Source organism: Mobula birostris, chromosome 3 (genome assembly GCF_030028105.1).
Source record: "Mobula birostris isolate sMobBir1 chromosome 3, sMobBir1.hap1, whole genome shotgun sequence".
Taxonomy (NCBI): Eukaryota; Metazoa; Chordata; class Chondrichthyes; order Myliobatiformes; family Myliobatidae; genus Mobula; species Mobula birostris.
Window position 1 is genome coordinate 231,492,175 of NC_092372.1, and position 139,247 is coordinate 231,631,421.

The 139,247-nt window shown below is 44.7% G+C and overlaps 2 protein-coding genes across 5 annotated transcripts in view; both read right to left on the reverse strand.

Moving 5' to 3' along the window:
- scrib (scribble planar cell polarity protein) overlaps positions 1 to 26,951 on the reverse strand; it is a 353,260-nt gene extending 326,309 nt beyond the window's left edge. The window contains 1 exon segment of the mRNA XM_072254338.1: positions 26,664 to 26,951. Within this exon segment, the coding sequence (XP_072110439.1) occupies positions 26,664 to 26,822 (159 nt within the window). The 5' untranslated portion in view covers positions 26,823 to 26,951.
- Positions 26,952 to 31,696: 4,745 nt separating this feature from the next.
- On the reverse strand, positions 31,697 to 102,831 carry LOC140195649 (poly(U)-binding-splicing factor PUF60-like). 4 transcript variants are annotated; one of them, XM_072254339.1, is made up of 12 exons: positions 102,771 to 102,831; positions 101,611 to 101,652; positions 85,622 to 85,708; positions 81,791 to 81,880; positions 74,991 to 75,056; positions 73,638 to 73,799; positions 59,986 to 60,078; positions 56,276 to 56,489; positions 44,058 to 44,248; positions 38,900 to 39,041; positions 33,623 to 33,861; positions 31,697 to 32,554 (listed from the first exon to the last, which is right to left on the reverse strand). In XM_072254339.1, exons 1-12 carry the CDS (start codon positions 102,795 to 102,797, stop codon positions 32,255 to 32,257), a joined length of 1,653 nt encoding a protein of 550 aa, XP_072110440.1. In that variant the 5' UTR covers positions 102,798 to 102,831; the 3' UTR covers positions 31,697 to 32,254. The 4 variants fall into 4 exon arrangements, with proteins under 4 accessions (XP_072110440.1, XP_072110441.1, XP_072110443.1 ...); XM_072254340.1 differs by lacking the exon at positions 101,611 to 101,652 and having other exon boundaries at positions 102,771 to 102,822; XM_072254342.1 differs by lacking the exons at positions 101,611 to 101,652; positions 102,771 to 102,831 and adding an exon at positions 85,819 to 85,925.
- Positions 102,832 to 139,247: the final 36,416 nt, after the last annotated feature.

The window sequence follows — 139,247 nt, forward strand, 5'->3', positions numbered from 1 at the left end:
TAACAAGGTGTCGGAGAGGGTGGGAGAGGGGAAGAAGTACACACTAGAACATGTGAGGTGGAGCTAGGTTGGGTGTGGGGGTTGTAAAGGGAATGAAATAAGGAAATTGGGAGGTGTTGGGTACAAAAGGCAAAAAGCTAGAGAAGAAAGGAGTGTAGACCATGGGAGAAAGGGATGGAGGGGTGGCACACGGGGGTGGTGGTAGGTAAGGAGAAGGGAAGAGTGAAGCCTGAGTGGCCAATGGAAGAGGAAGAGGGAGGTGAAAATTACCAAAAGTTAGAGAAATCAATATTCACGAGGTGTTGCTTCTCCAACCCAAAAGAGGCCTCATCATTGTAGTAGAGGAGGCCATGGACCAACATATCAGAATGGGAGTGGGGAATGGAATTGAAATGTTTGGCCACTGGGAAGTCCTGCTTGTTAAGGATGCAGCAAAGGTGCTTGGTCCCCAGAAAGGGTCTTTTAAGAGACTTTTGGATAGGTACATGGAGCTTAGAAAGGTAGAGGGCTATGGCTAAACCTAGTAATTTCTAAAGGCTGATTTATACTTATGCATACGGGCTACGCCGTAAGCCTGATTTATACTTTTGCGTAGCCCTACACCATAGCAAGCATGCGTAGTTGTGTCTGTGTCGCTCTGCAATTCACCGCCAAAACGCTAGTTGGTGGTGGGGTTTCTATGCCACTGTGTTCAGTTTCTTCATGAGAGGCATGGACGAGGAAATGCATTTCAAATATTTTCGGATATCAGCAGTTAGATCTGACGATTTGGTTCATCGTCTCCAACCATTTATTTCGCATTAGTGTACAGTCATGGCGGAGAAAAGCAACCGGAAATGCGTATGAGGAAATGCGATGCTACCATGTGAACCAATCACAATTGTTGCAGTCTGCATCGCCGCGACGCCTGTGTTACAATCTTGGGGAGGTGCACGTCACCCTACGGCGTAGGGTACGCGGTATCTACAGCGTACATTTGAAGCTCAAGTAAAAATCAGCCTTAAGGTAGGGACATGTTCGGCACAACTTTGTGGGCCGAAGGGCCTGTATTGTGCTGTCGGTTTTCTGTGTTTCTATGTCGTAATAGGGATGTGGTCAACAAATGGGAGATAGAAAATGTGTACCAAAAGGACAATGTTACAATAGTCATGAGGTACTTCAATATGCAGGTGGATTGGGAAAATCAGCAAAAATTAGTGGGCAGTTAGAGGATTGGGAAGTTTTCAAATACCAACAGAAGGCAACTAGAAAAGACACTAAGAGGGTAAAAATGGAATACAAAAGTAAGCTAGCCAATAACATTAAAGAGGATACCAAAAGTTTCTTCAGATACATAAAGTGTAAGAGAGAAGCAAGAGTGGGTATTGCACTACTAATGAACAATGCCAGAGAGGTTGTAATGGGAATCAACAAAATTGCGGACGAATTGAATAAGTATTATGCAAGTTCTAGGTGTCAGGGGGCATGAAGTGTCTGAAGTTACCATTACTAGAGGGCAGGTTCTTGGGAAACTGAAAGTTCTCAAGGTAGCTAAGTCACCTGGACCAGATGGTGCACATCCCAGGGTTCTGAAAAAGGTGGCTGAAGAGATTGTGGAGGCATTAGAAATGATCTTTCAGTTAGTCAGACCTCAGTGGTTGGGAAGATGTTTGGGTCCATTATCAAGGTTGAAGTCCCAGGGCACTTGGAGGTATATGATAAAATAGGCTGTAGTCAGCATGGTTTCCTCAAGGGAAAATCTTGCCTGACAAACCTGCTGGAAGTCTTTGAAGAAACAACAAAAAAAATAGACAAAGGAGAATCGGTTGATGCTGTAGACTTAAACTTTTTAGAAGGCAGTGACATGGTGCCACACATGAGGTTGCTTAAAAGGCCACGAGCTCATGCTGTTACAGGAAAGATTCTAGCATGGATAAAAGGTGGCTGATTGGCAGGAGGCAAAAAGTGGCAATAAAGGGAACCTTTTCTGGATGGCACATGGTGACTACTGATGCTGTGGTGCACCAAAGGGATCTGTGTTGGGACAGATTATTTATCAATGATTTGGATGATGGAACTGATGGCTTTATTGATATGTTTGCAGACAATATGAAGACAGGTGGAGGGGCAGGTGGTTTTGAGGAAGTAGAGGGGTTACAGAAGGACTAAGACAAATTAGGAGAATGGGCAAAGAAATGGCAGATTGAATAGTGTTTGGAAGTGTATGGTCATGACCTTTGGAAGAAGAAATGAAAGGGTTGACTATTTTCTAAATGGTGAGAGAGTACAAGAAACTGAGGCACAAAGGGACTTGCAAGTCCTTGTGCAGGATTCCCTGAAGGTTAATTTGCAGGTTGAGTCTGTGATGAGGAAGGCAAATGCAATGTTAGCATTCGTTTCAAGAGGACTAGAATATAAAAGCAAGGATGTAATGTTGAAACTTTATAAAGCACTGGTGAGGCCTCACTTAAAGTATTCTGAACAGGTTTGGGCCCCTTATCTTAGAATGGATGTGCTGAAACTCGAGAGGGTTGAAAGGAGATTCATGAAATTGATTCCAAGATTGAATGGCTTGTCAAATGAAGAATGTTTGATAGCCCTGACCTATATTCACTGGAATTCAGAATAATTGAAACCTATCGAATGGTGAAAGGCCTTGATAGAGTGGATGTGGAGGAACTGTGGTGAGAGAGTCTAAGACCAGATGACACAGTCTCAGAATATAGGAGAGTCCTTTTAGAACGGAGATGAGGAGGAATTTCTTTAGCCAGAGAGTGTTGAATTTGTGGAATTCTTTCAGACTCGATGGGCTAAATGGCCTAATTCTGCTCCTGCGTCTTATGGTCATGTTAGCAAAAAGCCAGCATGGATTCAGAAAAAGGAAATCATATTTTACTAATATGCTGGAGTGCTATGAAGAGGCGACTAAAATTTATGATAACAATAGAGCAGTTAATATCATTTACTTAGTCTCTTAGAAGGCTTTTAACAAGATACACCATAAAAGGTTAATAATCAAATTACAGGAGGTAAGAATTCAGAGTAAGGTGTGCAAATCTGGCAGGAGGAGAGAGAGCAGCATGCCGCTCGTGCACAGCCCTCCGGTGAAGAATGAAATCGTATCTGTTAAATAGGGGCCGTGGACAATTCTGATTTGATGGCGACAGACGTGAAAGCACAGAGGAACATCTGGAGAAATTTCTGAAACGGCAGTTTGCTGCTGTTGTTACTGTGCGATCGGGAATCTTTCGGAGGGAAGGCCTCAAAATCCCCAGCTTTGCCTGCTGTTGGCGACCGAGATTGAGGTCGAATCGTTCAGATAGAGATGGCGCTCGGTACTCGGTGTCAGAGAGCTGATCGGAGGCTCGAAGTTTTTGGATGACTCAGAGTCGGACCGTGGTCGGGTATGGCAGAGAGAGCTTTTCTTCCTTCTCCCGTCTGCGTGAGATGTGGGACATTTGAGAGACTTTGAACTTCATCATCAAGTTATGGTATTGTTGCACTGTTGTAACTATATGTTATAATTATGTGGTTTGTTAGTTTTTTCAGTCTTGGTCTGTCCTATGTTTTATGATATCACACCGGAGGAAATACTGTATCATTTCTTAATGCATGCATTACTAAGTGACAATAAAAGAGGACTGCGTGTCTTCATAATCTAAAAAAAATGGTTGCAGAATTGGCTCAAAAGCAGAAAACAATGAGTAATGGTGAGAGGATAATTTTAAAACATAGATGATGTTAAAAGTGAGGTTCCGCAGGGATCAGTTTGGGACCGCTGTTTTTAATTTACATTAATGATTTGGATAAGCATATAAGAAATATGTTGGTAAATTTTTCTGATGACATAAAATTAGAGGAGGGTTTGCTAACATTCATACAGCAGAATGAATACAATTAGATCTAAACAAAATGCAGATGTAGAAAGATGAACATCAGATGCTATTTAAGACCCTAAGACATCAGAACAGAAACAGGCCACATGGCCCAACGATGCTGATCCTTTTTGCCCCTCCTCAGCCCGACTCCCTGGCCGTATGCCCATAACGTTGATACCATGGCCAACAAAGAACCTTATGATTTTGATTCCGAGCAAGAAGGCTGTGAGCGGAACGGCTAAGGATTTCCGGGGCGAAGGCATCTTACAACTCGGGATAAAAGAGAGGCAATACTGCACAGACACGTGACGTCAGCCAGTAAAGCGGGAAAAGTTTAAAAAGAAGACCGCCATATCCAGCAGGCAGCGTTCAGAGTGGGCAGCGGAGTGAGAGGTAGCAGAGTGAGAGGGCTTGGGCGGTAACAAGGCAAGGTAGGGTTACCTGTGTTAATTGCGGAAAGGAGGAAGTATGTGTGTGAGGCCGGTTTTCTGTGCTCGGTGTCAGATGTAGGAGGTCCTGGAATCTCCCAGCCTCCTGGACGGCCATATCTGCACCCGATGTGTCGAGCTGCAGCTCCTAAGGGCCCGCAATAGGGAACTGGAAATGCAGCTCGATGACCTTCGGCTGGTCAGGGACAGCGAGGAGGTGATAGAAAGGAGTTACAGGCAGGTGGTCACACCGGGGACATGGGAGACAGACAAGTGGGTCACAGTCAGGAGAGGGAAGGGGAAAAGTCAGGTACCAGAGAGTACACCTGTGGCTGTACCCCTTGACAATAAGTACTCCTGTTTGAGTAATGTTGGGAGGGACAGCCTACCTGGGGGAAGCAACAGTGGCCGTGCCTCTGGCACAGAGTCTGACCCTGTAGCTCAGAAGGGTAGGGAAAGGAAGAGAAAGGCAGTAGTGATAGGGGACTCTATAGTTAGGGGGTCAGACAGGCGATTCTGTAGACACAGAAAAGAAACTCGGATGGTAGTTTGCCTCCCAGGTGCCAGGGTCCAGGATGTTTCAGATCACATCCTAGATATCCTGCAGTGGGAGGGAGAACAGCCAGAGGTTGTGGTATGTATTAGTACCAATGACATAGGTAGGAAAAGGGAAGAGTCCTGAAAAAAGACTACAGGGAGTTAGGAAGGAAGTTGAGAAGCAGGATGACAGAGGTAGTAATCTTGGGATTACTGCCTGTGCCACATGACAGTGAATATAGGAATAGAAGGAGGTGGTGGATTAATGCGTGCTGAGGGATTGGGGCAGGGATTCAGATTTCTGGATCATTGGGACCTCTTTTGGGGCAGGTGTAACCTGTACAAAAAGGACAGGTTGCACTTGAATCCCGGCGGACCAATATCCTGGCGGGGAGGTTTGCAAAGACTATTGGGGAGAGTTTAAACTCAAATTGCTGGGGGGTGGGAACCGAACTGAAGAGACTGGGGAAGAGGCAGTTGGCTCACAAATAGAGGAAGCTTGGAGACACTATGTGAGGGAGGATAGGCAGGTGATAGAGAAGGGACGAGCTCAGACAGACGGTTTGAGATGTGTCTATTTTAACGCAAGGGGTATTGTGAACAAAGCAGATGAGCTTAGAGCATGGATTAGTACTTGGAGCTATGATGTGGTGGTCATTACAGAGACTTGGATGGCTCAGGGACAGGAATGGCTACTTCAAGTGTCGGGTTTTAGATGTTTCAGAAAGGACAGGGAGGGAGGCAAAAGAGGTGGGGGCATGGCACTGTTGATCAGAGATAGTGTCATGGCTGAAGAAAAGGTGGACATCATGGATGGATTGTCTACGGAGTCTCTGTGAGTGGAGGTTAGGAACAGGAAGAGGTCAATAACTTTACTGGGCCGCCCAATAGTAACAGGGATATCGAGAAGCAGATAGGCAAACAGATAATGGAAAGGCGTAATAATAACAGAGTTGTTGTGATGGGAGATTTTAATTTCCCAAATATCGATTGGCATCCCCCTAGAGCAAGGGGTTTAGATGGGGTGGGGTTTGTTAGGTGTGTTCAGGAAGGTTTCTTGACACAATATGTAGATAAGCCTACAAGAGGAGCGACTGTACTTGATTTGGTATTGGGAAATGAACCTGGTCAGGTGTCATATCTCTCAGTGGGAGAGCACTTTGGAAATAGTGATCATAATTCTATCTCCTTTACAATAGCATTGAAGAGATAGGCACAGACAAGTTAGAAAAGCGTTTAATTGGAGTAATGGGAATTATGAGGCTATCAGGCAGGAAACCAGAAGCTTAAATTGGGAATAGATGTTCGCAGAGAAAAGTAGGGAAGAAATGTGGGAAACGTTTAGGGGATATTTGTGTGGAGTTCTGCATAGGTACGTTCCAATGAGACAGGGTACAGGAACCGTCGTGTACAAAGGCTGTAATAAATCTAGTCAAGAAGAAAAGCTTACAAAAGGTTCAGAGAGCTAGGTAATGTTGGAGATCTAGAACAGGGGTCCCCAACCTTTTTTGCACCACAGACTGGTTTAATATTGACAATATTCTTGCAGACTGGCCACCTGGAGTGGGGGAGGGGGGGGGGAAAGAGTTGTTCAAGTAGGGTTAAACTCACCTCAACATGTCTTTTACAGTTAGGGTTGCCAACTCTCTCACTCCCAAATAAGGGACAAGAGTAGCAGTCAAATCCCGGGACACTTGCGTTTACCCCAAGAAAGACTACCATGACCATGAAGCCTTGCATGGGCACCTGTGTGTGCATGCGCGTTCGTGCCGATTTTTTTCCACAAATCAGTTTTGCCTTAATCTTCCCGACTACACTGTACATACATCATTTCTACTTTATATAGCCCGTGTATTTATCATATCATTCCTGCTTTTACTGTATGTTAGAGTTATTTTAGGTTTGTTATTTGGTTATGATTTGGAGGGTTTTTTTTGGGTCTGGGAACACTCAAAAATTTTTCCTATATAAATTAATGGTAATTGCTTCTTCACTTTACGACATTTCGGCACAAAAGGTTTCATAGGAACACTCTACCTTAGCAGGGGAAGCAGGGGAAATATGGGTCAAGGGCAGTCCCGTATGGGACAAACCAATTTAGCCCAATATACGGGATGTCCCGGCAAATACGGGACAATTGGCAACCGTATGTTCAAGTTCAACAGTGCGTGACAGCGAATGAGGAAAGGTGCAGCTGACTCATATCATTTCCTCGCAGCCTAGTAGCACATGCTTTGCTGCCTGGTACCGGTCCGCGGCCCGGTGGTTAGGGACCAATTATCTAGATTATAAGGCTAACAGGAAGGAGTTTAAAAAGGAAATTAGGAGAGCCAGAAGGGGCCATGAGAAGGCCTTGGTGGGCAGGATTAAGGAAAACCCCAAGGCATTCTACAAGTATATGAAGAGCAAGAGGATAAGACATGAAAGAATAGGACCTATCAAGTGTGACAGTGTGAAAGTGTGTATGGAACCAGAGGAAATAGCAGAACTTAATGAATACTTCAGAATTCACTATGGAAAAGGACCTTGGTGATTGTAATGATGACTTGCAGCAGACTAAAAAGCTTCAGCATGTAGACATCAAGAAAGAGGAGGTGCTGGAGCTTTTGGATCATCCATCAAGTTGGATAAGTCACTGGGACCAGATGAGAAGTGGTGGTGGAGGCGGATACGATAGGGTCTTTTAAGAGTCTTTTGGATAGGTACATGGAGCTTAGAAAAATAGAGGGCTATGAGTAAGCCTAGTAATTTCTAAGCTAAAGATATGTTCGGCACAGCTTTGTGGGCTGAAGGGCCTGTATTGTGCTGTAGGTTTTATATGTTTCTATTAAATACAGCCAACAATTTGGCCTCCACAGGTGCCTGTGGTAATAAGTTCAACAAATTCACCACCCTCTGACTAAAGAAATTTCTCCACATCACTGTTTGAAATGGATACTCCTCTATCCTGAGGCTGTGCCCTTTTGTCCTAGACTCCCCACCATAGGAAACATCCTTTCCACATCTACTCTGTCAAGGCCTTTCAACATTTGAAATGTTTCAAAGAGATCCTCCCCACCCTTCTGAATTCCAGTAAGTAGACCCAAAGCTATCAAATATTCATCGTATGATAACCCTTTCATTCCCAGAACCATCCTTGTGAATCTTCTCTGAACCCTCTCCAATGCCAGCACATCTTTTCTTGGACAAAAAGCCCAGAACTGTTCACAATACTCAAGGTGAGACCTTATCAGTGACATACCAAGCCTCAGCGCCACATCCCTGCTCTTATTTGCTGGACCTCTTGAAATGAATGCTAGCATTGTATTTGCCTTCCTCACCACCGACTCAACCTCCAAGTTAACCTTTAAGGTGTTCTTCACAAGGACTCCCAAGTCCCCTAGCATCTCAGATTTTTGGACTTTCTTCCCTTTTAGAAAATAGTCTGTACACTTATATCTTCTACCGAAGTGCATGACCATGCATTTCCAACATTGTATTTTATTTGCCACTCTCTTGCCAACTCTCCTAACCTAAGTCCTTCTGCAGCCTATCTGTTTCCTCAACACTACCTGCCCTTCCGCCAATACTCGTATCATCTGCACACTTGACAACAAAGCCATCTACTCCATCATCTAAATCATTGATGTACCGCATAAAAAGAAGCGGTCCCAATACCGACTGCTGTGGAACACCACTAGTCACTGCCAGCCAACCAAAAAAAGGATCCTTTTATTCCTACTTGCTGCCTCTTGACAATCAGCCAATGCCCTAACCATGTTAATAACTTTCCTGTAATACCATGGACTCTTAACTTAGTTAGCAGCCTCATCTGTGGCATCTTGTCAAAAGCCTCTGGAAAGTCCAAAAAGACAACAACCACTACATCCCCTTTATCTATCCTTTGTGTAATCTCTTCAAAGAATTCCAATAGGTTTGTCAGGCAAGATCTTCCCTTAAAGAAACCATGCTGACATTGTCATATCTTGTCCTGTGCCACCAAGTACTCCATAACCTCGTCTATAACAATTTAATGTGTAAAAGTATAATATATAGGAGTAGAAATACTAACTATAAACATTCAGTGGGAGGTCTTGAGTTAGAAAGTGCATTGCATGAGAAGAATTTGGGTGTCCTGTTAGATTGATCACTATCAACATCACAGAAGCGATTAGGAAGACTAATAGAATGCTGGGCCATATAATGCACTCAGTGGAGTTCAAGTCTAGTGACTGTCTCCTTAAGCTGTATAATGCGTTTGTGAGGCCACACCTTGAGTAGTGTTTTCAATTTTGGTCTCCATATTTTGAGAGGGATGTGAAGGCACTGGAGAGAGCTCAGAGAAGGGCGACTCATTGCAGGTCTGCAAGATATGATCTATGAAGAAAGATTGAAAGAATTAAATCTTTTTAGCCCAAGTAGTTAACTGTTTTAGCCTGTGGGCTGTTTCGAGATGCTGGTGATGGTTTATTGCACTTGGGAGTGATATAGTAGATACTTATACACATGCAAACTGGATTCCTATGGGGATGCTAAGGATCTCTTAGAGATCCGTGTTAAAATTTGACCAAAATTTTGATTTACCATGTTGAAATGTTTCATTATCCTAGTAATTTTGATTATAATGAGCTTTATTTCATGTTGAGTTATTTGTGTGTGCTTTTCCAAACTATTTTTTAAAAATGAGTTTAAGAGACGTGAGGTAATGTTAGAGCTATATAAGACCTTCGTTTGGTCTCACTTGGAGTACTGTGTTCAGTTCTGGTCACCTCATTACATGAGGGATGTGGATACTACAGAGAGAGTGCAGAGAAAATTTACAAGGATGTTGCCTGGATTGGAGAGCATGCCTTATGAAAATAGGTTGAGTGAACTTGGCCTTTTCTCCTTGGAGTGACAGAGGATGAGAGGTGACCTGATAAAGGTGTATAAGATAATGAGGTATTGATTGTGTGGATAGTCAGAGGCTTTTTCCCAGGTTGAAATGGCTAAAATGAGGGGGCATAGTTTTAAAGGAGCTTGGAAATAGGCACAAGGGGGATGTCAAAGGTAAGTTTTTCCCACACAGAGAGTGGTGGGTGTGTGGAATGCACTGCCAACGAAGGTGGTAGAGGCAGATACAACAGGGTCTTTTAAGAGACTCTTATATAGGTACATGGAGCTCAAAAAAATAGAGGGCCATGTGGTAGGGAAATTCTAGGCAGTATCTGGAGTAGGTTACATGGTCAGTGCAACATTGTGGGTCAAAGGGCCTGCAATGTGCTGTAGATTTTCTATGTTTCTAGCCATAGAATGAGATGAGATATGATAGAAGTGATTAAAATCATTAAGGGTATAAGTAAGGTGGATGCCAGCTGCTACTTCAAAATTGATTCATGAACAAGGACACAGAGTCATTGGTGGAAATTGGTTAGAGAGAGATTTCAGACTAACAACAGTAAGCATTTCTCTGCACAGCAAGTTGTGGACACATGGAACAAACTACCTAGTTGTGCAATTGAGAGTAGTATCTTACAGACTTTCAAATCTAAACCCAATACTTATTTGAATACACTATGTGAATAGGAATTTGGCAAGCTTTGTTGGGCTGGACGGCTTGCTCTTTTCGAAAACTTTCTAATGTTCTAATGTTTTTGTTGCTTAAGCGATTTATTCTTTATTTTGCGCTTTGGGTGTTTGATGGTCTTTGTTGTGAGGTTTTTCCTTAAACAGGTTCTACATTGTTTCTTTGTTTCTGGCAGCCTGCAGAGTGACAAATCTCAGGGCTGTATACGGTATACATATTTTGATAATAAATGTACTTTGAGTCTTTGGAACTTAGAACAGTACGAGTCATTTGATCTCTGGTGTTGTGCCAGCCTCTTAACCTACTCCAAGATCAATCCAATCTTCCCTCCTACATAGCTCTCCATTTTTCTTTCATCCACGTGCCATCTTAAACGTCACCATCTGCTTTACCACCATGCCCAGCAGGGCATTCCACACATTCATCACTCCCTGTGTAAAAAACTACCTTAGATATCCAACCAATAAAACATAGAACAATACAGTATAATACAGGGCCATTGTACCCACACTACGCAATCTAACCCTTTTCTCCTACATAGCCCTCCATTTTTCTTTCATGAAAGTGCTTCTTAAATGTCCGATATATCTACCTTTACTCCCATTCCTGGCAGCGCATTCCAAACACCCACCGCTTTGTGTAAAAAACCTACCTGTGGCATAACCCTCTACTTTCCTCCAATCATCTTAAAATTATGTCCCCTGCTATTTGCCATTTCCGCCCTGGGAAAAAGGTGCTGACCATCCACCCTGCCTATGTCTTTTGTAGCCTTATACACCTCTATCAAATCGTCTCTCATTCTCCTTCACTCCAAAGGAAAAAAAACCCCTAACTCGTTCAACCTATCCTCATAATTTACATTCTCTAATCTTACCGGCATCTTTGTAAATCTCCTCTGCACGCTCTCTATCACGATGCAACCAGAACTGAACACGATATTCCAAGAGTGGTCTGACCAGAGTTTTATAGAGCTGCAACATGATCTCGCAACTCAATCCCCTGACCAATGAAGGCAAACACACCATGTACCTTCTGAACACCCCATCAACTTGTGCGTCCACTCTGCGGGATCTAAGAACATGCACCCCAAGATCTCTCTGTTCCTCCACACTGCTGAGAGTCATGCCATTAACTTTATACTCTGCCTTCAAGTTTAATCCTCTGAAGTGTATCACATCACACTCTTCCTGCCTGAACAGGTTCTACACTTCCTCGTCCAACTCTGCATCCTGTGTAACCTACAGCAAATGGATCATCAAATTTGCAGATGACAGCAGGATAGGTGACGTAGTGGACAGTAAGGAAAGCCAAAGCTCGCAGGGTGACCTGGACCAGTTGGGAAAATGGGCTGAAGCAACGCGGATGCTGTTGGACACGCTCAAAGTTTTCTGCACTTTCCATTTTTATTTCAAATCTCCATCATCTGCAGTGTGAAGAAGGCACTCCAGAAGCTCTACTTCATTAGGACTCTGAGGAGATTCCGTATGTCACAAAAGACTCTTGCAAGTTTCTATAGGTGTCCAGTGGAGAGCACTGAGACGAGTTGCATTAAAGTTTGGTGTGTACAGAGGCTCTAATGGACGGGATCACAAGGGACTACAGAAGACTGTAGACATAGCCAGATACATAACAGACACATCTTCCCCACCAAAGACATCTCCAAGAGGTGGTACACCAGGAAGACAGTATCCATCATTGTGTTGATTGGAAGGAGGAAAACTTCAAAAATGAAATATTAAGAGTACAAAGCTTTTACGTGCCTGTCAGAATAAAAAGGTAAAGTTAACAAGTGTACGGAACCTTGGTTTTCAACAGATGTTGAGGCCCTGGTTTAGAGGGGGAAAAAAAGGAGGTGCATAGCAGGTATAGGCAAGTAGGAACAAATGAAGTACTTATGAGGTACAAGAACTGCGAGAGAACACTTATCAGGAAGGCAAAAATCAGGAAGGCAAAAAGGCAGCATGAATTGCCCTAGGAGCCAAGGTGAAGGAGAATCCCAAGGGATGCTATAGGTATGTTAAAAGCAAGAGGATTGCTAGGGATGAAATTGATTCTCTGGAAGACCAGAACAGAATTCATGTGTGGACCCAAAACAGATGGGGGAGATCTTAAATGCATTCTTTGCATCTGTATTTACTCAAGAGATAGATACAGAAACTATAGAAGTGAGTCAAAGCAGCATGAACTTCATGGACCCTGTACAGATTAGAGGAGGAGTTGTTTGCTACCCCAAGGCAAATCAGGGTGGGCAAAACCCAAGGGCCTCCAACCCTACGGGAGGCAAGTGCAGAAATTGCCAGGACCCTAGCAGCAATATTTAAAACATCCATAGCTACAGGAGAGATACCAGAGGATTGGAAGACAGCCAATGTTGTTCCACTGTTTAAAAAAGGCTCTAAACAGAAACCAGGAAATTATAAGTCAGGGAGTCGGACATCAGTTGTGGGAAAGTTATTGGAAGGTATTTTAAGGGACCGGCTATATAAGTAATCAGTCAATGTCTGTCCAAATAAGAATGGTTAGCATGGCTTCATGCATGGTAGGTCATGTCTAACCAACTTTATGGAGTTTTTTGAGGAAGCTACCAGGAAAGTGGATGAAGGCAAGGTAGTAGATGTTGTCTGCACTGACTTCCGTAAGACAATTACAAGGTCCTGCACGGGAGGCTGGTCGAGAAAGTTCAGTCGCTTGGCATTTAGGATGAGGTAGTAAATTGGATTAGACGTTGGCTTTGTGGGAGAAGCCAGAGAGTGGTAGAGAGGGTTGCCTCTCTGACTGGAGGCCTGTGACTAGTCATGTGCAGCAGGAATCAGTGTTGAGTCCTTTGTTGTTTGTCATCTATATCAACTATTTGGAAAAGAATGTGGTCAACTGGATCAGCAAATTTGCGGATGATACCAGGATTAGGAGCGTAGTGGGAAGCGAGGAAGACTATTATGGCTTGCAGAGAGATCTGCATCAGCTGGAAAAATAGGCAGGGAAATAGCAGATGGAATTTAATGCAGACAAGTGTGAGGTTTTGCACTTCAGTAGGACCAACCAGGGTAGGTCTTACACAGTGAAAGGTAGGGTGCTGAAGAATGCAGTAGAACAAAGCACACAGGTATATAATTTGTTGAAAGTGGTATCACAGATAGATATGGTCATAAAGAAAGCTTTTGGCATGTTGGCCTTCATAAATCAAGGTACTGAGTACAGAAGGATTGGATGTTATGCTGAAGTTGTATATAAGCCATTGGTGAGGCCTAATTTGGGGTATTGTGTGCAGTTTTAATCACCTACCTACAGGAAAGATGTAAATAGGGTGAAAGAGTAGAGAGAAAATTTACAAGGATGTTGCTGGGTCTGGAGGACTTGAGTTATATGGAAGGATTAAACAGATTGGAACTTTATTGCTTGGAATGTAAAAGATTGAGAGGAGATTTGATAGAGGTATACAAAATTATAAGGGCTATGGATAGGGTAAATGCAAGCAGGCTTTTTCCACTGAGGTTGGGTGGGACAACAACCAGAGGTCGTGGCATAAGGATGAAAGGTGAAAAGTTTAAGGGGAACATGACAGGAAACTTCTGCACTCAGAAGATCATAGGAAAGTGGAGTGATCAATGGTCAATGTGAGCTCGACTTCAACATTTAAGAGACGTTTGGATAGGTACACAGATAGCTGCAATATGGAGGGCTATAGTCTCGGTGCAGTTTGTTGGGAGTAGGCCATTTAAATGGTGTTGTCATGGATAGATAAGCCTTAGGGCAGGTTTCTATGCTGTAGTTCTCTATGACTCTGAGGACCCTGACTATCTGGGCCAAGCCCTCTTCTCATTACTACCACTGGGGAGGCCTGAAGATCTACACTCAACACTTCAGGAGCAGCTCCTTCCCCTTCACCATCAGAATTCTGAACGGCCCATGAACACGACCTTGTTATTTGTCTTTTGTTCTATTTGCTTTGTAAGTCATAGTAATTTTATGACATGTCAGTGATAATAAACTTCAAAGTTCAAAGTACATTTTAACTAGTATCTGTACTATATATCCCCACAGGCAGCTACAAAGAAGCCGAATAGAAATCATTCAAAAAGACCAACAAACGCCTAATGTACAGAAAGAAAAAGCATGGTAACAACTGAAGTTTACAAAATGAGCCCACAGCCACAGAAGCTAGTTGTCTGTGCAGCTGATCGGATAGCCCGTTAGCTGCAGGCCACAGCCTCAGTTCAGCATGGAGATGAGTAAGCCTCAGAGAGCAGCAAGCTGAACAATCTGGCCTGGCACTCAATCAGCCAAATCTCAGGTTGCTCTTCGCTCTCAGATGCAGACCCAGGCTCCGCCACCTCAGCTCGATCCGCACCCGACCTTTCCCATTCGTCCCAGCCCTTCAATCAATCAAACCTCTGTCGTTCGTACTTGACCTTGTTGCTTCGATATGCTCACGGGCCTGGGCCCCACTATCTTGATTGGGCCCTGCACTTAAATCCATCAAGTGTTGGGTCCCTCCTCGCTCTCGGCCCTGGGCCCTGCCACCTTCATTCTCCTTCACCCCTGCTTGAATCGCCTCCAAGTCCGCCCCAGGAATGGCCAAACATTGGCTCACTCGCTGCTCTCGGACCCAGGCCCCAGCCATACATGCCATGCCCCAACGATCCCGCACCTTCGAGACTTCAGTTCACACTTCAAAAATGCCCCAGGTCACCCAGGCGAGAGCTCAATTCCAAAGGGAAAGTTGCTCGTAGTGATCATTTAACCAGAAAAAGTGCGATTAATAGTTATAGCTTTGTTTACTACCGACAATCACTGTGCTTTGCAGCACCAACTTAAAAGTGCTTGATTCTCAGTTAATCTATCTTTCACTGTATCTTTAAACAACCTGCAACCTGCTTTGTTTCTAGAACTCCCCCACATTTCTATCATCTGAAAAATAACTAAGCATACCCCCTACATCTCCAAACGTCACACTTCACAGGCACAGGAGCCTATCTGCTCTTACCTGTCACATGATATCAAAGATGTGCTGCCACTCCCCCACCCATCTTTCCTGCCACCTGGACAAACTTGTTTTTCCTCAGCTCTGACGTTAACCATTTCTCCTTCCGCCCTAACCAGCTGACTTGCTGGGTCACGTCACCATTTCCACGTCCTGTTTTCACGCAATCACAGAAGTGAAGAACACAGGAACAGCCCTTTCAGACCACCTCGCCCACGCCATCCCCACACAGATCTCACTGGGCCCACGTCTCTCAACCCGCAGCAACACACAGAGCGCTGGAAGAAGTCAGTGGGTCAGGGAGCATTCATGAAGGGTCAGTCAACATTTTGGGTCTAGACTCCAGATTAAGGGGAAATGAAAGCAGGTTTTTTCCACTGAAGTCGGGCGAGACAAAAACTAGAGGTCACGGGTTAAGGGCGAAAGGTGAAACATTTCAGGAGAACATGAGGGGGAGCTTTTCATTCAGAAGGTACTGAGTGAGGAACCATTTGCCACCAGAAGTGGTGGATGTGGGGTTGATTTTGACATTTAAGAGAAATGAGCAGGGGTACATGGACGGGAGGAGTATGGAGGGCGATGGTCCAGGTGCAGGTCGATGAGAGTAGGCTGATTAACAGTTCAGCATGGTTTTGATTGGTCAAAGGGCCTTGTTTCTGTGCTGCTGTATTCTCTCCAAAGCTTTCCCATCAAAGTACACACCCCGATGGATATTGACCCAAAACTTCAACATTTCCTGCCCCCACAGGAGCTGCACAAACCACTAGGTTCTTCCATCAGATTCTCTGCTACTTCAGGTGCAGCCTCCTGTGTCTACATAACTCCAAACAATCTCATCTCCAAACTCCTCCTAGTGGCATTCAACGACTCTTTCGGCAACTGGACCTTTTGACTTCCTGACCAACAGACCACAATCAGTAACAATTGCTGCGATTATTCTCCACAAATCAGCCCCATGTTCGGTTCATGACTGCCTGGCCAGACTCAGCTCTAACTTCATCTTCAAGTTTGCAAACGGCACGCTGTAGTAGGGCGTATATCTCAAGTAATGACGGAGTACAGGGGGAAGGAGGGGAGTACGGGGGAAAGGAGGGGAGTTGGGGGGAAAGGAGGGGAGTTGGGGGGAAAGGAGGGGAGTTGGGGGGAAAGGAGGGGAGTTGGGGGGAAAGGAGGGGAGTTGGGGGGAAAGGAGGGGAGTACGGGGGAAAGGAGGGGAGTACGGGGGAAAGGAGGGGAGTACGGGGGGGAGGGGAGTACGGGGGGGAGGGGAGTACGGGGGGGAGGGGAGTACGGGGGGGAGGGGAGTACGGGGGGGGCAGGGGGCAGCACTTATATGAACGAAGTTTACATCGAAGGTGTCAAGATTGAAATCGTTGAGACCTTCAAGTAAACATCACCAATAACGTGCCCAAGTCCAACCACATTATCACCATGGCCACGAAAGTGCCTTCACTTCCTCAGCTGGATAAGAAATCTGAAACGGCCCCTTTGACCCTCACCAATTTTTGTAGATGCTCACTGTGGTAACACCTCTCGGGACACAGACACAGCTGAACACATCACAGGAACAGCTTCCCCTCCATGGACACTGTCAACATATTTCACTAAGCTGTCAGCATCTTCAAAATCCCACCCACCCCAGAAATTCTCTCTTCTCCCCTCTCCCATCAAGGGCAGACAAAAGCCTGAAAACACATACCACCAGACTCATGAGAGCTTTTGCCCCACTGTTGCACGGCCTGGAGTACTCCTGACCTCACAATCTACTTCGTTATGACCATTATTTACCAACCTACACTGCAATTGCTCTGTAACTGCACATTTGTTAATGTCTAACCTTGTTCTACAAAGCAAGGATGTGACACAATAATCTGCATGGATGATAACACAAGTTTTTCACCGCACCTCAGTACACTTGACAATAAAGAACATCAGGTTCTATCTCTATTATAAACATAGTCACAGAATTGTACAACAGAGTAACAAACCATTTACCGAACTCTGCACAGAATTGTACAACAGAGTAACGGATCATTTACCAAACTCTGCACAGAATTGTACAACAGAGTAAGAGATCATTTACCAAACTCAGCTGTGCCACCAAAGGTGTTTCCCTGAGCTAAACACATTTGCGCCACATCTGGCACATAACACACTAAACCAGGTTTCCCAACCTCTTTTATGCCATGGACCCCTACCATGGACAGAGGGGGGTATGGACCGCTAGTTGGGAACATCTACTAACCCTGTCCTAACTGTGAACACGTCTATAAGTTTTAAGCATTGTAATTGGACCTGTCTATACATACTTCCTCTGGCAGCTTCTTTAATATGGATTTCTACACCAAGGTCTCCTAACACTGCTAAAGCCCCTCCCGTTTACCCTTCTGTTCTGACGCAAGTTGACGGTCTGTTTTGGCTCAGTTTCCCTTTTCTCCCTGGTGGGGAGATCAGACAACTACCCATTCATTTGCTGTCAACTGCTCCCATGAAGTCTTTTAGACAATAGGTGCAGGAGTAGGCCATTCGGCCCTTCGAGCCAGCACCGCCATTCACTGTGATCATGGCTGATCATCCACAATCAGTATCCAGTTCCTGCCTTCTCCCCATAACCTTTGACTCTTCTGACATAGTCGCATATCGATTAGCACACTACCACAGCTCAGGGCATGGGAGTGCAGAATTCAATTCCAACATCACCTGTAAGGAGATCATACGTTCCTCCATGTGAATGGGTGGGTTCCCTCTGGTTGCCCTGTTTCCTCCTACAGTACAAAGATGTATGAGCTCGTAGATTAATTCCCCATAATTATGTTCCTGTTAAATAGGTGGGTTGTTGGGCAGTGTGGTTCATTGCCCCAGAAGGGCCTGTTACTTAATATCTCTAAATAAATAATGTCATCCATTGGACACGTTTGCTTTGTTCCAAACACCCCCCTGCCAGCTTCCCTCCTACTGAACATTAAACTCAGCTTCTCAGTTTTGACAAAGGGTCTCTCTGCCCACTATTCTCCCTCCAGGCATTTACGCCTACAAGCAGCAAAGTGCCTATTCACCTCCTCTCTCACCTCTAGTCAGGGCCCCAGAGAGACCAAGTGAGGCAACATTTCACCTGTGAATTTGCTGGTATTGTACCTGGTGCTCCCAAAGTGGCCTCCTCCACATCAGTGAAACCCTTCATAAATTTGGGGACCACATTATTAGAATCAGGTTTATCATCACTGGCAGGTGTGGTGAAATTTGTTAAACTTAGCAGCAACAGTTAACGCAACACATAATATAGAAAAAATAGAATAATAAATCAATTACAGTATACATATATTGAATAGATTCTGGCGATAGGCAAATTGCAATGAGGTAAAGGACCTCTGCTCCATCCACTAAAAGCAGAATTTCCCAGCCACTTTAATTCTTATCTCCATTCTCATTCCAACAGGTCGGTCCATCGCCTCCATTTTTGGAGGAGCAACACTTCATATTCCTTCTGGATTGCCTCCAACCTGACAGGATGATCACTGACTTAGAAAAAAAAACCTACAACACAATACAGGCCCTTCAGCCCGCAAAGCTGTGCCGAACATGTCCCTACCTTAGCATAGCCCTCTATTTTACTAAGCTCCATGTACCTATCCAAAAGTCTCTTTAAAGACCCTATCGTATCCGCCTCCACCACCGTTGCCGGCAGCCCATTCCACGCACTCACCACTCTCTGAGTAAAAAACTTACCCCTGACATCTCCTCTGTACCTACTCCCCAGCACCTTAAACCTGTGTCCTCTTGTGGCAACCATTTCAGCCCTGGGAAAAAGCCTCTCATCATCTTATATACCTCTATCAGGTCATCTCTCATCCTCCGTATCCCAAGAAGAAAAGGCCGAGTTCACTCAACCTATTCTCACAAGGCATGCTCCCCAATCCAGGCAACGTCCTTGTAAATTTCCTTCCTGTAGTGAGGCAACCAGAAATGAGCACAGTACTCCAAGTGGGGTCTGACCAGGGTCCTATATAGCTGCAACATTACCTCTAGGCACCTAAATTCAATTCCACAATTGATGAAGGCCAATACACTGCACGCCTTCTTAACTACAAAGTCAACCTGCTTTGAACGTCCTATGGACTCGGATTCCAAGATCCCTCTGATCCTCCATACTGCCAAGAGTCTTACCATTAATACTATATTCTGCCATCATAATTGACCTACCAAAATGAACCACCTCACACTTATCTGGCTTGAACTCCATCTGCCCTTTTTCAGCCCAGTTTTCCATCCTATCAATGTCCCACTGTAACCTCTGACAGCCCTCCACACTATCCACAACACCGCCAACCTTTGTGTCATCAGCAAACTTACTAACTACACTTCCTCATCCAGGTCATTTATAAAAATCACGAACAGTGAGGGTCCCAGAACAGATCCCTGCTCACCGACCTCCATGCAGAATATGACCTGTCTACAACCACTCTTTGCTTTCCGTGGGCAAGCCAGTTCTGGATCCACAAAGCAATGTCCCCTTGGATCCCATGCCTTCTTACTTTCTAAATAAGTCTTGCATGGGGTACCTTATCAAATGCCTTGCTGAAATCCATATTCACTACATCTACTGCCCTTCCTTCATCAATATGTTTAGTCACATCCTCAAAAAATTCAATCAGGCTCATAAAGCACAAGCCATGCTGACTATTCCTGATCATATTATACCTCTCCAAATGTTCATAAATCCTGCCTCTCAGGATCTTCTCCATCAAGTTAACAACCACTGAGATAAGACTCACTGGTCTATAATATTCTGGGCTATCTCTACTCCCTTTCTTCAATAAAGGAACAACATCTGCAACCCTCCAATCGTCCATAACCTCTCTCGTCCCCATTGATGATGCAAAGGTCATTTTGTAAGCTTTTCTTTTCTTCTTGACTAGATTTATTACAGCCTTTGTACGCCACGGTTCCTGTACCCTACCATAACTTCCCTTTCTCATTGGAATGTACTATGCAGAACTCCACACAAATATCCCCGAACATTTGCCACATTTCTTCCGTACTTTTCCCTGAGAACATCTGTTCCCAATCTAAGCATCCAATTTCCTGCCTGATAGCCTCATAATTCCCCTTACTCCAATTAAAAGCTTTTCTAACTTGTCTGTTCCTATCTCTCTCCAATGCAGATAGATTATGATCACTATCTCCAAAATGCTCTCCCACTGAGAGATCTGACACCTGACCAGGTTCAGTTCCCAATACCAGATCAAGTACAGCCTCTCCTCCTGTAGGCTTATCTACATAGTGTCAAGAAACCTTCCTGAACACAACTAACAAACTCCACCCCATCTAAACCCCTCCATCTGGTAAATTATTTTTTCTCTCCTATTTCCTTCCTTTTCTATTCCCCACTCTACCCCCCTTGCCTCTTCGCCTCAATAGCCTATGACCTCCTCCTAATGCCCTCCTCCTTCTGTCTCTCATGGTCCACTCTGCAGTCCAGATTCCTTCCTCTCCAGCCCTTTACCTTTCCCAGACACTTGGTTTCACCTATTACCATATGACCATTCCTCCTTCTCCTACACTCACCATTTTATTCTGGCATCTTCTCCCTTCCTTTGCAATCTTAAAGAAGAGTCTCAGCAGAAAATGTCAACTGTTTCCTCTTTTCCATAAATGCTGCCTGACCTGCTGAGCTCCACTAGCACTTTGTGTGCTGCTCTCAGGCACAAGTCCTGGACCTTTCTGGTTCCGTATGCATTACCAAGATGTACCAAAAGAGGCTGAATGGCAGGAAGCAAAGTCTGAGAATAAAGTGAGCATTTTCCGGTTGGCTGCTGGTGACTAATGGTGTTCCACAGGCGTCTGTGTTGGAACCAATCCTTTTTACATTATATGTCAAAGATTTGATGATCGAATTGACAGTTTTGTTGCAAAGTTTGCAGATGATATGAAGATAGGTGGAGGGGCAGGTCATTTTGAGGAAACAGGGGCTACAGAAGGATTTAAACAGATTAGGAGACTGGGCAAAGGAGTGGCAGATGGAATACAGTGTCGGTAAGTGCTTGGTCATGCACTTTGGTAGAAGATACTAAAGGGTTGACTAATTTCTAAATGGAGAGAAAATACAAAATTCTGAGGTGCAAAGGGACTTGGGTGTCCTTGTGCAGGATTCCCTAAATGTTAATTTACAGGTTGAGTTTGTGGTGAAGGCGGCAAATACAATGTTAGCATTCATTTCAAGAGTACGAGAATATAAAACCAAGAATGTAATGTTGAGATTTTATAAAGCACTGGTGAACCTCTCTTTCCTTTGGGCCTTTAGAGGGGTGTCCATTCAAAACAGAGATGCGGAGAAATTTCTTTAGCCAAAGGGTGATGAATTTGTTGCCACATGCAAAATTTTGTGTATTTAAGGCAGAGATTGATAGATTCTTGATTGGACATGGCATCAAAGGTTACGGGGAGAAGGTTGGGAAATAGGGTTTAAGAGAGAAAAAAAATCAGCCATGATTGAATGGTGGAACAGACTGCTCCTATGAATTACGGTCCTATCTATGTCACCATATACAACCCTGAGATACATTTTCTTCTGGGCATTCATAGTAGATACAAACAAATGCAATGGAATCAAAGGAAAACTACAAAGAGAAACAGCCAATGTGCAAAAGACAAACTATGCGAATACAAAATAATAATGATGATAAATAAACAATATTGAGGACATGAGTTGTCCTTAAAGATGAATCCATTGTTTTTGGAATCAGTGTCGAGGTGAGTGAAGTTATCTGGACTTATGTTGATACCTTTCCCCTCTCACCTTCCATCTATGCCCCCCTTCCAGTTTTAGACAGCCCTACCATGGCAATTCAATTATCTACACCCACCTCTATAAGGTCACCCTTTAGCCTCCAATGCCCCAAATAAAACAGGTCCTCCCATCCAACCTCTCCCTATAACTCTCACCCTGCAGTCCCAGTAACATCCTCTGAATCTCTGCTGCACCCTTTCCAGCTTAATCACATCCTTGCTATACCTGGGTGACGGAACTGCACACAATATTCCAGCTGTGATCACAGCACCGTCCTCTCCAGATGTAATGGGACACCCCAACTCTGGTACATTGGACAGATGTGCCATGAACACATTGTGAAAAGAGGCCTTCTCCTGGTCCTAGCTCTCTCCATGGAATTGGCTGTACAGGTTGAAAGGGTGGTTAGAAACAATATGGCACACTCACTGTGATTAGTCAAGGCACTGAGTTCAAAAGTCAAAGTTATTTTGCAGCTTTACAAAATGCTAGTTAGGCTGCATCTGGAGTACTACATACAGTTCTGGTCAGCCCATCACTGGAAGGATGTCAAGGCTTTGGAGAGGGTACAGAAGAGGTTGACAAGGACGTTGTCTGGATTAGAGGGCATGTGCTATAACGAGAGGTTGGAGAAACTTGGGTTGTTTTCTCCAGAGTGGCAGAGGCTGAGGTTAAAGGTTTAAAAGACATAGATAGAGTCACAGACAATATCTTTTTCCCAGGGTTGAAATGTCTGATATCAGAGGGCATGTATTTAAGGTGAGAGGGGCTCATTTCAAAGGAGATGTGAGGGGCAAGGGTTTTTTTTTTGCTCTTTTTTTTTAATTTTACGCAGAATGGAGGAGGACTGGTATGCGCTGCCTGGGGTGGTGGTGGTACAGACAGAAACATTAGAGACTTTTAAGAAATGTTTAGATAGGCACATGAGTGAGAGAAATGGAAGCATATATTCATTGCGTAGGCAGAAGAGATTAGTTTAGTCAGTTATTTCATTACTAATTTAATTGTTTCGGCACAATATTGTGGGCCGAACAGCCAGGTCCCATGTTGTACGGTTGGTGTTCTTGTGTCGGCGCAGAGAGAAATGGGAGTTACATATTCAGCCTGGTGAGTATCAGCTCTGTCTTCTACCCTCAGATACGTGTCTCAGCCGAGTACTTCCAGAACCTTCTCTATTTAGCCCAGGTCCAACAATACACCATCTCATTGATGAGGTATTATAAATGTTCAAATGACAACATGAATCAAGATATTTTAACGAGTGTTCACTCTACAGTACGGAGCGAGACCTTACTGGGTTACACTGATTATTCCATCGGCGGTGAGGAGTGAGAGAGGTATTATTCCTGATCCTTCCATCAACAGTATGCAGTCACATTCTGTCACTGAATGTTTATGCTCTCGCAGTGAGCCGTGATCACCCAGTGCTCAGCATGCTGGACTGACTGGCATCTTAACAGAGTTCCAGCAGGAAGTGAGGTGATTCTCCTTGGTAGATCTATAACTGTCAGAGGAGTTAGAATGAGGAGTAAAGCGATGGTAGGACCCTGGAGACCTGTGGGTGTGGATACTTTGTTCCCTAAAAGTGGTGACGCAGGTAGACAGGGTGGCATGCTAGTGTTTATCAGTATTGTAAGCACAAGATGCAGATGCTGGCAATCTAAAGCAACACACTCAAATTGCTTGAGGATCTCAGCAGGTCAGACAGGATCTATGGAAAGGAATAAACAGTCAATGGTTTGGGCTGAGATCCTTCATCAGGATGCGTACAGAAGAGCACTTCAGTACTGAACACAGAAGATGGCATGTACCAGGTGTTGGAGTGACCACACTTAGAGTACTATGCACAGTTCTGATTGACCAGATATAGGAATGATGCCAGTAAGTTGGAATGGGTGCAGAAAATGTTCTCAAGAATATTATCAGGACAGTCTGGGACACTAGTTAGCGGAGTGAAGGAAGCCGGCGGGTGACCTTATAGATGCATATACAATCATGAAGGATGCAGACAAAGTGGATGGCCGCAGTTTAGAGTGAGGAGCACAGACTGAAGGTGAGAGGGAAAACACTGAAAGGGGACTGAGTGGCTAGTTTCTGGCAAAGGGTGTTGGTAACAGAATGTGTTGCCAGAGGAATCTGTTGAATATGGTACAACTGTAATGTTTAAAGGACATTTGCACAAGTACACAGACAGAAAAAGTTTACAAGCAGGGCCCAACACAAGTAAATAGAACTAGTCAAGCACAAACAATTGGGTTCCCCGTACACCCACTGTATCTTGTATGGAGTCCTGTCCTGAGTTCCCATTTAAAACATGCCAGCACTACATTCAGCAACTTAGCCCCGTCTGTGAAGACTTCCATGGATTGATCAACTTCTGATGAAAACATTTTTCCTCATCTCTGTCCCAAATTCGCCCATTCCCTAAACTGGAGACTAATACCCCTTGCTCTGGAACACCAGCCTGGGGGTAACACACTCTCTCCGTCCAGTCCACCCAAAAATTTTCAAGTTTCAGTGTGACCCTCTCTCATTCTCTTGAACTCTAGTGAATACAGGACAAAAACAAGAAAACCTGCAGATGCTGGAAATCCAAGCAACACACAAAATGCTGGAAGAACTCAGCAGGCCAGGCAGCATCTATGGTCCTAACGTCGACTGTACTCTTTTCCAGAGATGCTGCTTGGCCTGCTGAGTTGCTCCAACATTGTGTGTGCTGCTTGGATATAGGACAAGTTGACCGAACCTCTTGTACAACAGCCCCAATCTGATGAAACTGTGTTGAGTTCCTTTGATACCACTACATTGTTTGTTGTGTACGAAGACCAAAATGCACACAGTACTCTACATAGTCTCACCAAATTGTACCAACAATTATTTCCATTTTTAAAGAGCTTGAATGGCTTCCATCACAAGTTTTGGGGTAAGATGGCACCGAGCTGCTGTCTCTGCTGAGGTTGTGACTGCTGCTGGCAGGATGACTTTGTTTTGTTGCTATTGACCTGCTGAACACTATGGGCATGCCATGTTGGTGCTGAAATGTGTGCATACACTTGCAGGCTGTCCCCAAGATAGAGTTAGGTTGTGCTCTTAACGTAAATGATGGGGTTTTTTTGTATATGTGATAAGTAAGTGAATCTGAATTTATTGAGCTGCCAGTCCACTGAGAAACATTTCTAATGCTCCCTTGCTTATTCTTGCCACATTCCATCAGGTTGGGAGAAAAAGGCTTCTCCCCACATCTACACATTTGGGGCATTTTAGATTTACTTTATTGTCGCCGAACAATTGATACTAGAGCATACAATCATCACAGCGATATTTGATTCTGCGCTTCGCGCTCCCTGGATTACAAATCGATAGTAAATATTAAAAATTTAAATTATAAATCATAAATAGAAAATAGAAAAGGGAAAGTAAGGTAGCGCAAAAAACGACAGGCAGGTCTGGGTATTTGGAGGGTACGGCCCAGAGTGAAGATCATCTTTATTTGTCACATGTACATTGAGAAATGTGTCATTTGTGTCAATGACCAACAGTCAGAGGCTGGGGTTAGCCCACAAGTATCACCACTCTTCTGATATCAAAATCACATGCCCATAGTTTACTAACAATAACCCGTATGCCTTTGGAATGTGGCAGGAAACCTGAGCACCCAGAAGAAACACGAGCAAATGTACAAACTCCTTGGAGACACGAGGGGTATTGAACCCTGATTGGTGATTACCTGCGCTGTGAAGCGTTCTGCCAACTGCTACACTACCCTTTGTAGATTTGTCAAATTAACCTACACCCTTGATCGTGTAGCCAAACCACTTACAACGAAAACAAAGTCATTTACGTACTTAACAACCTGCTGTTCCACCAATTCTCTAAAAATCCAAAGATCTTGTGATCACATGCAGTACTCAATAATGTACTCAATAACTCTGAGCACACAATTCCACAAATCATTACTCTAATTTTAATAAACATGAAATAATACAGCTACCCAAAACCTCACTCCCCCCCACCTGTCATCTGTGCCAACTGGGAGCCCCTCCTAATCACATCCCACATGTTGGAGTTACAATAAACCCCTGAACCATACCCCCTATCCCCAGGCTCTGCTTCAAACAACCCCACCAGCTCGGGTCCATCGTGCTCACCAGCCCCCTGTGCCACCCACTCCAGGACCCTGGCTCTGCCTACCATCCCTAAACACTCCGCCTTCAGACACCCCTCACCTCCACAACCACCGTCTCTCTCCCCCACCCCCTCCCCCTCCCCGGATAATCTTCTACAGCTCCACACAGCCCAGCTCAGGTACACTGTCCCGCCTCTCAGGATTGACCCCGGGCCTACCTTGCACTTCCTCCCCCGACACTCGCCCTGCCCACCACCCCAAGATGCTCCTCCTCCAGAACCACGGAACCTGCGGCCTCACTATCCCTCTTCCCTTACCCTCCAAACCTACCCCCTCCCCCCAGCTTCCAACTCCTCTTCCCTTACCCTCCGGGACTACCTCACCTCTCACCCCAGGACTCACCTTGGGCAGCTCCCGCAGCTGGTTGGAATCCAGCAGCAGCTCCTCCAGGCTGCGGCTGTAGCGGTAAATCTCCTCAGGGACGCCGCTGAGGGAGCAGTGGCGCCGGTCCACCGCCTCGATGTGCCGGTTGCAGCGCCAGAGGGGGATGCAGCGCAGCATGATGACTGCTGCCGGCGTCCCGGGCCGGGCCCGCTACGCTCCTGTAGCCTCGGCCTGGGCCGGGCCCGCTCCGCAGCCTCGGACTGTCCCCGGACTCCTGCCCGGCGCTCCCGCTCCCGCCCCGGCCGCCGTCTTACGCGCTGCGTGCCCCGTGACCTCACCGCGCACAACGACAACTCGCCGCCCGCCTTCACCGGAAACGCCGCCATCTTTCTGCGGGGCACCATTGCAAAGTTAATGTGTCTGGTCTGCTTAACCCTTGTTATGGTCGTTCGATAATGGAAATTCGTTCTTATATAATTCACATGACTCTCCAAAATTTGAGAAATAAAAATCACTCTCACTCCAAACTCGTGATTGAAAGTAAATTAATAAACAAAGTCGTAACCTTCTTTTAAAATCTCCCATTTCTCGAAGACTGGGGAAATAACGTGGAACTTCGTGAATACAATGTCTCTTTCTACTACGGCAGAAATGTCCAATTGAATAGGTGGAGAAGAGCAGAGATATACATTAACAGAGTGCTGGAGGAACTCAGCAGGTGAAGGACCATCTACAAGGGAAATGGACAGGTGACGTTTTATTTTGAACCTTACGGGAGTTTATATCCAGGTGTCCACAGACCCCTTGCTTAACAGTATTGGTCCATGACATGAAAAAATTTTGGGAATCCCGCTTGATCAGGACTGATTTAGAGGGAAGAATATATGGATCATGGGCAGGCAGATAGTATTGCTTTAAATGGGCCTAAGTGTTCTCATCTCTATCTGAATGCTCCCAACTTGCAGATACCCTGATTTAGCAAAATATTCTCTCAACATCCACTCGTCACCTCCCTGATTACAAAACTAAACCCTCATCCCAAGTACAGGCAATTGCGTCCTCCTAAAACCACAAACCTCACTCTCCTAGATTAATTTAATTTAGAAATACAGCGCGATCACAGGCCCAATTCGCCCATGCAACCCAAAGGCACCCGTGACCAATTAACCTTCTAACCTGCAAGTGTTTGGAACGCGGGATGAAACTGAAGCACCCGGGGGAAATCTGCCTGGTCACAGGAGAAGGTACGGTGGGAATTGAACACCAGTCGCTGGCGGTGGAATAACGCTATGCTAATCCACTGCGCCCCAAGAATGTTGAGGGTTTACACCAGCTGGGTTCACGTTTCCAGTTAGCCTATCTGGTAGCTGTCTGAGGATATCAGCCAGGTCAAATGCTCTTTTCACTCATCTCCCGTTTCACATTTATTTGGTGATCCAACGCAGAGTACGCCCGAGCAGCTCCAGCAACCCCCGACGAACCCAATTAACCCTAACCTAATCAGGGGACAACTTGCAATAACCAATTAACCTACTAGGTACATCTTTGGACTGAGGGAGGAAACCAGGTATCCCCGAGAAACCCACATATTCCACGGGGAGCACGTACAGGCTCCTTAAGGATGGTGGAATTGAACAGCATCGCACTAACCGCCATGCTACTGATTACCTGGTGGCAATTACAACCCACCGACATGAAGCAGCAAATCAGATTTGAACAAGATCTCTTCTCACTGCTACGTTCCTGCCCCCTTTTAACACAGGTTAACAGGTACAGTTTGTTCTTCTTGTCAGTCAGAGTAATACAGCACAAAAACAGACCCTTCAGCCCAACACATCCAAGCTAACCCAAGTGCCCACTGAGCTCCTCCCATTTGCCTGTTTCACTTGCACTTTCCCTTTCCACAATGCATCCAAACGTCTATTGAATGCCATCAGTGTACCTGCTTCAAGTACTTTCTTTGGAAGCTTCTTCCACTAGCATCACTCTCAAAAATGCACAGGATCATTGAAGGGACTGTACCTAGCTGGAATGCTGAAGACGGGGCAGGCTGCTCTGTCTCGACACGACTCCAGCACCGGTCTCACAGATGAGAATCTCTCCCGTCAATGGCCTGTCAACAATAAACATTTTCCTCCCCCTTTGCAACTTAACACTCCTTATACAATTTCTATCCTGAAAGCTTAATGAAAGGGCAAGAGATTGCAGGCGCTAGAAATCTAATAATGCTTCAAAATAATAAAACACTCAGATCAAACTGCACCAGTGCTGATTGGGACATTTACTGGTGGGGTTTTAAGAGGTTTGAAGAAATCAAGTAACTGTCAAGTTAAGGATGGAGAGAACTGAAACACTTCATCAGGACTCCAGAGGATAAGTCCATTGACTGTCCATTTCCCTTCACAGATGCTGCCCGACCCGCTGAGTTCCTCGGGCATCCAGTGCTGCTCCAGATCTCCAGACTCATTTGTCTCACCTGTGCTATTTACCCTGAACCCTTTGAATTAGGATGGACACATGATGCTCAAACAAAAAAAAATGGCATAACTCAGATCAAACCGCATTAATGGAGATGAACATAGTTCCTTTCATCTGCACCCGAACAGAAGGGAAAGGGAAAGAAGCCAAAATGAAGAAGGGGTTGGGGAGGAATACAAGTGATAGTTGAAGCTAGGTGAGGGGGAAGGTGAGGAAATAGGAGGAGATAAGAGGTAAAGGGCTGAAGGAGGTATCTGATAAGATAGTGAAGCATGAGGGAAAGGGATGGAGAAGGGGCACCTGGGGTAGGTGCCTGCAGGGAGATCAGTGAGGAGAGACAAATGGACAAGGGTCTTGAATAGAGTGATCCCTATGAGAAGCAAGTGCTGAAGATCGACAAAGGGCTGAAGGGCCTGTTTCTATGTTATACAGCTCCAACAACAGAACATCCCACGGTGCTGATGAAACTGGACCTCATGGTACAGAAACATGAGCATCACTGAATGTGCCCACATTCCAATCACCTCCCCAATATTCCACCTCACTCACCAAGGACAATTTACAGCAGCCGGTGAATCCACCAGCAGGATATGGAAGAAAACCAGAACCTCTGGTCAAGACAGAACACACATGGGTCTCAGAAAACTTGCAGATACCCCCACAGACATCACATGATTGAAACTGAGCCAGCAGTTCTATTGGTGGACAGGGCTGAGACTGGACGTCACTAGTCTGAGAAACAGAACATGCTGTAAAATCAGAGTATGCCCTTCTTGGCCCTTTGAGCCACGATTCCCAGCAACCCTCAAATCCTAATTTAACCCTAGCCTAACCCTGGGAAAAATTACAATGATCTACTAACCAGCACATCTTTGGACTAGTTTCCTCCAACAGAGCACCCAGAGAAAACCCAAGCATTCAACGGAGAGGATATACAAACTCTTGACAGAGGACACCAGGACTGATCTCCAAACTCCAACAGCCCAAGCTGTAATGGTATCATGTTAACTGCTGCACTACTATGGTGCCCAATCTATAGGAAGAGAAAAAGAGGAACGTCCATTTAGAACAGAGATTAGAAGGGTTTCCTTTAGTCAGAGAGTGGCAAATCCATGGAATTCATCGCCATGTGCAGCTGTGGAGGCCAAATCAGCAGTTTTATTTAAAGTGGAAGTTGATAGGTTCTTGATTAGTTAGGGTGTCACAGGTTATCAGGCCAGAAAATGGGTTTGAGAGATAGTGAATCAGCTGTGTAATGGCAGAGCAGATAGGCTGAATAGCCGAATACTACTCCTGTCTTCTGGTCTTATTTTAAGCTGACAGCCCTTCGCAGTAGTGTAGCCGTTAGTGTAACACTATTACAGCACAAGTGACCCAGGTTCAGTTCTGCCACTATCTGTAAGATTGTACATTCTCCCTGTGACCGTGTGGGTTTCCTCTGGGTGTTCTGGTTTCCCACATTCCAAAGATGCAAGGGTTAGTGGATAAACAGAGAAAGACAGGAAATTCTACAGATGCTGGAAATTCAGAACATACACACACACACACAAAATACTGAAAGAATTCAGCAGGGAAGGCAGCATTTATGGATGGGAATAAACAGTCGACATATTGGGCCCAGACCCCTTACAAGATGATTGATTGTGTGTAGCTGGGCACCACAGGCACAATAACAGAGGTCCTGTTACCATGCTGTATCTCTAAATAAGAGAATCATCTGACAAATGGTGAGGAATGTAATGTATCCCTACAATATGACTGCAAACTTCAAAATAATGAACCCTTGATATCTGCACTGTTGTGGAGATCCACTGAAAAATGTCAATGTCCACATAGGTATATTCATAAATGTGAGAAGGTGAAATGGTGAAATGTGTCAGATTTTAGACTCTGAACTTTGTTATATCTATAAGAAATTGCTGCTGATGATGGAGCCATGGTAGTGTAGCGGTTAGTACAATTACAGCGCTGGGCATTCCAGAGTTCAGTTCCAGTACTTTTCCAAAAGAAGTAGCTGTATGTCCTCCCCATAGAATGCATAGGTTTTCTCTAGGTGCTCCAGCTTCCTTTCTCAGTCCAACAGCATACCAGGAAGGCTGTTTTGTCATTGTAATTTGTCCCATGATTAGGTTAAGGTTAATCAGGATTTTGGGATTCCTGGGATGTTGTGGCTGGAAGGGCCTAATCTACACTGTTTATAACAATAAAAACTTAACAATATTGTAACAATAAAAATTTTAACTCTCAATTATACCTGCTTCATCTACTTCCTCTGTCAGCTTATTCCACATAGCTCTCACCCTCTTAAGTTGATCCTCGGGTCCCCTCACCTTCATCTTATGCCCTCATGTTTGCGTTCCTTTCCTGGAGAAAAAGGCTGAGCGTATGCCCCTCGTGATTTTATATACCTCTAAGGCCATGCTCAGTCCTCCACACTCCAAGGAATAAAGTCCTAACCTGTCCAAACTCTTGCTGTACCTCAGTCCTGGCAACATCTTCATAAATCTTCTTTCCATTCTTTCCAGTTACTGCCAGAACAGACGAGGCAATCACTGCAAGTGTTTTTATTCAATAATTTCTTTAATAGAAATGAAACAGTAACTTGCCTACAATGTCCACATCTTTGCAGCCAAAACAGAGTTTTTAAAAAAAAATACTCATACTGAATTAACCACCTGGAGAGCAGTCTGTGAATCTAGGCCAAATCCACATGTTCTGTGCTGACGCCATGGACCTGAACTCTGCGTCAAAAATCACCAGAGAGCCCAAGTCCATAGCTTCATCTAGGGCAACAAACCCTAAACATTCTGTGATTCTCACCCACTGAAATAATTCATCCAACCAGTGACACGTTCACCAGGATAAACTGGGTGGTCCGGGCTGAGCTCCACATTGTTACAAGTCTGCACCTTGGTCCACCGGGTTTTGAGGCTGAGTGGAGAAACAGCAGAGTGTAACAAGGAGGCAAACACAGCACTGTGTCAGTTGACGAAGTGGAAACGCATTGGGTCCATGTGCAGTAGCCCGAGGTCCCAGCTTCGAGTGGGTGATGGGACATCAGCTGCTGAATGTGGTCCCTGAACCACAGCTGAGCCCACATCTTTTCACCACAGTTCGCCATGCCCTCGAGTTCATGCAGACAGGTCACTGTTATCAAACCGATCCTGATCATAGATTTCTGCAACCACCTTCCGTCCTCCAAACCACCGCCCATTAAGAGCCTGGATGGCTTTGTGCATCTCCGTAGCCATGGAAAATTCCACAAAGATCTTAACAATCACCTCGGCATCCTCCTCCTCGCCCTGCTTCTCCTGGTAGATGATCACACGGTTCACAGCCCCGAATTTACCACATTCCTCCGTTACTTCGCCCTCCAGATCATCATCAATGTCCTCGGGACCCACCATATTCCGCAAGACCATCACTGTAGACTGAAACAAGAAGCACCAGTTATTGTAGGCTACAATGTCATGGCATGGACCTGACTGTACCCTCCAAGCCCAGCACCAGTACAGTAACACAAAAACAAGTTTCCTGGACCCCAACGCTACTCCTCAAGGTAATGGGTTATCTGGGTTATCTGCAAATAGATGAATTCCTCTTTAAACCCTCATTCCATCTCATCCGGAAGACCACAATTACTGGTTGCATTACTGCCAAGCATGGATGTGCTGCACTGGATCACACGGGGCTACACTCACCAGCTCCAGGATGGGTACAACATTCCTTACCAATGATCATCTTCAAAAGGTGGTGCCTCAAGGGAGACATCTATTGTAAAGGACTATCACCATCCAAGGAAAAGCCCTCTTCTTGTTGCTACCATCAAGGAGGTGGTACAGGAGCCTGAACACTTTAGAAACAGCTTCTTCCCAACCACCCCCACCCCCACGGCATCAGATTTCTGAACTCCATAAACGCTACCTCGCTTTTCTTTCGGCACCATTTATTTTTGTGGTAATTTGTAGCAATGTATTTGCACTGCACTGTTGCACCCAAAGCAACAAATTTCACATCATGTCAGTGATAACAAACATGGATCTGATTCGGGGTCATCAATTTGGGATGACAAGGATGGACAAGAGTTCCAGTTTCTGATTTCAAGATGATGCCTCCTCATTCTGAACTACCCAGAGAAATCCTCTTCATCTTGCCAATTTAAGTACTTTCCGCTCATAGACAAGGCCAGTTTGTGCACCCTCCAATTCAACCTTTCAATTCCTTCCAAGACCAATTTTCCTGCCTGGTACAGTATCAAGAACTGGGGTGTGGCTCCAAGCAGGGCCCAGTCAGAAATGAGGCACCACACTGTTTCCCTTGCATCCAAGCCTGCCTGACATCATGGCTAACATGTCTGTACTGCTCACCGGTTCTCACTGACAGTTACTTCAACCCCACTCTCTCCCTCCTACTTCTTATCTTGCTAATATCTTCACATTGCTCACTGGCTCTTAATGCTCCAGCTTTCGGTGACGTTACCTCCAGCCGATTTTGCTCACCTCCTGTTTGCGCAACAGCTTCTGCATCACCATGTGCCTGGCATTGCTGCCGGAAATGCTCATATGCTCCTGCTCACTCAACATTTCCAGCCGCTCGGTGTCCAGCAACTTCTCATCATCTTCCTTCTTCACTTCCGCTGTGCCAGTAGTTGCTGGAGGTGTGGCAAGGACAGGGTTAACCACCCCCACCTGCGGGATACTGACTGGCAAAGACACAGCTGGACGAGTTGGAGTCACACCTGCAAGAGACAATGGTCCTCACTGTTACACTGAAAACTGAAAATCTGCCTGAGTGATATCATAACAACCACTTACTCAAATGTCAGCAAGACCAAGGAGCTGATTGTGGACTGCAGAAGGAAAGCAAAGGTCCATGAGCCAGTCCTCATTCGTGGATAACAGTTGCAGAGGGTCAGTAACTTTTAAATTCCTAGTGTTATTATTTCTAAGGACCAGTCCTGTGTTCCTCAAGGGTCAGCATTGAACCACTACCTTTTCACAGTGTTTGTCAATGATTTAGATAATGGAACTGATGGCTTTGTGGCAATTTGCAGATGATATGAAGATAAGTGGAGGGGTAGGTAGTGCTGAGGAAGCAATGCCCGAATCCACAGAGCCCCAATCTCAACATCATAGAGGCTGTCTGGGTTTATCTGGAGAAACAAAAGCAGGCAAGACAGCCAAAGTCTACAAGTTCTCCAAGATGCTGGAGAGGTAGTAATGGGTGACAAAGAAATGATGGCAACTTAATAATTGTTTTGCACCTTCTCTGTGGAAGACACTTGCAGAATGCCAGAAATACAAGAGTGGCAGGGGGCAGATGTGAGTGTCATTGCTATTACTGAGAGGGTGCTTGGAAAGGTGAACAGTCTGAAGACTGAGGACACCCGGCCCAGCCTGTCTACACCCAAGGTTCTGAGAGAGGTAGCTAAAGAGATTATGAAGGCATTTTTCAAGAATCACTAGCTACTCGCATGGTTCCTGAGGAAAAGAAAATTGCAAATGTCACTCCATTCTTTAAGATGGGAGGGAGGCAGAAGAAAAGAAAATTATAGGCCGGTTAGCCTTACCTCAATGGTTGGAAGGACGATGGAGTCCATTATTAAGGATGAGGTTTCAGGGTACATGGAGAAACATGAAAATAGGCCAAACTCAGCATGGTTTCCTACAGGGAAAATCTTGCCTAACAAATCTGTTGGAATTCTTTGAGGAAAAAACAGGCAGGATACACATTGGCGAGTCAGTGGATGTTGTTCACCTAGACTTTCAGACGGCTTTTCACAAGCCACTGTATGTGAAGCTGCTTAACAAGGCAAGTGTCCATGGTATTACAAGAAAGATGCTAGCATAGACAGAAGATTGGCTGACTGGCAGGAAGCAAAGAGTGGAAATAAAGGAGGCCTTTTCTGGTTGGCTACTGGTGACTCGTGATGTGCTGCAGGTATGCATTTAATATTTCAGTAATATTTAAGCATTCATGCTTTATTTTAATAATTCATAAACAGAGAACATAGAAAACCTATACCACAACACAGGCCCTTTGGCCCACAAAGCTGTGCCGAACATGTCCTCACCTTAGAAATTACCTAGGGTTACCCATAGCCCTCTATTTTTCGAAGCTCCATGTACCTATCCAGGAGTCTCTTAAAAGACCCTATCGTATCCACCTCCGCCACTGTCGCCGGCAGCTCATTCCACGTACTCACCACTTTCTGCGTAAAAAACTTAACCCTGACATCTCCACTACCTACTACCAAGCACCTTAACTGTGCCCTCTCGTGCTAGCCATTTAAGCCTGGAAAAATCCTCCGACTATCCACATGATCAATGCCTCTCATCATCATCTACCAGGTCACCTCTCATCCTCCGTCGCTCCAAGGAGAAAAGGCCAAGTTCACCCAACCTGTCTTCATAAGGCATGCTCCCCAATCCAGGCAACATCCTTGTAAAACTCCTATGCACCCTTACTATGGTTTCCACATCCTTCCTGTAGTGAGGTGACCAGAACTGAGCACAGTACTCCAAGTGGGGCCTGACCAGGGTCCTATATAGCTGCAACGTTACCTCTCGGCTTTTAAACTCAATCCCACAACTAATGAAGGCAAATGCACCGTATGCCTTCTTAACCACAGAGTCAACCTCGCAGCAGCCTTGAATATCCTATGGACTCGGACCCAAGATCCCTCTGAACCACACTGCCAAGAATCTTACCATTAATACTATATTCTGTCATCATATTTGACCTACCAAAATGAACCATTTCACACTTATCTGGGTTGAACTCCATCTGCCACTTCTCAGCCTATTTTTGCATGCTATCAATGTCCCGCTGTAACCTCTGACAGCCCTCCACACTATCCACAACATCTCCAACCTTTGCGTCATTAGCAAATTTACTAACCCATCCCTCCACTTCTTCATCCAGGTAACTTATAAAAATCACAAAGAATAGGGGTCCCAGGACAGATCCCTGAGGCACACCACTGGTGACCCGACCTCCATGCAGAATATGACCCATCTACAACCACTCTTTGCCTTCTGTGGGCAAGCCAGTTCATAATGGGTTATATGCAAAAATGAGAAATCCATACCACATGATACATGCATGCCTTGCTTAAAGTAAAACAAAGTTAGAATCACACTTCAGACTCACTTGTTCTTCTTCCGAATAGTTCTATGATTTGGCGTTACAAGATGTAACAGCAGGGGTCAGTGTTGAGACCACTTTCATACGTCAATGATTTAGATGAGGCTCTGTGGCCAACTTTGCCAATGACACGAAGATAGGTGGAGGGACAGGTAGTGTTGAGGAAACAAACTGAAGGAGGGCTTAGACAAATTGGGAGAACAGGCAAAGTATCAGATGGACTATAGAACAGGGAAGTGCATGGTCACGTACTTTGGTAGTAGGAATAGGGTAATAAGCTATTTTCAAAATGGGGAGATAACTCAGAAATCAGAAAAAAGAATGTAAGATTCTCTACAAGTTAACTTGCAGTTTGGGTCAGAAGAGAGGAAGGCAAATGCAATGTTAGTATTCAATCCGGAGACCGATAAGTGGGTAGCAGTCAGGAGAGGGAAGGGCAAGAGTCAGATACTAGAGAGTAGCCCAATGGCTGCCCCACCCTTAAATATAAGTACTCCTGTTTGAGTACTATTGGGGGAGGGACAACCTACATGGGGGAAGTAACAGTGGCACAGAGTCTGGCCCTGTGGCTCAGAAGGGTAGGGAAAGGAAGAGGATGGCAGCAGTGATATGGGACTCTGTAATTAAGGGAGTCAGACAGGTGATTCAGTGGACGCAGGAAACAAACATGGATGGTAGTTTGCCTCCCAGGTGCCAGGGTCCGGGATGTTTTTAATCACATCTGCAATATCCTCAAGTGTGAAGGTGAACTACCAAAGGTCGTGATACATATTGGTACCAACAACATAAGAAGGAAAAGGGAGGAGGTCCTGAAAACAGACTACAGACAGTTAGAAAAGAAGCTTGAGAAGCAGGATCTCAAAGGTAGTAATCTTAGGAGTGTTGCCTGTGCCACGCGACAGTGAGTATTGGAATAGAGTGAGGTGGAGGATAAATGCATGGCTGAGGGATTGGAGCAGGGGGCAGAGATTCAGATTTCTGGATCATTAGGACCTCTTTTGGGGCAGGCATCACCTGTACAAAAAAGACGGGTTGCACTTGAATCCCAGGGGGACCAATATCCTGGCGGGGAGGTTTGCTAAGGCTGTTGGGGACAGTTTAAACTATAATTGCTGGGGGGTGGGAACCGAACTGAAGAGACACAGGAAGGGGCAGTTGGCTAACAAATAGAGAGGGTTCAAAGCAGGTTCACAAAAATGATAGATAAGGGATATGCTCAGACTGATGGTCTGAGATGTGTCTATTTTAATGCAAGGTCAGGTGTCAGGTCTCTCAGTGGGAGAGCATTTTGGAGATAGTGCTCACAATTCTACCCCTATTACCATAGCATTGGAGAGGGATAGGAACAGACAAGTTGGGAAAGGAGTAAGGGGAAATATGAAGCTATCAGGCCGGAACTTCGAAGGACAAATTGGGAACAGATGTTCTCAGGGAAATGTATGGCAGAAATATGGCAAATGTTCAGGGGATATTTGCATGCTGTTCTGCATAGGTATGTTCCAATGAGACAGGGAAAGGATGGTAGGGTACAGGAACCGTAGTGTACAAAGGCAATTGAAAATCTAGTCAAGAAGAAAAGCTTATGAAAGATTCAAAAAACTAGGTAATGATAGAGATCTAGAAAATTATACGGCTAGCAGGAAGGAGCTTGGAAGTAGGTACAGAGGAGATGTCAGGGGTAAGTGCTGCCAGCAGCTGTGGTGGAGGCAGATACGATAGGGTCTTTCAAGAGACTCCTGGATAGGTACATGGAGCTTAGAAAAATAGAGAGCGATGGGTAACCCGAGGTAACTTCTAAAGTAAGGACATGTTCAGCACAGCATTGTGGGCCGAGGGGCGTGTACTGTACTGTAGGTTTTCTATGTTTTCTACAACTAGAGTACAAAAGGATGTAACATTGAGGCTTTATAAAGCACTGCCTCACTTGAACTGCATGAGCAGTTTGGGGCTCCTCATCTAAGAAATGTTGTTCTCAAACTGGAGAGAGTTCAAAGCAGGTTCACAAAAATGATTCCAGGATTGAAGGGCTTGCCATATGAAAAGCATTTGTTGGCTCTGGGCCTGTATTCACTAGAATTCAAAAGAATGATGTGTGACTTCATTGAAACCTATTGAATGGTGAAAGGACTTGGATGCAGAGAGGATATTTCCAATAGTGGGGAGAAAGACAGCTATTTAGATCAGAAATAAGGGAAAATTATTTAGCCAAAAGGTGGTGAATCTGGAATTCATTGCCACAGACAGTTGTGCAGACTAAGTCATTTTGTATACTTAAGACAGAGCTTGCAGGTTCTTGATCCTATGGTTTTTAACATGAGGGGCAGATTCAGGGCAGGTGGCCAATGTCTTTTCTGTAGGATAGAAATGTTAGACACTTCAAGGCATAGCTTCAAAATGAGAGGAAAGGTTTAAGACTTATGAGGCTTTTGCTTGGTTTTGATAGGTGCATGGAAAACACTGCCAGGGAAAGTGATGGAAGTAGAGATAATTAGGCATCTTATAAACTTCTTGTAAGATCTTATAAGATATAACCAACATCTTATTAAACAATAAAACATTTTATAAGATAAAATCAGCTCAGTAACCAGTTAAAAAATACCCCACAGCTGTAGTGAACATATGTTACTGACCTGTAATGACACCTGGGGCCTGGGCTGCCATGACCGCTTGTGGCAATGCACCCAGTGGTTGTGCAAGGGTAAGTGCTGGAGTAACCAGCCCTGGCGCTGAAAGACCACTAACACCGAGCACCGCTGCCCCAGCCACAGCCTCCTGCAGGCAAGACAAGACAAACATCACGAGAACAGCTCAAACTACTGCCTCAATTGGATTACTAAAATTGGCAGTTCAGTTAACATTGCCAGGTTACTGAAACGTGCTGCAATCAGGCTGCGGCAGTAACTAAAGTATTTCTGACTATAACAATAACTGAAACATTGACACCAAAACAAACTGTCAGACATAACTGTTCCTTCAGGCTCAGCATCTAATCACCCGCCTGGGAAATGTCCAGAATCTTGTGTCTCTTGTAATAGCTCTGAAAAAGGATACAAGTAGTAATCCATCAGGCTCCACTATTTACAGCTAATTTTCTATGCTCGTACCACTTTCCTGCACCAACTCAATCTCCTGCCTGCCTTAACATCCCTCCTGTGAACATACTCACCGAGAGCTGTCACAGCCCAAGTATAGTGCTTCACTTGCCTCAGTGCTGAACTGGCTTCCACAGTTGTCGATTCACTTTTGGGGACTCTGTGGTTCTTGTTCTGTGTATTTTTTGTTTGCATGATTTGTTTTTCCCCCCCCACACATTGGGTGTTTGACAGTCTTTGTCAAATGTTTTTTTTAAAAATGGGTTCTATTGTGTTTCTTTGAATTGTGCCTGCCTGCAAATAAACAAGTCTAAAAGTTGTATATATACACCTGATATTAAATGTACTTTGCACTTTGAAGAGACCTCTTTGCATCCTTGTCCTGAATCAACAGTCTATGACTTAGAGAACTGATATCTAGAAACACACACACCAGCCAGGTGACACACAAATTCCACATCAAGCCTATCAGTCCCATTCTGTTTCACTGAGATCACATCTTACTCCTCTAAACTCACCATGACACAACAGCCTGCTTAACCTCGTTGAATATGACCAGTCCTAGCATCAGTCTGTTGAATCTCAGCTGCACCTGATCTTATGAAATCTTTACTAATCACAATCTGAAAACTTCCCCCAGTCTCATCTCAAACAAGAGAAAATCTGCAGATGCTGGAAATCCAAGCAACACACACAAAAAGCTGGAGGAACCTAGCAGGCCAGGCAGCATCTATGGAAAGAGTAGTCGACATTTTGGCCGAGACCCTTCGGCAGGACTGGGAAAACAAAAGATGAGGGATAGAGTTAAAAGGTGAGGGGAGGGAAGAGAGAAACAAGGTGATAGGTGAAGCCAGAAGGGGGAGGGGGAAGGAGAAGGAGGAGTGAAGGAAAGAGCTGGGAAGTTGATTAGTGAAAGAGATACAGGGCTGGAGAAGGAAGAATCTGATAGGAGAAGACAGAAGGCAATTGGAAGAATGAAAAGAGGTTGGAGCAGCAGAGGGAGGCGATGGGCAGGTAAGGCGATAAAGTGCGAGGGAAAAGAGGGATGGGGAATGGTGGAGGGAAGGGATGAGCCATTATCAGAAGTTCAAGAAATCAATGTTCATGCCGTCAGGTTGGAGGCTACCCAGAGGGAATACAAGGCGTTGTAAAATCGCCATCCCCTTCTCTCAACTCCTGCATCTCCGCCGCATCTGCTCTCAGGATGAGGCTTTTCATTCCAGAACGAAGGATATGTCCTCCTTCTTCAAAGAAAGGGGCTTCCCTTCCTCCACCATCAACAATACCCTCAACCGCAACTCTCATTTCACACACGTCTGCTCTCACCCCAACCTCCCAGGGACAGGGTTCCTCATCCTCACCTACCACCCCACCAGCCTGTGTCCAGCACATAGTTCTCCAAAACTTCCGCCATCTCCAAAGGGATCCCACCACCAAGCACAACTTTCTTCCCTCACACCCCCCCCCCCCCCACCACCACACACAATTTTTGCTTCCCGTAGAGACTGCTTCCCAACCCTCTTCCCACTGGTCTCCCTCCTGGCACTTATCCCTGCAAGATGAACACCACCTCACTCACCACCATTCAGGACCCCAAAAAGTCCTTCCAGGTGAGGTGACACTTTACTTGAGTCCGTTGGGGTCATATACTGTGTCCGGTGCTCCTGGTATGGCCGATAGACAGGAGTATATCAATGAAACCAGATGTAGATTGAAAAACCGCTTCACCGAGAAAAAGCAGAGATCCCAGCAACCACCCATTTTAATTCCACTTCCCATACGTCTATCCATGGCCTCCCCCACTGTCACACTGTCACAATGAGGTCACATTCAGGTTGGAAGAACAACACTTATATTCCATCTGGGCGGCCTCCAACCTGATAGCATGAACATCGATTTCTCGAACTTCCGGTAATGGCCCATCCTCCACCATTCCCATCCGCTTTTCCCCCTCTCACCTCCATCACCCTTGCCTGTCCATCACCTCCCTTGGTGCTGCTCTCCCCTTTTCTTCCACGGCTTTCTGTCCTCCCCTACAAGATTTCCCTTTTCTCTAGCCCTGTATCTCTTTCACCAATCAACTTCCTAGATCTTTACTTCAGCCCCCCCCCCCAGTTTCACTTATCACCTTGTGCTTTGCCCTCCCTCCCCTCCTCCCACCTTTTAACTCTAATCATTTTATTTTTCCTCCAGTCCTGTTGAAGGGCCTTGGCCCGCCTAGCCTGCTGAGTTCCTCCAATATTTTGTGTGTATTGCTCCGTCTCAGCTCATTCATTGACAAGGATGCTGTTTCACCTATCACAGGGAGCACAAAGACAAGACCCCCTGCACACTGATTCCAGTGAGTATTTGGCCAAAGAGCAAGCCACCCTTGCCTAACAAGATGGGAAGGAGAAAAGAGCTTCCTCCTCCCCCATCCCCAATGGGCAGAAGACACAAAAGCCTGAAAACACATACCAGTGGGCTCAAGAACAGCTTCTACCACTGTTATAAGACTATTGAACAGTCCCCTGGTATAAGATAGACTCTTGACATCACAATGTACATCATTATGGCCTTGCACCCTAGTGTCTCTCAGCACTGCACTTTCTCTGTAACACTTCATTGTTATTATACCTCATACTATCTCACTACACTGATGTGATGAGAAGATAAACACAAGAGATGCTGGAAATCCAGAGCAACACCCACTAAACACTGGAGGAACTTAGCAGGTCATGCAACATCGACGGAAATGAATAAACAGTTGACATTTCCGACAAGATGGCAGCATAACTGTTTGCAGTGGCTTCTACTGGTCAACAAAAGGTGCTACTGTTCTACTTAAACAGATTTCTAATGATCACAAGATCCTGCTATACAGTAAAAACTTAAAAGCGCTGCAGGTCCACACCATCAGAAAGTTGCTCGCTGGTGGAGATAATCAAGGAGCTGTGCAACACCCTGCTGCCTGAGTCGATGGAGGCTTAAGGTCAAACAGTGAGTGGCTGTCATGATCGCAAGACCTCTTTGGACATTATCTGGTATGACACAAGTTCAATTCGCTGATTTATTAGTTGAGTGCAGGGGTGAAAGGAGGGAGTTTGGTCCTCGGTTGTAGTGAGGACTAGGCCTGAAGCCGTTGCACTTCACCAGGGGTGGTGTGGCACGGTATGCAGAACAGAATCGGAGCTGCCTTCCCAGGGATTCACTTGGCAGAAGACAAGCTTTGTTGCTGACTGCAGATTTTTCTTTTTTGGCTGCACTCAGTGGACTCCCGGCCTCAAGCTGCAGGGCCACATGCTTTTCAGCTGCCAGAGGAGAGGCGTCCAAACCAGCATGTTCTACTGGGGGCAGCGTAGCGCAGTTATGGTGACTACTGATTTCAAATGGACCCAGTCCTCTGGACTATATACATATATATTTGTGTGGTTGCGTCTTTACTAATATTCTATACATGCCTATATATTCAAGGACAAGGTCTCAAAGCCGCAGATCCACCTTGAGGGCGTCGGTGGCCGGTCAACGGATACTATCAGTGTGCTGGGTGATTTGGACTACGTATCCATATTCTGCATCGTAGTTTTACTGAGATTCGATATAGGTTTGTTGACTTGTACGTGCAAGGACTGGGCATGAAGTCTAGGGTGGGGGGGGTGTGGCATGCTCTTATTATGTGATGGGGATCTTGTGTGTGCTTATTGTTGGGTGTGTCTTTGCAACATGACTCCGTAATAACATTGACTCATTTGGCTTTATCCATGAGTATTCATGTACGGTTAAATAACAATTAAACTTCAATTGAATTTCAGGCCGAGATCCTTCATCAGAACTGGAAAGGAAGGGGGAAGATACCAGAATGAGATGGGGGGAAGGGGGCAGGGGTAAGGAGTACAAGTTAGCAGGTGATAGGTGAAGCCAGGTGGGTGGAAAAGGTCAAGGGCTGAAGGAGGAGGAATCTGAGAGGAGAGAAGAGTGGATCACGGGAGAAAGGAAAAGAGGGGGAGGTGACTGGTAGGTCAGAAAAGGTAAAGGGGGGCACCTGAGTGGGGAAATGAAAGGGAAGGGAGGGGAAAATTCTTTTTACCGGCAGTTGGAGAAATTTAGCATAGCTGTATGTGCAACGCTATTGCAGCTTAGGGCATCGAAGTCTGATTCCAGCATCCTCTGTGAGGAGTTTGCACATCCTCTCCGTGGAACAGGTTTCTTCCAGGTGTTGCTGTTTCCTCCCACAGTCGAATGCCATACTGAGTAGTAGGTTAATTTATCATGGTAAGTTGTCCCATACTGAGTAGTAGGTTAATTTATCATGGAAAATTGTCCCATACTGAGTAGTAGGTTAATTTATCATGGTAAGTTGTCCCATAATTAGACTAGGGTTAAATCTGAGTTTGTTGGGGGTTGAAGGGCCACAAGGGTCTATTCTGCACTGCATCTCTAAATATAAACTTTTAAAAAATCAATCATGCCATCTATAAGGGTGTTTCTATAGATGTTGCCCGACTTGCTGAGCTCTGCCAATATTTTATATGTTGAAATGATCTGTATTGAAGGCACAGAGAACAAGGTTTATCCGATGCACTTCGGTATGTGTGACAGTAACAAACCGACATTTTTACAAACAGCCCTGATGAGAGGTCTGCCACTGCCCAGCTCCAGCTCAGAAGCCTCTGAGTTAGAAAAGGAAGCCGACTACAGCTCACCCACCCTCACCAACCTGAGCTGTGATCTTGGCTGTTGCTGCGGCTGCTGCCACAGCTGCAGCAGGAGGCAATCCACCCGGCGCAGCAGGAGTCATCAATGGCATTGGAGGGGTCACCGCTTTCCCAACTCGTAGGAACTGTCCGCCAAGGTCAAAGAGGTTCATGGAGGAAACGGCATCCTGCGAGGACTGGGCCTTCTCGTATTCTGCACAAGGGAACAGGTTCAGTGTTCACGTACAGACAGGGCCCTCTGGGACAACACCCAGCACCTGCCATCACAAAGCCCAAGAATGGGCACCATGCTCTATCCCACAACACCCTGTCAGAGGTTCTCCATTCCCCACCCCTCTAAAGCCCACCCCTAACCATTCTCCATACATACTCCGTTATTACAGCTATTCCCCCCACCCCAAACACTCTCCTCATCATCATCCTCCCAGCAGAGTCCCTGAACCTCTTCCCACCTCCACCCCCAGGCTCTCCCAATCCCCGCCACCACTGTATACACCCATTTCAAGTGTGGCCACTAACATTCTCCTTGGCAGCCCTCTGCCCTTGCGACACAACTCCAGGGCATTTACCCATCCACACAAAATGCAAGCTGGCCTCTCTTACCTTTGTCATGTCTCTTTCATTTCCAATGCGGTCCTCACACAGGTGGGAATGTGAAATTCAGTTACTTGCGCCAGGCTGCACCTCTTTAGGCTGCAGTAGGCTTCTGCAAACGTGTATTGTTTTGTACAGACTTTGAAAGGTGCAGAGAGCTGATCCATGGGGACTGTATGTGGAGGCAGAAAGAAACTCTGCAGGAAGGTGGTGTCTGGCCCACCAGGACACCAAAAGGGTGGGACTCAAACAAGGATCAATGATGCATCCCCCTGTACCCACTGGTGTGAACTGCACACCGCAGCCTGTTGCTGTGGGGTCTAGCAGCAGCTGTTTGTCCCAGATTAGGGGCCACAGTATTTTCCAACGCTGGCAAAGATTAGACACCAAGAACCTTAAACCTCCACCTGTCGATTACACTTCACTGGGCTTTGAGTATTGTCCATTGTGTTAAAAATTAACCGATTAAACTGTACTGTGGCAGAATACCACTAAGCATGTTTGTACTTCTTCCAGTAGTGGTGACATTAAAAACATTGCAATGAAGTCATTATCATTGTATGCCTACCAACCAAGCATGAAACAAACTTGCACCAAACCAATTTTTACCTGTACGATCGAGTGCAAGGAGGACACTAACAAATCAAAAAGCCATTTCACCTCTGGGACCCAAGTTCAAATCCAGCCCAAACAAATAGCATGAAAACTTCCTTTCCAAATTTCAATCAAGGTGAAACAAGTACACTGGTTAGCTTTGGTCAAAGGTCTTCACAACGCAGCAGGCATAGTTCAGCAGTGATTATGTTCGTCTGTCTCAATGAAAGAACTTGAGTTAGGGGTCAGGCAAATAACAAATATGCTGGCTCGCCACCAAGTGGCGAAACTCTATATTCAGCCTGTGCATTGCAAATACCAGATTTTAAATCCATACATGCACAGCTACACAGTGCTCCTCACTCAACCAATTACTGCCATCAGAAGATACCAATCAGTCCCCCAACCATCTCCTAATTAGTCAGCTCTTCTGAAGGCAGATTAAAGCAATTAACATACTGTACCCACTGACCGAGTCAGAACCACTGAAATGAGGGTGATGGCAAAAGATCTAGAGATGACTGACACAAGAATCTAATAATAAACTCATCATCATTGGTACCCTGAAAGACTGACTGACATCTTTCAAAAGGGACAATGAAATAAACTGCACAGCTATGGAGTAAGAGTTGTGACAGAAAGATCACCAGCCTGAAACGTTAGTCAGTTCTATGCAGATGCTGTCTGACCTGCTGAGTATTTGCAGACTACTCTTTAAATTCCATAAGTTTTCATGTTTTATTGTTTTACAACACAACCACAGTAGATTTAATTTGGCTTTTTTTGACACTGATCAACAGAAAAAGACTCTTTCGTGTCTCGAAGTGAAAACAGATTTCTACAAAGTGATCCAAATTAATTATCAATACAAAGTAATTGACTACATTAAGTATTCACCCCACTAATACGACATACCAAATTATCACTGGTGCAGCCAATTGGATTTAGAAGTCACATAATTAGTTAAATGGAGATCACTGCGTGCAGTCAAGGTGTTTCACTGGTTGTAGTAAAAACACACCTGTATCTGGAAAGTCTGGTGAGTAAGTATCCTGGCAAAAACTACTCCACGAAGACAAAAGTTCACTCCAAGCAACTCTGCAAAAAGGTTGTTGGAAAGCACTTCGGGAGATGGATACAAGAAAATTTCCAAATCATTGAATATCCATTGGAGTACAGTTAAGTCACTCATCAAGAAGTGGAAAGAATATGGCACAAGCTTCAGCGGCTGAAATGGGAGAGACGGCATATACTTTGCAGAGACCTGCTTTCACATGAAAGAGTCTTTCTGTTAATCAATGCCAAAAAAAAAACAAATTAAATCCATTGTGATTCAATGTTGTAAAATAGTAAAACATGAAAACTTCCAAGGAAGGTGAATACTTTTTATAGGCACGGTAAATTCACAGTGATGGCTTGCGGAAAAATGTATCACTTCTTGCCTGAGAATCGACTCGGATCTGCTCCAATTTGCCTATCGTCTCCAGGTCAACAGCAGACTCCATTTCATTACTTCTCCACTCAAGCCTGGAACACCTGGTCTTCAAAGATACATACGTCAGGATGCTCTTCATTGACTAAAGCTCAGCATTCAATACAATCATACCCTCAAAACTAATCAATAAACCCCAAGATCTTGGCCTCAATACATCCTTCTGCAATTGGATCCTCAACATTGTCACTTGCAACCCCCAGTCAGTTCGGACTGGCAACATCTTTTGAAGACCCTGATCTGGAGTTAGACGCAGACTTCGGCTCTCTGTGGGAACGGGACCCGTTCTCAGGGTTTCAGGCACACCAAGGTTCAGCCTGAGAGTCTGCCTTGTGTTTGGAAGCCTAAGATCTCAGAGCCCTGGAGACGGGCAGATCTAGGGTCACTGTCACAGCAGGAGACACGTCTGTCGTTGGGGAGCCTAGAAAATCTTTCGCTGTTGGCCCGAAGGCCCTTGATCTTTGTGATCTTTGGGCATAGAGCTTGTGAAAAGTGACAAAATGGACTTTTTAACATCATAAACCAGCGGGTTGTTGTTAGGTCTCCTGCTCGCTGTGAAAATGGGGGACACCTCCCTCTTCTTTATTAGGGAGAGACAGAACCTGTGGTTTGTCGAATGCCGGATGAAATGCAATAGTCTTTGGGATAACTGCAAGGTCTGTGTCTTTGCTATCGCCTAGCTCACGTTTGTTTGTGCTTGGTAGCGGGGAGCTGGGGGAGGGGACTTTGGGGTTCTCACGTTTAACTACCATTCATTCTTTGGGGCACGTCTCTGTTTTTGTGGATGGTTTGCAAAGAAAAAGCATTTCAGGGTGTATTTTGTAAACATTTGCCTGACACTAAATTGGACCTTTGAACCTCTGATCTCCAGAATCAGCAGGTGCACCACAAGGCTGTGCGCTTAGCCCCATGCTCTACTCACTTATGACGTAGTTAAGAGCTTAAAGGATATACTTTGTATTGAAAGGATAGGACAGGCAGTGCCGTGACTGTTGGTAAGAGATGGAATTACATTTTTAGAAAGAGGTGACAAGAGTAAGAGAATGTTGAATCTTTGTGGGTGGAGTTAAGAAACTGCAAGGGTAAAAAAAATATTATGGGACTCATATATAGGTCTCCAAATAGTAGCCAAGATGTGAGGTTGAGATTGCAAAGGGAACTGGAAAAGGCATGTAATAAGGGTAATGAGACAATTGTCATGGGGGACTTCAATATACAAGGGGATTGGCAAATCATAAGAGAGGGAATTTGTTTAATGCTTGTGAGATGACTTAAAGCAGCTTATGCTCGAGCCTGATATCTTAGATTGGGCATTGTATAATAACCCTGATCTTATTAGGACCTTAATGTAAAGGAACACTTAGGAGGCAGTGATCATAATATAATTGAAACTATACTGCAATTTGAAAGAAAGAAGCACAAGTGGAACAAAGGGAATTGCCCGGGTGGATTGGAGGAGGACATTGGCGAGGATGATGGCAGAGCTGAGGTGGCTGAAGTTTCTGGGAATATTTCACAAGATGCAGGATAGGTATGTCCCACAGAAGTAGTTCTCAAATGTTAGGGGTAGGCAAACAAGGGAAGGTAAAGACTACATAAAAGCCAAGGAAAGGGCATATAAGGTAGCAGAAAAGTGAGTGGGAGGTTGGGTGATTGGGAAGCTCTTAAAATCCACCAAAAGACAACTAAAAAAAGGTATAAAAAGGGAAAAGGTGAAATATGAGGGGAAACTAGCCAATAATATAAAGCAAGATACTAAAAGATTTTTTTTCCAGTTATATGAAGAGTAAAAGAGAGGTGAGAGTTCATATTGGACCACTGGAAAATAATGCTGGTAAGGTAGTAATAGGGGACAAAGAAATGGCAGATGAACCTAATGAGCACTCTGCATCAGTTTTCATTGCGGAAGATACTAGCAGTGTGCCAAAGGTCCGTGAGTGACAGGGAGCAGGAGCGCCATGGCTATTGCAAAGGAAAAAGTGCTAGGCAAGCTCAAAGGTCTTCAGGTGGATAAGTTATCTGGACCAGACGGACCACATCCTAGAGTCCTGAGAGAGGTTGCTGAAGACATAACAGATGCATTGGTCATGATCTTTCAAGAATCAGTTGATTCTGACATGGTTCCCAAAGACTGGAAGATTGCAAATGTCACTCCACTCTTAGAAAGGAGGAAGGCAAAAGAAAGGAAATTATAGTCCAGTTAGCCTAACCTCAGTGGCTGGGAAAGTGTTGGAGTCTTTCATCAAGGATGAGGGTTTTTGGTAGTTAGAGACTAATAAGTCAAAAACAGCATAATTTCTGTCAAGGGAAATTTTGCATGACAAATCTAGTAGAGTTCTTTGAGGAAGTAACAAGCATAGTGGACAAAGCAGAGGCAATGCATGTCATTTACTTTGATTTTCAGAAGGCATTTGATAAGGTGCCACACGAGGCTACTTAACAAGATAAAATCCTATGGCATTACAGAAAAGATACTGGCATGAACAGAGGAATGGCTGACAGGCAGAAGGCAGCGAGTGGGAAAAGGGGTCCTTTTCTGGTTAGCTGCCAGTGACCAGTGTTTCTCAAGGGTCAGTATTGGGACCGCTACTTTACACATTGTTTGTCATTGATTTAGATAATGGAATTGACAGCTTTGTGGCAAAGTTTGTGAATGATACGAAGATAGGTGGAGGGATAGGTAGTGCTGAAGATGCATATGATTGCAGCAGGAATTAGACAAATTGGAATAATGGGCAAAAAAGTGGTAGGTGGAATAGTGTCGGGAAATGTATGATAATGCATTTTGGTAAAAGGAACAATAGCACAGGAAAGTAACATCCATCATCAAGGAACACTACCATCCAAGGACATGCTCTCTTCTCGCTGCTGCCATAAGAAAGGTGGTACAGGAACCCGAGGACCCACACCACCAGCTTCAGATACAGATATCATCAACTACTAGTCTCTTAAACCAGAGGGGATAACTTCACTCGCCTCATCACTGAATTTTCCCAACAACCTATGGATTTATTTTTAAGGACTCTTCATCTTACCTTCTTGATATTTATTGCTTATTTATTATTGTTATTTCTTTATCTTTGTATTTGCACAGTCCGTTGTATTTTTTTTGCAGTGGTTGTTATCGGTCCTATTGGGTGCAGTCTTTCATTAATTCTATTGTGTTTCTTGCATTTACCATGATTTCCCGCAAAAATATGAATCTCAGGGCTGTATATGGTGACAAAATGTACTCTGATGATAAACTTACTGTGAACTTTGAAAGTTACATTCTTGTATTCAAACCTTTGAAAGCCTAGCTTTCTCCAGTTCCTCCATCCCAACCTGTCATCTCTCATCTTGTCAATTTAAATTTCTTTTCAGTCCTCACATTGTGAGCCAGCAAGTAAAATTATAGTGCTGTTCATTTTTACATAGAAAGTGAACTGCACTGCGATAGTTCTGAGCCCACAGACACGTGGGAAGACACGTTGTCAGGATGGCATGTGTAATTCTGCAAAGCACAACCACCACTCTAGCCCACTTTCTCACTTTCATTTACCTTCTGTACCGAGTTCACTTCTTTGCTGAGCTTTATCACTTCCAGACCCTCTCTCTCCAATAGTTCGCTCTGCACACCAATCACAGGCACTTCGTGAAGCAGGCCTTGCAGTCACTTCAACATTTGATCTCAACTTCCTCTGCAAATTCCACTGCTCATCTAGAAGCTCAGGTGAGGTGAGGTGGGGGTGAGAGTGGGAGCATCATACGGTTGTAATAGTGCCAAAGATGAGGTAGTTGGTCAACAAACAGACAATGTGTACTGAGACTCCTAGCAAGGAGATCCTGATGATAGGACAAAACCGCAGTCAACAGGATGAGGTGCAATGTAAAAGGTGGACAATATTTTAAAGGGTGAATACAGATCTGAAGGTGTTATATTTGAATACACACAGTATACAGAATAAGGTATATGAACTTGTAGCACAGTTACAGATTGGCATGTATGATGTTGTAGGTATCACTGAATCATGGCTGAAAGAAGATTATAGCTGGGAGCTTAATGTCTAAGGGGTACAATTGTATCAAAAGGACAGGCAGGAAGGCAAAGGGGGTGGTGTTGCTCTATTGGTAAAAATTGAAATCAAGTCATAAGAAAGAGGTGACACAGAGTCAGAAGGTGCTGAATTGTTGTGGATAAAGCTAAGGAACTGCAAGGGTAAAAAGACCCTGGTGAGTGTTATATACAGAACCCCCAAACAGTAGTAAGGATGTGCGGGAGGAGAAGATAGCAGCGCGACGCACGCGTGCAGCTCTCCAGTGAAAGTGATATCGTTTCTGTTAAATAGGGGCCATGGACAATTCTGATTTGATGGAGACAGACGTGAAAGCACAGTGGAACATCTGGAGAAATTTCTGAAATGCCAGTTCGCTGCCGCTGTTACTGGGCGATCGAAAAACTTCCGGAGGGAAGGCCTCAAAATCCCCAGCTTTGCCTGCTGCTGGCGACCGAGGCTGAGGTCGAATCGTTCGGATAGAGATGGTGCTCAGCACTCGGTGTTGGAGGGCTCATCGGGGCTCGAAGTTTTCGGACGACTCAGGGTCGGACTGTGGTCGGGCATGGCAGGGAGAGTTTTCTTCCTTTTCCCGTCTGCGTGAGATGTGGGACATTGGAGAGACTTTGAACTCTTTTACTGTGCCATGGACTGTTCTTCATCAAGTTATGGTATTGTTGCACTGTTGTAACTATATGCTATAATTATGTGGTTTTGTTAGTTTTTCAGTCTTGGTCTGTCCTGTGTTTTTGTGCTATCACATGGAGAAATATTGTATCATTTCTTAATGCATGCATTACTAAATGACAATAAAAGAGGACTGCGTATCTTCATAATCTAATCTAATGTGGTTTACAAATTAGAAAGGGATATAAAAAAAATGCATGTCAAAAGCGCAATGTTACAATACAAATGGGAGATTTCAATATGCTGGTAGATTGGGAAAATCAGGGTGGTTCTGGATTCCAGGAGGGAGAATTTCTAGAGTGCCTATGAGATGGTTTTTTAGATCAACTGTTCTGGATTGGGTGTTATGCAATGAACCAGAAGGAATTAGAAAGGTTAAGGTAAAATAACCCTTAGAGAAATAGGTAATATGATCAAATTCACCCTGAAATTTGAGAAGGAGAAGCTAAAGTCAGATGTATCAGTATTACAGTGGAGTAAAGGGAAATACAGAGGCATGAGAGGGGAGTTGGCCAGAATTGATTGGAAAAGAACACTGGCAGGGATGATGGTAGAGTAGCAATGGCTGGAATTTCTGGAAAGAATTTGGAAGGCAAACGAAATATACATCCCAAAGAGGAATAGGAAGAACTGTTCTAAAGGCAAGACAATCATGGCTAACAACAGAAGTCAAAGCCAACATAAAAGCCAAAGGGAGGACATTTAATAGAGCAAAAATCAGAGGATACAGAAGCTTTCAAATACCAATAGAAGGCAACTAAAGATGAAAGTAAGCAAGCCAATAATATTAAAGTGGATACCAAAAGTTTCTTCAGGTACATAAGTGTAAAAGAGATGCAAGAGTGGGTATTGGGCCATTGGAAAATTATGCTAGAGAGGTAGTAATGAGGGAAAAGGAAATGGCGGATGAATTGACTAAAGTATTTTGCATCAGTCATCTCTGTCGAAGACACTAGCAGTATGGTGATAGTTCCAGGTGTCAGGGGTCATGAGGTGTGTGAAGTTACCATTACTAGGGAGAAGGTTCTTTGGAAACTGAAAAGTCAGAAGGTACATAGCTGACCTGGACCAGAGGGTATACGCCCCGGAGTCCTGAAAGAGGTGGCTGAAGAGATTGTGGAGGCAATAGTAATGATCTTTCAAGAATGACTAGATTCTGGAATGATTCCGGAAGACTGGAAAATTGCAACTGTCACTCCACTCTTCAATAAGGGAGGGAGGCAGAAGAAAGTACATTTCTGACCAGTTAGTCTGACCTCAGTGGTTGGGAAGATGTTGGAGTTGATTGTTAAGGATGTAGTTTTGGGGTACTTGAATAGGCCATAGTCAGCATTGTTTCTTCAAGAGAAAATCCTGCCTGATAAATCTTTCAGAATTCTTTGAAGAAATAACAAGCGGGATAGACTAAAGAAAATCAGTTGATGTTGTGTATTGGGTTTTCAGAAGGCTTCTGACAAAGTGCCACACGAGGCTACTTAACAAGCTACGAGCCCATGGTATTACAGGGAAAATTCTAGCATGGATAAAGCTGTGGCTGATTGGCAGGAGGCAAAGAGTGGGAATAAAAGGAGCCTTTTCTAGTCAGCTGTCGGTGACTAGTGGTGTTCCACAGGGATCTGTGTTTTTGGACTGATTCTTTTTACGTTATATGTTAATGATTTGGATAATGGAATTGATGTAGGGGCAGGTGGTTTTGAGGAAGTGGAGAGGCTACAAGAAGACTTAGATTTGGAGAATGGACAAAGAAGTGGCAGACAGAAAACAGTATTGGGAAGTGTATTGGTCAAACACCTCGGTAGGATAAATGAAAGGGTTAGCTATTTTCTAAATGGAGAGAAAATATGAAAAACTGAGGCGCAAAGGGACTTGGGAGTCCTTGTGCAGGATTCGCTAAAGCCCGTTATCTTAACAAGGATGTGCTGAACTGGAAACGGTTCAAAGAAGGTTCACGAAAATGATTCCAGGTTTAAACAGCTTGTCATATGAAGAGTGTACGATGGCTCTGTGCCTGTATTCACTGGAATTTAGAGGCATGAGGGGTGACCTCATTGAAACCTATCGAATGGTGAAAGGCCTCTCCACAGTGGATGTGGAGAGGATGTTTCCTATGGTGGGAGAGTCTAAGACCAGAGAACACAGCCTCAGAATAGAGGGGCATCCTTTCAGGACAGAGGTATGGAGGAATTTCTGTAGCCAGAGTGGTGAATCTGTGAAATTCTTTGCCACTGGCAGCTGTGGAGGCAAAGTCTACATGTATATTTAAGGCAGAGGTTGATAGATGCTTAATTGGTCAGGTCATGAAGGGATATAGGAAGACGGTAGGAGATTGGGGTTGGAAAATGGAGCAACCATGATGAAATAGTAGAGCAGACTCGATGAGCCTAATAGCCTAATTCTGCTCCTATATCTTACAGTAACGGGTGAGACAGAACCATACTGTACTCATCCACAAAGCCTCCAGCTTGATATCAATGTGTAATGCCTAGGAGTCATAATTCATAGCAGGGAACAGTCTGTCTGAAACCAACTCACATGGACAGACCAAAAATTGAAGCAGAAATCCACAGTTCACAGCCCAACACCAAGTCCAGAGGTGCTATCATCACCAGCCAGTTCTCAATGGTTAAATGTTTACTGCGTAGACTATGTGGTCTTGGGACTGCACCAATTCTGCAAGTTCAACTCAAGTTAGTACCCTCTCCCACATCCCACTGAATTCCTTCCTCCTAAAATCCTAATCCTTCCTCTTGAACAAGGAAATCTGACTCCACTACAGCCCTCCATAGTGCAGTTAACACTGAATCCACTCATCTATCATTCATCTTCATTCTCCGCCCCAGTCCTTGACCTCCACTGATAAGTTCCTCTCCCTCCTCACAACCTCATCTGTCCCAAGAGGGGGTCTGAAGGCTAAATGATGCCACACATACATAGTTGGTAACTGGAAGGAGATGCTGTTGGAGGCAGGAACAGCACCTTGAGAGGTATTTGAATGAGCGAGGCATAGAGGGATATGGAATTAAAGGCGACAATAAGGATTAGTTTAGATAAACATCAGAGGGTTTAAAATGACTGATCTGCACTTACAGGTTTGTCACAGCTCTGCAGCATCCTTGCATTTTTAAGGCACCTAGCGCCCAGTCAATGGATTTTTAGGAGAGAATGGTCAGGCCTCAGTAATGTCATAGTACAGTCCTCCCTTTGCTCCCTCAGAAATTAGGATGCATCTCATTCAGACCAGGTAACTGATTTCCTCTCTGCTAACTCATCCATAAAAGCATCACTTTGCGTGAGATAGAAGTCCATTTAGCCTAACAAGTCTAACTGTACAGTTAAAATAATCACAATTCCATCCTCCAAATTCTCTTACCAACCCAAAATGTGAGATCAGATAATCTTCCTGAAGCTGTAAAACATCGGAATCATCAATGCAAGCACCCAGCTTCACCATTCAGTATCCAGGGTATGATCAGTACTGCACATAAGTCATCTTGGTCAACCGATGCTGTTTTCTACTGACACTGCAGACAATACAGAAATTTTTAAATGGAACCAACTACTTAGTACATCCAGGCTAGAAGCGTTGGCATGGTCAACCTGCAACTGGATATAGTGCCCACTTTTGCAACACATTCATTTCATGCTCAACTCTCAAGTTTGGCTGACAACTTTTTCCCGGTTGCTGGTTCATTTTCCTTCTGAACTGCAACAGGAATTATCTGAAGTCAGGACACTGCAGGATATCAAATTGACCACTAGCATCCTGGTAGCTGTAAAGGTAGTAGTTGACTAATCACAACAATCAGTTCATCTACAACTGCTACAGAAAGACAAGGAAAGCTTGGAAAACTTAGGAACTACAAGCCCCCCTCCCCATTCACCCTGGATTCTAGGTTTCAAGACAAGTGCTGTGTTTAGACAGAACGTACAATACATATCTGTAGTTAGCTAGCGATAACTGATACATTATGTAACAGTCAAACAGGAATGGTCAACAGCAGTATCGAAGTGTCAGAGATTAAGGATTGCTTACATATCACTCTGTAGTGGCAGCACAGATGAAGAATGCCCGACTCCACAAGTTCCAGATAACAGAGCTGGCACAAGTCTTGGATTACAGTGACGACGAAAACCTGGATGTTAAAAATGCAGCATCCTTGCACAGTGGCTGTGCCCATGGCACAAAAGTGTCTGTGTGACCTATATCGACAAGTCAGCTTGCCAGCCTGCATACACGTGCATAAAGATCTATACTTTAAGCAGTACTAGTTGAAGCAGCATCAACTAATAGGAGGAAAGGAAAAGGGCTGATGGCACTAAGGAATAAATATGTTCCCACTGTTACCAGCTCTGGCAGTGGTTACGATGAAATGCACAGCTTGTCCTCTGTGATTCTAACAATCAGCCTTTTCTTCCAGGAGTTATTCCCACTCCATCAGACAACGCTTCCAATTCTGACGTACTATCCTGATGGCTTTTCAATGCTGAGTGACTGGCAGTCTGGTTAAATTTAGAGGTAGCATGGTGCTTTAGCATGGGGAAAAACAAGGTAGGAAGAAAATAAAATCAAACAGCAAAAGGAAATTAGATGGAGAGTGTTTAAACTTGATACAGAGGATCTGAAAGGAAGCAGAGAGCAGTCCTTCACACCATCTACTTGGGCTGCAAAGGTCGCGAAAGTCCCTGAGGTGAAAGGCTATTACTCTGTCCAACTCCACTTTACAAAAATGACAGGCCCTGTATTTAATTTTATAAATGTGTGTTCCTCTCTTTCTGCACAATACTGTCAAGAAACTAGTTTTACCAACAGAACACTCACCAATGAATCCATATCCTTTGTGCTTCCCCGTTGTGGGGTCTCGGGCCAAGGTGCAGGATTTAATCTTTCCAAAGGCCTCGAACACACTTTTAATGTCATCATCCGACAGATCCGGGTGAACGGACGCGACATAAATTCTGTTAAACGCCCTGGCTTCCTCTGCAAGCTGGTCTATGATTGGTTGAGCTTGTCCTATGTTACTCGGTCTGCCAACCTGTAACAAAAGAAACCCCCGCCAATTACAGACCAAGCTAGAAATTAATACGAACCATGCCACTTCTCCTGAAAAACACAGGCTAAGAACTGAGATGCTAACTGGAATCTTCCTAGGACATTGTAAGTGCCCCAGAAATATTTGCAAAAGGTGCCCATCAGTAATGGGAGTGAGTGGGTCTCTGAGTCTACTTCCATTGGGAAGAGACTTGCTTTCAAAGCTCATTTGTTTTTCCAGACCACTCAAAGAACACTGGCCTCCAGTATTCACAAAGAAAACCATAGTGTTTTCCAGGAGAGTATGTAGCATGCTGGCACATCTAATTAAAGGGAAACTACACCTCATTTAAAAAACAGTAAATTTCCTGCTCCCACACACAATCCCCTGCCAAGTGCTCCGAGCCACACGTTGTGGTACTGCGGAGAAATCCACCCCGTCACCTCGCGTTTGTTCACCACCGGGAAAGGGCATGTACAGGGAGCGAGGGGGGGAGGGAAGAGTTAGGCAGCCCACACACCTCCCTGGGGTGCATTCTGGGTAGAATGACATCACTGCAGCTGCACTGTACAAAACCTTCCACAGAAATCATTCAGCTGTGGATGATTTGTACAGGACAGCTACAGAACAAGCAGACCGGAGTGATGTCACCCCACCCAGAATACGCCACAGGTAGGAGCACAAGCAGCGACACCAGGCAGTGGGAGAAAAAGCAACGTCACGAGCTGGATTTCTCTCCAACACAGCAGCACATGATTCGGAACTATTGGCAGAGGATTGTGCCTGACAGCAAGCTGTTGAAACTTACCACTTTTTAAATGGGCTGAAGGCCCCTTTAACAGATACCAAACACAAGCTGACATCTGAGTCTATGTTTACTGGGACGGCCCTGACTTGTCCCCCCAGCCAATCGCAGAACATAGAGGCATGACAATGTAAATCAGAAGCTAAGCGCAACCTGCTGTGGAGACAGGACAGAACCATTGCAGTAAACACGGTGGGTGGTTGGAAAGAAGAGATCGGAGACTGGTTTCAAAACTTATGCATTTATTATTTGGAAGTTGAATTACAAGCTGATTTGCTAGTAGGTGGGAAACTAAAACGATGCAGGTTCCTCATTGTCCAGTTGATGTAAAATGTCCAACACATTGAGGATGCACAGGGGAAGTGAGCAGAGAGTGCCTTCCTTCACAGTACAGGACGCACTGATATTTTAAATCAATAAAGATTTAAACTAGATCTGCAGCACGAAACAAGAAAAAAATACTTGAAGTGCAGGCTAGCAAGAGTTCCAACTAATTTTTTGTGCACATAACTATCAAGGGTCCAACTCCAAGCACAGCGTTGCCATTCTTTACAAGAAAATAGCGAACATGGGATTGTGACCCCAACGAGCAGAACAATGAGAACATCCAGAGGTGCAGATGGCACACTGAACAACAAGCAAAGTGTCAGCACACAGAATGGATGTCCAGAGATCACTGTAGTGTCTGGTTATAATTAAGGGTCCAGACAGAGTTGGTTAATGCCGCCCTTCTCTATGATCCAGTCAGTTCCGTGTATAATCTTCCAACTACTTTTACAAAAGGGATCTTTCACTTGATTGAAAACAGTCAAGCATTGTCAAGTGAAGCACAGCTCCTAGAGATTTCACTGGCAGGTAACTAAGCCAAACCCACAGTACCTGCTCAAAGTCTTCCCTGTACTCCACACAAAACAAAGACATGGTCAGAGCCAGCTGCCAACAGGACAAGCCAAGAATAGATGCTATGTAATTTTTTTAAAACAAAACTCCAGTCTAATGTCCTGCAATTGCTTTTCATGAAAACATCACTAGAAAAAAATATTGCAGAGGGAAGATAGGCAAAACCCAGCCCAGTCTGCCTGGCTCCCTCCCTCCAAACCCCAGGATGGTCCTGGGAGGTGCAGTCACTCAGAATGCCGTGTGCTCCTGGCTGTGGCACCTTAATGCTGGAATTTATAGCTGCTGCTTCTTCTGAACAGACAGGCTGCTTGGCTGGCGAGGAGGGCGCTCTGCAGCCGAATCCTGCTCTATATGAAAGCTTGGAAGAGACACAAAGAAAAGAGGTCGTTTCTAATCACATCATAGGAACCGTTATGGCAGCATTCATAAAAATTAGTAAAATCCTAGAGATTAAACATGGGCACAAAAACGCTGCTTTAATGAGGACTGGAGGAACTGAGGTTAAACTCGGGATCCATTGTAAAGTCACCAAGGTTTTTGCTCTCCACAAACCCAGCTCAGGAAGCTCAAACAGTTAACACTCACTATTCGCTATTATCAATACCTTTCCACAAGACCAATCAGGACACTAAATATTGTGCACTCTGTCTGATGATCTTCTGTCCCAGAACATTTAATCTCATCTACTCTCTCTCTCTCTCTACCTTGCATTATTATGTTCTTCACTCCATTCACATGTCTACCCTATCCCAAATCTCCCCCTCGCAACATCTTTAAACCATATTAATCTAGGAACAACTTGCAGCACTGCACCCACCGTCTGGAATACACATATTCAACATATTCACGGCACCCAACTACCCTAAACTCCTCACAGCTCAGCTGTCCCTGCTTTCCACAATGCTATGATTTCAGTGACAGTCTTTAGCCTTTATGGTAGACACAAACAAGTGACCAAGCCCAATGTTTCGGATTTTCTTGCAATGAAACCTGTGCCCAAAACAGTTAGATCTCTAACCTTGTGTAAATCTAGCTCCCCTCAGAAGTCTACTTAAGCCATACAAGATGTGCAATTCTCTCAACGCTCAATAGCCAATTGTGCATCATCATTAGCACATCAGTTCCTCTATTTACCAGCTATCCCTAAATTTACTTACCAGTTGTTGGATGGTTAACAAGTTAGAGCAGTGACAAGTGTCTCAAATGGACAGTCCTATTGTCACATTTGATCACGTGTTGAAGCATATCCCTGATCAGTTGCTGAGGCATGCATTAATATACAGCATGCCTGTAACAGCCCTTAACCAATGAATCCAGAACATCTCTGTCTACTATAAATAAACCTACAAGTTGAGACGTAACCTGTAATGTGAAAATTGCTACATCATATGGCACCTGAATATCTGCTGGGGTGCTTTGGTTGTTTTGAGGGAAGGGGTTAGGGGTGGAGTGACCACCCAAATCACATCAAGATAAGTGAAGCAGCACTTGACCAGTGCACATTAATTATTAAAAATATAACTGAATCAAGTTGTGAATTACAGAGGAACATCTAGCTGTCTACAACACTACCAAATAGATGACAACAAAATGAGCTTTTCCCATTACCACAGATAGCCACAGCCACTTACAACCACCAATTTCACAACCACAATCCATTTATCACCAACTACATCTGCTTCAATGCTTCATTTCTTTCATATACCACAGATACATTTCACATTGATGCAATCGAAAGGACCTTAGTCTGCTGTGGTCGCACAGCCCACACATTAATGTATTTGAGTGACTTACCTTGATATTTCTGCCTCCCAACATCACCGAGTTCATCTGCTCAAGGGCAAGTTGAGCTGCCTCTGGAACCTCGTACTCCACAAAGGCAAACCCCTGCGAGTAAAAGGAAGGGCCTCACTTTCTAGTCCACTAGAGCACAGTGCAATCTATAGCGCCAGTTAACCAGCAGCGGCCCCAGTCATCACAAAAACACACAATAAAACTTCAGCGAACTGACAAACCTGTACAGCAGGTTGGAGGCTGCATAAGCTTTTCCCAATTAATCATTTCACTCTTCCACCTTTGTTTCTAAGGCAACCATTTAGGGAGGGTTGCTGCTCCTCATTATTGAGAAATTTGAAAGGACGTTGGTCTACCGTGGTGTTGCCACAGTTCCAATGCCCTGTCTCTCAATCTTAAAACAGCTTGTCTTCCCACCTCGACTTCAATGACTAGATGAAGCCACTCAATTTGTCCTTGAGTTAACCTAACACCCAAGGCACCTTTCTGAAATCATCCCACACATTACAACATGCAACCATTCTATAGTTAGAACACTTTTGGCCCCAGCTTCCCTCAGATAATTCTCCTGAAAAACAAATACATTTTGCAGTGCAGATTCTCACTGAGTAATCAAAATTACTCTAGGCTCCATGCAACTAAAATTGTACTTTTGAATTCAAACTCCCATGAAATTAAAAAGATTCTACTTATTCAATAATGCGCATCCCAGGTTAGCTTTTTGCTGCATTAGAAAGGATGCTAAAATTCCATGTCTCTGGCCAAGTCCTCACCCAATTTGCCTCTCCATCGTAGTCACTCAAGTAGATAGGGCAGGGGGGTGGGAACCAGAGTGAAGGGACTCAGGATAGGAAAGATGGTAAAAAATTAAAGATACTGTGCAGTCAGACTGTCAGAAAGTACAGGCAGTTGATGGGACTTAGTTGCAGCCAACAGGCTGAGTATCAAAACATTAGGGATGCAGAATCAGAAAGGAGCGCAAATACAGTAGTCAAGGTGTTGTATCTAAATACGCATACTATTAAGTAGTAACGTGGATGATGTTGTTGCACTACTACAGATTGTCAAGCATGATGTGGTAGCCGTCACTGAATCATGGCTGAAGGATGGTTGTAGTTGGGAACTGAACATCCAAGGTTACACTTTATATCGGAGAGATAGGAAGGTAGGCAGAGGGGGTGGTATGGCTCTACTGGTAAAGAATGGCATCAAATCAGTAGAAAGCAACACACATCAAAGTTGCTGGTGAATGCAGCAGGCCAGGCAGCATCTCTAGAAAGAGGTACAGTCGACGTTTCAGGCCCAGACCCTTCGTCAGGACTAACTGAAGGAAGAGCTCGTAAGAGATTTGAAAGTGGGAGGGGGAGGGGGAGATCCAAAATGATAGGAGAAGACAGGAGGGGGAGGGATGGAGCCAAGAGCTGGACAGGTGATTGGCAAAAGGGATACGAGAGGATCATGGGACAGGAGGTCCGGGGAGAAAGACAAGGTGGGGGGGAACCCAGAGGATGGGCAAGGGGTATAGTCAGAGGGACAGAGGGAGAAAAAGGAGAGTGAGAGAAAGAATGTGTGTATAAAATTAAATAACAGATGGGGTATGAGGGGGAGGTGGGGCATTAGCGGAAGTTAGAGAAGTCAATGTTCATGCCATCAGGTTGGAGGCTACCCAGACGGAATATAAGGTGTTGTTCCTCCAACCTGAGTGTGGCTTCATCTTTACAGTAGAGGAGGCCGTGGATAGACATGTCAGAATGGGAATGGGATGTGGAATTAAAATGTGTGGCCACTGGGAGATCCTGCTTCTCTGGCGGACAGAGCGTAGGTGTTCAGCAAAGCGGTCTCCCAGTCTGCGCCGGGTCTCGCCAATATATAGAAGGCCACATCGGGAGCACCGGACACGGTATATCACCCCAGCCGACTCACCTGGAAGGACTGTTTGGGGCCCTGAATGGTGGTAAGGGAGGAAGTGTAAGGGCATGTGTAGCACTTGTTCCGCTTACAAGGATAAGTGCCAGGAGGGAGATCAGTGGGGAGGGATGGGGGGGGAACGAATGGACAAGGGAGTCGCGTAGGGAGCGATCCCTGCGGAAAGCAGAGAGGGAGGTGAGGGGAAGATGTGCTTAGTGGTGGGATCCCGTTGGAGGTGGCGGAAGTTACGGAGAGTAATATGTTGGACCCGGAGGCTGGTGGGGTGGTAGGTGAGGACCAGGGGAACCCTATTCCTAGTGGGGTGGCAGGAGGATGGAGTGAGAGCAGATGTACGTGAAATGGGGGAGATGCGTTTGAGAGCAGAGTTGATAGTGGAGGAAAGGAAGCTCCTTTCTTTAAAAAAGGAGGACATCTCCCTCGTTCCTGGAATGAAAAGCCTCATCCTGAGAGCAGATGCGGCAGGTAGCCTCCAACCTGATGGCATGAACATCGACTTCTCTAACTTCAGCTAATGCCCCACCTCCCCCTCGTACCCCATCTGTTATTTAATTTTATACACACATTCTTTCTCTCACTCTCCTTTTTCTCTTTCTGTCCCTCTGACTATACCCCTTGCCCATCTTCTGGGTTCCCTCCCCCCACCGTCTTTCTCCCCAGACCTCCTGTCCCATGATCCTCTCGTATCCCCTTTGCCAATCACCTGTCCAGCTCTTGGCTCCATCCCTCCCTCTCCTGTCTTCTCCTATCATTTTGGATCTCCCCCTCCCCCTCTCAAATCTCTTACTAACTCTTCCTTCAGTTAGTCTTGACGAAGGGTCTCGGACTGAAACTAGTTCCTGAGGATTGGAGGGTGGCTAACGTAACTCCACTTTTTAAAAAAGGAGGGAGAGAGAAACCGGGGAATTATAGACCGGTTAGCCTAACGTCAGTGGTGGGGAAACTGCTGGAGTCAGTTATCAAGGATGTGATAACAGCACATTTGGAAAGTGGTGAAATCATCGGACAAAGTCAGCATGGATTTGTGAAAGGAAAATCATGTCTGATGAATCTCATAGAATTTTTTGAGGATGTAACTAGTAGAGTGGATAGGGGAGAACCAGTGGATGTGGTATATTTGGATTTTCAAAAGGCTTTTGACAAGGTCCCACACAGGAGATTAGTGTGCAAACTTAAAGCACACGGTATTGGGGGTAAGGTATTGGTGTGGGTGGAGAATTGGTTAGCAGACCGGAAGCAAAGAGTGGGAATAAACGGGACCTTTTCAGAATGGCAGGCGGTGACTAGTGGGGTACCGCAAGGCTCAGTGCTGGGACCCCAGTTGTTTACAGTATATATTAATGACTTGGATGAGGGAATTAAATGCAGCATCTCCAAGTTTGCAGATGACACGAAGCTGGGTGGCAGTGTTAGCTGTGAGGAGGATGCTAAGAGGATGCAGGGTGACTTGGATAGGTTGGGTGAGTGGGCAAATTCATGGCAGATGCAATTTAATGTGGATAAATGTGAAGTTATCCACTTTGGTGGCAAAAATAGGAAAACAGATTATTATCTGAATGGTGGCCGATTAGGAAAAGGGGAAGTGCAACGAGACCTGGGTGTCATTATACACCAGTTATTGAAAGTGGGCATGCAGGTACAGCAGGCGGTGAAAAAGGCGAATGGTATGCTGGCATTTATAGCGAGAGGATTCGAGTACAGGAGCAGGGAGGTACTACTGCAGTTGTACAAGGCCTTGGTGAGACCACACCTGGAGTATTGTGTGCAGTTTTGGTCCCCTAATCTGAGGAAAGACATCCTTGCCATAGAGGGAGTACAAAGAAGGTTCACCAGATTGATTCCTGGGATGGCAGGACTTTCATATGAAGAAAGACTGGATGAACTGGGTTGGTACTCGTTGGAATTTAGAAGATTGAGGGGGGATCTGATTGAAACGTACAAGATCCTAAAGGGATTGGACAGGCTAGATGCAGGAAGATTGTTCCCGATGTTGGGGAAGTCCAGAACGAGGGGCCACAGTTTGAGGATAGAGGGGAAGCCTTTTAGGACCGAGATTAGGAAAAACTTCATCACACAGAGAGTGGTGAATCTGTGGAATTCTCTGCCACAGGAAACAGTTGAGGCCAGTTCATTGGCTATATTTAAGAGGGAGTTAGATATGGCCCTTGTGGCTATGGGGGTCAGGGGGTATGGAGGGAAGGCTGGAGCGGGGTTCTGAGTTGGATGATCAGCCATGATCATAATAAATGGCGGTGCAGGCTCGAAGGGCCGAATGGCCTACTCCTGCACCTATTTTCTATGTTTCTATGTTTCTATGAAACGTCGACTGTACCTCTTCCTAGAGATGCTGCCTGGTCTGCTGCGTTCACCAACAACTTTGATGTGTGTTGCTTGAATTTTCAGCATCTGCAGAATTCCTGTTGTTTGCGTTTTTAAAAAATCAGTAGAAAGACTGGATTTGAAGATTGGATTGGAAGATGTTGAATCTTGTGGGTTGAGATAAGAAACTGCAAGGGTAAAAGAACCCTAATGGCTGTTATATACAGGCCTCCCAACAGTGGCTGGGTGGTGGACCACAGTTTACAACAAGAAATAGAAAAGGCGTGTCAAAAGGGCAATGTCATGGTAGTCATGGGAGAATTAACATGCAGGTCCAGATTAGAGTGGACATAGGACCGCTAGAAAATGACGCTGGAGAAATAACAACAGGGGACAAGGAGATGGCAGATGACCTAAATGAGTATTTTGCATCAGTCTTCACTGTGGGAGACACTAGCAGTATGCCAGAGGTTGATGGGTGTGAGGGAAGACAAGTGCAGTTACAATTACAAAGGAGAAGGTACTCAAAAAGCTGAAAGACCCAAGTTACCTGGACCAGATGAACCGCACCCTAGGGTTTGGAAAGAGGTAGCGTTAGAGATTGTGGAAGCATTAGAAATGATCTTTTAAAAATCACTGGACTCTGGCATGGTGCCAGAGGACCGGAAAATTGCAAATGTCACTCCACTCTTTAAGAAAGGAGGAAGGCAGCAGAAAGGAAATTATAGATCAGTTAACCTGACCTCAGCGGTTGGGAAGATGTTAGAGTCAACTGTTAAGGATGAGGTGATGGAGTACTTGGTGACACAGGACAAGACAGCACAAAGTCAGCATGGCTTCCTTCAGGAAAAATCCTGCCTGACGAACCTGTTGGAATTCTTCGAGGAGATTACAAGAAGGATAGATGAAGGGAATGCAGTGGATGTTGTATATTTGGACTTTCAGAAGGTCTTTGACAAGGTGCCACACATGAGGCTGCTTACCAAGTTAAGTGCCCAAGGTATTACAGGAAAGTTACTAACATGGTCAGAGCATTGGCTAGGAGGCAGCTAGTGGGAATAAAAGGATTCTTTTCTGCTTGGCTGCCAGCGGCTAGAGGTGTTCCACAGGGTCTGTGTAGGGACCACTGCTTTTTATGCTGTAAATAAATGATTTAGATGATGGAATAGATGGCTTTGTTGCCAAGTTTACAGCTGATTCAAAGGTTGGTGGAGAGGCAGGTAGCACTGAAGAAACAGGTAGGATGCAGAAGGACTTAGACAGATTAGGGGAATGGTCAAGAAAGTGGCAAATGAAATACAATGTTGGAAAATGCATGGCCACGCACTTTGGTAGTAGAAATAAATGTGTGGACTATTTTCCAAACGGGGAGAAAATCCAACCCCCTCCCAGCCTCTGCATTCAACACATAATTCTCTGAAACTTCAGCCACCTCCAAATGGATCCCAGCACCAAACACATCTTTCCCCACCCACTTTCTGCTTTCCGCAGGGATTGCTCCCTAAGCAACTTCCTTGTCCATTCGCCCTTCCCCACTGATCTCCCTCCTGGCACTTATTCTTACAAGCAGAACAAGTATTTCAACTGCCCTACATCACCTCCCTCACTACCATTCAGGACCCCAAACAGTCCTTCCAAGTGAGGCGACGCTTCACCTGAGAGTCTGTTGCGGTAATATACTGTGTTCGGTGCTCCTGGTGTGGCCTCCTTTACATCGGTGAGACCCAATGTAGACTGGGAGACCGCTTCACTGAGCTTCCACGCTCCATCCGCCAGAACAAGCAGGATCTCCCAGTGGCCACCCATTTTAATTCCACTTCCCATTCCAATATGTCCATCCATGGCCTCCTCCACTGTCAGGATAAGGCCACACTTAGGTTGGAGGAAAACACCTCGTATTCCGTTTGGGTAGTCTCCAACCTGATGGCGTGAACATCGATTTCTCAAACTTCCAGTAATGCCTCCACCCTTCCCCTCACCATTTCCCATTCCCTTGTCCCTCTCTCATGTTATCTATGTTATCTCCTTGGCTGCCCATCACCTCCCTCTGGTGCTCCTCTGCCCCTTTCCTTCTTTCTTATCTCTTCCATGGCCTTCTCTTTCACCCATCAACTTCCTAGCTCTTTGCTTCATCCCACCCCAACCAAGTTTCACCCATCGTCTGGTGTTTTTCTCTTTGAAAAAGGAGGACATTGAGGCTTTGATCATGTGGATAGTCAAGAGGCTTCTTCCCAGGGCTGAAATGGCTAGCACAAGAAGGCACAGTTTTAAGGTGCTTGGAAGTAGGTACAGAGGAGATGTCAGGTTAAGTTTTTTTTAAAGACGCAGAAAGTGGTGAGTGCGTGGAATGGGCTGCCGGCGACAGTGGTGGAGGCGGATACAATAGGATCTTTTAAGAGACTATTGGAAAGGTACTTGGAGCTTCAAAAAAAATAGAGGGCTATGGGTAACCGTAGGTAATTTCTAAGACAGGGATATGTTCGGCACAGCATTGTGGGCCGAAGAGTCTGTATTGTGCTGCAGATTTTCTATGTTTCTAGATTTCTATCTCCTTCGCTCTAGAATGAAAAGCTTCATGCTGAGAGCAAATGCGGCAGACACGGAGGAATTAAGCAAGGGAAATGGCATTTTGCTACACAGCAGGGTGGGATGAGGTATAGTCCAGGTAGCTGTGAGAGTCCATTGGTTTATCTTAAACATGCTTTCACCAATCAACTTCCTAGCTCTTTGCTTCATCCCTCACCTTCCAAGTTTCAGCTATAGCCTGGTGTTTCTCTCTTCCCTCCATCACCTTTCAAATCTACTCCTCAGCTTTTTTACTCCAGTCCTGCTGAAGGGTTTCGGCCTGAAACATTGACTGTATTTTTTTTCCATAGATGCTGCCTGGCCTGCTGAATTCCTCCAACATTTTGTGTACGTTGCTCAGATTTCCAGCACCTGCAGATTTTCTCTTGTTTGTGACATAAACCAATAGGGTGGTGGTGAAGTCATTTATTATCATAGGTGAGGGCACAGAAAAATTGGGCTGCAATATTGCAAGTTTAAAAGACACTTGCAGAACTTAATAATTCTCCCTACAAAGCATAAATTTTGAAGAAATTCAGGAGGCTAAAGATGGACAAGTTATCAGGATCTGATGGATTGCGTGATAGAGATTTAAAGGAAATGGCTACAGATAGTGGACACGCTGGTTGACATTTTTTTTGTAGCTCTGAGAGGATACCAGATTGTAAACTAACCAAAGATTCCACTGTTGGAAAAAAAAGGGGAAAAAAGAAAATGGCAAGGACCTGCCATTAGTTTAATAGCTACTAATGGAAAAATGCTGGAGTCAATAATCAAAGAAAGTAGCTAATCATTTTGGGAAACTGAATATAAATTAAACCCAGTTAACAGCTTAATCAAAATAAATCATGCTTGACAACTCGCTGAAACTGTTTTAAGGATGTAACAAGAGCAATTGACAAGAAGGGAACGGGAGTAAATTCAGATTTCCAAAAAGCATCTGACAAGGTGCCATGTAGAAGGCTGAAGTATAAATGTATCAGAAGAACTGTGTTAAGAGTGGATTGAGACATAAAACATGAATGAAATAAATGGCCCTTTACACACTCAGTGTAAGCAAAAAAGCACATGTCATGATGACCTTGGGGCCCTAGCAGAGATATTCAAATCATCCTCAGTGACAGGAAAGGTAGCAGAGGATTCGAGGATAGTCAACGTTGTTCAACTGTTTAAGAAAGGCTCTAAAAACTAACCAGGAAGTAATACGCCAGTGAGTCAGTGGGAAAGTTATTGGAAGGTGTTCTAAGTGACCAGATACGAGTATTTGGATAGACATGGAATGATTAAGAATACTCAGCATGGCTTCATGCATGGTAAGTCATATCTAACCAATCTTATAGTTTTTCAAGGAAGTTACCAGGAAAGAGGACGAAGGCGAGGCAGGGATATTGTCTACATGGACCGTCGCAAGGCATTTGACAAGGTATCACATGAGAGGTTAGTCAAGAGGGTTCAGTCACTCGGCATTCACAATTAAGTAGTAAAGTGGATTAGACATTGGCTTTGTCAGAGAAGCCAGAGAGAGGTGGTAGAGGGTTGCCCTCTGACTGGAAGCCTGTGACTAGTGGTGTGCCCCAAGGATCAATCCTGGGTCCAATGTTTTTTGTCAACTCTAACAATGATTTGGATGATAATGTGGTTAACTGGATCAGCATGTTTGCAGGTGACAGCAAGATTGGGGCTGTAGTCAACAGCGAGGAAGACTATCAAAGCCTGCATCAGGATCTGGACCAGCTGGACTGAAAAATGGCAGATGGAATTTAATGCAGACAAGTGCAAGGTGTTTCACTTCAGAAGGACCAACCAAGGCAAGCCTTACACAGTGAATGCTAAGTGTGGTAGAACAAAGGGATCTGGGAATACAGGACTATAGTTCATTGAAAGTGACAGCACAGGTAGATAGGGTTTAAAAGGAAGATTTTGGCACATTGGCCTTTATAAATCAATGTACTGAATACAGGAGATCGGATGTTATGTTGAAGTTATACAAGCCATTAGTGAGGCCCAATTTGGTGTATTGTGAGCAGTTTCAGTCACCTACTACAATAAAGATGTAAATAAGATTGAAAGAGAACAGAGAAAATTTACAAGGATGTCATCAGCTCTGGAGGACCTGAGTTATAAGGAAAGATTGAACAGGTTAAGACTTTATTCCTTGGAACATACAAGATTGAGAGGAGATTCAATAGAGCTATACAGAATAATGAGGGGTATACATAGGGTAAACGCAAGCAGACTTTTTCCATTCAGTTTGGGTGGGACTACAGCCAAAGGTCATGGGTTAAAGGTGAAAGGTGAAAGGTTAAAGGGGAGCATGAGGGGAAACTTCACTCAGAGGGTCATGAGAGTGTGGAACAAGCTGCCAGCACAAATAGCAAGCTCAATTTCAACGTTCAAGTCTGGGTAGGTACACAGATGGTAGGAACATGGAAGGCAGGTCGATGGCAGTAGTCAGTTTAAATAGTTCAGCACAGACTAGATGTGCCGAAGGTTTATGCTGTGCTGTTCTTTTCTGATTATGAAATTATCCGAATTTTATAAACTGTATATAACAGAAAACGTGAATGAATGGACATTTAATACGAAGAGGTTTGAAGCCATGCAGCACTCCAGCCCATAGCAATTGCTGACTACAAAGCCATATGAAACTAACCCCATCTACACCCACAATTCATATCCCTCCATTCTCTACCCATCCACATGGTTGTCGAAATACATTTTAAATGCTGCTATCATTAAGTTATAATGAATAGGAACAGGCCCTTTGGCCCAACTGGTCCATACCAACCACAGCAGCCTCCCTGCTAGCCCCAGTCACAAATCTTCAACCCATAACCCTCTAAGCCTGCCCCCCCCCATTTACCTATCCAAATGCCTCATGAAGTCACAATTTGTACCAGTTAACCAGTTTCTCAGGCAGCTCATTCCCACACTCACCACTCAGTGTAAACAGCTCTCTTGAATCCCTGTCCTCTCACCTTGTATCCATGTCCTCTCATTTTGGACTCCCAACCCTGGGGGAGAAAACTATAGCCAACCACTTATCCATACCCCCATGAACTTCTGAGGTCACCCCTCAGTCTGCTATACTTCAAGGAACAAAGATCCAGCATGGCCAACCTCTCCCTGTAACTCAGGCCCTCTAATCCAGCTATCCTCAAAAAGCTCTTCTACACCCTCTCCCGCTTGACGATGCTTTATATAACAAGGTGACTAAAACTTTACAATACTCCAAGTGCAATCTCTCCAATGATTTATATAACTGCAACATAACATCCTTCCTCCTAAACTTGATATTTGTCTCCTGGCAAATTGAGGGGAAAGGTTTAGGATAAGAGGCAGTTTAGATGGCATCTAAATACTTCTTCACTGAGAGAATGGTGGTAATCTGCAGTTCACTGGGTGGTGGCACCAATGACAAACACCTGTTAGAAGCAAATAAAATTAGAGGCATGAATAGGATAGATAGTTGGAATCTTTCTTCCAGGAAGGATATATCAAATATTAGAGGAACACAAGGATATGCATTTAAGAATATGTTTTAGCAAAGATAGACAGGAAGGTGGGCGGGGAGGGGGGGGGGGAGAGGGAGGCAGTTTGAATGCAGCTATGATATTGTCCCTAATTCCGAGGAACATAATGGAGCGTTCGTCCACTAAGTCTACATGGGTAGACCTCAAAAATGGAAATCACTGATGGGATTATACTACAGGAACCACCCCCAACAGCCACCAGGACTTGTGGGAAAAGTACACCAGCAGATTAAGGAGAGGTCTAAAAACAACAGGATTGCTGTCATGGGGGAAAGAGGGAACTTAAACTTTGTTAATATAAAAAGGGACCTTCTCAGCGCACATGGGGGCAGAATATGTTAGGTCTATCCAGGAGGGTTTCTTAAATCAACTTCTAAGACAGTCTAAGAGGGGCTGTACTGCACCTGGTGTTGGGTAATGAGCCTGCCAGGTGACCAACACTGACAATTCCTGAGGTGTTAAGATTACTAGAGATAAGGACACACATGGACCATGTGGGAGTGTATTAAATTGGAGCAGAGCAAATTACAAAAGCATTAGGCATGAATTAGGGAGAGTTAATTGGGAACAGCTGCTTTTGGGCAAGTTCACATCTGACATATGGAGGGCATTTAAAGAGGAAGACTGCTGAGTACAGGACAAGCATGTTCCAGTCAGGAAGGACAAGGATGGCAAGGCAAGAGAATCTTAGATGTTGAGAAGTCATTGTTTTAGTGCGGAAGAAAAAGGTATATAAAGCTTAGGAAGTAAGAATCAAACAGAGTCCTTAAGGATTATAAAAAAGCCAAAGAGAATTAGGAAAGCCAGCAGAAAGGATGAAAAGTCCTTGCAAGTAGAATTAAAGAAAATCCCAAGACATTCCATATTTCCAAAACAGCAATATAACCAGGGAGAAAGTGGGAACACTCAAGTATGAAGGGGGAACATTTGCTTCGATGGGAAGGATATGGGGTAGGCCTTGTCTTAAAGAACATTAACGTGGATGTCCCCAAGGCTGATGGAATATATCCCAGGTTATTCAGGAGACAAGTGAAGAAATTGCTGGGTCTTTGACCAATATATTCGTGTCCTCTATAAACAAAGGTGAAGTCTCAAGAGAGCTGGCAAGTAGCTAATGTTGTTCCATTATTCAAGAAGGGAACCAGGAATAACCATGGAAACTACAGGCCAGTGACTAGGGAAGTCAATGGTAGGGAAGTTACTGAAGAGAATACTTAGGGATAGAATCATTTGGAAAATCATAGCCAGCATAGCTTTGTGTGAGGCAAGTCATGACCGACTAACTTGAGTGTTTTTTTGATGAGGTGATGAGGGTAATGAAGGCAGAGCTGTGGATGTTGTCTACATGGACCTTAAGACACTTGGCAAGGTCCTTCTGAGAGGCTCATCCATAAGATTAAGATGCACGGGATTCATGGTGAATTGGCTGTTTGGATTTAGAAGTGACTTACCCATATTAGACAGAGGGTTCTGATTGAAGGGTTGGAGAGGCCTAAGATTTGTGGTGTTCTGCAGGTACTGAGAACTCCACTGTTTGTGATAGATATTCTTATATATATGTAGGTAACAGGCTGCATCACTGTCTGATCTTGGGGGCGGGGGGGGCTACTGCACACGACTGAAAGAAGCTGCAGAGGGTTGTAAATTTAGTCGGCTCCATCTTGGGTACTAGCCTACAAAGTACCAAGGACATCTTCAGGGAGCAGTGTCTCAGAAAGGCAGCGTCCATTATTAAGGATCTCCAGCACCCAGGGCATGCCCTTTTCTCACTATTACGATCAGGTAGGAGGTACAGAAGCCTGAAGGCACACACTCAGCAATTCAGGAACACCTTCTTCTCTTCTAAATGGACACTTGACACCCTTGGACACCACCTCACTTTTTTTTAATATACAGTATTTGTTTTTTTTTAAATCTGTTCAATATACGTATTCTGTAATTGATTTACTTGTTATTACTTTTATTTCATTTATTTATTTTTTCACTTTGTATTTCATTGAACTGCTGCTAAGTTAATAAATTTTACGTCACTTGAGGTGATAATAAACCTGATTCTGGTTCTGACTTAACTGCACATGGTATGCTTCCCTTTGCTCATCAAGGCCGAGTTCAAAAGTCAAGTTATAGCTTTATACAACTCCAGTTAGGCCGCATTAGGAGTATTGCATACATTTATGGTTGCTTCATTATTGGAAGGTTGTTGGGGCTTTGGAGAGGGTACAGAAGAGGTTTAACATGATATCGTCTTGATTAGAGGCCACGTGCTGTAACTTGGGTGGTTCCCTCTGATAGAGGTTTAAGATTATGAGACACATAGACAGACAATATCTTTATTAAACAATGTCTAATATCAAATGGCATGCATTTAAGGGGAGAGAAGAGATGTGAGGGGGGATGCCTGGAAGGCACTGCCCAGGGTAGTGTGGAAGCAGATACATTAAGGGATGTGCAGATAAGCACATGAAAGTAAGGAAAATGGAAGGATATGGACATAAGGGATTAATTTAGCTGGCTATTTGATTAGCAATTTATTTGGTACAGTGCAACATTGTGGGCTGAAGAGCCTGTTGCTGTGCTGTACTGTTCTTTGTTCTATTTGAGGGAGGGGGAGAGAAAAGAAAGAAGATGCGTTGGGCAATATACTAGATATCAGCAGTAGTGATGGAAGTAGATACAATAGTGGGATTTTAGAGGCTTTAAACATACTGATGAATATGCAGGAAATGGAGAGATTTGGATCACGTGCAAGCAGACAAAATAATTAATTTGACACCTTCAGGTCTTACTCTGTGCTGTACTGCTCTATGCACAGGAAAACTGCGCAAATGGTTCAAGGAATGAATTACATCAGCTGTTAGTTTAGACCGGAGAAGCTAGGGCTGCTTGGCTTACAGTAGAAATGTTGAAGGTACAAAGGGAACTGAATCAGAAGGTGGCAGATTTTAATGGGAATATGTCAATATACAAGGTCCATTCAAGGAATAACAGCCAAAATCTCAAATTAATGATATCACATAAAACATTCATCAGTAATTTGGTTATCGTGATCTCATCCAGGGCACTGTGACCTGTACAAGCACAAGTTGTACCTCCACAGAAGGAAGACTTATATCTTTGCAGACAAGGAGAGATGGGACCCAGAATGACAATGCACCGGTTGGGGAGGCAGAATCAAGTCCAGAGGGATTGGATGTCAGAATTAGCACAAATTGTTTCACAGAGCATCCATTGGGACTATTAGTTGTTAACAGGGCTTAAAGTTACCCAAAAATACAACCCAATACATAGAAAGGTGATGGAAATTAGAACCTTGTGCTTCATCGTAACAGAGTCCCATGACATATCGATGCTTTTAATTGGTCCAAAGGGAGCAAAGGCCTGACGAATGGTATCTTCTCCCAGCTCATAGTAAATCGATCCAACGTAAACTCGGCACATAATCGCCAACGCCCGCTGCCTCTGTGCTGCCATCTGATCCAGACAGAGAGAAAAAACCAGTAAGTACATACTATCAAATAACCCATACTATCACAACACCCTAACAGAGGCTCTGGACAATGAGACAAGTAACAGAGCATTATTGTATGCGGTTAAGTATCAGGCCACATCTTTCTGGCAACTCTACTGTATGCAGATCTCAGTAACAAGTGCAGTTTAAAAAGAGCTTAATGGAGGGAGAATATCTAGCACTTACTGTGGTTCATACTATCTGAAACAAGCAGAGGTTGGCTTGGAAGCCTTTTGAAGTTTGGCTTTAACTTTTTTTAATTATGCCTGGAATGTCAAACTACCCACTTATACAACAATTGGGTGTCCTCATTAAAATGCAGGGTTTGTTCAGTGCATGCTCCAATAGGATGAAAGTGGGGGGGGGGGGGGCGTGCTGCAGGAGATCTTAGCTGCAGTCCCACATCCAAATATGCTGGTTAATGGGTAGTCTAACATCAATTTTACTCTCAGGCAGGAAGGGCATCCACAGCCACTCAATACCTGGAATCAAAATCTTCAGCTGCTGGTCAGGCTGGGGAAAGGAGAAAAGGAGGCAAACAACGTCCTAAGGACAATGTTCCCTTTATCAAGCAAAAAGTAACACCTTCAGAAACAGTTAATCATACAACTTTGATGATCAATGAGAAAGCAGAGGCTAGGCCACTTCCCAGTGGTGGGAAGCAGGCAAAATTCGGAAAAGAAACAAGAGTAAAAGGAGCAACAAAGAAAGAATTAAAGGGGAAAAAGAATTAAAAACTTTCTCTCCACACACATCTCTACTTCCAGAGTGCTGCCAAAACAGCTATGGAAATTGTTCAGCAGATCAGATGTGATGAGAAGCACAAAGAGACATGGAAACATCGCCTATCATGGCAAGTTTCCTCAGATCAGCAGCTTCAGTTTCAAAATATACGCAAGAGGCTGAACAACTTCCAAATAAAACGTTCAACAGGGAAAGGGCTGAAACTAGCTTTATAATGGATTTAAACTCCCACCTCTTTCTTCCACTCCATCTTAACATGACAGATCGGAATCTGCAATCAACTACCTGCACTGGTGTTTCTGCATCGCTCCTGCAGATGTGCTACCTTTGTGGGCTTTTAACCAGAACAAATCAAATAGCTCACAACATTTTCAAAACTCTGTCAGTGCTTTTGTGGTAAGAGTCCCTACCTGATCTTTGGAGTCGAGACAATCGCACAGTTCCCAGCATCCCCATTTCCGAAAGGAACCCAGTGTCTGATGAGAGGAAGTCACTTATGAAAAAAATCTAATAAAGGCTTCTTTTAAATTTGAGGTGACAGTGTTATGGATGTGGGTATGCCAGAGTTCCCTCCAAGATTTAAAAAGGTTAAGACCTCACTATTTGAAAATGTTTACAAGTGATATAAAACCACAGTGGATTTCTGTTTCAGGACATGAGCCCTATACCCGTGTATACTGAACTCACTGCATTGACTTTGTGTATCTGCCTACATACAATGAAGCCCCTTCATTGTTACTACTCCTACAAGCCATACCTCCCACTAACAAGTTCTGCAGTTTACATCAGTGTATTTAATAATGTCACACTGTCTGACTTCATTCCCTCTCCATAAGCTACATCCCCTTCCCCAAGGCTGCCTGAACATGCAAAAAGAAAAGACCGCACACAACGAAGATCGCAAAATTGGCCACAGAATTACAAACAGGACATGGGAGGAGAAGACTGAATGTATATCAAGATACCACAAGTAGAAGCAGCAAGAGGCCATTCAGGCTCTCATGCCTGCTCCATGATAAAAACCAAGGTTAAGCTCCCTCAACCCATTTTCCTGCACTAACTACATACCCCTCAATTCCCTTAACAGCTAAAAATCTATCAATGGCTGCCTGCTCCCTGACAGTCCAACCCCTGGATCTAGACACTGTAGGTAATGTAAGAACACTGCTCCAATCAATGAGATCACCTTTCATTCTACTAAACGTAGGACAGAATAGGTCCAGTCTACTTCATAAAACAACCTTAGTGGTCCTCACCCAATCTCCTGTACAAGCGTTCCCAGCTATCAATTCACTATATTCCCTCTGCTGCAAGAATCTGGCCAGTCCACAATATTCTACACTACCTCATTAGGGGCTAAGCAGCAGTAGTACACCTAACTCTTACCATTTGCGTTCTAATTGCTTGTTGTACAATCTTGAGTAATTTCTATACAAAAGATACCCAGGTCCCTCTGACAGCATCACCCATCCATTTCAGTTTTAAAAAGTACAGGCAACACATACATAGTGCTGGAGGAACTCAGCAGGCCAGGCAGCATGTATGAAAGAGTACAACTGATGTTTCGGTCTGTGAAGTGTTGACTGTACTTTTTCATAGATGCTGCCTGGCCTGCTGAGTTCCTCCAGCATTTTGTGTGTGTTGCTTGGATTTCCAGCATCTGCAGATTTTCTCTTGTTTGTGATTTAAGCAGCACAGTCTTACTGCCAGTTTGCCACCAAAGGAAGACCTCAATTTTCTACATTACATTTTCTACCACATTCCTGTCCACTCACTCTGCCTGTCTCTATCCCTCAAACGCCACTGGAACTCTTGGTCAATGGACCTGGCCCCATTCCAGATCACTGAACCCCACCATTCACATCCTCACAACCCATACTCAATCCACACCAGTATATTATTCACAATATAGTAATTTTCTGTTAAGTAACCCGGAGGTGAACAAAATGTGAAAGGACATATAAATCACAGAACAAAGATTCAGACTGGTGAGGTGAGGCCTCTGTCAGTCAGAGCTGAACAGGGATATTGTGTCCTAGCTGTCTAGATGCACAACCTGGACAGTACGATATGGACAGCAAGCTCCCCCCCTCCATGCACCTGATGAGCCCAAACATTAGAGACCAATAGAGTTTGGTACCAGCAGCACTGCAGGAGTTGCCAGTCAGCATTGAACTCAATGTAGGACTGCCTTGGGGGCTCCAACTCCGGATTTTTCCTCAGGGGTTTACTCCTGAAGCCTTCCCCATGAGTGGGTATAGCCAGAAGGCAGTGGAGGTTTGAGATGAGTTTTCCTTCTCCTAGATGATCTGCCCAAAAAGCAACTGGTGCCAGCAAGCCACCTTTGCCCCTTCTCCTGTCAGTACAAGCGGTTCCACCAGTATTAGTAGCTAAGCCACATGAGAAGGCCCGGAGCTAGACTTGGTTGTCAGAGGTTATTTGAGGCGCACGCCATTGGAAGCACTTAATAGGTAGTGGAAGTTTGTCCCCATTACCACCCCTGGCTATGACAACCTCCAGACAGATGCAATCAAATCAGATCCAAGGCTGCTCCTTGCTGTACAATAAGCAGCTAACAATAAAAGGGCTTCCAAACAAAAGGTTTTCACTATGAGATCTCTTGGCATTTCGTTATGGTGCCACTCACCCCTTTTCAACTTTTAATCTAACCTATGATTAGGGGCAGAACAAAGCACACAAAATGTCAAATTAACTGGAGCCCTGATGTACATGCATACAGTTTCAAGTCAGCTCAATTTCTTTTTAAATAAAGAAACTCACTCTAATCAGAGACAGGCCTGATATTACTGATGCAACAAATAAGGATGTGTACATGTAAGGGAGAATTTCATGCAACTGAAAAGACCCAGAACCTAGTACTTCAATTATGAGTAAAGTAACTTTAAACCAGAGGAAAATGGATTATGAACTGGCCAACCAGCTAACCACCCATCAAGCACTTAGATTCTGCTCTACAGTGTAGGTTTCAGTTTACTGCAGCCCAATCTGGAATCCAGTTCACAAAGCAACACTCCAATCTCTGAAATCACAACAGCCCCAACGCAGGTTATTTGACTCAGATTCCAGCTGGCCTCCTGCACTACCAGTTTCCACCACCATCCTTGACAGCACATTCTGGACACCCAGCACCGTAAAAAAAAACGGTCTCGAATATGTCCTTTAATCCTTTAAATTTTCTCCCACTTGCCATAAACTTAGTTCTAATACTTGACAATTCTATCCCAGGGAAGACTATGTCTCTCATTAATTTATATGTAGTTTAGTAAGACTCCCTTCAGCAACTTCCCCAGAAAAAAAACAAAAGAAATTAATCCTATCATGCTGGAAGAATTTAGCAGGTCAGGCTGTACCAATCAAAAAGAGTACAGTTGACATTTCAGGCAAAGACCCTTCATCCTTACAGGGCCTCAGCCTGAAACGTCGACAGTACTTTGTTCCAGAGATTTTGCCTGGCCTGCTGAGTTCCTCCAGCAGTTTGTGTGTGGCAGAAATTAATCTAATCTCTTTACAGTATATCTTTAATCCAGGCAACACCAGGAATATTTTCTGCACCCTCTCCAAAGCCTCGAGAAAACAGAACGGTCACCTGCCGTTTGCTTAAAATCTGTGGCCCTTGTTCCTGAAAAGTTATCGGGAACAGCTTTTCTCCACATTCCCTGAACCAGTCACGATCTTGCCCCTTTAACCAAACCAACTCTCAATTTTGCCCTCCTCTAGGTACACATCACTAGCTGTCCCAATCCAAGCACACACCTGAAATCTAGCATCCAAGTTGTCCTAGGGCATCTCCCTCTACACTCTCTCTGACCTGCACATCCTAAATTACCACACACCTGAAATCTAGCATCCAAGTTATCCTAGGGCATCTCCCTCTACACTCTCTCTGACCTGCACATCCTAAATTGTGAATAGAAGCAAGCAATTTTCTGTACAGAAACAAGCAAGCTTCGTGGCTTTTGCCAATAACATTAAACCTAATTCTGGTTCAATAGTCTAGTCCTGATCTAAAGTGGCCAACACTAATTGTTAGTTACTGAGCGGTAATCTGAAAAGCATACAATGCAGCTCAGCAGCAAATATCCCAAGTGCATACTTAGACTCAGTGAATTAGTCCCAAGCAGCTACATTACAGTTCAAAGGGGAATTAATCCAGGATTCATAAATTCAGCACAGGGCTACACATATCAGCATCTATATACAGGAGAATGAACTGTTGGCCAAGGCTATGATGCTCAACTATCATGTTTTCTACTAATTTTTCCAATAAAATTTTCTTCCCACATTCCCATCAAATGGGGAGTGAAAGCCACATGGTCACAGGAAAACACTAGAACAGTACTATACAGGGAGCTATGAACTTGCATCCAAGTTCTCTTTGTATATCAACACCCCCAAGGTCCTACCCACAGATATTCGTCTTGCATTTGAACCCCTGAAGTGCAAAACTTCATGTCACCCATATTTAAATTATTATAACCTGCCCACACATCTGTTCCTCACATCTCACTGGTAACTTGGAAGCTCACCCTACAATCCCATCACAGTAAATGAACCATTATTACTCAGCTTTACTCAGTCACTCCACCAGCCTCTCATATTCAATAACCCATGCTGCTGCTTGGTAAGCCAATGGCTTTATTTTAAAATTTCCACTACATCTATATTTTTAAGTATCTCTCCATGGGCTGATGTGCATTCCCACTTGTACTTGTTACATTCTGCTTTCAGCTTCTATATCCTCAGTCCTGAAACTCATGACCTAATTCTTCTGATCAACCTCAGATGTTTTGCAAGTAAATTTCTGTCAATAAAACCAAGGCTTTGATCAACTGTTATAAAACTATGTGCCACAGTCAGCATTTGCTACTGCTCATGAAATGCAGCCCAAGAACACACCAAACAGAACATTCTGATTTTCTAGTTCACTATGTGTGCAAGTTACATGTGCAAGAGTTGGTCCAGGAAGCTACTCTGCACTCACATATCCAGGATGCATAGACCTTACAAGTCAGATGTACCTCCAGCAGTCTGCACCATTATTACACTCCATTTTGATTCATCTTCCACTAAACCCAGTGAACTGTGCTCAATGCCACAGTGTAGCTGTTTAGAATACCCAGCATTCTAAGGATAGCAGCAATTCCAAAGTTATTATCCATAATTCTTTCAATCCCGAAGAGCTTGCTTTGGCAGTGTCTAGAACTCTTTAGCCTCAACATTATGCCACTACCTGGCAGCAGCTGAAGATGCTTCAAGCTAAAATCACAGTAATGCACCTTCAGAAGTCTTCATACATTTAGCTGGTAACGTTTCATTGGGAGGCTTTTGCTGACTGGCCCTTACCCTGTCGGGATATATTGCCAGCTGTCACAGGTGAGAAACAGACCAAGAACTTGAACATAGCATCCAAGTGGAAATCTCACTGTTAAGTTTAAAGTTGAACCATTTGAAGTTACTGACAAAACACATCAATTATGAATGACCGAGAAGGGTGAAACACAGAGAAAATAAGTGGAAATCATAGTAGGAATGTACTGTCAAGCCAAAAATGGCAGGTACTTGCTTAATAATCTGCAACTCTAAGCCGATCCTTCATCATACAGTTTCAGGCAGGAATGAGCTCACATCAGATTCATACAGCATTGGAAAAGGCAACCTCTCAACTACCCAACACTACCACCCTATAGCAAATGCTACCATCTAATCTAAATATGCCTCTGTGATGCAGCAGTGAATTCACATAATTGGAAAATACAGAAATGAAGAGGAGAAATCACGAAAATGTACATAAGTCTATATAAATTTTCAGCATATGAAACACCAGTACAAACCATCTATGTATTGAGAGTATGTTCCTGATAAGACATATTCTAAAACCACAAGAGATTTGGAAATTGTTTGGCGTCTTTATTTCAACCAGACACCATCATTGTTCAGAAAAGCAGTAACTACAACAATATAATTGAAGTTTAACAGTGCATTATGAATGGTAATGAGAGTAGCTGAGTACTGAAGGTTCTGCCATGAGGCATCTGTTGCACTGCCAATGAAACTGGAGAGCTCACCACAAACCTCCCGTTACAAATGTCCAGTAGTTCAAAACCAACTGACAAATCCAGGACTCACGCAGGATACACTGGAATTAGTGAAACAAAGTGTTAAATATGCTGAACTGCACACAAACAGGAATACCACCATCCATTGTTATAATCCACACGTGCTCATGGGTAATTCTCAGGCACAGAGAGCAGGTGACACCACTAACGTCACTGTTTCACAAGCACTCTGGCAAAAAATAATGGGGACACTCCAAAAGTAGCAAACTTGTAATTCTGGGCAGAGGAAAATATAAACCCCTCCCCTTCAACAAGAAATTAGTGCATCTTTCAGCAATCTACTTTTACAACACTCCACTAGTAAACAGCAAAGCCTAAAAATTGCTCAAGTCGCTCAGAACCTTAGAAAATCCATTCCCAGAGTAAGTATTTTAAAGGATGATGATGATAACAACAAATTGACATTTATAGCTAAAACAGAAACCCAATCACTCCCAGGGATCCAACCACACACTGTGGAAAACAATGCTAAATGAAAACTATTAACAGATGAGGAACAATGTTATACACAGAATTTCACACCACAGAGGCGACAGTGGGCCAAAAAGACCGTTTCCTTGTCGTATAACTGCAATTCTCTCAGGTACCGTACAGGTACCCTTGCAATGCACTACAGCAGCCTCTGTCTGCATTTTCTACTCTCTAGCAATATGAAGCCGTTGCATGGCATTTGGGAACAGTGCACTGAACCTTCATTACAGGGGAGCAAGGATACACACACCAAACAAACAAAGTCTTAAAATGCTGGAAATGGTCAGCAGGTCAGGCCAGATCTGTGCGAAGATAAATCTTGTCAACATTTCTGGTCAGTAAACCCTTCATCAGTTCTGATGAACAGTCTCCAATCCTAAACATTAATTCTGCTTCTCCTCCCAGCAATGCCACTTCTCTGAGTATATCCAGCATTTTATTATTATTCTAGATTTCCATCATCTGCTGTTTTATTTTGATTTGGACTCGCATATCAACATGATCCACAACGTACATACAGTAGGTTACAGGTGGTATCCACTGGGGACACAGCACTGACTGGTACTGCCATGGTAGCACAGTGGGGCCCATCTGGAACTCACCTGCAGGTTAGTGAGCTGTTGCTGCTGGTGGGCAATCGTCTGCTTCACTAACACACTCTTGATGCTTTGTTCCATTGCATACTTCTTGGCCTGGAAAAGAAAAGAAACTAGAATGAAGGTTTTGTCTGTCATATGCTATGGTTCCATGCTTGCTGGATACAGAACAAACAACAGTGAAGGCTCAGAGAATAGGGCTGATATGTGGCATTGGCACCATAATTCATATGGGCAAATGTGGGCTGCATAGGCAGAATGAATGATTTCACTCTTTACCAGAAGGAATGTGGTGTCACCGTAAAGAGTTTGTACATTCGCCCTGTGACCGTGTGAGTTTCCTCTGGGGGCTCTGGTTTCCTCCCACAGTCCAAAGGTGTACAGGTTAGTAGGTTAATTAGTCACATGGGTGTAATTGAATAGTACATTTCCACTGGGCCTGAAGCAGCTGCTACCACGCTGCATCTCAAAAAATTTCTTAGCCTCCTGCACAATACTTGCATCCTTCACGTTCAGTACTTCAGTATACATGCTCCAGTTGTGATTCAACAATACTCTTAACTCAGAGGCAAAACACTACAGATCTGAGATGAAATGTGCCTGATACTAAACAAGACAGACACCACCTATTTGTCTAAAACACAGGCCTAAAATGATGAGAGGTTTAAAAGAGATTGGAGGGGTATATTTTTCCCCACGCAAAAGCAGTCAGCATCTGGGATAAACTGCTAGAGGAGGTGATGGTAACCAAACTTAAGTAACTCCTGGACAGATACCTGAATGAACAGCTCAAAGGATATGGAATTAATACAGGCATGGGGTTAACATAAATAGACATGATAATCATCACACATGAGATGGGCCAAAGCACCTATTTCTATGCAGCAGAAGTCTTAGGAATCTATGCCCCCATCTATTTCTTCTAATTGGCAAGTCTCAAATAAGTGGGATATAGTCATGGGATAAGGGGGTGGGTATTTAAAGTAGAGGCACGCAGGAAGTTCTACTCCCAGAGTGGTGAATCTCTGGAATTCACTGCCCCAGACAGATACAAGTCAATAGAAATATTTACTGCAAAAATAGATAAATATTTTAGACAGGTCAGCGTATCATTTTATAGCGTTTGCGGTCCAGGTTCAATTCCCACAAGTGTAAGGAGTTTATACCTTCTCCATAACCGTGTAGTGGTTTGGTCTCCGGTTTCCTCACAGTCCAAAGACTACAGATTAACAGGTTAGTTGGGCACACGGGTGTAATTGGGCAATGCCCCTATTGGGCCAGAAGGGCCTATTACTGTGCTGTATCTCCCCAAATAAAAATAAAATAATTTTAAGGTGATTTGAGGTAAGTGTGGGAGAAACGCCAGAGGCAAGTATTCTTTTTACAGAGTGGTGAGTGCGTGAAACGCTCTGCAAGCAGCAATGAAAGAGGCAGATAGATACATTAGGAGCATTTAAGACACTCTTTGATAGGCACATGGATGAGAGAAAAATAGAGGGATATGCATGAGGAAAGGGTTAGAATGATCCCAGAGTAGGTTAAAAGGGCCTATACTATGTTGTAATGTTCTCTTGGTGTATGTTTTTCTTTGTTCAATCAAGTTATTTTGCGACATCAGGGCCTTGCCACCACTACCCTTCCAAACCCAATATGCCAAGGAAAACACTGAAGTCCATCTCTGCTGCTAACCATCATTCTCCAGCCTTGGTTCCATTCTTGTGCATCTCTCGTTAACCTGCATAGTCCAGTGTTATACAACAATCACATCACATTTACAAACAGTACTCCAGTTGTGGCAAATTTTTTTAAAGCTAACCACTCGTAATCTTGTGATCGTTTCTTTCTTTTCATTTCTCAGAGCTGCTTCAGAGGACAAACACTAAATGCTGGTATGCAGGTCCATGATTCAGAAAACTAATGAACTTCACTGCAATCAGCCTGAAGTAAACTGGCAGGGAGACTTCTCCGCAACTTCACAGGGAGCTGATTGGGCCACACTTAGGGAACTGCGTATCGGTTGGTCTCCATAGTGAAAGAATGGCATACATTAGAGGCAATGCACAGCAGCTTCACTGGGTTGATTCTTGAAGGTTTAATAGGTTGGGTCAACTTCTTCTCTGAGCAGTAAACCTGTGGAATACACTACCACAATAAGCATTTAAAATAAAGTCATTAAATAAAATCAAGTTACGTTTTATTCTGATGGCTAGATGAATCAAGGGAGATTGGAGGAAAATTCCAACAGGGATTGATTTGGTTGATCAGTCATGATTATATTGAATATAGGGTAGTTTTGAACAGCTGAATAGCTCATTTCTGCTCCTGTTTTCTATGTTTCTAAGCCAAGACCCACTGATTTTTATTTTTTTTATTTACAGACAACAGCAGTGGTCTCTGTTGCTGTGCCCTTTCTGAGCTGAACCCATCAAACGTACAAAGAGCAAGCAGCCCTAAGAATCCGTGCACAGAACCTGCAGTCAATGATCACCCAGTTGACCACTATCACTCATTTTGCACGATTAAAATCTTGCCACAATCTTTGTAAACATTACTTTCCCATCAAGCTTCCTTTCTCCCTTCAAAACCTCATTTTACGTCAGTCAGGTACAACTATGTTTACCAAATACTGATTGGTACACAACCTTTAACTTTTCTCAAACACTGAAAAGTATTATGAGGGGCTGAGAGCAATTATGGAGAAACAGACTACACATGCTGGAATGTAGAGCAAAACAAAAAATCATGCCTGGAAGAAGTTGCAGGGCAGGGATCATCTGTGGAGGTACAGGTGATGTGTTAACATCTGAGCTCAAGACACTGCATATGGAGAGGATGTTTCCTGTGGTGAGGATATCCAGAGCTAGAGGGCACAGCCCCAAAATTGAGTTGCAACCCTTTAGAACCAATGTTAAGAGGAATTATTTTACCCAGACAGTTGCAAATCTGTGGAATGATCTGCCACACAATGTTGTGGCGGCCAAGTCTGTGGGTATATTTAAGAAGGAAGCTGTTTGTTTCCTGATTGATCAGGGTATCAAAGGATATAGCGAGAGGCAGGTGAATGGGATTGAGTGGGATCTGGGATCAGCCATGATCGAGTAGTGGAGCAAACTTGATGGGCTGAATGGCCTAATTCTGCTCCTATGTCTTATGGTCCTGTGCATCGAGATAGTCAAGTGTTCTTCCATGGTAAATAAAAAAGCATAGGTTTAAGCTGAGGGGAAGAGTTTTAAAGGAGATATGAAAGTTGTTTAATTTTTTTTTTTTTTGAGGTCAAATCCTGTAACATGGTGCCAGAGGAGCTGAAGGAATGTTTCTGATTTTTACATTTCTGCATTTAAGAGGCATTTAAACAGTTACATAGGAAAGACATATAGGGATATTTCATGCAAATAGTTAATGTGGATGAGCAAGATTGGCGTGGACGTGGTTGGCTGAAGAGCTTGTTTTTTCAGTCTATGATATTTGCCTACTGCTGATATTAGCCTAAGTTTCTTGATCACATCCTTCAGCCTAAAAACACCACGCAGTAATTTAAAAAGTAATGTATGATAGCACAAGATAAGCAGAAGATCAGTGCTTAGATCCCTATAACCAAAGTAGCTGAAGCTTCCCTGCCCCACCCCATGTAAATTTCTGTGCCCCCCCCGTACACACTGTCTGAATGCACTGACGCACCTCCCCCACTCTCAGACATTCCTGCTCATTGACCTTACCTCCAAATCGCTGTGGCCCTGCTTTCTTAGCATTGTAAAAATTACCTTTCCAAAGACAGCATGGATACAGGCTTTTGGATCCAATAAGTTGAGGGTCACGACCTTTCAGCTCTTTGCTTACCTTCTGCAGTGCCTCCTGCTGCTCTGGGTTGAGTGGTGGCAAGCCCAGCTTTGTCTGCCCATTTTCCAGCTTCATAATGTCACCACCCTGTATGGAAGCAGAGGGAGTTTAGTTTGCTACAGAATCAGACCCATCGAAACTGACCAAAACATGTAAGTGAATACAAAGAAGTCATATGGATCTTTTATGCCTTTTACCTTATCTGCTGAAGATATCCAACTGTGGAATAAGGCCAGCAATGATCACTTTGAATGGCAGAGTTGCACTGAAGAGCCTGATGGACTAACCCGCTACTAATTTCCTGTGCTCCTGTGAATCTTCAAGATTAAGGCTATGATGCAAATACTGGAAATTAGGACTAAAGCATCAAAAGAGAAATCTTTCTGAATTTTGGGAGCCCTGTGACCCCCAACCCTAATCAAAGGGCCCAATATGCCAGGCTGTGACAGAAAACACAGCCGGAGTTTGCTGGATCTGGAGATTATTAAAGGGCAAATGGAAACAATCACAGATCAAAGTGACTCCCTGAGTTAGTCCTATTTCCCTGTATTTGTCTCTTATCCTTAAACCTATGCAAACGTCTTAACTGCTGTAGAGGTCAGTAAAGTTACAACTTCCTCTAGCAACTTGTTCACAGACTCACTATCTTGTAAAATAACTTGCCCCTCAGCTCCCTTTTAAATCTTTTCCCTCTCACCTTAAAACTATGCTCTGTAGTTACTGATTCCTCTACCCCAAGATACAAAAGGCATAGATAGGGTAGACAGTTGGTGTCCGAGGGTTGGGAAGTCTAAAACTAGAACAGAACAGCACAGCTCAGGAACAGGCCCTTCAGCCCACAATGTTTGTGCCAACTACAATGCTAATTTCAGCTATACACCTGCCTTCACATTGCCTGCTCTTACCAGTCATACCTGCTTCCACCATTCCCCCAGAACCAGTAACAAAAACACTGACTTATAAATCTCCTTTCAACATCCTCCTTCTCACCTTAAAGCTCTAACCTCTAGAGTTTCACACTTCACTTTGGGGAGAAGATGTCATTTACCCTATGACTTCCAATTATAATAAACTTTAAAGTTGTGTTTTTTTTTTACAAAGTGTTGGATCCTTGCAACATCCTACATGTAGTGGAGGTAGAGGCAGATACAGTTGCAAGAAAAAATTTGTGAACCCTTTGCAATTACCTGGTTTTCTACGATATTTATTCATAAAATGTGGTCTGATCTTCATCTCAGTCACAAGAACACAATCTGCCTAAACTAATGACACACAAACAACTGTACCTTTCAAGTCTTTTTTGAACACATTGTTTCATCATTAACAATCCAGGCTGGAAAAAGTATATGAACTCCTGCATTTAATATCTGGTGGAACCTCCTCTAGCAGCAATAACCTCCACCAATTCCTGGGGCTACTGATTAGATTTGCACAACAGTGAGGAGGAATTTTAGACCATTCCTCCAGACAAAACTGTTTCAGTTCATCAACATTTCAGTGATACCTAACACAAACAGCCCTCTTCAGGTCATGCATCAGAATCTCAATTGGGTTAAGGTTAGGACTCAGACTTGGCCATTCCAAACCATGAATTTTCTTCCTTTTAAACCACTGTTGATTTACTCATGTTTTGGATCATTGTCTTGTTGCATTATCCAACTTCTATTAAGCTTCAGGTGACGGACCACTACCCTGACATTCTCCCGCAAAAAGCCTTGATTCATTTTTAAATTCATTGTTCCCTCAATCAATGATTGGAAGCTGTCCAGGCTCTGAGGCAGCAAAGCAGCCCAAACCATGATGCTCCTTCCATCGTGCTTCATCGTTAGGATGAGGTTTTGGTGTTGCTGTGCAGTGCCCTTGTGTATTTCTGCCAAAGAGTTCAACTTTTGCCTTATCTTTCCACACAACACTGTCCAGAAGCATTGTGGAACATCCAGGTGGTGTTTTGCAAACTTGAGACATGCAGCATCTGTTAGAGAGCAGTGGTTTCCTCCATGGTGTCCTTCCATTAACACTATTCTTGTTCAGTGTTTTTCTTAGAGTGGACACACGAACAGAGACTTTAGCAAGCTATGGAGATTTCTGCATGTCTTTTGCTCTTACCCTTGGGTTCTTTTTCACCTCCTTCAGCATTACTCTTGGTTTGATCTTTCCAGGACACCCACTCCTAGGGAGAGTAGCACCAGTACTGAATTTCCTCCATATAGACAATTTCTCTTGCCGTACACTGATGAACACTCAGCTCTTTAGAAGTGCTTTCGTAGCCTTTTCCAGCTTCATGCATCTCTACAATTCTTCTTCTAAGGCCCTCTGAAAGTTGTTTTGATCGAGGCATGGTGCACATAAACAAATCTTAAGAGCAAGCTCCATCAGTAATTTTTTTTATTATTATTATATAGAGCAGGGCATCTCTACAAACCACACCTCCAATCTCAGCTCATTGACTGGAACACCCGACTCCAAATAGCTTCAGTAAAACTGCATTACACCAGAGGTTCAGAGACTTTTTTGAACCAAGACTGTGATTGTTTAAATAGTATACGCAGTATTGACAAGTAGTACAATGGTCTGTGTTATTTGTTTAGATCAGACCACATATTGTGAATAATTAATGCAGAAAACCAGGTTCACAAACCTCTCCTTGCAACTGTACATTAGGGGAATTTAAGATAAAGTGCAATACTTGTCAAGATTAAACTCCATCTGCCATTAGAGGTTCATCATGGTACACATCAATTCCAACCTCCTAAACAAACTCAAACTGCAATTCTCCTACAGCAAAAACAGGTCCACCTCCCTGGTCCTGCACGCATCCCCGAAGCATCCGAGACACCCATGTTGGACCACAAGACCATCAGATATAGGAGCAGAATCAGGCCGTTTTGCCATCGAGTCTACTCCAACATGGCTGAACCAATTTTCTTCACACCCCTAATCTCCTGCCTTCTCCCTTCATGCCGACTAAACAAATAGACCCAATAACCTGGCCTCCAAAGCCGCCTGTGGCACCAAATTCCAGATTCTCACCACTCTCTGGCTAAAGAAATTCCACATCTCCGTTGAAAAAGGACGCCCTTCTATTCTGAGGCTGCCCTCTGGTCTTAGACTCTCCCACCATAGAAAGCATATTCTCCACATCCACTTTATCAAGGGTTTTCAACATTTGATAGGTTTCAATGAGGACACCCCTCATTTTTCTTAATTTGACTTATAAACTATCATTTATTGACAACTCTGCCTTCAATATTAGAATTCCAAGCAAACATCTCCAAATTTCTAGATCTGGGATTCAACAGCTTTTTTTTTGCAGATGGACCTGTGACTTCCTGACTAACAAACTGCAAACAGGATCGGCAGCAACACCACAACTATCCTCTACACTATTCTCTCAAAATACTGAGTCCTCAGCTCTCCACTCCAATCCCTACGAGGATGCTCACAACTGCATAGCCAAATTCTCCTCTGACTCAGTTTGCAGATGACACCACCAAGTCTCAGCTAACAATGAGTCAGTATACAGGACAGAGATAGCATGGTGCCATGGCAATGTTTCCCTCAATTATTAAGAAACCAAGAGCTTGTCATTGACTTCAGGAAAGGTGGTGGTTTACACTTATGGTGCTGAGGTCGATCAGATTGCGAGCTTCACATTCTTGGGAATGAACACCACATCCAACCACCACACATGTGCTGGCAAAGAAGGCACAGTAGCTCTGGTACTGCCTCAGGTGGCTTAACAAATTTGGATTGCGCTCTTTTATGCTCAAGTCATATCCCTTTATCATAGGAAGAGTCCTTTATGAATGCATCACAGCTTGGTATGACAACTGCACTTCCCAAGACCACAAGAAATTGCAGAGTTGTAGGCACAGCTCAGAACAACATTGAAATCAGCTACCCCCTCCATGGACTCTGTCTATATTTCTCCTTGCCTCAATAAACCAGCGAACATAATCAAAGATCACACCCACACTGAACATTCTCTCTTCTGTCCCCTTCCCATCTGGCAGAAAGATGCAAAAACCTGAAAGCACATACCACCAAGCTAAAGGACAGCTTCTAATCCACTCATGTAAGAGTCTTGAATGAGCCCTTCATGGCTACCAAGTGTATCTGCCATAGTCACTGATTCCATTTTTTAACCTCTGACTCTATATTTCTAAAATATTGAAATCCTAGAACATTAAGGATGTTTTTTTTTCTCCCTCTCTGTAATGGCCACCCTTACCTTTAACACTTCTAGCATTAAAATACAGTTGAATCTGCTAAATCCATCGTTGTCTAGCTCCTGCTTGTCCTTCCTTCCAGAATTGCTGGTCATAGAAACATAGAAAGCCTACAACACAATACAAGCCCTTCGGCCCACAAAGCTGTGCCGCACATGTCCTTACCTTGCAATTTACCTAGGGTTACCCATAGCCCTCCATTCTTCTAAGCTCCATATACCTACCCAGAAGTCTCTTAAACCACCCTATCGTCTCCGCCTCCACCACTGTCGCCGGCAGCCCATTCCACGCATTCACTGCTCTCTGCGTAAAAAACGTCTCCTCTGTAGACGTCTCCTCTGTACCTACTTCCAAGCACCTTAAAACTGTGCCCTCTCGTGTTAGACATTTCAGCCCTGGGAAAAAGCCTCTGACTATCCACACGATCAATGCCTCTCATCATCTTATACACCTCTGTCAGGCCACCTCTCATCCTCCATCGCTCCAAGGAGAAAAGGCCACATTCACTCAACCTATTCTCATAAGGCATGCTCCCCAATCCAGGCAACATCCTTGTAAATCTCCTCTGCACCCTTTCTATGGCTTCCACATCCTTCCTGTAGGGAGGCGACCAGACCTGCACAGTGGGGTCTGACCAGGGTCCTATATCGCTACCTCTCGGCTCCTAAACTCAATCCCACGATTGATGAAGGCCAATGCACCGTATGCCTTCTTAACCACAGAGTCAACCTGCATAGCAGCTTTGAGTGTCCAACGGTCTCAGACCCCAAGATCCCTCTGATCCTCCACACTGCCAAGAGTCTTACCATTGGTACTAAATACTGCCATCATACTTGATCTACCAAAATGAACCACCTCACACTTATCTGGGTTGAACTCCACCTGCCCTTTTTCAGCCCAGTTTTACTTCCTATTAATGTCCCGCTGTAACCTCTGACAGCCCTCCACACTATCGACAACATCCCCAACCTTTGGGCCATCAGCAAGTTTACTAACCCATCCAGGTCATTAATAAAAATCATTAAGAGTAAGGGTCCCAGAACATATCCCTGTGACACACCACTGGTTACCTGCCTCCATGTAGAATAAGACCCATCTACAACCATTCTTTGCCTTCTGTGGGCAAGACAATTCTGGATCCACAAAACAATGTCCCCTTAGATCCCATGCCTCCTTACTTTCTCAGTAAGCCTTGCATGGGGTACCTTATCAAATGCGTCGCTGAAATCCATATACATCTACTGCCCTACCTTCATCAACATGTTTAGTCACATCCTCAAAAAATTTAGTCAGGTTCATAAGGCACAACCTGCCTTTGGCAAAGCCATGCTGACTATTCCTAATCATATTACATGTCTCCAAATGTTCATAAATCCTGCCTCTCAGGATCTTTTCCATCAACTTGCCAACCACTGAAGTAAAACTCACTGGTCTATAATTTCCTGGGCTATCTCTACTCCCTTTCTTGAATAAGGGGACAACATCCACAACCCTCCAATCTTCCGGAACCTCTCCTGTCCCCACTGATGATGCAAAAATGTCATGACATCAATGCTCCTGATGTGCTCTAGTTCCCATAGCCTTCAAATCGAAGTTGCTCAAGGCTCACCCTGAAGTTCGGTCTGTTTGCCAGGAGAGTGCAGTTGTGGGGCAGTGTTATTCTGAGTGGAGCTCTCTGAACACTGACGTTCTGTGCTGGGGCCTCTAATTTGTGATTATGAATGATTTGGACAAAAATGTCAGTGGGCTGTGTAAGTTGCAGACAACAAAGATTGTCAGTTGCAGATAATGAAAGTTGATGAAGAAAACAGCAGGTTATAGCTGAGCTGGAATGTGGTGATTTGTCTATTATTCACACAAGTACTTATGTGCAGTGAAAATCTTTGTTTTGCATGACATTTTATTGCTGTTAGTGCAATGAGGTAGAACAAGGGAGAGTGATAAAAGAATGCAAATTAAAGGGTCAAGCAACACACATCAAAGTTGCTGGTGAACGCAGCAGGCCAGGCAGCATCTCTAGGGAGAGGTGCAGTCGATGTTTCACGCCGAGACCCTTCGTCAGGACTAACTGAAGGAAGAGTGGGTAAGGGATTTGAAAGTTGGAGGGGGAGGGGGAGATCCAAAATGATAGGAGAAGACAGGAGGGGGAGGGATGGAGCCAAGAGCTGGACAGATGATTGGCAAAAGGGGATACGAGAGGATCATGGGACAGGAGGTCCGGGAAGAAAGACAAGGGGGGGGGGGACCCAGAGGATGGGCAAGAGGTATATTCAGAGGGATAGAGGGAGAAAAAGGAGAGTGAGAAAAAGAATGTGTGCATAAAAATAAGTAACAGATGGGGTACGAGGGGGAAGTGGGGCCTAGCGGAAGTTAGAGAAGTCGATGTTCATGCCATCAGGTTGGAGGCTACCCAGATGGAATATAAGGTGTTGTTCCTCCAATCTGAGTGTGGCTTCATCTTTACAGTAGAGGAGGCCGTGGATAGACATGTCAGAATGGGAATGGGATGTGGAATTAAAATGTGTGGCCACTGGGAGATCCTGTTTTCTCTGGCGGACAGAGCGCAGATGTTCAGCAAAGCGGTCTCCCAGTCTGCATCGGGTCTCGCCAATATATAAAAGGCCTCACCGGACGCAGTATATCACCCCAGTCGACTCACAGGTGAAGTGTTGCCTCACCTGGAAGGACTATTTGGGGCCCTGAATGGTGGTAAGGGAGGAAGTGTAAGGGCATGTGTAGCACTTGTTCCGCTTACACGGATAAGTGCCAGGAGGGAGATCAGTGGGGAGGGATGGGGGGGGACGAATGGACAAGGGAGTTGTGTAGGGAGCGATCCCTGTGGAATGCAGAGAGAGGGGGGGAGGGAAAGATGTGCTTAGTGGTGGGATCCCGTTGGAGGTGGCGGAAGTTACGGAGAATAATATGTTGGACCTGGAGGCTGGTAGGTGAGGACCAGGGGAACCCTATTCCTAGTGGGGTGGCGGGAGGATGGAGTGAGAGCAGATGTACGTGAAATGGGGGAGATGCATTTAAGAGCAGAGTTGATAGTGGAGGAAGGGAAGCCCCTTTCTTTAAAAAATGAAGACATCTCCCTCGTCCTAGAATGAAAAGCCTCATCCTGAGAGCAGATGCAGCGGAGACGGAGGAATTGCGAGAAGGGGATGGCGTTTTTGCAAGAGACAGGGTGAGAAGAGGAATAGTCCAGATAGCTGTGAGAGTCAGTAGGCTTATAGTAGACATCAGTGGATAAGCTGTCTCCAGAGACAGAGACAGAAAGATCTAGAAAGGGGAGGGAGGTGTCAGAAATGGACCAGGTAAACTTGAGGGCAGGGTGAAAGTTGGAGGCAAAGTTAATAAAGTCAACGAGTTCTGCATACGTGCAGGAAGCAGCGCCAATGCAGTCGTCAAATTAAAGGGTCACTGTTACAGAGAAATCACAAAGCAGACAGACAAGGTGCAAGGCCAAAATGGAGAAAAGTATCAAACTGGAGTGACACAGATTACAGATATTACGCAGGTACTAAGGGAGAGTTAATTGGAAACAGTTGCCTTTGGGCAAGTTCCCATCAGCATATAGAGGTTGTTAAAAGACTAAATGCAGAGCATAGGACATATCCTCAACTGAATTTACAAGGATGGTAAGCTAAGAGAACACTGGATGTTGAAAGTGGTGGTGACTTTAGTCAAGATAACAGTATACACAAGGTTCAGGGAACTAAAAATCAATCTAGCCCTTGAGGACTATAAAGAAGCCAGGAAAGAACTTAAGGAGAGAATTAGGAAAGCCAGGGGGGCATGAAAAGTTCTTGACAGGTGTGATTAAAGAGAATTCCACAGCACTATATACACAACTCCAAGATCAAGGATAACTAGTGAGAGGGAAAAACCTCACAAGGATAAAAAGAGGAGGGGGAGGATGTTAGTGAGGTCTTAAATAAGTACTTTGCTTAGGTATTTATCAAGGTTAGTGAAGGACAGCAAGAGATCAATGTAGAGCATGCTAATACGTCAAGGCATATTGAGATAAAGAAAGATGTGGTGTTGAGTCTCTTAAAGAATAAGCGGATGTCCCTACAGCCTAAGGGGATGGATATATCTCTCGTTGTTGAGGCAAGTTAGAAAGCTGGAGCCTTAACCAAATTCTTTGCATCACATCTAGTTACAAGCAAAGTCCCAAGTAACTGATGTTGTTCTGTTGGTCAAGGAGGAAAATAGCGACAATCCTGGAAACTAGAGACCGCTGAGTCTCACGTCAGTTATAGGAAAGCTATTGGAAAGGATTCTTTGGGAATAGGATTGATGAGCATTTGGAAAACCATGGCCTATTTAGAGAGAGCTGTGAATACTGGCTACATAAATATTAGAAAGGCATTGACATGGTCCCTGATGAAAGGCTCATCAGAAGATTAAGGCATATGGTGAGTTGGGAGTTACCATTTTGGATTTAGAATTGGATTGCCCATAGATTTCAAAGGGTAGTAATTGAAAGGACTCATTCTGGTTGGAGGTCAATAACAAGCGGTGTTCCACTGGGATCCGTACTGAGACTTCTGCTGTTTGGGATACAAATATCTTGATAAACAAAAATGACCTGGATGAAAATGTGGATGGGTGAGATAGTTCGGTTCAGACGATACAAATATCAGAGGATACAGCAGAATATTGATCTGTTAGAGACGAGTGAAAAATGGCAAACAGTGGCCAAATTTATGTTGCACTTTGGAACATCAAATGTAAAGGGACAGCACACTGTTAATAATAGACACTTAAGTTTTGATGCAGAGCTGGATCTTGGAGTCCAAGTCTACAGCTCCCTGAAGATAGCTGCAGATGTTGATAAAGTAATAAAAGCTTCCATCTGGAGTTCAAAAATCAAGAAGTTACGTTGCAGCTTTATAACAGTTTGATCAAACCTGGAGTGTTGCATTCAGTTCTGGTTGCCCCATTATAGGATGGATATGGAGGCATTGAAGAGGTTGCAGAAGAGGTTTATCAGATGTTTTCTGGATTAAAGAGCAAATACTACAAGGAAGCTGGACAAACAGTTTGTTTTCTCCAGAGCAGCAGAGACTGAGAGGAGATCTGACAAAAGTTTCTAAGATTATGAGAGGCATGGATATTAGACCGCTGACATCTTTATCCCTAGAGCATCTAAAGCTAGAAGGCATGCATTTCAAGTGAGCCTAAGTTCAAAGGAGATGTACAAAGCAATTTCCACCCACACACATGCACAGACGGGGTGGTGGTAGAGGCAAATACTAAAGTGGCATTCGGGAGGCTTAGATAGGCGCATGAATGCATACAGAATGGAGGGTTATGGACAGAGTGCAGAGAGAAGGAATTAGCTTCGTTAGTCAATTAATTACTACAATTAGTAGTCCAGCACAACACTACAGGTTGAATGGCCTGTTCCGGTTCTGAGTAGTTGTGTATCCCATGTTCTTTGATTCCACACATGCCTTCAATACCATACATTCCTCATGGCTGGGGGGAGGGGGGGGAGAATCCATTCCATGTAGGATGGCACTTCCATTGTATCCTGGATAATGGATTATCTGACTGGCAGACCAGAGTATTTGCAGCTTCAGAGCTGTGTGTCAGACATGCAGCACTGGAACTCCACAGGGGACCGTACTGGCTCCCTTCCTGTTTACCCTGTATACCTTGGGCCTCAGATACACCACTGAGTCACGACATCTGCAGAAACTCTCTGATGACTCAATAATACTTGGGTGTATAAAGGGAGGATGAACACAGGGCCCTGGTCAAATGGTACAAGCTAAATCATCAACAGCTCTATCAGATCCTGACAGAATTAAGGAGATTAAGCCTGCATTGTTCCCTGTTATTATTGATGATGAGGACCTACAAGTAATTGGATGACAGTCTTGAGTGCAGCAGCAACAGAGGCTGTGTACAAGGAGGACCAGAGTCACCTCTACTTCTTGAGGAGACTGAGGTCCTTTGGAGTATGCAGGTCTCTCCTTCACATGTTTTACCAGTCTGTTGTCACCTGTACAACCTTCTATGCAGTAGTGTGCCGGGGCAATGGCATCAACACAGGTGATGCCAACAGGTTCAATAATCTGACTAGAAAGGCTGGCACGAGGAATTCTGCAGGTGCTGGAAATTCAAGCAACACACATCAAGGTTGCTGGTGAACGCAGCAGGCCAGGCAGCATCTCTAGGCAGAGGAAAGCAACACATCATCAGAAGTCCTGACGAAGGGTCTCGGCCTGAAACGTCGACTGTACCTCTTCCTAGACATGCTGCCTGGCCTGCTGTGTTCACCAGCAACTTCAATGTGTGCTGCTAGAAATGCTGACTCTGTTATTGGAGTCAAATTGGAAACACTGGAGGATGTGGTAGAACAAAGAACCCTACGGAAAATCCTGGCAATACTGGACAATGTTTCTCATCCTCTTCATGCTGCCTTGACTGAACAGAGGAGCACTTTTAGTAATAGACCAAGACAACTGCGCTACTCCAAAGAGCGATATGTGAGGTCATTCTTGTCCTCGGCCATTAGGCTCTATCATGAGTCAACCTATAGCTGGGGAAGTGACGACCCCCTCCTGTTAGACTGTTGAGGATCACTTTTTTTTTTATTCCTTCTTACTTCTCTTCTAATATTTGTATTTCTTTGCACTTAGACTATAAGACGCAGGAGCAGAATTCGGCCATTCAGTCCATCGAGTCTGCTCCACCATTTCACCACAGCTATTCCCGGATATCACTCAACCCCATAGACCTGCCTTCTCGCCATATCCTTTGATGCCCTGACCAATCAGGAAAACGATCAACTTCCGCCTTAAATATACTCATGGACTTGGCCTCCACTGCAATCTGTGGCAGAGCATTCCATCCTCCTTGTTACTTTCTCGAAGAACTAAGATTTGTGAGGCACGATTTCCCTTCACAGAAACCATGCTGACTTCCATTTATTTCATCATTAGTCTCCAAGTATCTAGAAATTTCATCCTTAATAATAGACTTCACTTTCCCAACCTCTGAGGGTAGGCTAACTAGCCTGTAATTTCTTTTCCTTAGTCTTCTTCCCTTCTTGAAGAGTGGAGTGCCATTTGTAATTTTCCAGTCCTCCAGGGCCACACCAAAAATCAAGTGTTTCTTGAACGATCATTACCAATGCACAAGTTATCTTTCAGCAACCTCTCTCAGAACTCTGGGATATAGTCCATCTGGGCCAGGTGACTTATCCACCTACAGAACTTTGAGTTTGCATAGCCCTTTTTCCTTTGTAATAGCAATGCCACTTACAGACCTCTGACAATCTGCTAGTGTATTCACAGTGAAGGATGACGCAAAGTACCCATTAAGATCAACTGCCATTTCTTTGTCCCCTATTACTACCTCACCAGCATCATTTTCCAGTGGTCCAATATCAGCTCTTTACATAACTGAAAAAACTTTTGGTATCCTGCTTTATATTATTGTCTAGTTAGCCCTCATTATCAGTGAGGTATGTCCTTATCAGACCTCATATTTCATGTTTTCCCTTGTGATGGCTTTTCTCGTTGCCTTGTTGGACTTGAAAAGCTTCCCAATCATCGAACTTACCACTCACTTTTGACACCTTGTGTCCCCTTTCCTTGGCTTTTATACAGTCCTTAACTTCCCTTGTCAGCCACAGTTGCCCACCCCTGCCATGTTGAGAACTACTACTTCTATGAGACACACCTATCCTGTGCCTTGTGAACTATTCCCAGAAACTTCAGCCATCTCTGCTCTGTCATCATTCCCACCAGTGTCCTCCTCCAATCCACCTGGGAAGCTCCCCTCCTGTGCCTCTGTAATTCCCTTTATTCCACTGTGATACTGATACGTGTGACTTACAAATTGCAGTATGAATTCGATCATCTTATGATCACTGCCTCATAAGGCTCCTTTACATTAAGCTCCATAATAAGATCTGGGTTATTACACAACACCCAATTCAAGATAGCCTTCCCCCGAGTAGGCTCAAGCACAAGCTGCTCTTAAAGGCCATCTCGTAAGCATTCAACAAATTCCCTCTCTTGCGATCCAACACCAACCTAATTTTCCCAATGCCCTTGCATATTGAACTCCCCCCCCCCATTACAATTGTGTCATTACCCTTATTACATGCCTTTTCCAGCTCCCTTTGCAATCTCAACCTCACATCTTGGCTACTATTGAGACCTATATATGATTCCCATAATAGATTCTTTTCTCCTTGCAGTTTCCTAACTCCACCCACAAAGATTCAACATTCTATGACCTCTTTCTAAAGATGTAATTCCATTTCTTACCAACAGAGCCACACTACCTCCTTTGCCTTCCTGCCTGTCCTTCCAATACAAAGTATATCCTTTGATGTTAAGCTCCCAACTATGGTCTTCTTTCAGTCGCAACTCTGAAGCCCAGAATGTCATAATGACCAATCCTTAACAGCGCCACTAGTTCGTCCACCTTATTGCAAATGCTATGTGCATTTAAATACAGCACCTTCAGTCCTGCATTCTTTGCCCTTTTGAATTTTGCCTGTAGTACAATTTAACTCTTTGCTGTCTGCATCTGTACCCAATCATTGGCTTGTCCTTCCTTACATTCATGTTACACCCATCATCTACTTGTAAACCTCCTCGCTCATCCTCAGTTGGTTTCCATCCCACTGCCACGTTATCTTACACCACTCCCAACAGCTCTAGTAAACCAGCCCACAGAATATTGGTCCTCAAGTGCAACCCGTCTCTTTTGTACAGGTTCCACTTACCCCAGAAGAGGCTCCAATTAGTCAGAAATCTGAATCGCTCCCCCCCCCGCTCCAATTCTTCAGCCATGCATTTATCTGCCACCTCAATCTATTCCTATCCTCACTGTCGCGTGGCACAGGCAGCAATCCCGAGATTACTACCCTTGAGATCCTGCTTCTCAGCTTTCTTCCTAACTCCCTTTATTCTTTTTTCAGGACCTCCTTCCTTTCCCTACCCCTATCGTGGTATCAGTATGTACCACGACATCTGGCTGCTTACCCTACCTTTTCAGGAAACATCACAGAGCTTGGCACCCAGGAGGCAAACTACCATCCATGTCTCTTTTTGGATCCATAGAATCGCCTACCTGTCCCCCTAACTATAGAGTCCCCTAGTACTGCTGCCATCCTCTCCAGTTCCCTACCCTTCTGAGCCACAGGGCCAGACTCAGTGCCAGAAGCATGGCCGCTGTTCCTTCCCCCAGATAAGTCATTCTCCACACACCCACCCCTGTGGGGAGCTTTCCACTATCTAACGTTCTCCCTTCCCTTTCCTGACAGTCATCCATTTATCTGATACTTGTAGCCTTGGGGTGACTACCTCACTGTAGCTCCTGGCTATCACCTCTTCACTTTCTCTAACAAGCCAAAGATCGAGCCGCAGGTCCAGTTCTATAACAGTTAGTCTCTAAGGAGCTGAATCTCAATGCACCTGGTGTAGATAAGGCCAGAGAGGCTGGTAGTCTCCTGGAAATCCCACATCTCACACACAGAACAGAACACTGGCCATGAAGACATACCCCCTATTCTCTCGTGTTAACTAAGAAAGTAATAAGAAATAAGGAATTAACTTACCCACTTACCTTGCCTCAGCTGAAGCCCTTGTAATGCTACTGTGACACTATAATTTCCTTTGGGATCAATAAAGTATCTACTTATCTGGATAGCTTCTAAGATAACAACTCAAGAGTCAGGCTTCCTTTAAAAGCCTTTGCCCTGGTCACTCTTTCTTAGATTCCAGTTCTGGCCCCAACATTGTATCAGCATCCTAAACAATGCCAACTGCAATTGGCTTACAAAATCTGCAGATGACAAGGCAAGCCCTAAAAAAAATCATGTGATTCAAGACCACAATTGCTGCCTACACCTCAGAGATTCATTTGCAGTAATTCAAGACCATGACAGAGACCAGAGATGGGCATGGGCAGGAGTAAGGAACTGATCAATATAAACACAGCACTCAGCACACAAATTAACAATGATACATTGTCTTAAGCATAGATTTAGAATGCAGCCTGTACTATGAGCAGTATTTTTCTAGGGTTAAGTTCTATGCAAATATACACATTTGGTCACTTCTCATGAGGTTCATGCTTAGACATGGGGGTCATCTTGAGGAAGGTCGAATCAGATTGGATGCACATCAGAACAGGGCATCGTATTAAATCACAAACTGTGACAAGGTAGATGCAGATAAGTCATTGTTCTGCCAAGGAAAAATTGTATAACCAAAGGCACAGAAAAAATCTCATGAGCCAGAGTGTATTTGAATCTTTGTAATTACAGAACCACTCACTTGATGCCAAGAAATTTATTTGTACCAATATCAAAGCAGACAAGCCATCCATCAGACCAAGACTCCAAAGTTGAACAAGTCACTCCCAGTGCAGGCGAGCTTGTAAAACTCTCAATTTTTACTGAGTTTTTTTAAAACTCTCATAGGAACTGGAGTTTCAAATAGAAGGGGAAAATTGAGAGGAATAATAGATCGATACCCTCAATCTTCACACATCTGTCATAGAGAAAATAAACTATCTGTCCCCATTATAATTCTGCATAACTCAACTCTAAACCTCCCCAACTCCAAGAAAAATAAACCCAGTCTAGCCAGCGCCTCCTCATAAGTGAAATGCTCCATTTTAAGAAACATCCTGATGAATCTCTTGGGAGTCCTCAACATTGACTCCAGATTCCACGAAGTCTCCACGGCATTCAAATAGACACAGGCAAAGAAAATTCTTCATCACCACCAGTTCTTCCTCAATTAAACAGAACATTACACGATAGTACAGCCCCTTCGGCCCACAATGTTGTGCCAACCTTATAACCTATTCTAAAAATCTATCTAATGCTACCCTCCTCATAGGCACATGGATGATAGAAAACTGGAGAGCAATCTAATAAGAGTTTCTAATACACCCACCCCTAATGTATCTCTCCCTCTACCACCATATCTCTCCCTCTACCACCACCAGCAGCACAATCTGCAAACCAACCACTATAAAAACTTACCTCTGATAACCCTCAATACTTCCCTCCAATCATCTTACATTTATGCCCATTTCCATTCTGGGAAAACGTCTCTGGCTATCCACTCATGCCTCATCACCTTGTACACCTCAATCAAGTCACCTCTCATCCTCCTTCGCTCCAAAGAGAAAAGCCCTAACTCACTCAATCGTAAGACATACTCGCGAATCCATGCCTAGTAAATATCCTCCGCACACTAAAGCTTCTACATCCTTCCTACAATGAGCTGACCAGAATTGAACACAATATTCCACGTCTAACCTGGGTTTTATAGCACTGTAACATCACCTCATGGTCCCTGAACTCCATCCACCAACTAATGAAGGACAATGCACCATACACTCTATCAACCTGCATGGCAAATTTGAAGATAAGATGTTAAATGATACCACACTATCATTGCAGATTTTAATCCTAGAACTGTCTGCCAAACAACTGTGTCAAGGTAACTTCAACAGAAGAACCACAGCTGTTCAAGTCTCACCACCAACTTGGTATTTAAAGAGGAGTAAGAAATAATGGCTTTGCCAGCAATATCCACACTCTAGGAATTAAATGCAGCAGTAGCAGAGTATACCAGCTTCCTCCGTCAGCAATACAGCCTATAAAAGGTAGACCAGGGTCCCCAATCCTCAAGATACCTCGATCTCTTACACAGATTCCCTACTGGCAAAATGAACATAGCATGCAGCAATGAAGCATCTTCAAAAACCTACCAGCATCATCTGTAACGTGGGGCTTCCCAAGGGTTCCAGCATCTATTGGATTGAACAAAGAGCACCATGACTGTAAAGGGCAATAAATGGCCTCACTCACCTACCTGCATAAGACATACTGTACAAGCCATCGAGTCAAGACCAAGAACAACTCCTTTCAATCAATCAAGCTCCAATCAATGCCCTTACTAAAGATGCCACAAAGTTAACAGCTTCACCATCGTTTATATAGTGAATTCAAATCGAGCTGAACAATAGACCCAAAACTGAATTGCAATGTCACACAAACAGGTTTAGAGCAGACCCATTTGTACAGCAAAAGCCAGTATCCTCCCCAAGATCAATTGTCAGCGCGCTGTACACCACTCATAAACATCAGCCAGACCAGCTTCTTCCTGCTGCTCTCCAGCAGATCTCCCTCTCCCGTCCATCCACTTCACCCTTCCCAATCTTTCATCTCTATTCTGAGTCAACCCCACAGAACACATAAAGGTACAGGCCCTTCAGTCCGTGACGTTGTGTAAACCTTTTAACTTACTCTAACATCAATTTAACCCTCCCTCCCCAGTAACTCTTTATTTTTCTATCATCCATGTACCTATCTAAGGGCCTCTTAAATGGCCCGAATAACTCCCCACCTTCCGCCCCTCCCCCCACCCCTCGATCCCGCTGCCCCCCTCCCTCCTTGCCCCAACCCTCTCCCCTCCACTCGATCCCGCTCCTCTCCCTTCCCACCCCACCCCTCGATCCCGCTGCCCCCTCCCCTCCCCACCCCTCTCCTTGATCACACTCCCCACTCCTTACCTCCCCAACCCTCTCCCCTCCCCTCGATCACACTCCCCCTCCCTTCCTCCCTCCTCCCAACCCTCTCCATCTCCCCGTCGCCCTCCACCCTCTATTGTCTACCTCCTCCCAGTGCCCCCCTACCTCCCTACCCCCTCCCCAGGTCCCACTGCCCTATTCCGCCCACACTCCCCCCCCCCCGGCCGACTCCAGGCGGAGACAGAGGCGCCGACCTCGTGGTTGCACACGAGCTATACGAGGGTCTCGTGTTTGACACCACATTTTTCCACTCCCGCTACCACCCTGTTCAGGACAGGCCCGGCGCCTCGATTCGCCCCAGAGGCCGACTGCCGACTACCGACCGCGGCCGCCGTTACCTGAGGAAAGCTAGCCAGCGACGCCATCCACCCGCCGAGCCCACTATCGCGAGACTCATGCATCCCACTCCCGCGAGATATCGACCGTACACCGGCATAGCGGAGCAAAGGATCTCGCGAGAGGTGTGCCGTGCCGCTCACTCACGTGGGACGAAGCCCCGCTCTCCGCCATTTTGTGGGGCTCCGGCAGGGCTGCAGTCAGACGGCCGCCGTGCCTTCCCAAAATTCATTAATCAGTTAATATCAAGATACCTAACATCATATATTTTGAAATAAATTGTGTCATTTGTCATAAATTCTGGAGAATCTACATGAGTACTTTTGTTATTTTCTAGCTGCCACGTTTTCAATTGTTTGTCAACAGATTTTTAAACTACTGATGGCAGACTAACAAGCCTATGGTTCTCTCTTTCCTTCCAGAACAAAATAAGTTTGCCCTGATTGAATGGTCAAACAGGCACGGTGGGCCAATTGGGCAAGTTCTGCGTTTAAATCTTTTGATCACAGAGCATGGGGTTGTAAAGCTTTCTTACATCTGTGAGAATCATTTGGTGTTCCTGATACAGCAGTTGAGCAGTTCTCTTTTTTTCATTATTCGTATTCAGATTTAACATATGTATGGTGAATGATGCAGTGAAATGTGCCAATTACATCAATGAACAGCAGACTCTGGCTCCAGCATTGTATACACACGCGATCCTTCGCAAAACATAACGAGCAACTGAACAATGTCAAGACAAGCTGCGTCCTGCATGTCCTGACTGTCACGACGAAGGCTCTCAGCTCAAAACATAAAACTGTTCACTACTCTCCCTAGATGCTGCCTGAACTGCTGAATTCCTTCAGCATTCCATGGGTATCACTCGTCAAAATAGCACTTGTGATACACAGCAACATTTTTTAGTACAACACTACTAAAACTTCTACATATGCTGCCAACTGTACTCTTTTCCATTGATGATGCCTGGCCTGATGAGTTCTTTCAGCATTTTGTGTGTGTTGCTCGGATTTCCAGCATCTGAAGGTTTTCTTTTGTTAGAAATTCTACAAATATATTTCTTCTAAACTACGAATACTGCTTGTAATTCCCCATTAAGTAGTATACCATTGAACTACACAAACCAGCCATTTTATGATCTGAAGGAAAATGGATGAAGGCAGGGCAGTGGATGTTGTTTAAAGGGACTATAGAAAGGCATTTGGTGAGGTCCCGAAAGGTCAAGAAAGTTCAGTCGCTGGGCATTCAGGGTGACATACAAAATTGGATTAGTCATTGGCTTTGCAGGTGAAGCCAGAGCATGGGAGCAGAGGGTTGCCTCAGTGACTGGTGGTGCCCCACAGAGATCGGTGGTGGGTGCTTTGTTGTTTGTCATCTACATCAGCCTGAGAGGCGGACAGGTCTGCGAGTCAAAAATTGGAGCTGAAGCAAAGCCGAGGAGACAGACATCAGGCAGAGCCGTGATAGTAGGGGATCCATAGTGGGAGGTACAGAAAGGGGTTTCTGTAGCAAAAGGCAAGATTTAAGGATGGTGTGTTGCCTCCCTGGTGCCAGGATCCAGGACATCATAGTCACAGTCATAGTCATACTTTATTGATCCTGGGGGAAATTGGTTTTCCTTACAGTTGCACGATAAATAATAAATAGTAATAAAACCATAAATAGTTAAATAGTAATATGTAAATTATGCCAAGAAATAAGTCCAGGACTCGCCTATTGGCTCAGGGTGTCACGGACTGCGTGCAGGGAATCCTCAAGGGTGAAGGTGAACATCCGGAACTGGTGGTGCATGTCGGCACAAATGATGTGGGGAAGAAGAGGAAAGACATTCTACAGAGTGAATTCAGAGAACTCAGAAGGAGGCTGAAAAGCAGGACTTCCAGGGTGGTTATCTCCGGTTTGCTTCCAGTTCCTCGTGCTGGAGAGAGCAGGAAGAGGGAGATGTGTGGCTGAGGAACTGGTGCAGGAAGCAAGGATTTACATTCTTGGACCACTGGGGTGTGTTTCAGGGTAAGGATGAATTGTACAAAAGGGACGGGTTGCACCTTAATAGACGGGGGACCAGCATTCTGGCAGACAGGTTTGCCTCTGCAACACGGGTGTGTTTAAACTAAGTAGTGGGGGGGAGGGGATGAACTGGAAACATAAGGATGGAGATAAAGGGAAAATGACAATAAGGAAAGTTCAGAAAGTCAGCAGAATCAACAGAGCAGAAAGCTCAAGAAGGGATCGTACAGTATGGCCATCTGAAATAGGAATTGATATGAAAGGTGAGGGGAGTAATGAATTAAAAGTATTATATATAAAGGAGGGGAGGAGAAGGTGGCAGCGTGACGCAGCGCGCGCGGCCGCTCCGAAATGATATTATTTGTAAGTAGGTACCGTGCACAATCCTGATTTGATGGAGACGGACGTGAGTAGCACGGAGGAACACCTGGAGAAACTTCTGAAATGCCCGCTTCGCTGCCGCTGCTACTGTGCAATCCAGAATCTCCGGAGGGGAGGACCCCAAATCCTTGGCTTTGCCTATGCCCTGTTGCTGGGGCTGGGGTTGAAACGCTCGGCAGAGGTGGTGCTCGGTGTCGAAGGCTCAAAGTTTTTGGATGGACTCAGAGTCGGCTGTGGTCGGGTGCTTCCAGGGTGCTGCATCGGCAAGTTTGCGGTGCTGGAAGCTCATGTCAGGGAGAGTTTTTCTTCCTTCTACCGTCTGCGTGAGATGATGGGACTTTCGACAGACTGAGACTTCTTTTTATTGTGCCCATGGTCTGATCTTTATCAAATTATGGCATTGCTTTGCACTGTTGTAACTATATGTTATAATTATGTGGTTTTTGTCAGTTTTTCAGTCTTGGTTTGTCTTGTGTTTCTGTGATATCATTCTGGAGGAACATTGTATCACTTCTTAATGTATGCATTACTAAATGACGATAAAAGAGGACTGCCTGTTCTCATAATCTAATCTAATGAATGCACGGAGTATAAGAAATAAAGTGGATGAGCTTGAGGCTCAGTTGGAAATTGGTAAGTATGATGTTGTGGGAATAACAGAGACATGGCTTCAAGTGGACAGGGCCTGGGAAATGAATATTCAAGGGTATACGTCCTATCGAAAGGACAGACTGATGGGCAGAGGGGGTGGGGTGGCTCTGTTGGTGAGGAATGATATTCAGTCCCTTGCGAGGGGGGACATAGAATCAGGAGACATAGAGTCAGTCTGGATAGAACTGAGAAATTCTTAGAAAGACCCTAATGGGAGTTATCTACAGGACCCCAAACAGTAGTCTGGATGTAGGGTGTAAGTTGAATCAAGAGTTAAAATTGGCATGTCGCAAAGGTAATGCTACAGTTGTTATGGGGGATTTTAACATGCAGGTAGACTGGAGGAATCAGGTTGGTACTAGACCCGAAGAAAAGGAGTTTGTGGAGTCCCTCCGAGATGGATTCTTAGAACAGCTTGTACTGGAGCCTATCAGAAAGAAGGCAATTCTAGATTTAGTGTTGTGCAATGAACCAGATTTTATCAGGGACCTCGAGGTAAAGGAGCCATCAGGAGGTAGTGACCATAATATGATAAAATTTAATCTACACACGTTTGTACAAATTGAGAGGGAGAAGAGAAAGTCGGAAGTGTCAGTATTACAGTTGAACAAGGGGAACTATGGTGCTATGAGGGAGGAGCTGGCCAAAGTTCAATGGAACAATACCCTAGCAGGGATGACAGTGGCCAAAGTTGACTGGAAAGATACCCTAGCAGGGATGACAGTGGAACAACAATGGCAGGTATTTCTGGGAATAATACAGAAGGTGCAGGATCAGTTCAATCCAAAGAGGAAGAAAGATCCTAAGGGGAGTAAGGGGAGGTCATGGCTGACAACGGAAGTAAAGGACAGAATAAAAGTAAAAGAGAAGAAGTATAACATAGCAAAGACGAGTGGGAAGCCGGAGGATTGGAAAACTTTTAAAGAGCAACAGAAGGTAACTAAAAAGGCAATATGCGGAGAAAAAAATGAGGTACGAAGGTAAATTAGCCAAGAATGTAAAGGAGGATAGTAAAAGCCTTTTTAGGTATGTGAAAAAGAAAAGAATAGTTAAGACCAAAATTGGGCCCTTGAAGACAGAAGCGGGTGAATTCATTATGGGAAAAAGGAAATGGCAGATGAGTTGAACAGGTACTTTGGATCTGTCTTCACTAGGGAAGACACAAACAATCTCCCAGATATAATAGTGCCCAAAGGACCTAGGGTAATGGATGAACTGAAGGAAATTTATATTAGGTAGGAAATGGTGTTAGATAGACTGTTGGGTCTGAAGGCTGATAAGTCCCCAGGACCTGATGGTCTGCATCCCAGGGTACTTAAGGAGGTGGCTTTAGAAACTGTGGACGCATTGGTAATCATTTTCCAATGTTCTATAGATTCAGGATCAGTTCCTGTGGATTGGAGGGTGGCTAATGTTGTCCCACTTTTCAAGAAGGGAGGAAGAGAGAAAACAGGGAATTATAGACCGGTTAGCCTGACGTCGGTGGTGGGAACGATGCTGGAGTCAATTATAAAAGATGAAATTATGACACATCTGGATAGCAGTAACAGGATCGGTCCGAGTCAGCATGGATTTATGAAGGGGAAATCGTGCTTGACTAATCTTCTGGAATTTTTTGAGGATGTAACTTTGAAAATGGACAAGGGAGAGCCAGTGGATATAGTGTACCTGGACTTTCAGAAAGCCTTTGATAAAGTCCCACATAGGAAATTAGTGGGCAAAATTAGGGCACATGGTATTGAGGGCAGAGTACTGACATGGATTGAAAATTGGCTGGCTGACAGGAAACAAAGAGTAGCGATTCACGGGTCCCTTTCGGAATGGCAGGCGGTGACCAGTGGGGTACCACAGGGTTCAGTGCTGGGACCGCAGCTGTTTACAATATACGTTAATGATTTAGATGAAGGGATTAAAAGTAACATTAGCAAATTTGCAGATGACACAAAGCTGGGTGGCAGTGTGAAATCTGAGGAGGATGTTATGAGAATGCAGGGTGACTTGGACAGGCTGGGTGAGTGGGCGGATTCATGGCAGATGCAGTTTAATGTGGATAAATGTGAGGTTATCCACCTTGGTGGTAAGAACAGGAAGGCAAATTATTATCTAAATGGAGTCAAGTTAGGAAAAGGGGAAGTACAACAAGATCTAGGTGTTCTTGTACATCAGTCACTGAAAGCAAGCATGCAAGTACAGCAGGCAGTAAAGAAAGCTAATGGCATGCTGGCCTTCATAACAAGGGGAATTGAGTATAAGAGCAAAGAGGTCCTTCTGCAGCTGTACAGGGCCCTGGTGAGACCACACCTGGAGTACTATGTGCAGTTTTGGTCTCCAAATTTGAGGAAGGACATTCTTGCTATTGAGGGAGTGCAGCGTAGGTTCACAAGGTTAATTCCTGGGATGGCGGGACTGTCATATGTTGAAAGATTGGAGCGACTGGGCTTATGTACATTGGAATTTAGAAGGATGAGAGGGGATCTGATTGAAACATATAAGATTATTAAGCGATTGGACACGCTGGAGGCAGGAAGCATGTTCCCACTGATGGGTGAGTCCAGAACCAGAGGCCACAGTTTAAGAATAAGGGGTAGGCCATTTAGAACAGAGTTGAGGAAAAGCTTTTTCACCCAGAGAGTAGTAGATATGTGGAATGCTCTGCCCCAGAAGGCTGTGGAGGCCACGAATCTGGATGTTTTCAAGAAAGAGATGGATAGAGCTCTTAATAGTCATAGTCATAGTCATACTTTATTGATCTCGGGGGAAATTGGTTTTCGTTACAGTTGCACCATAAATAATAAATAGTAATAGAACCATAAATAGTTAAATAGTAATATGTAAATTATGCCAGTAAATTATGAAATAAGTCCAGGACCAGCCTATTGGCTCAGGGTGTCTGACACTCCAAGGGAAGAGTTGTAAAGTTTGATGGCTACAGACAGGAATGACTTCCTATGACGCTCTATGTTGCATCTCGGTGGAATGAGGCTCTGGCTGAATGTACTCCTGTGCCCACCCAGTACATTATGTAGTGGATGGGAGACATTGACCAAGATGGCATGCAACTTAGACAGCATCCTCTTTTCAGACACCAACGTGAGAGAGTCCAGTTCTATCCCCACAACATCACTGGCCTTACGAATGAGTTTGTTGATTCTGTTGGTGTCTGCTACCCTCAGCCTGCTGCCCCAGCACACAACAGCAAACATGATAGCACTGGTCACCACAGACTCGTAGAACATCCTCAGCATCGTCCAGCAGATGTTGAAGGACCTCAGTCTCCTCAGGAAATAGAGACGGCTCTGACCCTTCTTGTAGACAGCTCAGTGTTCTTAGACCAGTCCAGTTTATTGTCAATTCGTATCCCCAGGTATTTGTAATCCTCCACCATGTCCACACTGACCCCCTGGATGGAAACAGGGGTCACCGGTACCCTAGCTCTCCTCAGGTCTACCACCAGCTCCTTAGTCTCTTTCACATAAAGCTGCAGATAATTCTGCTCACACCATGTGACAAAGTCTCCTACCGTAGCCCTGTACTCAGCCTCATCTCCCTTGCTGATGCATCCAACTATGGCAGAGTCATCCGAAAACTTCTGAAGATGACAAGACTCTGTGCAGTAGTTGAAGTTCGAGGTGTAAATGGTGAAGAGAAAGGGAGACAAGACAGTCCCCTGTGGAGCCCCAGTGCTGCTGATCACTCTGTCGGACACACAGTGTTGCAAGCACACGTACTGTGGTCTGCCAGTCAGGTAATCAAGAATCCATAACACCAGGAAAGCATCCACCTGCAACGCTGTCAGCTTCTCCCTCAGCAGAGCAGGGCGGATGGTGTTGAACGCACTGGAGAAGTCAAAAAACATGACCCTCACAGTGCTCGCTGGCTTGTCCAGGTGGGCGTAGACACGGTTCAGCAGGTAGACGATGGCATCCTCAACTCCTAGTCGGGGCTGGTAGGCGAACTGGAGGGGATCTAAGTGTGACCTGACTATAGGCCGGAGCAGCTCCAGAACAAGTCTCTCCAGGGTCTTCATGATGTGGGAGGTCAATGCCACCGGTCTGTAGTCATTGAGGCCGCTGGGGCGTGGCGTCTTTGGCACAGGGACGAGGCAGGACATCTTCAACAGTACAGGAACCCTTCGGAGCCTCAGGCTCATGTTGAATACATGGCGAAGTACTCCACATAGCTGAGGGGCACAGGCTTTGAGCACCCTGGTGCTGACACCATCCGGTCCTGCAGCCTTGCTTGGGTTGAGACGTTTCAGCTGTCTTCTCACCTGTTCAGCCGTGAAGCCCACTGTGGTGGTTTCGTGAGGGGAAGGGGTATAGTCATGAGAGCAGGGTGGGGGACTGTGCGGAGGGGTAGGAGGGGAGAGTGGAATATGTGTTGGTTGGGGGCCGACAACAGATGGTTCATGTGGGGGATGGGCAGAGGTCACAATGTCAAATCTGTTAAAGAACAGGTTAAGTTCGTTGGCCCTGTCCACACTGCCTTCAGCTCCTCTGTTGCTAGTTTGCCAAAACCCAGTGATGGTCCTCATCCCCCTCCAGACCTCTCTCATGTTGTTCTGCTGGAGTTTCCACTCAAGCTTCCTCCTGTACCTGTCTTTAGCCTTCCTGATCCTGGCTTTCAGGTCCCTCTGTATTGCCCTCAGCTCCTCCCTGTTTCCATCTCTAAACGCCCTCTTTTTAGCGTTCAGGATGTCCTTAATGTCCTTTGTCACCCATGGCTTGTTATTTGAATAACAAAGGACAGTTCTTGTCGGAACATTGCAGTCCACACAGAAGTTGATGTAATCAGTGATGCACTCTGTGAGCCCATCAATATCCTCTCCATGTGGCTCACAGAGTGCCTGCCAGTCTGTCACCTCAAAACAACCATAAGCCTCCTCCGACCATTTTCTCACTGTCCTCGAGGTTGCAGGTTTACTCTTCACCAGAGACACGTAGCAGGGTTTTAGATGCACCAGGTTGTGATCTGACCTTCCCAGTGGTGGGAGGGGAGAGGAGCTGTATGCATCCTTAACGTTAGCGTACGTCAAATCCAGAGTCCTCTCCCCTCTGGTTGTACAGCTCACATACTGCGTGAAGTTGGGCAGTGTTCTAGCCATGGTAACCTGGTTGAAGTCACCCGAGATGGTAATGAGGGCACTCAGGTGCTCGGGCACTGACAGATTCTTCATCGTCAGTACGTGAAGGGATTTGGGGAGAAGGCAGGAGATTGGGACTGAGAAGGAAATTGGATCAGCCATGATGAAATGGCGTAGCAGGTTCGACGGGCCAAATGGCCTTATTCTGTTCTATATCTTATGGTCGTTCTGTTCCACATGCAGTGTCGTCATCCTTCCAGCAGATGGAGAAGCTACCTTAGTCCGCTCAAATCAATGAGCTTGGGATGGGGGTTGGTGGCAGATCTGACTGAAACCTGTCAGGAGTGGTGGTTTACGCCTGAACCGGAAGGGGACTAATATCCTAGTGGGAAGGTTTCTTCGTGCTGTACAGGGGGGTTGGGGGGCTGATGTTAGGTGGGATGGGAACCAGAGTGCTAGAATAGATAGCGGAGTGGTTGTGAAGACAGATTTTAAGACGTCAGACAAAGTCGGGAATCAAAAGGTTGAACCTGGTGTGACTAATATCCTGAGATGTGTATATTTCAATGCAAGAAGTATCATAGGAAAGGCAGATAGGCTCAGGGCGTGGTCAACACCTGGAATTATAATATTGTGGCCATTAGTGAGACTTGGTTGCACGGGGGGCAGGACTGGCAGATCAATATTCCAACGTTCCATTGTTTTAGATGCAACAGAGCACGAGAGTGAGGGGAGAGATTAAAGGGGGAGAGGTAGCATTACTAGTCAAGGAAAACATCACAGCAGTGTTCGGTCAGGATAGAGTGGAGAACTCATCTAATGAGGCGTTATGGGTGGAACTGAGAAATAAGAAAGGTATGACCATGTTTATGGTGCTGTATTACAGACCATCCAACAGTCAGAAGGGTTTAGAGGAAGAAAATTTGCAGAGAGATCGCAGACTGTTGCAAGAAACATAAGGTTGTTCTAGTCGGTGATTTTAACTTTCCACATATTGACTGTGACCACCCCCCCCCCCATACTGTAAAAGGACTAGATGGGACAGAGCTTGTCAAATGTGTTCAGGAAAGTTTTCTTCATCAGTACGAAGAAGTCCCAATGAAAGAGTGTGCGATATTGGATCTGGTATTAGGGAATGAGACAGTGCAGATGACAGAACTTTGTGAAGGAGAACACTTTGCATCTAGTGATCACAATACCATTTATTTCAAAGTAAGTATGCAAAAAGATAGGTCTGGTCCATGGGTTGAGATTCTAAATTGATGAAAGGCTAATTTTGATGGTATCAGAAATGATCTGGCAAGTGTGGATTGGGATAGGCTGCTTTCTGGCAAAGGTGTAATTGGTTAGTGGGAGGCTTTCCAAAGTGAAATTTTGCGTCTACAAAGCATGTATGTGCCTGTCAGAATAAAAGGTAAAGATAACAGGTGTAGGATCCTTGGTTTTCAAGTGATAGTGAGACCCTGGTTAAGTAAAAAAAGGAGGCACATTGCAGATACAGGCAGGTGGGAACAAATGAGCTAGTTAAGAAATGCAAGAGGACACTTACGAAAGAAATCAGGAGGGCTAAAAGAAGGCGTTGTGGCGACCCATTTTCTAGCACCCACGAACCGGCTCACGAAACAGCGCGCGCAGGCAGAGGGCTGGCCCCAAAAAGGGCGCCAGGCCATCTTCACCAGCAGGGGGAAAATCCCGCACGCGGAAAGGGTCTGGGAATATGCATTCCCCACGGCAGTCCCGCCCCAGGGAGGGCGGGAACGGGAAGGCTTTAAAGCAGGCCGCGAAGTTTGAATAAATCTCTTTATTGCAACTCCAACTCACCGACTCCGTGTGGTTATTCTAGCGCTGTGTGTAGCACACCGCTACAGTATGACTTTGCCTTAGCAGACAAGGTGAAGGAGAATCCGAAGGGATATGACGGATATGTTAAGAGCAAAAGGATTGCCAGGGACAAAATTGATCCTCTGGAAGATCAGAGTGGTAATCCATGTGTAGAGCCAAAACAGATGGGGGAGATCTTAAATGCATTTTTTTTTGCATCTGTATTTACTCAGGAGACAGAGGCAGTGTCTATAGGAGTAAAACGAATCAGCATCAACCATGGATTCTATACAGATTACAGATCAGGATGTGTGAGGCAAATCAGGGTGGATAAATCTCAGGGTTTGATAAGGTGTTCCCTCGGACCCTATGAGGCAAATTTCCAGTGATCTAGCTGGGATATTTATATCATCTTCTGAGGTACCAGAAGATTTGAGGATTGGTCATGTTGTTCTGCTGTTTGAGAAAGGCTCTAAATATAAACCAGGAAATTATGGGCCAGTGAGCCTGACATCAGTCGTAGGAAGGTTATTGGGAGGTATTCTAAGGGACCAGGTATGTAAGTGTTTGCAAACAACAGGAATTCTGCAGATGCTGGAAATTCAAGCAACACACATCAAAGTTGCTGGTGAACGCAGCAGGCCAGGCAGCATCTCTAGGAAGAGGTACAGTCGACGTTTCAGGCCGAGACCCTTCATCCTGAAATGTCGACTGTACCTCTTCCTAGAGATGCTGCCTGGCCTGCTGTGTTCACCAGCAACTTCTATGTAAGTACTTGGATAGATGTGGACTGATTAAGAATGCTCGGCATGGCTTTGTGCGGGGTTGGTCATGTCAAACAAATTTTATACAGTTTTTCAAGAAAGTTACCAAGAAAATGGATGAAAGAAAGGCAGAGGATGTTGTCTACATGGATTTTAGCCAGGCATTTCACAAGGTCCCGCATGGGAGGTTGGTCAAGAAAGTTCACTTGCTGGGCATTCAAGATGATGTAGTAAATTGGATTAGACATTGGCTTTGTGGGAGATGCCACAGAGTGGGGTCCTGTGACTAGTGGTGTGCCATAGGGATTAGTGCTGGTTTGTTGTTGTTTGTCATCTATATCAATGATCTAGATGACAATGTGATTAACTGGATCAGAAAACTTGCAGATGATGCCAAGATAGGGGGTGTAGTTAACAGCGAGGAAGACTATCAAGGCTTGGATCAGGATCTGGACCAGCTGGAAAAATGGCTGAAAAATTGCAGATTAAGTTACCGCAGACAAGTGCAAGATGTTGCACTTCGGTAGGATCAACCAAGGTAGATCTGGCACAGCAAATTTTAGGGCACTGAGGAGTGTGGTAAAACAAGGGTATCTGGGAATACAGGTCCACAATTGACAGTGGTGCCAAAGGTAAATAGGGTCATAAGACAGCTTTTGGCACATTGGCCTTTATAAATCAACTAGACAACGGAGTGACCCATTGGGGAACCCTTTGAGAGAAGGGTAGTGCAGTCTGATGTGACCAGAATGAACATTAAATTTTCCTGACTGCTATTGGTATCGCTTTGCTTTGGAAACTGAAGTAGAAAACCTCAGTTTATTGAAGAAGAACGACGTGTAGCAAAGCAAATATGGCTCCTCCTCGTTTAATGAAGGACAGTTTTGATGGCATCATTTCTGGTTTATCTGCCACCCTCGTGCCTCTCGTTGTCATTCTGGAGACATGCAGTCCTTTCATCCCCCGTCTCTTCATCTCTTCTGCTCTTTGTTCTTTGTCTCTGATCCTGGAGACGTGCATGCCTCTCCTCCTCTGTCTCTTCTTCCCTCATCTTTTTTTGTTCTGACCCTTTGATCCTGGAGTCGTGCAGCCTTGGCTTCATCCGATTTTTGTTCTCTCCCTCTCCTTGCCGCTTCCCGACAACGTTTGGCGTCATCCCTTGACCATAATGTCCCCCTTCTCTTTCCACGCAGCATAATTAGGCTGACCTTTTTTTTACCCTAATGCTGGATAGAAGATACAAAGCACTAACTCCAAAGGATGCTGATTATTCTTGATGAAGTGGTTGGCGCTGTCCTAAATGGACATGATATAGTCACCGCTGTCCTTTGACTGCAGCAAAGGGTTTTATGGGTGTCTCAAAGTACAAACGTAGGTCATTACAATAAGGTTTAATTATCTCTTATTGATGGGTGGCAGTTAGATCTGTCCCAATCCTACAAATGCTGATGGTGATTAGCAGAATGTGACCCCTCGAAATAGAGCTGCCCTGCCCTTTTGCTCCAGTAGGTGTCGCTGCTGAGGCTGGCCGTGTGCATGCATCAGCTGTTGCGTCCTGATTTCCATCATGGCCGATTGGCTCTGGGGTTAAAAGGGAGCCTGTTGATTTTGGCGAATGAGCGATTTTATACGAATATATAACCCTGAACTTTGCCCGCATTCTGTAGGTTAGTGTATTTTAATTCGATTTGGCCAAAAAAAGTCCCCTGTAATGCACCGTTTGCACTAATTGGAGGTCACAAACAGACAAACAGACAGACAGAGCATGAGAGTTTTAGTAGTATATAGATGTATAGAGTACAGGAGATGGGATGTTATGTTAAAGTTGTATAAGATGATGAGAGGCATTGATCGTGTGGATAGACATAGGCTTTTTCCCAGGGTTGAAATGGTTATCACAAAAGGGCACAGTTTTAAGGTGCTTGGAAGCAGGTACAGAGGAGATGTCAGGGGTGAATTTTTTATAAAGAGAGTGGTGAGTGCGTGAAATGGGCTGTCAGCAATGGTGGTGGAGGCATAGAGGAACACCTGGAGAAACTTCTGAGATGCCTGCTTCGCTGCCGCTGCTACTGTGCGATCAAGAATCTCCGGAGGGGAGGGCCCCAAATCCTCGGCTTTGCCTACTGCCTGTTGCTGGGGATGGGGTCGAGGCGCTCGGCAGAGATGGTGCTCGGTGCTCGGCGTCGCAGGGCTGGTTGGAGGCTCGAAGTTTTCAGACGGACTCGAGAGTCGGCTGTGGTCGGGTGCTTCCAGGGTGCTGCATCGGCAAGCTTGCAGCGCTGGACGTTCATGGCAGAAAGAGTTTTTTTTCTTCCTTCTACTGTCTGCATGAGATGATGGGAATTTCGAGAGACTTTGAGACTTTTTTTTACCGTGCCCATGGTCTGTTCTTTATCAAATTACGGTATTGCTTTGCACTGTTGTAACTATATGTTATAATTATGTGGTTTCTGTCAGTTTTTCAGTCTTGGTTTGTCTTATGTTTCTGTAATATCATTCTGGAGGAACATTGTATCATTTCTTAATGCATGCATTACTAAATGACAATAAAAGAGGACTGCGTGTTCTCATAATCTAACCTAATTTCTAAAGTAAGTACATGTTCAGCACAGCGTTGTGGGCCGAAGGGCCTGTATTGTGCTGTAGATTTTCTATCTTTCTATGTTCTATGTTCCAAGCCATTGGTGAGGCCTAATTTGGAGTATTGTGTGCAGTTTTAGTGTCCTACCTATAGGAAAGATGTAAAAAAGGTTGAAAGAGTGCAGAGAAAATTTACAAGGATGTTGCTGGGTCTGGAGGACCCGAGTTATATGGAAGGATTAAATAGATTGGGACTTTATTGCTTGGAAAGTAAAAGATTGAGAGGAGATTTGATAGAAGTACACAAAATTATGAGGACTATGGATAGGGTAGATGCAAGCAAGTTTTTTCCACTGAGATTGGGTGAGACTACAACTAGAGGTTGTGCGTTAAGGGTGAAAGGTGAGAAATTTAAGGGGAACATGAGGGGAAACTTTTTCAGTAAGAGGGTCGTGAGAGTGTGGAAAAAGCTGCTAGTGCAAAATTGCAGCCAGCAAGGTGAGTATCAGTGCATTAGGGATGCAGAATCAAAAACTGTAGGAAATACAGTACTCAAAGTGTTGTATCTCAATGCACAGAGTATAAGAAATAAGATGGATGATCTTGTTGCTAAGGGTAGCAACATGGAACATCCGTACACTTTACCAGAAAGGAAAGTTGGACAACACGTTAAATGAAATGAAAAGGTTGGAAGTTGATATCTTGGGCCTGTCAGAAATTCGATGGACCGACAGTGGCAAATTCACTAAGAATAGTTCTCTGATAATGTATTCTGAAGGTCAACAGCATATGCATGGAGTTGGAATTATTTTAAACAAACTAGTATCAAAATGTCTTATGAGATTTTGGGCAATATCCGACTGGCTGCTTTTAGTTAAATTAAGGGGTAGCCCTTTTAACATTAGCATAATCCAAGCCTATGCGCCAACAAATGATGTGGATGGAGAGGACATCAACAAGTTTTGTGAAGATCTCGACAGTGCTTATGAGCAATGTAAATCTCAGGATATAAAACTAGTCATGGGAGATTTTAACTCCAAAGTTGGACAGGGAAGGGTTGATAACATCATAGGACCTTTTGGATTGGGGAGAAAAGAGAAAATTTTGAAAGGTTTACTGATTGGTGTATCAGAAACAACCAAGTGATCAACAATACTTGGTATAAAAACCATCCACGTAGATTGTGTACTTGGATTAGCCCTGGAGATAAAACAAAGAATCAAATAGATTTCATTTCCATCAATGAATGCTTTAGAAATAATATCACAAATTCTAAAGCCTATCCAGGAGCAGACTGTGGTTCAGATTACCATCCAGTAATAGCTAGCATTAAAACAAAATTAAAGAAACTGAAACATGGAAAGAAGTATATGTTGGGAGGACTTAAAAATAATAGCATACTTAAGCAACCATTCAAGACAGCTGTAGAAGAACACCTCAATGAAAACGAAACACCTATTTGGGACAGATTTAAAAATGCTATACAGCAATCAGCAGAGGAGATAATCCCAGTACAAGAAATCCAACACACCAACAAGGGGTGGATAACCCAAGAAATTCTGGATCTGATGGAACAAAGAAGGTTAGTGAAGAATAACCACGTGCAATACAGAGAGCTAGACAGACAGATCAGACAATTGTGCAATATTGCAAAGGAAGAATGGCTGAATCAAAAATGCAATGAAGTAGAAGGTCATATTAACAACAGCAAAGACGTGCACAAGAAAATTAAGGAAATTACTGGAATGAAGGAAACCTCCTCAACAGGATGCATAAGATCAGCAGACGGATCCATACTAACAGATCCAGATAAAGTATGTGAGAGGTGGATTCAGTATATAGAGCAGCTTTTTGAAGATAATAGAGGGGAACCCCCAGATATTATGCATGCTAATTCTGGCCCACTTATTACCAGAGAAGAAATAACTAAAGCAATGAAAAGCATGAAACATGGTAAAGCCACTGGACCTACTAACCGGTACATCTTTGGACTGTGCGAGGAAACCAGAACGCCCATAGGCGACCTATGCAGCTCACAGGGAGAAAGGAGAAACTGCATGCAGACGGTGCCGGAATTGAACTTTCAAGATGTCATAGTGTTGTGCTAAGTGCTACATATCCTGGTGCCCTTTTTATATAATGGTTTATTCTTTATAATTGGTGAATGTTGTTGTTTATTTCTGTATGTCACACCCTGACCAACATGCTACTGCAAATTCCTGAGACATGCAAATGTATAAGGTGAGTAGAGTTGATCCTTGATCCTTCATATTAACCTTAGCTCCCTGCACACAGTCTTTCAAACCTTGAATGCACTTTAATGTGGAATACTGTGTGTCCAAGTCACTTGTTCATTGGAGAGACCAACAGCGATGTGGTTGTGTGGCCTCAATTGTGGTGCGGACCAGGTGTCATTCACATTGTGGGGTAGACCATTGCTGCCACTGGGGAAGGAGACGCTGGAGCTGACTGTGAGTGCTGGGTTCTGCGCTGGGTTGGGAGCTGCCCTCCAGTGTTCACTCTGTGGAAAACAGGTTGGATTGCCTTCCTCACCAGCTGCACTTGCGTGAAATGAGGAATTGCTTCAGGCTTGTTCTTACCAAAACGTGGCTCCAGGATAACGTCCCATGCACCATCAATCTATAGAACATAACTCAGGGAACTGGGCTATATTATTATTTTAAGATATTATTATTATTTTCATAACTATGTTTTTGTCTTACCATAGTTATGTATGCTCTATAAGTTGTGTGCTGTGTATTACTGTTGATTCTGTGCATTGCATCTTGGCCGCAGAGGAACGCTGTTTCCTTCGGCTGTATTCATGTATAGTTGAATGGCAATTAAACTTGAACTTGAACAACACACTGGCAATTCTACTTCCTCAGAAGGGAATGATATATTTATTATTTAGAAAATTTATTATTATTTTCATTAACACATAATTAATTACAGGGTATTTCACAATTATATTAACATAGATTTCAATATTATATTAACATAATTTGAAAATTATACTGGCATTATGTAATAGAAAACTCCAGCTGAGTGGCAACAAAGTCTATGTGCATGGCTGCATTTCAGTTACTGTGCTGCCACATACCTGCACAGCTCAGAGCTCAGAGGTAACAGTGCTCCAGGTAATTGAGAGAGACAGGAGATGAGACTGCTGGGAGTATGAGCAATATCTTTGTGTTCTCTCTCACCCAGACAAATGCTGAGTAGCTAATGTTGTTCCATCAGTCAAGAAGAACAAGAAGAACTTCTCGCTCCGTACCCCATCTCCTTCTCTGGGCCCCCTCTTAGGTAGCAACCAAACCCTGCAAAGCAGGAATAGGAATGAAGACCTGCATCACGTTTTCATCAGTGGCGGCCTTTTTTAGCCGCTGTATCAGTGGCCTCGTTACCCTGTGCTATGGTGTGAGTTTCACATTTAATGACAACAGTTTGTTTTGCTAACTGCACTGCTTGCAATAAATGCTTAATCAAGTGCACCTGTTGTATTGGCTTCCCCAATGATGTAATAAACCCCCGAAGCGACACACACACAAAACGCTGGAGGAGCTTGGCAGGTCAGGCAGCATCTTGTGGTTGGGGTGACTCGGGTCCCCAGTGATCCTTCAGGCCCTTTTTGCACACCTGTCTTTGTAACTGTCCTGAATCATGGGAAGTTCACATCTAGGGATGCGCTGGGCTGTCCGCACCACTCTCTGCAGAGTCCTGCGATTGAGGGAAATACAGTTCCCATACCAGGCAGTGATGCAGTCAGTCAGGATGCTCTCAGTTCTGCCCCTATAGAAAGTCTTTAGGATTTGGGGACCCATGCCAAACTTCTTCTGAGGTGAAAGAGGTGCTGTTGTGCCTTTTTCACCACACAGCTGGTATGTACAGACCACAAGAGATCCTCAGTGATGTTTGTGCCAAGGAACTTAAAGCTGTTCACCCTCACAGCCCCAGATCCATTGATGTCTGTAGGGGTTAGCTTGTCTCCATTCCTCCTGCAGTCCACAACCAGCTCCTTTGTTTCTGTAACACTGAGGGAGAGGTTGTTTTTTGACCCCACTGTGTCAGGATGATGACTTTTCTGTAGGCCACCTCATTATTATCTGAGATTAGGCCAGTCAGTGTAGTGTTGTCAGCAAATTTAATTAGCAGATTGGAGCTGTGGGTGGCGACACAGTCATGGGTATACAGATAGTAAAGGAGGGGACTTAGTACACAGCCTTGAGGGGCTCCTGCATTGCGGGTCAGAGGGGCAGAGGTGAGGGAGCCCATTCTTACCATCTGCTGGCAATCTGACAGGAAGTCCAGGATCCAGCTGCACAAAGCAGGGTCAAGGCCGAGGTCTCTGAGCTTCTTGTCGAGCCTGGATGGAGTTATGGTGTTGAATGCTGAACTGTAGTCCAAGAACAGAAGTCTCACATAAGCATCCTTCTTCTCCAAGTGTGTAAGGACGATGTGTAGATCTGCGGCTATTTCATCATCTGTCGATTGGTTGTGTTGGTAGGTGAATTGTAGGGTGTCCAGTGTGGGTGGTAGCACGCTGCGGATGTAGTCCTTGATCAGCCTCTCAAAGCATTTGCTTGTTATGGAGGTGAGTGCGACAGGACACCAGTAGCTCAGACATGTTACCTTGGTGTTTTTAGGTACAGGAACAATGGTAGATGTTTTGAAACAGGAGGGCACTCTACACCGGGAGAGGGAGAGATTAAAAATGTCTGTAAACACACCTGCCAGTTGTGCCACACACATCCTGAGTGCAGCAGAACTGAAGCTTCTCGGTCCAAAATGTCGACTGTACTCTTTTCCATAGATGCTGCCTGGTCTCCTGAGTTCCTCCAACATTTTGTGTGTGTTGCTTGGATTTCCAACATCTGCAGATTTTCTTTTGTTTGTAATAAACCCTCTCTGTTGCCAGAGTGAGCCAAAGTCACGCACCACCCCAGTCCATATAAATATTTACTGTGTATCCCTCTGTTAGAATACGGGCTCGTGTCAGGGCAAAGAGTTCAGCCGTCTGAGTGGACATTCCTTGGGGGAGGGTCCCCATCTCTAATGTCTCAGGAGTCACTGCTGCGTAACCTGCCAGTATCGCGTGGTCATTAGGCTTACAAAGGAGCTGGCCATAAAGAATACTAAGTCCGGGACAAGGGGCATTGTGGATAATCGGGTCGTGGTTACACAGGTTATTCTGAATGCTATATGCAATTAAATACAGCACTCTCAGTCCTGCATTATTTGCCCTTTTGAATTTTGCCTCCATGGTGCAATTTGGACCATAAAACCATAAGACCCATAAAATGTAGGAGCAGAATTGGGCCATCTGACCTACTGATTCGGCTCTGCCATTCAATCATGGCTGACCTTTTTTCCCCTCCTCAGCCCCATTTCCCAGCCTTCTCCCCGTAACCTTTGATGCCGTACCCAATCAAGAACCTATCAGGCTCTGCCTTAAATACACCCAACGAACTGCCTTCCACAGCTGCCCATGGCAACAAAGTCCACAAATTTACCACCCTCTGGCTAAAGAAATTCCTCCACATCTCTGTTTCAAATGGACGTCCCTCTATCCTGAAGCTGTGCACTAGACTCCCCGAGCATGGGAAACATCCTTTCCACATTGATTCTGTCTATGCTTTTCAACATTTGAAAGGTTTCAATAAGATCCCCCCTCATCTTTCTAAATTTCAGCAAGTACAGACCCAGAGCCATCAAACTTTCCTCGTATGATAACCCTTACATTCCTGGAATCATCCTTGTGAACCTCCTCTGAACCTTCTCCAATTCCAGCACATCTTTTCATAGATGAGGAGCCCAAAACTGTTCACATTGCTTAGGGTGAGGTCTCACCAGTGCCTCATAAAGCCTCAGTATCACATCCCTGCTCATGTATTCTAAACCAGTTGAAATGAATGCTAACATTGCATTTGCCTTCCTCACCACTGACTCAGCCTGTAAGTTAACCTTTAGGGTGTTCTACACAAGGTCTCCCAAGTCCCTTTGTGTCTCAGATTTTTGGATTTTCTCTATGTTTAGAAATAGCCCACATTTTTAATTTTTCTACCAAAGTGCATGACCATGCAAACTTGGCAACAAAACGATCTATTTCATCATCTAAATCATTGATATACAGCATAAAAAGGAGTGGTCCCAACACTGACCCCTGTGGAACACCACTAGTCACTGGCAGCCAACCAGAAAAGGACCCTTTTATTCCCACTCACTGCCTCCTACCAATCAGCCAATGCTCTAACCATGCCAGTAACTTTCCCCTAATACCATGGGCTCTTAACTTGGTAAGCAGCCTCATGTGTGGCACCTTGTCAGAGGCCTTCTGAACTGAATTGAATTGAATTCATTACTTACATCCTTCATATACATGAGGAGTAAAAATCTTTACATTATGTCTCCATCTAAATGTGCAAGGTGCAAGTTAGATAGATAGATAAATAGGTAGATATACTTTATTAATCCGGAGGGAAATTTGGTTTCGTTACAGCCACACCAACCAAGAATAGAGCGTAAATATAGCAATACAAAAAACCCCAACGATCAAACAACAAAATGCAAACTATGCCAGATGGAAAATAAGTCCAGGACCAGTCTATTGGCTCAGGGTGTCTGACCCTCCACGGGAGGAGCTGCACGTTCGATGGCCACAGGCAGAAACGACCTCCCGTGCCGCCAAGTGTTATATCACGGTGGAATGTGGCCAAAGTCCAACAGTAAGAAGTTCAATATCCAGTCTGCAAACACGTTCCTCGATCGTAATATGCCCCGGATTGCACCATCTGTTGTTAACCAGAACAGTAAGCACCCAACTCCTTTACGCTTACTGCTCTCAGTGCACTCCCGGTCAGCCTGAACAGTATTACCCACTGAACTCCTCTTCCCCAAAAGTCTCTGTTGCCTTGACCCGGTCTTCTTTCCTCAGCTTTGTGATCCCCTCTGTGTGCTTCCCTCCGGATCTCAGCAGGGGTGTCTGCCGCTCTGTTCACTAAGCCGGCCGGTGTTTGCTGGTCCGTGGAATATACAATGCGACCTTGCTTCTGTCCCGCGTGTCGAGATGTAACCATTTCCAGCGCTAAAGAAAACCCAAATAAAACTCTCTCTACCAGCATGTTAGAGAGGGTGCAGCTTCAACGTGTTACCGTGAGAAAAAAAATACAAAAAATAACGTAAGTTAAAAAGTAAGAAGAAGAAAGTAAGAATAGATCGGAACGGCTGTACCAGGCTGCATGCACGACCAGCGCATGCGCGCTTAGCATTACAAGTTATAGTAATTTGTAATAAATAGCATGTACAACAGGACAGTCAGTATAGCAAAGAAATACAGTTGTATCAGCATGAATTAATCAGTCTGCTGGCCTGGTGGAAGAAGCTCTCCTGGAGCCTGTCGGTCCTGGCTTTTATGCTGCAGTATTGTTTCTCGGATGGTAGCAGCTGGAACAGTTTGTGGTTGGGGTGACTCGGGTCCCCAATGGACCTTCAGGCCCTTTTTACACACCTGTCTCTGTAAATGTCCTGAATAGTGGGAAGTTCACATCTAGAGATGCGCTGGGCTGTCGGCTCCACTCTCTGCAGAGTCCTGTGATTGAGGGAAATACAGTTCCCATGCCAGGCAGTGATACAGCCAGTCAGGATGCTCTCAATTGTGCCCCTGTAGATACTCCTTAGGATTTGGGAACTTATGCCAACCTTCTTCAACCGTCTGAGGTGAAAGAGGTGCTGTTGTGCCTTTTTCACCACACAAGCCAGTATGTACAGATCACATGAGATACTTGGTGATGTTTATGCTGAGGAACTTAAAGCTGTTCACCCCCTCAGCCCCAGATCCATTGATGTCTGTAGGGGTTAGCTTGTCTTCATTCCTCCTGTAGTCCACAACCAGCTCCTTTGTTTTCGTGACATTGAGGGAGAGGTTGTTTTCTTGACACCACTGTGTCAGGGTGATGACCTCTCTGTAGGCTGCCTCATTATTATCTGAGATTAGGCCAGTCAGTGTAGTGTCGTCAGCAAATTTAATTAGCAGATTGGAGCTGTGGATAGCAACACAGTCATGGGTATACAGAGAGTAAAGGAGGGGGCTCAGTACCCAGCTCTGAGGGACACCTGACAGGAAGTCCAGGATCTAGCTACACAAGGCAGGGTGAAGGCCGAGGTCTCTGAGCTTCTTGTCGAGCCTGGAGGGAATTATGGCGTTGAATTACCCCGTGGTAGTTGACGTGCCAGAGCAAAATCCTGGCGATATGGGAGGAACCATGAGGCTTGGCAAGAGAACCACAATGTTCAAGATAACAATTCAGTACTCGGGAAGTTGTACAAGGATTTTGCCTCCATTGAGGAACGATCCAGGCATCAATAAGAGGTCAATCCAATTGTGTTCACATTTCCATTTCTACTGGCAGTCACCCAGCTACTCGCCTTCTGCAACTTCAGCGTGACTACATCCCGAAACTCTGATCGATTGTCTCCTCACTCTCCTATGTAGGCTGAAGGTCATCCAGATCCCCAACGTGGTCTTCAAGGAGCTGCAGATGGATGCACTTCACGCAGATGTAGTTCCCTGGGAGCCTCTGGGTCTTTCTGGACTCCAACATCTGGGATGAAGAACACACAACCGCCATTTACTACACTAGGTAGAGTAAGAGAAAACAAAAAGGGAACATTAACAGAAACTTTCCCAGAGCCAACGCCCCTTTTCAGCTGAAGCCTCCTTTGAGCCAAAGCCTGACACTCCTACTCTCACCACTGGCCAACTCCCAAAAATGGCCGGCCCGCTTGGCACCCATCATCTACCTGTAAACCTGCTGGTTCGTCCTCAGCTCTATCATCCTGGTTCCCATCCCCTGGCCATATTAGCTTAAACCACTCCCACCAGCTCTAGTAAACCTGCCCAGAAGAATGTTGGTCGTCCTTAGATTCCAGTGCAACCCATCCCTTTTGTACAAGTCCCATCTGCCCCAGAAGAGGTCCCAATTATCCAGAAATCTGAATCCCTGCCCCTTGATCCAATACTTCAGCCACCCATTTATCTGCCACCTCATTCTATTCCTATCCTCACTGTCGCGTGGCACAGGCAGCAACCCTGAGATTACTACCCTTGAAATCCTGCTTCTCAGCTCCCTTCCTAACTCCTTGTAGTCTGTTTTCAGGACCTTCTCCCTTTTCCTACCTATGTTGTTGTTCCAATATGTACCACGACATCTGGCTGCTCACCCACCCTTTTCAGGATATTGTGGATGCGTTGAGAAACACCCCGGACCCTGGCACCTGGGAGGCAAACTACCATCCATGTTTCTATTTTGCATCCACAGAATCACCTGTCTGTCCCCCAAACTATAGAGTCCCCTATCACTGCTACCATCCTATTCAGTTCCCTACCCTGTTCAGAGGCACGGCCACTGTTGCTTCCCCCAGGTATGTCATACTTCCCCACCCCCAAGCAGTACTCAAAATGGAGTTATTCTCGTTGAGGGGGAAGGCCACAGGGGTGTTCTCCACCATCTGACGTTCTCCCTTCCTTCTCCTGACAGTCACCCATTTATTTGTCTCCTGTAGCCTTGGAGTGACTACCTTACTGCAGCTCCTGTCTGTCACCAACAAGCCAAAGGTCATTGAACTGCAGCTCCAGTTCCTCAACACTGTCTGTAAGGATCTGCATCTCGATGCACCTGGTACAGATCGGGGAGGCTGGTAGTCTCACGGAAATCCCACATCTGACAGCCAGAACAAAACAGTGGTTCTGTAGACATGCCCCTATTCTTACAAGAGTTAAATACGAAAGAAAAAGAAATAAGAAATAAGGAATGAACTTACCTAATTACCTTGCCTCCACCTTTTCTTGCCGAAGTCCTGTTGAGCCAAGGCCTTACCACTCTGACTCACACCACTCCACAATGACCACCCCGCTAGACAGTACCCCTCAGTTACGGAGACTGAGTTTTTAAAGCTCTTCTCCAGACTTGTGCAGGAATGCTTCTATTGCATCTACATAGTACTCCAATCAACAATGCCCATTGATAAAAACTTCCTGCTTTTTAAAGCTTTTTACCAGATTTGTGTGGGAACATCCTCCCTGTATTCAGTCTATCTCAGCTTTTCAATATTCGATAGCTTTCAGTGAGATTCCCCCTCATCTCTCTCCGGCGAGTACAGACCCAGAGCCATCTTATCCTCTTCATATGTTAATCCTTTCATTCTTGTGAACCTCCTCTATATCCTCTCCAAAGCCAAAACATCTGTTCTTCAATAAGGGGCCCAAAACTGCTCACAATACTCCCAGTGCCATCTAACCAATGCCTTATAAAGCCTCAGCAATACATCCTTGCTTTTATATTTTAGTCCTATCAAAATGAATGCTAACACTGCATTTGCATTCCCTACTACTGAGTCAACAGGCCAGTTAAACTTTAGGGAATCCTGCACTGGGACTCCCAAATCTTTTTGCACCTCTTATTTTAAATTTTCTCCCCATTTCAAAAATATTCTAAGCCATTATTCCTTTTATCAAAGTTCACGACCATAATTCCCCTACAGTATATTTCATCGACCACTTCTTTGGCCATTCTCCCAATCAGACTAGGTCCTGCAGGCTCCCTGCTTACTCAACACTACTTAACCCACCATCTACCTTTGTATCATCTGCAAACTTGGCCAGAAAACCATCAATTCCATCATCCAACTCATGGACATATAACATGAAAAGAAGTGGTTCCAATACCGACACATGCAGAACCCCACTAGTCACCGACAGCCAACCAGAAAAAGTACTCTTTATTTCCACACTTTTGTCTATCCTGCTTGTTATTTCTTCAAAGAATTCCAAGAGATTTGTCAGGTAAGACTTCCTCTTAAGGAAAACCAAGCTGACATTGAACCATTGCATCATGTGTCTCCAAGCACCCTAAAACCTCATCTGTAATGATGAACACCAACATCTTCCCAAGTCTAACAGGTCTATAGTTTCCTTTCTTCTGCTCCCCGAAAGAGTGGAGTGTCATTTGTAAATCTCCTGTTCACTGGAACCATTCCAGAATCTAGTGATCCATGAAAGATCATTAAACATAGAAAACCTACAGCACAATACAGGCCCTTCAGCCCACAAAGTTTGCTGAACATGTCCCTACCTTAGAAATTACTAGGGTTACCCATAGCTCTCTATTTTTCTAAGCTCCATGTACCTATCCAGGAGCCTCTTAAAAGACCCCCTCGTATCCACCTCCACCACTGTTGCTGGTAGCCCATTCCACGCACTCACCATCCTCTGCGTTAAAAAACTTACCCCTGACGTCTCCTCTGTACCTACTCCCCAGCAACTTAAACCTATGCCCTCTTTTGGCAGCCATTTCAGCCCTGGGAAAAAGCCTCTGTCTATCCACACGATCAATGCCTCTCATCATCTTATACACCTCTATCAGGTCACCTCTTATCCTCCGTTGCTCCAAGGAGAAAAGGCCGAGTTCACTCAATCTGTTTTCATAAGGCATGCTCCCCAATCCAGGCAACATCTTTGTAAATCTCCACTGCATCCTTCCTATGGTTTCCACATCCTTCCTGTAGTAAAGCGACCAGAACTGAGCACAGTACTCCAAGTGGAGTCTGACCAGGGTCCTATATAGCTGCAACATTATCTCTCGGTTCCTAAATTCAGATCCACGATTGATGAAGGCCGATACACCGTATGCCTTCTTAACCACAGAGTGGAAGGCTTTGAGCGTCCTATGGACTCGGACCCCAAGATCCCTCTGATCCTCCACACTGCCAAGAGTCTTACCATTAATACTATATTCTGCCATCATATTTGACCTACCAAAATGAACCACTTCACACTTATCTGGGTTGAACTCCATCTCCCACTTCTCAGCCCACTTTTGCATCCTATCAATGTCCTGCTGTAAACTCTGGCAGCCCTCCAAACTATCCACAACACCCCCAACCTTTGTGTCATCAGCAAACTTACTAACCCATCCCTCCATTTCCTCATCCAGGTCATTTATAAAAATCACAAAGAGTAAGGGACGCAGAACAGATCCCTGAGGCACACCACTGGTCTCCGACCTCCATGCAGAATATGACCTGTCTACAACCACTCTTTGCCTTCTGTAGGCAAGCCAGTCCTGGATCTACAAAGCAATATCCCCTTGGATCCCATGCCTCTTTACTTTCTCAATAAGCCTTGCATGGGGTACCTTATCAAATGCCTTGTTGAAATCCATATACACTACATCTACTGCTCTTCCTTCATCAAAGTGTTTATCACATCCTCAGAAAATTCAATCAGGCTTGTAAGGTACGACCTGCCCTTGACAAAGCCATGCTGACTATTCCTAATAATAATGTTCATGAATTCTGCCTCTCAGGATCTTCTCCATCAACTTACCAACTACTGAAGTAAGACTCACTGGTCTATAATTTCCTGGGCTATCTCTACTCCCTTTCTTGAATAAAGGAACAACATCTGTAACCCTCCAATCCTCCGGAACCTCTCCCATCCCCATTGATGATGCAAAGATCATCGCCAGAGGCTCAGCAGTCTCCTCCCTCGCCTCCCACAGTAGCCTGGGGTACATCTCATCCGGTCCCGATGACTTATGCAACTTGATGCTTTCCAAAAGCTCCAGCACTTCCTCTTTCTTAATAACTACATGCTCAAGCTTTTCAATCCGCTGCAAGTCATCACTACAATCACCAAGATCCTTTTCCATAGTGAATACTGAAGTAAAGTATTCATTAAGTACCTCTGCTATTTCCTCTGTTTCCATACACACTTCCCCACTGTCACAGTTGATCGGTCCTATTCTTTCATGTCTTATCCTCTTGCTCTTCATATACTTGTAGAAAGCCATGGGGTTTTCCTTAATCCTGCCCGCCAAGGCCTTCTCATGGCCCCTTCTGGCTCTCCTAATTTCCTTCTTAAGCTCCTTCCTGTTAGCCTTATAATCTTCTAGATCTCTAACATTACCTAGCTCTCTGAACATTTTGTAAGCTTTCCTTTTCTTCTTGACTAGATTTGCTACAGCCTTTGTATACCACGGTTCCTGTACCCTACCATAACTCCCCTGTCTCATTGCAGAACTCCATACAAATATCCCCAGAACATTTGCCACATTTCTTCCGTACCTTTCCCTGAGAACATCTGTTCCCAATTTAAGCTTCCAAGTTCCTGTCTGATAGCCTCATAATTCCCCTTACTCCAATTAAATGCTTTTCTAACTTGTCTGTTCCTGTCTCTCTCCAATGCTATTGTAAAGGAGATAGAACTATGATCACTATCTCCAAAATGCTCTCCCACTGAGAGATCTGACACCTGACCAAGTTCTTTTCCCAATACCAGATCAAGCACAGTCTCTCCTCTTGTAGGCTTATCTTGTGTCTTGTGTCAAGAAACCTTCCTGAACACACCTAACAAACTCCACCCCATCTAAACCCCTTGCTCTAGGGAGATGCTAATCGATATTTGGGAAATCAAAATCTCCCATCACGACAATTCCATTATTATTGCACCTTTCCAGGATCTGTTTCCCTATCTGCTCCTTTATATCCCTGTTACTATTGGGCGGCCTATAAAAACACCCAGTAAGGTTATTGACCCCTTGCTGTTCCTAACCTCCACCCACAGAGACTCTGTAGACAATCCCTTCATGACGTCCACCTTTTCTGCAGCCGTGACACTATCTCTGATCAGCAGTGCCACGCCCCCATTGTTATTAATAATCCACAATCTCTTCAGCTACCACTTTGAGAACCCTGGGGTGTAGACCATCTGATCCAGGTGACTTATCTATGTTCAGACCTTTCAGCACCTTCTTCTTTGTAATAGCAGCAACACTTACTTCTTCCCCCGACACTCTTGAATTTCATCCACAGTGAAGACTGATGCAAAATACTTACTAAATTCATCTGCAATTTCTTTGTCCCCATTGCTATCCCTAAAGCGTCATTTTCTAGCTGTCCAATATCCACCCACCTCTATTTTATTCTTTATATAGCTGAAAAATCCTTTTTATTCTCTTTTATATTATTTGCTAACTTACCTTCATATTTCATCTTGTCTGTTTGTGGTTTTTTAGTTGCTCTCTGTTGGTTTGTAAAAGCTTCCCAATCCTCTGACTTCCCATTATTTTTTGATCTATTATATGATCTCTCCTTTGCTTTCATGTTACCTTTGACTTTCCTTGTTAGCCACAGTTGTGTCATCTTGCCTTTAGAATATTTCCTCTTTGGGATGTATCTATCCTACACCTTCTGAATTGCTCCCAGAAGCTCCAGCCATTGCTGTTCGGCTTCATCCTTGCTAGTGTCTCCTTTCGATCAACTCTGTCCAGCTCTTCTCTCATGCCTCTGTAATTCCCTTTACCCCATAGTAATACTGATACATCTGACTCTAGCTTCTCTCTCTCTTTCAAAGTGCAGGGTGAATTCCATCATATGATCACTGTCTCCTAAGTGTTCTTTTGCCTTAAGCTCCCTAATCATAGAAACATAGAAAAACTAGCTCTAATCAAATCTAGTTCATTACACAACACCCAATTCAGAATTGCCTTTCCCCTAGTGGGTTCAACCACAAGCTGTTCTAAAAGCCATCTCAGAGGTCTTCTACAAATTCTCTCTCTTGAGATCCAGCATCAACTCAGTTTTCCCGATCTACCTGCATATTGAAATCTCCCATGACTATTGTAATATTGGTCTTTTTACATGAATTTTCTATCTTCCTATGTAATTTATATCCCGCTTCCTGGCTACTGTATGGAGGCCTGTATGTAACTCCCATCAGGGTCTTTTTGCCCTTGTAGTTCAATTTTTTGTTTGCCGACAATGTCCCTCTGTCGACCTACTTGCCCTTTTGGTACAATGTGTATCCTTGGATGTTAAGCTGAGCTCCCAACTGGATGGGAGCTACAAGAAGGTAGTCACCCCAAAGCTGAAGCAGTCTGGGTGTCAGGAAGGGGAAAGAGAACAGGTAACCAGTGGCTATTGCCCTCAATAATAAGAATGGATACTGTTGCTGGGGGTGGCGGGTGGGGGGAGATACAGCAAGAGGGCCTCTGGCACTGAGTCTGTGTCTGTGGCTCAGAAGGGCAGGGCAGAAAAGGGGACTGCAGTAGACATGAGATTGTATGGACACAATAGAGACACCCAGATGGTATGTTGCCTCCCCATTGCCAGGGCCAGGGAAGTCTCGGATCAGGTCCACATCATTCTAAAGGGGGATGTTGAGCAGCCAGAAGTCGTGGTGCATAGTGGCACCAATGACATAGGTAGGAAAAGGGAGGAGGTCCTGAAGAGAGAATTAGGGTGTTATTGTCAACAGCTTTGGACCCCATATCTCAGGAGGATGTGTTGTCATTGGAGAGTGTTCAGAGGAGGTTCACGAGGATGATTCCGGGAATGAAGGGGTTAACATATGATGAGCGTTTAGCAGCTTTGGGCCTGTACTCACTGGAATTTAGAAGAATTGAAACCTACCGAATGTTGAAAGGACTACATAAGGTGGATGTGGAGAGAATGTTTCCTATGGTTGGGTTATCCAGTACTAGAGGGCACAGCCTCAAAATTGAGGGGTGACCCTTCAGAACAGAGGTAAGGAAGAATTTTTTTAGCCAGAGAGAATCTGTGGAATGCATCTGCCACAGATTGAGGTGGAGACCAAGTCTGTTGGATATTTAAGGCAGAAGTTGATAAGTTGATCGTTTCCTGATCGGTCAGGGCATTAAAGGATTTGGTGAGAAGGCAGGTGTATGGGGATGAGTGGGATCCAGGATCAGCTATGATAGAATGGTAGACCAGACTCAATGGGCTGAATGGCCTAATTCTGCTCCTATGTCTTATGGTCTTATAGGTACAAAGCTGAAAAGCAGAATCTCCAGTGTAGTAATCTCTTGATCGTTACCTGTACTTTGGGCCAGTGAGGGTAAGAACAGGATGATTGGGCAGATGAATGCATGGCTGAGGAACTGCTGCAGGGGCAGGGATTCAGATTTCTAGATCATTGGGATCTCTTCTGGGGAAGGTATGACCTGTACAAAAAGGATTGGTTACACCTGAACCAGAGGGGGAGCAATATCTTTGCGGGCAGGTTAACAGGAGCTGTTAGGGAAGATTTAAACTAATTTGATAGCAGGATAGGAACTGTGATGTGGCTGAGGAATGGGCAGTTGGTATCCAAGCGAATGCAATGTGTGGTGAGACTGTGAAGAAGGACAGGCAGATGAAAGGGCAAAATTGCAGTCTGCAGGATGGGTGAATGTAACATGGGGGCAAAATCGAAAAGGGTAATGAATATGGGACTGAAGGTGTTATATTTGGATGCACGCAGTATTAGAAATAAGGTAGTTGATGTAGTACAGTTACAGATTGGCAGGTATGATGTTGTGGACATCTCTGAGTCATGGCTCAAAGAAGCTGAAAGTCGGGAGCTTAATGTCCAAGGATACAACTTGTATTGAGAGCTACCACAAATAGGCAGAGGCTCTGTAAAAGATGAAATCAAGTCCTTAGAAAGAGGTATCATAGAATCAGAAGATGCAGAATTCTTGTGGGTCAAGTTAAGGAACTGGAAATGTGAAAAGACCCTGATGGGAGTTATATACAGGACACTGAACAATTCAATCGTTTTGTTGTTTTTCAAGTTGTTAAAGAGCAGTTTTCACAACATCTTAATAAAGCCGTGTCTTTATAACCATCAACACATGAAGAGTACCTCCTTTGTTTGCAAATACCTCTGCTTGGTGAATCAGAAGGATCAAGGGGGAAATATTTAAGATATTTTCACTCCAGGTTTCAGCAGAACATTTCATAAGTGAAAGGAGTTACCTGCAGAGTTCCGAATTCTGGAGTGGACAAACATTGAACTTGCATTGAAAAATACAGCACAGGAACAAGCCCTTTGGCCCACAATGTTGTGCCCAACCAATTAAATCATTAATCAAATGGGCAGCTAAATTAATTCCTTCTGCCCGCACAATGTCCATATCCTTCCATTTTGCTCACATTCACGTGCCTATCTAAACCTCTCCAAAGTCTGTAATGTATCTGCCTGACCACAAACAAAAGAAAATCTGCAGATGCTGCAAATCCGAGCAACACGCACTGGAGGAACTCAGCAGGCCAGGCAGCATCTGTGGAAAAGAGTACAGTTGACGTTTCGGGCCGAGACCCTTTGGCAGGACGGTCTGTCTGTATGACCTTCACTTACAGAGCAATCCAGACACTCAGCACTCTCTGTAAAAAACTTGCCCCTCACATCTCATTTGAAATTACTCCCTCTCATCTTGGTATGAGTCATTGGTCATGGCCCTTGGTATTAGATACCCTTGGAAAAAGATACTCTACCTATGCCTCTCTTCATCTAATAAACCTCTTTCAAATCTCCTGCCAGCCTCTGCCACCCCAGAGGAAACAACATCAGCTTGCCAAACCTCTCAGTACGGCACATGCCCTCTAACCCAGGTGGCATCCTGGTAAACCTCCTCTGCACCCTCTTCAAAGTCTTCATGTAATGGGGAACCAGACCTTCATGCAACACTCCAGATGTGGCCTGACTAGAGTTTTAGAAGTTGCTGACTTTTGAACTCAACCCTCATGGCTTTGGACGAGTGGCCAACTAATCATTTACATCTTGCCACGCTCCACCCCAGTGCCCTACACCCGCACCCCGCCGAGAGCATTGGACAGCTGCAGTAGTGGTGACCTCCCGGACCTACCAGAGGTAGTCACTCCGATAGTGAGGAATGGCGTCCCAAACAACAGGAGGCTTAGGCTCTGGGCTTCTAGATCTTTCTGTTCTCCAAGAGAAAGGCACATGACATGTACCAGGCAGTGGAGCCAGTGGCCACCCTGACAGAGAGAAAGGAAAACTGAGAACCGGAATAAGCAGCTGTGTTTGCTTGTCCTGGCTGGTGGTGTGTAGCTGGCCAGTCTGTACTGTCTGTGTGCCCCGTGGCCATTTCCTTCCCACTCCCTCCTCCTGCCCTGCTGTGTGCTTCCTTTAGAAATTTACTGTTTGTAAGGACAAATTAGCTGCCTGATAACGGAGGAAATTGTGTTTTCCTCCAAGTGTCTTAGTTTGTATTTAAGTTGTGTCTATCCCAAAATGGCCTGCTGATAAGCAAGTAGCACTTGGTAGCATGGGAAAGTCACAGGATGAGGAGAATAAAAGGGCCAGGGCTACTCTGGTCTCAGGCTAGAGTCACTCCAGACCCGAGGGGCAGATCCAGATAGAGAGGGAGGGGGGGGAGAGGGAACGAGGGATAGAGGGGGAGTGAGATGGAGAGAGTGAGAGGGCAGAGGGAGAGGGAGAAGGGGGAGAGACAGAGGGAGGCAGAGGGAGGGGGGGAGAGAGAGGAGGGGTGACAGAGGAGGAGAGCAGTTTAAACAGTTTTTGGATGTCTAGGGATCCCCTCTGGTACTGAGTAGATCAGTTCACTGTGGTTGATCAGAATTCTTGTATTCTATGATTCTGGAGGTTTTTGAAATAGTTAATGAATCCATTTCATTTCATCATAGCATTGTCTTTTACACGAGTTTCCAGCCTCCTTTGTTTGTGAATACCTTTTGTTGCTGAAGCAGAGGAACAAGGAACAAATGTTAAGATATTTGCATTCCACAGCTGGCATCGTTGGCTGGATTTGGCACAACATTTTGCAAGTGAAACGAGTGACATGCAGGCAGGACTAAGTTCACAGTACTGGGATGGAGAGACAACAGCTGTGGTTTTGGAGTCGTGGCCAACACATTGTCCACATGTTGCCCCTGCCCGTTGTATTGTGGAACTGTGAAGGAAAGCAGTGGTGACCGCCCGGGTAAAGTAGTCACTCGATAGACAAGGCAGGGTCCCCAAACTAAAGGAAAGTAACGACATGGCCTTCTGAAACTTTCTGTGTGCCTGTAGGAAGGCACATGACATGCATCAGACAGTGGGATGAATGGACACTGCTCAGCAGGACGAGCGGGCACACCCTCTGAGAAAGTGGTTAACATGGGAGAGCAAAATGTCACTTCACTTGAATTGAGAGGGGAGAGAGGGGTGAGAGGAGAGGAGGGGAGGGGAGGTGAGGGAGCCTACAAACAGCTGGTGAAGCTGAACCCAAAAAATCTCCTTTGCCTGTAAACTAATTAAATCCCGCTGAGCAGGTCTGGACCTGGTCAGAGTAAGGGCATTAACGGCTGAAGGTTAGGATCCTGATAGCTGGGATGATCTTGCTGTCCGACATGCTGATGTCCCGAGGGTCTCCCACTGAGGCATGAGCCGGACCCAAAACATCAGAACACAATCGGACACAGTTCGGCATGGACAAGATGGGCCGAACAGCCTGATCTCTGCTGTAGTGTCTATGACTACGCACCTGTCCAGTGATAGAGGTAGACAAAATTATCGGTGGTATAGATGGGTAAATGCAAGTAGGCTTTTTCCATTGAGGTTGGGTAGGACTGCAACTAGAGGTCATGGGTTAAAGGTGAAAGGTGAAAGGGGAACATGAGGGGAAACTTACTCAGAAGTGGTGTATATAAGTTTGATTTCAACATTTAAGAGAAGTTTGGTAGGTACATGGGTAGCAGACATATGGAGGGCTGTGGTTGTTGGGAATAGGCAGATTAAATGGCTTTGCTGAAGGGCCCGTTTATGTGCTGTACTTTTCTGTGAATCTGTAACAGTGCAAAGTCATAAGACTAGGATCCAAATGAGACAAACAGATGAGTCGGGAAGAAAAAGGGTGTGAAAGGCCAAGGGAAAGAGAACATGTGGCAGGAATTTATGCCAAAGACTGGGGAGTGCCTGGTGGCTAACTTGGCTCTGGGAGACTAGTGCTGGCACGGTGTATTCAACTGCCCAGGACACTAATAACCTGCTCCCTCTCTCCAAATGGTAAGGAGAGGTGCCAAGTAATTAGTTGTTCTTGTAAATGCCCTCCCTCCCCTCCCCTCCCCTCGCCTGTTGTGTGCTTGCTTAAGAAACCTACAATTTGTAAGGGCGAATTGGCTGCCTGATAACAGTGGAGATTGTGTTTTAGTTTGTTTTTAAGTTGTGTCTATTCTGAAAGGGCCGATAGCGAAGCAGGTTACACCTGGTAGCGTGGGAAAGTAGCAGGTATAAGGGGTTTGAAGGATATAAGAGGGGCAACAGTAATCTGGATTTAGGCTGGAGGGAAGGAGGGAGGAGGGAGTGGGAGAGGGGAAGGGGTGAGGGGGAGGGGAAGGGGAGAGGGGAGGAGGAGAGGGGGAGAAGGGAGAAGGGAGGGAGGGAGGGGGCGGGGAGGGGGAGGGGGAGAGGGAGAGGATATCTCTCTCATGCTCCCCTTAAATATTTCACCTTTTACCATCAACTCATGACCTCTGGTTGTAGTCTCACCCAGACTCAGTTGAAAAAGCTTACTTGCATTTACCCTATCTGTACACCTCATAATTTTGAAGTCATCAAATCTCCCCTCATTCTTTGGCATTACATGGAATTAAGTCCTGAACTATTCAATGTTTCTCTATAACTCAGTTCCTCAAGACACAGCTACATCCTTGTAAACTTTCTTTGCACTGTTTCAATCTCATTTACATTTTTCCTGTAGGTACGTGACCAAAACTGGATACAATACTTCAGACTACACCTCACCAACGTCTAATACAACTTCAACATAACATCCCATCTCCTGTACTCAATACACTGATTTATGAAGGCCAATGTGCCAAAAGCTTTCCTTACGATTCCATCTACCTGTGACACCACTTTCAATGAACTATGGACCTGCATTCCCAGATCCCTTTGCCCTACCACACTCCTCCGTGCCTCACTGCTCACGGTGTCAGCCCTACCCTGACTGCTCCTCACACTTGTCTGTATTAAATTTCACCTGCCGTCTTTCAGCCCATTTTTCCAGCTGGTCCAGATCCTGCTGCAGGCCATGTTAGCCTTCCTTGCTGCCCACTAGACCCCCAGTCTTGGTGACATCTGCAAATTTGCTGATCCAGTGAACCACAATGTCATCCAGATTGTTGATATAAATGACAAACAGCAGTCGACCCAGCACTGATCCCTGCATCACACCAATTACCACTCCTTGGCTTTTTTCCTCAAAATTTCAAATCCAATTTACAATCTCATCTTGAATGCCAAAGGACTGAATCTTCCTGACCAACCTCCCATGCAGAACCTTGTCAAATGCCTTGCTAAAGTCCATGTAGACAACATCCACTGCCTTTTCTTCATCAATTTTCATGGTAACTTCCTCAAAGAACTCTATAAGATTGGTTAGACATGATCTACTATGCATAAAGCCACATTGACTATTCCTATTAGTTGCTATCTATCCAAGTACTTATACATCTGCTCTGTTACAATACCTTCCAATAACCCACCCACTACCGGCGTCAGGCTCACCGGCCTGTAATTTCCAGGCTTATTCTTAGAGCCTTTGTTAGGCAGCAGAACAACATTGGCTATTCTCCACCCCTGTCGCTTAGGATGTTTTAAGTACCTCTGCCAGGGCCCCTGCAAGTTCTGCACTGGCCTCCCACAGAGCCCGAGGGAACACTTTGTCAAGCCCTGGGGATTTATCCATCCTGATTTGCCATTAGGCCGCAAACACCTGTATAGGGTCTTAGGGCTGCTTTGCCTCACTTCATTCCTGTGTGTTTGTTGAGTTAGTACTGACGCAAAATAAAAAGCAGTTAAGATCTCCACCACTTCTTTCGGCTCCATGCATATATGGCCAATCTGATCTTGCAGAGGAACAACTTTGTGCCTTGTTATTCTTTCACTCTCAATATATCAGTAGAAGCCCTGAGGATTCTCCCTCACCTTGTCTGCCAGGGCAACCTCACGCCTTCTTTTAGCCCTCCTGATCTCTTTCTAAAATGTTCTCTTGCATTTCCTATGCTCCTCTTGAACCTCATTTGTTCCCACCTGCCTATACCTGCTGTGCACCTTTTTTTCTTAACCAGGGCTTCAGTATCTCTCAAAGACCAAGGTTCCCCAAACCTGTTAATCTTGCCTTTTAATTCTGACAGGAACATACAAACACTCTACTCTCAAAATTTCATTTTTGAAGGCTTCCCATTTACTAAGCACACCGTTGCCAGAAAACAACCCGTCCCCAATTCACACTTTCCAGATCCTTTCTGATACCAACAAGACTGGCCTTCCTCCGAATTAGAGACTCATCCCGATGACCAGACCTGTCCTTTTCCATAATTACTTTAAAACTAATGGCATTATGATGATTAGATCCAAATGTACCACTACACACATTTCTGTCACCTGCCATGTCTCATTTAGACCATAAGACCATAAGACAAAGGAGCAGAAGTCAGCCATTTGGCCCATCAAGTCTGCTCCGCCATTTTATCATGAGCTGATCCATTCTCCCATTTAGTCCCACCCCCCCGCCTTCTCACCATAACCTTTGATGCCCTGGCTACTCAGATACCTATCAATCTCTGCCTTAAATACACCCAATGACTTGGCTTCCACTGCTGCCCGTGGCAACAAATTCCATAGATTCACCACCCTCTGACTGAAAAAATTTCTTTGCATTTCTGTTCTGAATGGGTCCCTTCAATCCTTAAGTCATGCCCTCTTGTACTAGACTCCCCCATCATGGGAAACAACTTTGCCACATCCACTCTGTCCATGCCTTTCAACATTCGAAATGTTGTTATGAGGTCTCCCCTCATTCTTCTAAACTCCAAGGAATACAGTCCAAGAGCGGACAAATGTTCCTCATATGTTAACCCTCACATTCCCGGAATCATTCTAGTGAATCTTCTCTGTACCCTCTCCAACGTCAGCACATCCTTTCTCAAATAAGGAGATCAAAACTGCCCACAGTACTCCAAGTGAGGTCTCACCAGCGCCTTATAGAGCCTCAACATCACATCCCTGCTCCTATACTCTATTCCTCTAGAAATGAATGCCAACATTGCATTCGCCTTCTTCACTACTGACTCAACCTGGAGGTTAACTTTAAGGGTATCCTGTACGAGGACTCCCAAGTCCCGTTGCATCTCCGAACTTTGAATTCTTTCCCCATTTAAATAATAGTCTGCCCGTTTATTTTTTCTGCCAAAGTGCATAACCATACACTTTCCAACATTGTACTTCATTTGCCACTTCTCTGCCCATTCTTCCAATCTATCCAAGTCTCTCTGCAGACTCTCCGTTTCCTCAGCACTACCGGCCCCTCCACCTATCTTCGTATCGT

Coding starts and splice junctions, on each gene's coding strand:
- LOC140195649 (XM_072254339.1), bottom strand. CDS start 102,797: ATGGCGTCGCTGGCTAGCTTTCCTCAG. Junction 85,709..101,610: donor CCACGTTACAGATGATGCTG/GTAGGTTTTTGA, acceptor GCTTCCATACAG/GGTGGTGACATTATGAAGCT. Junction 75,057..81,790: donor AACAGCTCACTAACCTGCAG/GTGAGTTCCAGA, acceptor TCCTCTCATCAG/ACACTGGGTTCCTTTCGGAA.